The following is a 104,100-nucleotide window of genomic DNA, read 5'->3' as shown; positions in this document are numbered from 1 at the left end:
TATTTCGCAAAACACTACATGGTTTAAGTTTATTTTTGACAGTGAAATGAGGCTACTCAGGCAAGAGAAAAAAGTTACCGAAATGTATAGCCCCGTTGGAAAATATAAATGGACTGTTTGAAAATATGAATCACATTTTTATTTGGCGTACCCCTGACGGCATTGCCCCAGTCTGGGAATAGCCGTCCTGGAGGATGATCCGCGATGATCCGCTTGGTGCTGGAATATGGGAGCATGGCATTTGGATCGGCGGCAGCTACAACACTGTGGATGTTGGATGTGGTACTGGCATGGGTGCTAAGGTTGTGTTGTGGGGCATTTCGAACTACCCCTATCCCTGTGTTGTTGGTTGTAATTGGGGAGGTTCGTTGAGGCTGAGACGAGCTATGTACGGGGAATGACTCAACTCCCCTCGCAAGGTGTCTGTAGGGAGAGGCATGGGAATGGGGAGGTGAGGGAAATGGAGTGAGAAGTGGTAGGCCAAGCTATGTGACCCAAGTGCAGGAATGGTGGGAGGAGTTAAGAATGGGAGGTCTGGAAGTGGGGGTTCCTGTCTGCTGGCCATAAGTTCCTCAGTGGCTCTTTTATGAAGGTTCAGTCTTCTCTGCTGAAATGCTAGCACTAGTTTCGGCGTTGGGATGGGTGGAAGAAATGGGTCCTAAAGGGTTTTGTGTTCAGACTCTGCTGCTAGACTGGTCAAAGGGAATTCAAAGGCATGACCAGACCTGATAAGGTGGGTCAGAAATGGTGTAAGGTAGTTTTCTGTGGATCCCAACTCATGTAGTGGTAGGGGAAATGAGGCAGCTCTGAAGAGGGAGGAGGTAGATGTGGTGGTCCCATTAGGGGGGATGGAATTTCGGAGCATCACAGTAGAGGGGTTGACCCAGGAGTGGTAACATAAGTGAGAGAGAGAGAGAGGAGCGGGGAAGGCAGTTTTTCTCTATCCAGAATTCGGTGAGGAAGGTCAGTAGGAATCAGGGGCCTCTTTTATAAATATTGCGTATGCACAAAATATGCCCCAAAACATGCATGTGCCAGTTTTCACATAAAAGGGAAATTATAAAAAATGTATTTGACCTGAGAATGTGCTTATCCTTATTGCATTGCAAGAGGCAAAACTAGGCCGTCATTGTAAATAAGAATTTGTTCTTAACAGACTTCCCTAGTTAAATAAAATAAAATAAAAAGTAGCCTATTTAGTAGACTTGTGCAGGAATATTCATATAGCTTAGTATAATAGCAATCATTTGCTGTTAGTGAGAAGAGTGCATTCTAAAATAATTAGAAATAGGCATCTATTTCCTATTATTTCTTTAATTTCCACGATCCTTGCAGAGTAAATGCCTCACTTTTTCTAACTGTGATGGTTTCATATTTGCAAAATAGCCTATAGGCCTACTGTAATGGTTGTCGTCTGGAGATAGAGAGGAGGACCAAGGTGCAGCGTGGTAAGTGTTCATGTCTTTTTAATAAACAAACTGAACACTGGAACAAAACAATACAGTACCGTGTGGCCCAAACACTCACACAGAAACAAACACCCACAAACCAAAAGTGAAACCCAGGCTACCTAAGTATGATTCTCAATCAGGGACAACAATTGACAGCTGCCTCTGATTGAGAACCATACTAGGCCGAACTCAAAAACCAACATAGAAAAACAAAGAGACTGCCCACCCCAACTCACGCCCTGACCATACTAAAACAAAGACAAAAACAAAGGAACTAAGTTCAGAACGTGACACCTACAACATCGTTGTCTCTGTTTGAGAACCATACTTAGGTGGCCTGTTCCCACCTGTGTTTGTGGGTAGTTGTTTTCTGTTTTTGTGTCTGCACCAGACAGAACCGTTTCGGTTTCATTTCGTTCTCTTGTTGTTTTTGTCATTCAGTGTTCTGTTCTATTAAATAATCATGAGCACTTACCACGCTGCGCTTTGGTCCTCACCTTCTTCCTCTGAATGCCGTTACACCACCGGTCCTAGGATTCATCATTGCGCACACCTGGCACTCATCATTACGTGCACCTGGTAATCATTAGAATTCACACCTGGACTTAATTACCTTCATCATCTACTCCCTTTTATATGTCACTCTTCCATGTTCACTCACCAGTTGGTATTATTCTTGTATATCAGCGTTCTGCCTTATGTTAGTGTCGTGTTCTATTAAAATGTTTCACCTGCTTCAAACTCTCCGCCCCATCATTACAGAATACCTACTCAATTTGGAAACAGCAGGACAACCGGACATCCGACCAGACAATCGATGAACAAGGTTAACTTCTTTGTCAACACCATGATCAGCTGGCTCAACTGGGGATGGCCATGGAAGATGTTCTCTGCAGTCTACAACATCTCAACAGCGGAGGATATTCAAGAGCCAGTCTACCCAACGAATCATCACACCAGCCCATGCAGCAACCCGCTCAGGTCAGCGATACCTGTCTACCCTTCCCGGAGAAATATGATGGGACACCATCCAAATGCTGTGGCTTCCTCATTCAGGGCTCCCTCTATTTCGTACATCAGATGGGAGCCCCCACCACTGACAGGTCTAAGGTTGCCACGGTTATTTCTCTGCCGACTGGGCGGACATTGGAATAGACTACCACTGTCTGGGAGAGAGGAGAGGAGGAGCTTGAGTCTTATGAGGGGTTTATGGCTCTGTTTAAATGTATTTCCGATCATCCTGCGGGGGGCAGAGAGGGAGTTGAGCATCTGCATCAGCTCCAGCAGGGGAATCAGACAGCTGCTGAGTATACTCTTACCTTCCGGACAGTAGCAGCTTCCAGTGGACGGAATGAGCCGGCGCTCAGCACGTTATTTAGAAGAGGTCTGCGTGTGGAGGTCCTCTGCGTGAGGATGCCCTGGACACACTCATTGCGATGGCAATCCGTCTGGATATCCTCCTCCGGGAGAGTTGGCACCTTCATTGCTTCTCTCCCTCCTTCGGCAAGTGTTCGGGATCAGAGCCTGAACCCATGAAGGTAGGGGTCACACACCTTCCCGCGGCGGAACGATGCAGACGGATACAGCTGGGGCTCTGTCTGTACTATGGCCAGGGAGGGCACAAGCACCAGCAGTGTCCGTTACTTCAGAATCCGGGATCCACTAGAGGGATGGTGCGTGATGTTACATCCCCTGGACAAGGAGTGAGTATTCCAGCTACTCCTCTTCCTGTTAGACTATTTGTCGTACCCATCACTCTGACTGACTGTCCCTCATGCCCTGTGTCTACAGCTTTAGTGGATTCCGGGGCTGCTGGGAACTTTAAGGATCAGACCCTTGCCTCCTCTCTCAATATTAATACACACCCACTCTCCTCTCCATTTCTGGTTCAAGGTCTTGGCTGTCGGCCTCTAGGATCCATCATACACATCACCCAACCACTCACCCTTACTGTGGAGCCTAATCACCAGGAAAACATCCCCATCCCCTCCACCAGTTCACAAAATCATCCTCGGGTCTACCTTGGCTTCAGCGCCATAACCCTACCATCTCATGATCGAGGATGAGAATCACTGACTGGTCACCTGAATTCGGGAGGACATGATTCCCTGTCCCCTGTGGTTCCACGTCGGTTGCCCTCCAGCCCAATATCTTGGAGGAATATCAGGATCTAAGGGAGGTATTCTCCAAGACCTGTCTTACCTGTCTCCCTCCTCATCGCCCCTGGGTCTGTGCCATTTACCTGTTTTCCGGTGCTACACCTCCGCGCAGACGCATCTACTCTCTGTCGGTGGCTGAGACCCAGGCCAACCAACAGAGGGTAGATGGACTACATTCAAATGCCCTCCAACAGGGTTTCACCTGCGGGTCCACATCCCCTGCGTTGGCTGGTTTCTTCTTCGTGGCCAAGAAGGAGGGAGGATTAATCCCTTGTATCGATTACCGAGGACTCAATGACATCACCATAAAGTATTGGTACCCTCTCCTGCTGGTGCCGTCAGCCATCGAGCAGCTCCGCCGGGCCCGGTTCTTCACCAAACTTGCCCTGCAGAGTGCCTACAATTTCATTCACATGGGAGGGGGATCAAATCAAACTGTATTTGCCACATGTGCCGAATACAACAAGTGTAGACTTTACAGTGAAATGCTTACTTACAACCCCTTAACCAACAGTGCAGTTCAAGAAGAAGAAAGAAAATATTTACAAAGTAGACTAAAATAAAAAGTCATAATAAAAAGTAACACAATAAGAATAACAACAACGAGGCTATATGCAGGGGGCACCAGTACTGAGTCAATGTGCAGGGGTATAGGCTAGTTGAGGTAATCTGTACATGTAGGTGGGGGAAAAGTGACTATGCATAGGTAACAAACAAACAGCGAGTAGCAGCAGTGTACAAGGGGGGGGGGGGGGGTCAATGTAACCTGTCCGGTGGCAATTTTTATGAATTGTTCAGAATTCTCATGGTTTGGGGGTAGAAGCTGTTGAGGAGCATTTTGGTCCTAGATTTGGCGCTCCGGCACCGCTTTCCGTGCGGTAGCAGAGAAATCAATCTATAACTTGGGTGACTGGAATCTCTGACCATTTTATGGTCTTTCCTCTGACACCGCATATTATACACATTTGAAGTCGGAAGTTTACATACACTTAGGTTAGAGTCATTAAAACTTGTTTTTCAACCACTCCACAAATTTCTTGTTAACAAACTATAGTTTCAGCAAGTCGGTTAGGACATCTACTTTGTGCATGACACAAGTAATTTTTCCAACAATTGTTTACAGACAGATTATATCACTTATCATTCACTGTATCACAATTCCAGTGGGTCAGAAGTTTACATACAGTTAGTTGACTGTGCCTTTAAACAGCTTGGAAAATTCCAGAAAATTATGGCTTTAGAAGCTTCTGATACGCTAATTGACATAATTTGAGTCAATTGGAGGTGTATCTGTGGATGTATTTCAAGGCCTACCTTCAAACTCAGTGCCTCTTTGCTCGACATCATGGGAAAATCTAAAGATATCAGCCAAGACCTCAGAAAAAAATTGTGGACCTCCACAAGTCTGGTTCATCCTTGGGAGCAATTTCCAAACGCCTGAAGGTACCACGTTCATCTGTACAAACAATAGTACGCATGTATAAACACCATGGGACCACGCAGCCGTCATAGCACTTAGGAAGGAGACGCATTCTGTCTCCTAGAGCTGAACATACTTTGGTGCGAAAAGTGCAAATCAATCCCAGAACAACAGCAAAGTACTTTGTGAAGATGCTGGAGGAAACAGGTACAAAAGCATCTACATCCACAGTAAAACGAGTCCTATATCAACATAACCTGAAAGGCCGACCAACATGGAAGAAGCCACTGCTCCAAAACCACCATAAAAAAGCCAGACTACGGTTTGCAACTGCACATGGGGACAAATATAGTGGGGAAACACACCGATGGGAAATGTGAGGTCAGGAAATGTGAGGATTGTGGGGAGGTAGAGACTGTGAAGCATGTCATGTTATATTGCAGTTGGTATGCTAAGCATAGGAAGACATTTTCTGTGAGCTGGCTGAGTCGGGTGTAACCACATTTAAGCTTGTAACAATTGTGTACTCAAAACGACATGCAGAGAAAAATGGCAAGGAAGCTGTTGTCGTTTCCCTATTCCACCGGCCTACACCTACGGGTGACGTTTTTAAAAAAATATTTAAATGTGTAATTCGCACTCCGACCTGAGAAAGGCAGCAATACAGCACAAGAAGACGAAGCAGAAGGGGACGATGATTATACTGATACCACCGATACCCCGGCTGTAACAACATTCAGCCGATTCATAGCTAGTTGTGGCTACAACGGGGTGTACTGTTACATACAGTTTAGGGCCCGGAGTTTTAGGGGGCTTGTGCTTTATAACATTTTCAATGATGGTGAAACTCTAAATAAACATTTTAGACACCACTAGAAGAAGACAGTGAAGTGGCATTTCAAGGATACCTCTAAGAAATATTTTCGTTCCGTTCTGCCATTGCTTTGGAAACTAGCTTACGTTAGCATGCTAGCTTGTAGCTAGCATTTGTGAGGTTGTGGAGGCGTAAACGAGAGAAGGGGGATTGCAAACGCTCTTTTGTTTTTTAGTTCACAGTTATCTTTCGGTTATATTGTATTTATTTTTCTAGTTTACATTCAGTGACATTTATGTGCGATTTCAATGTTGGTAATGAAACGTCATTTTGCTAACCCAGCTAGCTATCTTTGTTAACGATAGCTAACGTTTGCGTTGAACACTAACATTAGCTAGCTAGCTAACACAAAGGGGAATTCTAGTAGCTAACGTGAGCTAGTTAACGGTGGAGTTGACTGTATTGCTAGCAATGCCTTTGTATTTTCCTCTGTTCTGGAACAATGCATAACACAAAGGTTAATATCATACTAGGATATGGGGTGGCACGTATATCTACACATGTAATGTGACGATGGATTAATATTGGCTAGGAATAGATAGATAGCTTACATTAGAGTAATCGTTAGCTAGCAGTTAGCTAAAAATTCAATGTCGCTATTTTGTTGTTATGCTAACTAACTAGCCAGCCAGTTACAACGCACTGTTGCGTTCAACGGTTTGATTGCAGTATTTTGTCAAGACGGCTATATTATTGTTTCTTCATTGTCATCTAGCTAGCAAGATAACTTTATAAGATCTGTATTGGCTGTATAATTGATTGTCAATCACTGTCGGTTGTCTGGCCAGACAGGAATTGGCAAACGTTAGTTAAAATAACTTTAAATCCGTAGTAATCTCATTTGTTGCTTTTGTTTTTGTCACTACCTAAATATTTTTGGGACACCAAAGAAGAGAGCTTGCCTAGTTACATTTTTGGGAACATTGTAACAAGTAATAAAGTAGTAACAAATATAATTAGGCCTAGTTCATTAGCTATAATGGCCTACTACACTTTGAGCTCAAATGGGATTTCATCTTCATCGTGGATCTCTCTACACATGGTCCTCCTCATATTCACTGGTAAGTATTTAATAGCTAAATATTTGTTACCACTCTCATACAATCTATACCACAGCAACTCAAACACACTCAAGCACACAGCAGGATATGGTCATTTCCATCTAAAAGGACCCATGAGCACTGACGTAGCTCAGTTGGTAGAGATAAGCCAGGGTTGTGGGTTCGATTCCCACGGTGAACCAGAATGAAAATGTATGCTCTAAGTCGCGTGTGCTAAATGACTAAAATGTAACATGAAGTTTTTAGGAGCATATAACGTTTGGTGTCAAATAGAATCTAAGAGTCTATAATTTTCGGAGATTCTCACAATGCTATATTTATTGTGATTCGATACTGGGATTTTCTTGCGATTTGATGTTCCAATCATATTGCTCACTACAGTGCATTCGGAAAGTATTCAGACCCCTTGACTTTTTCCAAAATTTTTAACTTTACAGCCTTATTCTAAAATGGATTAACTATTTTTTCCTATCACCAATCTTCACAGAATACCACATAATGACAAAGCAAAAACAGGTTTTTAGACATTTTTGCAAATGTATTAAAATTAATAACAGAAATGTCATATTTGCATAAGTATTCAGACCCTTTGCTATGAGACTCAAAATTGAGCTCAGGTGCATCATGTTTCCATTGATCATCCTTGAGATGTTTCTACAACTTGATTTGATTCCCCCTGTGGTAAATTCAATTCATTGGACATGATTTGGAAAGGCACACACCTCTCTATATACAGTCCCACAGTTGACAGTGCATGTCAGAGGAAAAACCAACCCATGGGTTCGAAGGAATTGTCCGTAGAGCTCAGAGACAGAATTGTATCAATGCACAAATCTGGGGAAGGGTACCAAAACATGTCTGCAGCATTGACGGTCCCCAAGAACACAGTGGCCTCCATCATTCTTGAATGGAAGAAGTTAGGAACCACCAAGACTCTGGCTGCCTGGCCAAACTGAGCAATCGGTGGAGAAGGGCCTTAGTAAGGGAGGTGACCAAGAACCAGATAGTCACTCTGACAGCGTTCCTCTGTGGAGATGGGAGAAGCTTCCAGAAGGACAACCATCTCTGCAGCACTCCACCAATCAGGCCTTTGTTGTAGAGTGGCCAGACAGAAGCCACTCCTCAGTAAAAGGCACATGACAGCCTGCTTGGAGTTTGCTAAAAGGGCACCTAAAGGATTCAGACAGTGTTAAACAAGATTCTCTGTTCTGATGAAACCAAGATTGAACTCTTTGACATGAATGCTAATCGTCATGTCTGGAGGAAACCTGGCACCATCCCTACGGTGAAGCATGGTGGAGGCAGCATCATGCTGTGGGGATGTTTTTCAGCGGCTGGAACTGGGAGACTAGTCAGGATCGAGACAAGGATGAACAGAGCAAAATTCAGAGAGATCCTTGATGAAAACCTGCTCCAGAGCGCTCAGGACCTCAGACTGGGGCAAAGGTTCACCTTCCAACAGTACAACAACCCTAAGAACACAGCCAAGACAACGCAGATGTGGCTTTGGGACAAGTCTCTGAATGTCCTTGAGTGGCTCAACCAGAGCCTGGACTTGAATCCGATCGAACATCTCTGGAGAGACCTGAAAGTAGCTGTGCACCGATTCTCCCCATCCAACCTGACAGAGCTTGAGAGAATCTGCAGAGAAGAATGGGAGAAACTCCCCAAATACAGGTGTGCCAAGATTGTAGCGTCATATCCAATAAGACTCAAGGCTGTAATCACTGCAAAAGGTGTTTCAACAAGGTACTGAGTAAAGGGTCTGAATCCTTATGTAAATGTGATATTTCTGGGTTTTTTTTTTATAGATTTGCAAAAATGTCTAAACCTGTTTTTGCTTTGTCGTTATGGGGTATTGTGTGTAGATTGATGGAAAAAATAACATTTAATCAATTTTAGAATAAGGCTGTAACGTAACAAAATGTGGAAAGTCAAGGGGTCTGAATAATTTCCCGAATGCACTGTATATGTCTGCTGCAGAGACACAAGAAAATGAGTTTTGATCAGTCATGGAAATAAGTGCTGAAAACATGTTGGCACACTATTTAAAAAACTGTAGAATAAGTTATAGGATGAAAAATACCTGAATTTCGGCGCAGGTACAGCCGACTAGTGCTAGCTAACGCTACCTGGCATTTTCTTTTTTTTCCAAATCTATATTTGAGTCTTGGTATCGATAAAATCTTGTCCAAATTATATCGCCGTTTGTAACTGCCGATTACCTCCCCACCATCACTTTCCAAATCCCCACATATCTTTATGACATTTTGTTATTTCTCTCCGGCATGAGGGAGAATTATGAAAGTTCACAGAAGTAATAAGTATAGGTAGACCTACCGGTTAGTTTGTGTTTTTACTGATAACAATGTTGTCTATGAATCGGTAACAGTGACTGAAAAATCTGCAACAAAATTATTGCAATTGAATTGGCCACAATGGGGAAATCATAGTAATCCCAAACCACAGTTGCAGTAGAGTATTGTACAGTAGAGTACAAATGAGTAGGATACAGTATAATGTAATGTACTGAACTCTACTTTTCTGTACTCTACTGTACTGAACTGTACTCTACTGTAACAGGGGTTGCATTAACACAGAATTCTGCGTATTTCAAATTAAAGATACAGATAAAACACTAAATAAATATATTTCTGTGTTGTGTAAGCACAAATCTAAAATGCTTCTTATTGTAATATCTGCTCGACTTTAAAAAAAATGTTGTGCTTCAGTTGCACTTTTCCGCTTGGATGAGAAATCTGTGCTCTCGTTGTCAGACTAAGCAAATTCACGTATTCACGAACGGGCATTCTATCAGCAGACAGCACTCCGATGTGCTAATTTTCTGTGTGTACTTTTATCCGGTAAAATGCAAGATTAACTTCAAGCAAAGCATTAGGATATGTAGATGGTTACAATCATTCTATGATAAACATTATAAATGTGATGCACATGCTTCGTTTTGCAAAAAATACCTTGCTTTTTCATTGTAAGCTAATTTATTTGTGTGGCTGCTAGCCAAATAGCATTACACTTCTAACGGATGAAAATGGAGCTATTTTCTGCCAAATGTTTGGCATTAATTTATTTTGTGTGATGAAAATCCTTAGTTGCATGTCCATGATCACGGTTGACTTTTAATATAAAACACTGATTTTTTTTGATGGTCTGCTGTGCTAATGAGGTCGGCCCCCAAACAAGATCAAATTTGGTTGGTTCAGAACGGACTTAATATCTACCAATCTTAGACATGACTATGTTCAACAAGTTTGGACATCACAGTATAACATAGTAGAATACAGCAGCCTATGTTCATCACAGTATAGCACAGTAGAATACAGCAGACTATGGACATCATAGTAGAATACAGCAGCCTATGTTCATCACAGTATAGCACAGTAGAATACAGCAGACTATGGACATCACAGTATAGCACAGCAGACTATGGACATCACAGTAGAATACAGCAGACTATGGACATCACAGTATAGCACAGTAGAATACAGCACACTATGGACATCACAGTATAGCACAGTAGAATACAGCAGTATTCTACTGTGCTATACTGTGATGTCCAAACTTGTTTAACATAGTCACGTCTAAGATTGGTAGATATTAAGTCCGTTCTGAACCAACCAAATTTGATTCTGTTTGGGGTCTGACCTCATTAGAATAATAGCCTGTGTGTAGAATAATACCCAAACATGCAATGGAGGATATTACATTTTTCTACCTTTGTACATCACCATGAAGAGAATGACATTCATGGGTCTTTCTATAAATAATAGGGCCAATGTGTCACATTGGATCAACATTTTAAATGGGGGAAAAAAAGATTTTCATGCAGTTCCACATGTGTACTTAGAACAATAAAAGTGAATATGCAAATTGTCCCATAACTCCACCTATATAACAACATAGGGCTAGGATTTTAATGTTATACAATGGTATAATTCATATAATTGTACATACAAAAAGTAGCCATTACCAGAATAATGAATTTTTTTAGGCCTTACGAATGCATTGATAGACTGGTTGACGCAGGGACACATAATAAAGTCATGAATAGCGGTAGCATTAATCTCACCATTGCTGTTTTTATGATGAGAAAGTTACCAAAAAACAGGTTCCTTTTTTAATGGAAGGATTTGTATTGAAATTCAAGTTGAAGGCAATAGATAATTTTGTCCTCATAATAACTGCATTTGGTTTTACCGCAACACCCTTCAATTGAAGCGTGGGAAACAAACGAAAGTGGTTACGTGTCATTCTGAAAATTCCTTCCTGGATCAGATGATGTGTGAAAATGTCACGGTGTAACTATTTTGCATAATTAAGAAAGAACCACCTTAATGAAAATATAGATTTAAGTTTTAAGTATCAAGGTAAGGTGACTCGGTTAGAAACATTCAATTTTGCAATTTCATACATCATTTGGAATTTGTGTGCCCATGAAAACTTTTTCACCTGTAACAACACGAGACACAAAATGTTACGTAGTTACACTGCATTTATGGGATCTCTATACAAAAAAACGGTCCACCAGCTGTATCCAGGATTCTTACAGGGTTCAACTTCAATGTCAAATTTAACTGCTTAAAATGTATGACAATAATTTACACTGTCATAAATGCAAGGACAGAAAAGTAATGTTTTATGTCACACGATTTTGGACAATCCGTCAAGACAACCATGAAAAAGGGTTAAACAGGTTTTAAATCAACTCTTGAATTTGGTCGAATATAGCTATGATCCCCCTTATATCTTCATGTAATGACGTGAAGAAAAAAAACGGCACATTGACTTGTCAACAGCTGCAACAAGTTGTCCAGTGTAGGAAATCCTCACTGGTACCCTAGTTAATAGAAAGGCCCTCATAATTATGCATATCTGTATAGTACAGATCAAGGACCCATGATGTCATTATTTTACCATAAATATGTTACCGGGTGTTGATCCACTTCACTTTACTGAAGTTCAATAGCCAAAAATGTCCTGAACAAAATATAAACGCAAAATGAAACAATTTAAAAGATTTTACTGAGTTACCGTTCATATAAGGAAATCAGTCAATTTAAATAAATAAATTAGGCCCTAATCTATGTATTTCACCTAACTGGGAATACAGATATGCATCTTTTGATGCAGATATAAAAAAAGTAAGGTCATGATTAAAAAAAACAGTATCTGGTGTGACCACCATTTGTCTAATGCAGCGCGACACATCTCCTTCGCATAAAGTTGATCAGGCTGTTGATTGTGGCCTGTGGAATGTTGTCCCACTCCTCTTCAATGGCTCTGTGAAGTTGCTGGATATTGTCAGGAACTGGAACACAACTGTCGTACACGTCAATCCAGAGCATCCCAAACATTCTCAGTGGGTGACGTCTGCAGAGTATGCCGGCCATAATAGAACTGGGAAATGTTCAGCTTCCAGAAATAGTGTACATTATCATACTGAAACAAGAGTTGATGGCAATGGATAAATGGCACGACAATGAGCCTAAGGATCTCGTGTTCATTGTCCGTAGCTTATGCCTGCCCATACCATAACCAAACAGCCACCATGGGGCTCTCTGTTCACAACGTTGGCATCAGCAAACCGCTCACCCACACAACGCCATACACGTGGTCTGCAATTGTGAGGCCGGTTGGACGTACTACCACATTCTCTAAAACAACATTGGATGCGGCGTACGGCAAATAAATTAACATTACATTCTCTGGGAACAGCTCTGGTGGACTTTCCTGTAGTCAGCTTGCCAATTGCACGCTCCCTCAACTTGAGACGTCTGTGGCATTTTGTTGTGTGACAAAACTGCACATTTTAGTGGCCTTTTATTGTCCCCAGCACAACGTGCACCTGTGTAAGGATCATGCGGTTTAATCAACTTCTTGATATGCCACACCTGTCAGGTGATGGTGCTCACAAACAGGGATGTAAACAAATTTGTGCACAACATTTGAAAGAAATAAGCATTTTGTGCATATAGAACATTTCTGGGATCTTTTATTTCAGCTCATGAAACATGGGACCAACACTTAACATGTTGCGTTTTATATTTGTGTTCAGTATACCGTCAATAAGCTACAATAAAATAACAGGCCAAGTCGTTTATTTTTTATTTACATCCCTGTTAGTGTGCATTTAATCCGTCCATCTGACAGATGTGTCATATCAAGAAGCTGATTAAACAGCATGATTTCCCTGAACAACAAAAGAAAGGGAATATGATCCATCACATCTTCCAAAAACGTTTTCAACATGCATCTGTAAAATGATAGTCTAGTAACTAAAGCTTTGGTTGTCTGTAACACCTCCCTCTGCAACTGGATCCTGGACTTCCTGACGGGCCACCCCCAGGTGGTAAGGGTAGGCAACAACACATCTGCCACATTGATCCTCAACACTGGGGCCCCTCAGGGGTGTGTACTTAGTCCCGTCCCATGTAGTCCCTGTTCACCCACGACTGCATGGCCAAATACGACTCCAACATCATCATTAAGTTTGCTGACAAGACAACAATGGTAGGCCTGATCACCGACAACGATGAGACAGCATATAGGGAGGAGGTCAGAGAACTGGCAGTGTGGTGCCAGGACAACAACCTCTCCCTCAATGTGAGCAAGATAAAGGAGCTGATTGTGGACTACAGGAAAAGGCGGGCTGAACAGGCCCCAATTAACATCAACGGGGCTGTAGTGGAGCCGGTCGAGAGTTTCAAGTTCCTTGGTGTCCACATCACCAACTAAATATCATGGTCCAAGCACAACAAGACAGTCGTGAAGAGGGCACGACAACACCTTTTCCCCTTCAGGAGACTGAAAAGATTTGGCATGGGTCCCCAGATCCTCAATTCTTTACAGCTGCATCATCGAGAGCATCCTGACCGGTTGCATCACCACCTGGTATGGCAATTGCTCGGCATCTGACCATAAGGCTCTACAGAGGGTAGTGCGTATGGCCTAGTACATGACTGGTGCTAAGCGTCCTGCCATCCAGGACCTATATAATAGGCGGTGTCAGAGGAAAGCCCATCAAATTGTCAGACTCCAGTCACCCAAGTCGTAGACTGGTTTCTCTGCTACCACAAGGCAGGCAGCACTGGAGCACCAAGTCTAGGACCAAAAGACTCCTTAACCTTTCTGATCTCCCCATCCCGGATCCGGGATCGTGAATACAGACTCAAGCTCATTACCATAACGCAACGTTAACTATTCATGAAAATCGCAAATGAAATGAAATAAATATGCTAGCTCTCAAGCTTAGCCTTTTGTTAACAACACTGTCATCTCAGATTTTCAAAATATGCTTCTCAACCATTGCAAAACAAGCATTTGTGTAACAGTATTGATGGCTAACGTAGCATTTAGCATTAGCATTCAGCTGGCAACATTTACACAAAAAAACAGAAAAGCATTCAAATAAAATAATTTACCTTTGAAGAACTTCAGATGTTTTCAATGAGGAGACTCTCAGATAGCAAATGTTCAGTTTTTCCTGAAAGATTATTTGTTTAGGACAAATCGCTCCGTTTTCTGCGTCACGTTTAGCTATGAAAAAACCCCTGTATCCAGGATTGTGTAAATCTATCAGCAAGCTCATTAGCATAACACAACGTTAACTATTTATGAAAATCGCAAATGAAATGAAATAAATATGCCATCTCTCAAGCTTAGCCTTTTGTAAACAACACTGTCATCTCAGATTTTCAAAATATGCTTCTCAACCATAGGAAAACAATCATTTGTGTAAAAGTAGCTAGCTAGCGTTAGCATTTCGCGTTAGCATTTAGCGTTAGCATTAGCGTTAGCATCCAGCACGCAACATTAACAAAAACATAAAAGCCTTCAAATAAAATCATTTACCTTTGAAGAACTTCTGATGTTTTCAATGAGGATACTCTCAGTTAGATAGCAGATGCTCAGTTTTTCCAAAAAGATTCCTTGTGTATTAGAAATAGCTCCGTTTTATACATCACATTTGGCTACCAAAAAAAATCTGAAAATTCAGTCCTCAAAACGCGAACTTTTTTCCAAATTAACTCCATAATATCGACTGAAAACATGGCAAACGTTGTTTAGAATCAATCATCAAGGTGTTTTTCACATATCTCTTCATTGATACATCGTTCTTGGACACATGCTTTCTCCCCTGAATCAAATGGTAAAGTAGAAGCAGCTGGCAATTGCGCACCGAATTCGACGCAGGACACCAGGCGGACACTTGGAAAATGTAGTCTCTTATGGTCAATCTTCCAATGATATGCCTACAAATACGTCACAATGCTGCTAAGACCTTGGGCGAACGACAGAAAGTGTAGGCTCATTCGTTGCGCAATCACAGCCATATAAGGAGAGAATGGAAAACAGAGCTTCAGAAATTCTGCTAATTCCTGGGTGATGCATCATCTTGGTTTCGCCTGTAGAATGAGTTCTGGGGCACTTACAGACAAAATCTTTGCAGATTCTGAAACTTCAGAGTGTTTTCTTTCCAAAACTGTCAAGAATGCATAGTCGAGCATCTTTTCGTGACAAAATATCGCGCTTAAAACGGGAACGTTTTTTATCCAAAAATGAAATAGCGCCCCTAGAGCTCTAACAGGTTAACAACTTCTACCCCCAAGCCTTAGGACTGCTGAACAATTAATCAAAACTTGCTGTTTATCTATGCATTCGCTTCACCCCTACCTACATGAACAAATGACCTTAACTAACCTGTACCCCCGCACACTGACTCGGTACCGGTACCGGTACCCCCTGCATATAGCCTTGTTATTGTTATGTTATTGTGTCACTTTTTATTATTTTTTACTTTAGTTTATTTGGTAAATATTTTTTTACCTCTTCTTGTACTGTTGGGGCTTGTAAGTAAGCATTTAATGGTAAGGTCTACACTTGTATTCGGCGCATGTGACAAAGTTTTGGATTTGATTTGAAGGCACTTGATTCTATGTATCATGCAACTCTTAGGTTTATTACCAACCAAAAGCATCTGACACATCACTGTGATCTCTGTAGTTCTGTTGGCTGGTCTTCGTAGACTCTACACTTAAACATTGGTTTACTATGGTCTATAACCTTTTTGGGAAAACAGATGCTTTATCCCTCTTAATAGATAAGGCCAGAAAAACAATAGCAGTTACGGTCTTACTTAGTTTTAATCTTTCCTAAAATCAGAACGGATCATGTCAAAAATTGTTTTAGTTACTCCTTCTCCTTGGGCTTGCAGTTCTCTCCAGACCAGCTTGAAACTCCAGGATCTTGGTTCTTTGGAGGAGGTTAAATGTCTGGTTCACTCACGTGACTGAGGAATGTGATTGTCATTAGGATGTTTATCTATGATGCTTCTATGTTTCTGTCATTTTAATGTACTGTATATGTTTATTTATACATTTTATAGTGTGTCTGTCTTTAAGTTATGTCTGATCTTAGTCTTAAACATTGTTCCACCCTGTTGCTGTCTTGGTTGGACCAGGTCTATCTTGAAAAATAGATTTTTATCTTAATGAGACTAACCTATGTAACAAAAAAACCCACTGCGTCGTTTGGAAGGGTACCTAAGCAAGCATTTCACGGTAAAGTCTGCGCACGTTGTATTTGGGCGCATGTGACATAATATTTGATTTGATTGTCATTGGATGGGTTACCTTTAAATATTAATCAGCAGCACCAGGGCTCTGTGGGGGTTGACACCTTTCTAATTCTGTTATTTCAGCCCATGTGAAAGGCAGCTATTACGTTTAAATCCACATTTGTTAACTGGGTCGTTCCATGTCATTTCAGCAAGCCGTAACACCTGTCATCTCAGATTGTTCTGGAATCATTTCTGTATTTAGAAACATAAGATAAACATTCCAGAAACATTTTTTTGTTGAAATATCATTTGATCTTATGCTGATTGATAGCACCAAAATTGGCATTTTAATTTATAGGATTCATATAATATTCAATAATTATAGTACCTAACATCCAATTTGGACCGAACTTTTGTTTCTAACAATGAGTTAGACATGAGGAATCCAAAGGAGTGTTGAAAAGCCATCCACGGACTCCCCCACATCCCACCCCAGCAACAAGTGTATATGGTATCAGTTCTCTATGGCTGAAAAGTAGTATGAAGATATGGCTCGGAATATTGCTTCTTCATCCTATGAAATGTAATGTTTCTTCCCCCCTCAGAGAAATTAGTAATTGAAGTTGTTGGTTTTCTGCCCCATTTAAAGAATCTCCACCATTGTTAAAGGGATAGTTCACCCAAATTACATAGCATGTGCTGCTGTCATACCAGGTCAATGGACTCTTTACAGGTTAAGAAAACCAATATGTAATTTGGGTGAATTATCACTTTTGACAAAAAGGGGGTGGGTTCTTTAAAGAATCACCTAATAGGAGGAACAGCACCATTATAGTGGTCAGAACCTGGTAATATCAGGATGTAGGATGGGACATAAACCCAACATCTTAATTTACTAATTTCTCTGAACTGGGGGAAAACAACATCACCAAATTTACTGAGAACACATTACATAGGATGAAGAACCGATACGCAGAGCCGCAGCTCCATACTACTTGTGAAACATAAAGAACTGATACTATATACTCGTTGTTGGGGTGGGGATTGGTGTGGAGGGTCCGTGGGTGGCTTTTGACCATTCAAATCAGATGTTAGGTACTATTATATCTGAATCCTATAAAATGGCCAAATTGGGTGCAATCAATTAGCTTAATTTCTCTGAGCCAAAATTATATTTCAACAAAATTATGTTGCAGGAATGCTAATCGTAACGGTTTCTAACAACAGAAGCGATTTCATAACAATCTGACATGGGGGGTGTCAACCCTCTTGTGCTTTTTGAGGTGGAACTACCCAACTAACAAATGAATGCAATATGCCTACTGAGGTGTTTTTCTCCCCCCCACTACCATCCATAATGGGCATGTAGGCGTAGCGGGTAGCCTTAGTTCAAAGAGTTGATTGAGGCATGAGCGATGAAGTTTTCAGAATAATATGTCATAGGTTAGTACTTCTAATTAATTTGTGTAGTCAAATGATTCCTAGGCTACCCCAGGGAAGGAGCAGTGGTTCTGTAGTCAAACTAGTCGTTTTGCAACATTGTTTCCTTTGTTAGGACATGTTGGAGGGTTTGTCTGAAGATTATTGATGCTCTGTTCTATTGCTCACTCACAGCACCACACACCCGACATTGCCTAAATGCCCTCAGCTCACAGCTTGGCTAATAACATGGCATAAGCCTAGGGCCAGGCAGCCAAGTACTTCAAGTCTTCCATTAGCCAAGTCTTCCATGAGCCTATATATTTCTATAGGCATGTAGAATTCATTCTTTCAGTCATATATTTTTTTCTTCATTTTCTATGATACTCATAACCTGCAAGATTGTTAAGCCTAGTTAGTTTTTCACTTTCCACTATTTTCCACTCAGTTGTTGACCCATGTTTGCGTGTGACACTTTGGGCAAGTGTAATCGTCCTCTCTAACTGCCAGTTGTTCCCATACACATTAGCCTACACACTGTCTCAAAGCTTATCAAATTCTCCTGCTGCAAGACTACAGATGTCATTTCAGTTGCCTGTTAATCGACGTGTTGTTTGTAGCTTATGTCTAAAGTCAGTCTTGGGTTTCATTGATTCAATAGGTCAATATTTGCATTTGCCCTAGAACCAGTGGACTTGCCTCAGAAGGGCCAAAGTTATGAATAAGCCCCGTTTACACAAAAGATGAGTCCAAAGCTCATGATCACACAATCATTCATTAGAAAATAACATTTTTTTTGTTTGTTTCATCTTTTCTAGGAATTGCAGTTTGCTCCCAGCACAACGAGAACGTTTATGTATCGGGGATTTCTAATGGTAAGTTCATTTAGCCTAGATCACATGATTATCTCTGAGCTTGTAGGCTGTAGGCAGTAACTTACAACTCAGCCTTTGTTTTTGTCTGCGAATAACCAAACACTACAATTGTTGCCCACAGCAGACTTTCAGAATAGCCTTTTTGCATGAACAGAACAGAACAACCAGAGTTGGACTGCAGATTGAAGGAAAAGCTGCCAAAAAGTCAAGTGCTCAGCATATTTGGGAATTCCTTCAAGACTTGGAAAAGCATTCCTTGTGAAGCTGGTTGAGAGAATGCAAAGCTCTCAAGGCAAAGGGTGGCTACTTTGAAGAATCTAAAATATATTTTGATTTGTTTAACACATTTGTTGGTTACTTTATGATTCCATATGTGTTATTTCATAGTTTTGATGTCTTAACTATTATTATATAAAGTAAAAAATAGTAAAAAATAAAGAAAAAGCCTTGAGTAGGTGTGTCCAAACTTTTGACTTGTACTGTATAGGCCCTCAGAAGCAAACAGCTTTTTCACTCATGAGACTCCCAGTTACACAACAAATGTTCCTTTTGTTCCATAAAGATTATTTTTATATCCAAAATACCTCCGTTTGTTTGTCGTCTTATGTTCAGAAATCCACAGGAAAGAGCGGTCACGACAACGCAGACGAAAATTCCAAATAGTTTCCATAATGTCCACAGAAACATGTCAAACGATTTTTATAATCAATCCTCAGGTTGTTTTTAAAATATATAATCGATAATATATCAACCGCAAATGTCTTTCACAGTAGGAGAGGGAAAAGCAATACCTATCCAAACTCTGTTGTGCGAGCAAAACTCATGTGACCACTTGACGCGATGTTATCGTTCTGGCTCATTTTTCAAAATAAAAGCCTGAAACAATGTCTGAAGACTGTTGACACCTTGAGGAAGCGATAGGAAAAGGAATCTGGTTCATATCTCTTTAAATCCAGCAAAGGGAGGCTATGGAACATGGAGTTTTCAAAATGGAAGCCACTTCCTGTTTTGATTTTCCTCAGGGTTTCGCCTGCAATATCAGTTCTGTTATACTCACAGACAATATTTTGACAGTTTTGGAAACTTTAGAGTGTTTTCTATCCAATTCTAATAATAATATGCATATATTAGCAACTGAGACTGAGGAGCTGGCCGTTTACAATGGGCACCTTTTCATCCAAGCTACTCAATACTGCCCCTGCAGCTATAAAAAGTTAAACTACTAGCACACAGCTCAGACACCCACCCATACCCCACAAGACATGCCACCAGAGGTCTCTTCACGGCCACCTAGTCCAGAACAGACTATGGGAGGCGCACAGTACTACATAGAGCTTTGACTACATGGAACTCTATTCCACATCAGGTAACTGATGAAAGCAGTAGAATCAAATTTAAAAAGCAGGTAAAAATGCAACTTGGAACAGCGGGGACTGTGAAGTAACACACACACATGATAACGCACTATACACACACACGTACACATGGATTGTGTGTTGTAGATACGTGGTTGTGGAGTATGCACCTGAGGGCACGCACTTAGTGTGTTGTGAATTCTGTAATGTTTTTAAATGTGTATAACTGCATTAATTATGCCGGACCCCAGGAAGAGTAGCTTCTGCCTTTACATCAGCTAATGGGGATCCATAGTAAATACAAATCACTCGGAGTTCCAATGTGGCAATTGTTTGCTTGCCGAGGATTATAGGATTGAAGTGGTTTCCTTGATCAAAGAAATTCCAAACCTACGTAAGAAACTGGGGGAAACGCAGATTGGAATGTTTACCTTTTCTACGCCGGTGGCTGGACGGTGTTCGCACTTTTTGGATGCATCTCTGCCTTGCTGTTTGTTGTTGTCCGACTGGCCCGTGTTGCCCAGAGTTCGCTCTCCAGGGGAGCCATCTTCTTCCTCTCCTCCCCCATCTGATAGTAGAGTCGGAGGAGCACAGCAGGAGGAGCATGCAAATCCAATGATGGTCGCATGTTACGAGCCATGGAAGCAGAAGACAGCGGCCTGCCGCAAAGCATGCTACACTCCCTACGACAGGCCTGGAGCAGATCCAAACAACTGATAGTTTAGTCGCCCTAGAGCCTGATCTTCCTGCACCTTCGTCGCTGGGGGTACCTGTGTCTCGGCCGCCGTGCCTACTCCTACCCCTATGATTTCGATGTCGGTGTCAGCAACCTTCCATCCCTGCTCTGGATCGAGCTGGCCTGCACCAGGCACCGGGAGCAACTGACTTAAGATATCCTGCCTCTCGCCCATCCTTAAAGGGTTCTCCGAATCCTGTGAAGCGTTGGAGTGGGAGAATTTCCTCGTCCTTCTCGCCAGCCATGATTTTGGCAGCTCCATAAGAAATATGACTGTTCCTGGTGCAAAAAAATGTCCTATCCCGGAGCTCGAGGAAACGACATTACTAAGCTGCTCCCGAATGTACTACGTCAGGACATGGACATCGATTCTACTGTAGTCCATGTGGGTTTTAATGACATTATGAAGTCAACTCTGACCAGTTAAAACTGGATGTCAAAGAGCTGATGTATTCTCTGCTAGACACTAATAAAATACCCATCATATCTGGCCCTGTGCCCTCTTTGAATCGTGTCATTGAATGCTTTAGCCGGATTCTTTCTCTTCACAACTGGCTACGTGATTATTGCAGCTCACTCATTATTGCAGCTTTTTGGTAAACAAAACACGTTTTATAAGGAAGATGGATAATAGATCATACCTTTTGATACAGTGGTAGCAATACATACATTTGACATTTTAGTCATTTAGCAGATGCTCTTATCCAGAGCCACTTACAGTAGTGAGTTCATGCATTTTCTGGTACTGGTCCCCCGTGGGAATCAAGCGCCAAGCTCTACCAACTGAGCCACATGGTTATAACATCAACAGAAAAGACAGAAATCCCAATGTATGTATTTCTACTACTGTTGCTGTTTATATTCAGAACTACATTCCTGTAAAGCTCAGAGGATCTCATGTTAAATTATGTTGGAAGTAATATGGCTACAAGTTCATCTGCCTCACCTGAAGCCCTTTCTTGTGGGAAGCTGCTATAGACCAAGTGCTAGCAGTCAGTATCTGGATAACGTGTGAAGTGCTTGATAAATGTATGTAATATCAACAGAGAGGTATATTTTCTGTGTGATTGTAACATTGACTGGCTTTCATCAAGCTGCCCACTCAAGAAGAAGCTTCAAACTGTAACCAGTGCCTGAAACCTGGTTCAGGTTATCAGTCAACCTACTGAACAGGGGTAGTTACAAACAGCACAGGAATGAAATCATCAACATGCATACAGTTGAAGTCGTACGTTTACATACGTTTACATACACTTAGGTTATCAGTCAACCTACCAGGGTATTAACAAACAGCACAGGAATGAAATCATCAACATGTATTGATCACATCTTTACTAATGCTGCAGAAATGTGCTTGACAGCAGTATCCAAATCCATCGGATGTGGTGATCACAATGTAGTAATAATATCTAGGAAAACCAAAGTCACACGAGGTCATACAAGAAGTTTTGTAGTGATTCCTATGTTGGTATAAACAATATTTGTATGCCTGTGGTGTGTAATGAGGAGCTACCACACGCTGCACTTGACACATTTATGAAATTGCTTAATCCAGTTACTAATAAGCATGCACCCATTTAAGAAAATGACGGTAAAGACTGTTAAATCCCAGTGGATTGATGAAGAATATAAAAATTGTATGGTTGAGAGAGCTGAGGCAAATAAGTCTGGCTGCACAACTGATTGGCAAAAGTACTGCAAATTGAGAAATCGTGACTAAACTAAATAAGAAGAAGAAATTATACTATGAAAAAAAGCTCCTGGCTTTTTACAATTGGCTCAGAACAGGGCAGCACAGCTTGGCCTTGAATTTACACAGAGAGCTAAAAATTAATAATATGCATGTCAATCTCTCGTGGCTCAAAGTGGAGGAGAGATTGACATCACTACTTGTTTTTTGTAAGAAGTGTTGACATGCTGAATGTACAGAGCTGTCTGTTTAAACTACTAGCACACAACTCAGACACCCAAATCCACATCGGGTAACAGATGCAAGCATTTGAATCAGATTTCTTTTTAATTTTTTTTTAATGAAAATACACCCTATGGAACAGCATGGACTGTGAAGAGAACATCTGTACTTTTAGTCCCATTCAAATCTGCCATGTCAGTCATTTTTACTTGGCAGGAAGGTTATTATCCCAGCCCTAAAAACCTACTGTTTTTCAGCAAACTTCCAGCTCTTCAGATAATAATTATCCTGTGCAAATTGTCACGCCTCTGTTTTTAGGGATATTACAGAGTTGAACAGGTGCTGCACCCAGTTTGGGTAAGAACATCTGGACAATTTGATGCTTAAAACAAAGTACTATGCATATAGCCTTCAGATTAGAGGTCGACCAATTAATCGGAATGGCCGATTTAATTAGGGCCGATTTCAAGTTTTCATAACAATCAGAAATCTGTATTTTTGGAGACCATTTTGGCTGATTTTTTAATATATTTTTTTACACCTTTATTTATCCTTTATTTAACTAGGCATGTCAGTTAAGAACACGTTCTTATTTTCAATGACAGCCTAGGAATAGTGGGTTAACTGCCTTGTTCAGGGGAAGAATGGCAGATTTTTACCTTGTCAGCTCGGGGATTCAATCTTGCAACCTTAGTTAACTATTCCAACGCTCTCTAACCACCTGATTACATTGCACGTAAGCATTCATTCAAACAGCATATTCGTGCGTTTTGCCAGCAGCTCGTCGCTGTGCTTCAAGCATTGAGCTGTTTAAGACTTCAAGCCTATCAACTCCCGAGATTAGGCCGGTGTAACCGATGTGAAATGGCTAGCTAGTTAGCAGGGTGCTCGCTAATAGCGTTTCAAACGTCACTCGCTCTGAGACTTGGAGTGATTGTTCCCCTTGCCCTGCAAGGGCCACGGTTTTTGGAGCGATGGGTAGCGCTGCTTCGAGGGTGGCTGTTGTCGATGTGTTCCTGGTTCGATCTGTTACACTGGCAATACTAAAGTGCCTATAAGAACATCCAATAGTTAAAGGTATATGAAATACAAATCGTATAGAGAGAAATTGTCCTATAATTCCTATTTTAACTTCAACCTAAAACTTCTTACCTGGGAATATTGAACACTCCTGTTAAAAGGAACCACCAGCTTTCATATGTTCTCATGTTCTGAGCAAGGAACTTAAACTTTAGCTTTTTTACATGGCACATATTGCACTTTTACTTTCTTCTCCAACACTTTGTTTTTAAATTATTTAAACGTTTCATTTTATTTGAGGCTAAATTGATTTTATTGATGTATTATATTAAGTTAAAATAAGTGTTCATTCAGTTTTGTTGTTATTGTCATTATTACAAATACATTTTCTTTCTTAAATCTGCCAATTAATCGGTATTGGCTTTTTTTGGTCCTTCATATTCATTGTTTTGTTATATATCAACTTTCCTAGTGCCATACTTCTCTTTTTAAAAGATGAAGTGAACGATATTGTGCCAATGAATTACTAAATTTCCGTACACGTCAGGTAATTAAATGTCTGGATAGGTTAGTTCATGGTTCTTAATAATATGCATCATTATTTTGACTTTCTCTCAACTGTAGGCTAATATTAGGCTATCCTTAGATATTTGAAATATCTTCACGCCAGGAGAGCCAATTTTGAATGAGGGAAAAAAAAGAATTGTAGCGGCAGTTTGGTAAAACCAATTCCGTCCAAATCGTCCACTAAAAAAATGGACATGCTGGGCTAATAACTACTGACATTCTCTAGTAGGATTAGTCCCATGCGAATAGGGCTTAAATCATGGAAAGGAAAGAGCAGGTGTTCCTAATGTTTTGTACATTCTGTGTAGAAAATCTATGGCAAGACTTGAAAATGGCTGTCTAGCAATTATCAACAACCAACTTGGCAGAGCTTGAAGAATAAAAAAATAAAATAATGGGCAAATATTGTACAATCCAGGTGTGCAAAAATCTTAGCTGTTTCTAACATTACCTATCTACTAATATAGATTGTTGACCACAAATTAAAATTAAATACATTTTATTCCCACTTTTAACACAACAATATTTGGAAGAAGTCAAGGGGTGTGAATACATTCTGAAGGTCCTCAGATCTTATTATATTTTGCCCTAGTCTTTTCCAACCATGCCACAAAGTGTGATAGAAAATCAGTAGCTTACAGCAACCTAGCATGATGGACAATGTTTATTGGCAGGTGGAATCATGCCCAATTAGGTTGCAAGGTAAAAATGTTAGGCGGGATCAGGTCAGCCCAGTATTGTCCAATGAGGTTGCATAGTGGATCCAAGCACATCTGTTTAATTTACTCTCTTTGTGCACTGTGCAGGGTTCGAGAACAATGACATGATACACATACAGTTGAAGTCGGAAGTTTACATACACCTTAGCCAAATACATTTAAACTCAGTTTTTCACAATTCCTGACATTTAATCCATGTAAAAATTCCCTGTCTTAGGTCAGTTAGGATCAGCACTTAATTTTAAGAATGTGAAATGTCAGAATAATAGAGACAATGATTTATTTCAGCTTTTATTTCTTTCATCACATTCCCAGTGGGTCATACGTTTACATACACTCAATTAGTATTTGGTAGCATTGCCTTTAAATTGTTTAACTTGGGTCAAATGTTTTGGGTAGCCTTCCAAAAGCTTCCCACAATAGGTTGGGTGAATTTTTGGCCCATTCCTCATGACAAAATTGGTGTAACTAAGTCATGTTTGTAGGCCTCCTTGCTTGCGCACACTTTTTCAGTTCTGCCCACAAATTTTCTATGGGATTGAGGTCAGGGCTTGTGATGGCTGCTCCAATACCTTGACTTTGTTGTCCTTAGGCCATTTTGCCACAACTTTGGAAGTATGCTTGGGGTCATTGTCCATTTGGAAGACCCATTTGTGACCAAGCTTTAACTTCCTGTCTGATGTCTTGAGATGTTGCTTCAATATATCCACATAATTTTCCTATGGATATAGATACTTTTGTACCTGTTTCCTCCAGCATCTTCACAAGGTCCTTTGCTGTTGTTCTGGGATTGATTTGCACTTTTCGCACCAAAGTACATGAATCTCTAGGAGACAGAACGCGTCTCTTTCCTGGGCAGTATGACGGCTGCATGGTCACATGGTGTTTATACTTGCGTACTATTGTTTGTACAGATTAACGTGGTACCTTCAGGTGTTTGGAAATTGCTCCCATGGATGAACCAGACTTGTGGAGGTCTAAAAATAACATTCTGAAGTCTTGGCTGATTTCTTTTGATTTTCCCATGATGTCAAGCAAAGAGGCACTGAGTTTGAAGGTAGGCCTTGAAATACATCCACAGATACACCTCCAATTGACTCAAATGATGTCTCACTGGTCACTGGTCACCCCCAAAGCCAATTCCTCCTTTGGTCGTCTTTCCTTCCAGTTCTCTGCTGCCAATGACTGGAACGAACTGCAAAAATCTCTGAAGCTGGAGACTCATATCTCCCTCACTAGCTTTAAGCACCAGCTGTCTTGGCAGCTCACAGATCACTGCACCTGTACATAGCCCATCTGTAAACAGCCCATCTACCTACCTCATCCCCATGCTGTATTTATTTGTCTTGCTCCTTTGCACCCCAGTATCTCTACTTACACATTCATCTTCTGCACATCTACCATTCCAGTGTTTAATTGCTATATTGTAATTACTTCGCCAACATGGCCTATTTATTGCCTTAACTTACCTCATTTGCACTCACTGTGTATAGAGTTTTTGTTTTCTTTTGTTCTACTGTATTATTGACTGTATGTTTTGTTATTTCCATGTGTAACTCTGTGTTGTTGTATGTGTCGAATTGCTATGCTTTATGTTGGCCAGGTCGCAGTTGCAAATGAGAACTTGTTCTCAACTAGCCTACCTGGTTAAATAAAGGTGAAATAAAATAAATAAATGAGCCTATCAGAAGCTTCTAAAGCCATGACATAATTTTCTGGAATTTTCCAATCTGTTTAAAGGCACAGTCAACTTAGTGTATGTAAACTTCTGACCCACTGGAATTGGGATACAGTGAATTATAAGTGAAATAATCTGTCTGTAAACAATTGTTGGAAAGATTACTTGTGTCATGCACAAAGTAGATATCCTAACCGACTAGCCAACTCTTTAGTTTGTTAACAAGAAATATGTGGAGTGGTTGAAAAATAGTTTTATTGACTCCAACCTAAGTGTATGTAAACCTCCGACTTCAACTGTATGTAAGGTGGAACACAATCTTTGGTGAACCGTTTTGGCTTGAGAACACTACTTTGAAAACTACCGGCCTGAAATTATCACTTTAAATGCTCATTTGTGTGTCTGCGTGGGTGTGTATGTGTGTGCGCACGCCTGTCTGTGTGTGTGTGTGTGTGTGTCCAGCCTGTGGAGATGTGGCAGAGCAGATCAGGGCATCCAGTGGAGTGATCACCAGCCCTGGCTGGCCCTTCCAGTACCCCTCCAGGATCAACTGCAGCTGGAACATCAGGGCTAACCCTGGGGAAATCATCACCATCAGGTAGAGCTCTACACCATCTCCTCTCCACAATCTATACCGCTTCTCTCCCTCTGCACTTTGAAACATCTCTCCCTCTCCTCCCTCAGTAGCTTCCTGCCTCAGTCTGTACCCTCCTCAGCCTAGCTGGATGCATACATTGCCCACACGATAAGAGGGCCTAATTAATGCAGGGGCTGATTCCTCCTGGCCCAAGCTCGTAGGGGGCACTTGAGGTGGGGAAAATGCAGAGATGTTTTTTTCTGCAACCGCCAACTACAGAAACCTGCACTCAATCAGAAGATGGGGAAGAGAGGAGGTAGGGGGCCCATATGGGGGTTGGGTAACTGGGGGCACCAAGCAAGGTGCAGAACACTTTAGTCGACCCTCTCAACCCGTCCCTAACATCCGTTCTATTAGCCAACGTGCAATCACTGGATAATAAACTGGATGAGCTCATTTCAAGACTGTCCTACCAACAAGACATTAAAAACTGTAGTATGTTATGTTATGTTTCACCGAGTCGTGGCTAATCGACGACACAGATAATATACAGTTGGCTGGGTTTTCCGTGCATGGGGAGGGGGGTGTGTGTCTTTGTCAATAACAGCTGGTGCGCAATTTCTAATATTAAGGTAATTTTGAGGTATTGCTCGCCTGAGGTAGAGTACCTCATGATAAGCTGTAGACCACAATATCTACCAAGAGAGTTATCATCTATATTTTTCGTAGCCATCTATCTATCACAAAAAAACGATGCTAGCAATAAGACCACACTCAACGAGCTGTATAAGGCCATAAGCAAACAAGAAAATGCTCATCCAGAAGCGCCGTACCTAGAGGCTAGGGACATTTATGCAGGCAAACTTAAATTAAATCAGTTTTACCAAATTTCTACCAGCATGTAACATGTGCAACCAGAGGGGAAAACCTCAAGACAACCTTTACTTCACACACACAAAGATGTGTACAAAGCTGTCCCTTGCCCTCCATTTGGAAAATCTGACCATAATTCTATCCTCCTGTTTCCTGCTTACAAGCAAAAACTAAAGCAGGAAGTACCAGTGACTCGCTCAATATGGAAGTGGTTGGATGCTACGCTACATGACTGTTTTGCTAGCACAGACTGGAATATGTTCTGTGATTATTCCAATGGCATTGAGGAGTTTACCACCTCAGTCACCAGATTCATCAATACAGTCATGGCCAAAAATATTGGCACCCTTGCTCTTTTTTCAAGTAACTCACAATTTTCCCTAAAAATAAGTTGAAATTGAACAAAGTATTTGGTCTCCACAATTCTTTATTTCACTGTTAATATTACAGAACCTTTGTTTTTTCAGAACTTAAAATATATCCATTTAAATTGACAAAAGTATTGACACTCTAGACTCAATATTTGGTACCACAGCCTTTGGTCAGAATAACTGCGATCAAACACTTCCTATAACCATTGATGAGCTTCCTGCACCTCTGTACAGTCAGTTTGGCACACTCCTCTTGGGCAAACTGCTCCAGTTCTCCCAGATTAGAAGGGTGCCTTCTCCTATCTGCTGTTTTCAGATCTCTCCACAAGATTTAGATCTGGGCTTATTGATGACCACTTCAGAACAGTCCAGCATTTTGTCTTGAACCATTCCTTTGTGCTTGTTGAAGTGTGTTTGGGGTCATTGTCCAGCTGGAAGACCCATCACCTTCGACGGAGACCCAGCTTTCTGACACTGGGTCCGACATTGCGCTCCAAAATACCTTGGTATTCACCTGACTTCATGATGCCATGCACACGTTCAAGGCACCCAGTGCCGGAGGCAGCAAAGCAACCCCTAAACATCACTCAACCTCCATGTTTGACTGTAGGGAAGGTGTTCTTTTCTTTGAAAGCTTCATTTTGTTTTCTGTAAACATAGAGATGGTGTGCTTTACCAAAAACCTCTAATTTGGTCTCATCTTTCTACGGAACATTCTCCCAGTAGGATTTTGGCATGTTCAGATGTGTTTTGGCAAATTACAATCGGACTTTCTTATGTCTTTCTCTCAGCAGTGGGGTCCTCCTGGGTCTCCTACCATATAACCTCCTTCATTGAGTTGGCGACGGATGGTGCGAGTTGAAACTCGTAACTTGTGTCTGAAGGTCAGCTTGAATCTGTGTGGCAGTTGATGGAGGTGCTTTCTCCACCATTCGATACAATCCTTCGCTGCAGTCTTCCATCAAGTTTTCTCTTGTGGCCACGTCCAGTGAGGTTGGCTACAGTGGCAAGGGCCTTAAACTTCTTGATAACATTACGTACAGGAGAAACCAGAACATCAAGGTCTCTGGAGATGAACTTGAGATTGTTGCCAAGCATGGACAATCTTGTGTCTGACCTACTCAGATAATTCTCTGGTTTTCTTTATTTTGTCCATGCTCAGTGTGGTACACACAGTGACACAAAACAGGACAATGAGTCTTTTTCTCTATTCAAACATGAGGAATACAATATTTTTTTACTGCAGGCACCTTCCATTCACCACAGGTGAGTTCAATTCCAAAGTAAATGAGAATCACCTGCTTGAAATCTAATTATTTCTAACTACTTCTAGAAGGTGCCAATAATATTTTCAGGGCCATTTTAGGATTTCTTTGTGGAATTATCTAAGATTTAGTAAATTATTCAGATTTTTTGGTTTTGTTCAACTGCACACCAAAGGCATGCATATGTGGATACCAAAATATGTTTTAATTTCAAACGTTTTCTGGAAGAAATGGTGCAATATTTGAAAAAAGTGCAAGGGTGCCAATATTTTTTTCCGCGACTGGTCGTGCATCGATGACGTCATCCCCACAGTGACCGTACGTATTTACAGCGGGGCAAAAAAGTATTTAGTCAGCCACCATTTGTGCAAGTTCTCCCACTTAAAAAGATGAGAGAGGCATGTCATTTTCATCATAGGTACACTACACTATGACAGACAAAATGAGAAAAAAAAATCCAGGGACCTTGATTTGCAGCAAAGCACCCCCACAACATGATACTGCCATGATACTGCCACAAGGTCCTTTGCTGTTGTTCTAGGATTGATTTGCACTTTTCGCAAAGTCGTTCATCTCTAGGAGACCACGTGTCTCCTTCCTGAGTGGTATGATGGCTGCGCGGTTCCATGGTGTTTATACTTGCGTACTATTGTTTTTACAGATGAACGTGGTTCCTTCAGGCATTTGGAAATTGCTCCCAAGGATAAATCCGACTTGTGGAGGTCTACCATTTTTTCTTCTGAGGTCTTGGCTGATTTCATTTGATTTTCCCATGATGTCAAGTAAAGAGTTTGAAGTTAGGCCTTGAAATATATCCACAGGTGCACCTCCAATTGACTCAAATGATGTCAATTAGCCAATTGACCCCGATGATGTCAATCAGAAGCTTCTAAAGCCATGACATAATTTTCTGGAATTTTCCAAGCTGTTTAAAGGCACAGTCGACTTAGTGTATGTAAACTTCTGACCCACTGGAATTGTGATACAGGGAATGATAAGTGAAATAATCTGTCTGTAAACAATTGTTGGAAAAATGTTTTGTGTCATGCACAAAGTAGATGTCCTAACCGACTAGCCAAAACTATTGTTTGTTAACAAGATTTTTGTGGAGTGGTTGAAAAGCGAGTTTTATTGACTCCAACTTAAGTGTATGTGAACTTCCGACTTCAACTGTACGTACTGTGGGGACAACGTCATCGATGCACTTATTGATGAAGCCAGTGACGGTTGTGGTGTACTCCTCAATGCTATCTGAAGAGTCCTGGAACATATTCCAGTCTCTCCTAGCAAAACAGTCCTGTAGTAAAACAGTCCTGTAGGTTAGTATCTGCATCATCTGACCACTTCCGTATTGAGTGAGTCACTGGTACATCCTGCTTCAGGACGATAGCGTTATGGTCAGATTTGCCAAATGGAGGGCGAGGGACAGCTTTGTACACATCTTTGTGTGTGTGAAGTAAAGGTTGTATAGAGTTTTTTTCCCTCTGGTTGCACATGTTGCACATGCTGGTAGAAATGAGGTAAAATGTATTTAAGTTTCCCTGCATTAAAGTCCCTGGCCACTAGGAACGCCACCTCTGGATGATCACCGATCAGAGTGCTGACAGTAACTTGCCTTTTCTTTATGGCAGTGCTGTGTCCATGGTTACCTGCACAGAAATAGACCCTGTTTAGTGGTTAAGAACAAACAGAAAATGCAATCTATCAATGACCATTAATGGGCAACAGGGCTTGCATGCAAACAACACTTGATAAATCCACTATTAGCGAATGTGTTAGTAATAGGTTAGTAGTGTTTATACTTAAGTCATGGTTCTACACATTAGTAATATAAGTGGTTTTACTCTATTTTTTTATTTTTATGAAAGCAGTTCAGTTATTGGTTATGTCTCATCCATTGTATTCTAACCCTGGAGGAAAGTCAACTAGTCATATCAGGGAAATACATTGATCATCTTTATTGTTGGGAAACTTCTTTCAACTGTTTGCTTTTTTACAGCATGTACCCTATGAAAGTCGCTCATATCGGTGACATCCAATTTACAGACTTCGACAAGATGTGTGGTTTTCTTACCTACTTCAGTTGAATGCACTTATTGTAATTCGCTCTGGATAAGAGTGTCTCTAAAGCTAGAGTCCTTAATTAGTGGACCTGCCACGTCCTTTTGGGATATTTCAACAAGTTACGGCAAACAACGAACACTCGATCATCAATGCACGCGCAATAGAACAGCCGAATATGTACTGCACATTTTATTTTACCACGCTGCTTGACACCCCACTCCATTGTTTCATCAACAAAACAATAACAAAGACGCTGGGGCGAACAGTGGTGCTATTTCCCAAAATGCGGATTCGATCTTTAACTTACTAAATTGTGAAATGTACAGTACATGAATGGTTTTTACTGTCGGGAAACCTCTTTTAACCCTTTGCCATTTCTCCCCGCAGTTTCCAGGACTTTGAGATCCAGAGCTCCCACCGTTGCGGCCTGGACTGGATCTCCATTAGCACCTACAAGAACCTGGACGGCTACCGGGCATGTGGCTCATCCATCCCAGCCCCTTACATTTCCTCCCAGGACCACGTGTGGATTAAGTTCCACTCAGACGACATCATGACTGGCAAGGGCTTCAGGCTGTCTTATATAACAGGTAGCACCACTCGCAGAGTCATGCTATTTATATCTGTATCAAGGGCTACTGTACGGTCAGATCAGAGATGACATGTGGACAGATGTCTACTGGTGGTGAGGATGTTCCTACCCCCAAGAGAAAAGAGAGAAAGCAGCTTTTAGTTTTTTTGTCCTCTTTCTATGCTTTTCTCTCTTGTCTCCAAGCATTGGATTTTCAAATGTGTAAAAAGACAGAGGATCAGAGGCTCACGAACTGTGCACGTCTATAAATGAACGTATGAAGAAATTGATTCTGCTGATATAATGTTGATGGTGCACAGCTTGATCAATAAACACTATCATTGTACGTAATTTAACTAAATGATACCACAATCGCTTGATTGTCACTAATGGTAAAACATTTTTAAATGGTCCCACACTGCATTAAATGGTGGTATTTCCCCTAGGGCTGTTGCGGTGACCAGATTTCTGCTACAGCAGCGGTCGCGAGTCATGAAGGCAGTCAAATTCCATGTGACCATTTAGTCACGGTAATTAGGCTTCTCCAAGCTCTGATGCGGCTGCTGGTCATATAGTAGCCTACCAAACTTGCTACCTACCTGGTAGTCAGCACTATATTGTTCCTCTAATCACTCTGACATCAATGCAAATGTTTCAGAAAATTGAACCAAACACTTCATGAGAGCCCATGAGCTCATGTTGTGTAACATTTCTATAGGCTATGCAATTGCGTGAGAAAGCAGAGTGATGGCCTCTACTAAAGAGGAGGATCCCATCAGCTTTCTAAAGGCTAGGCCTACTATATTTATTTCTCAACTTTCCTAATATTAAGCACATTGTTTATCTTTACAACAGGAGTATAGCCTACCTGGCTGGCATGAAAATAAACCACGGGGAAAAGCGTTCTCCATTCACTATTTAAGTCCATAGATGGATGACATGTATTTTTTTCCGCTGTCCCTGTTTCGATACAGGTGCATGATAATGGTCCATTCTAAATCCAAAACAAATTTCACACATATATTATTTAGTATATGTAAAGACATGATTAAATCAAGAATAGTCTGATGGGTGACAATATTAGCCTATCACTTGTGAATGATATAATATCACTTGTGAATGATGCCCAGCATAAGAAACTGCATTTTTTTTGCAACTTTTTCAAATCATAATTGCACACCTCTTGTATCCTAGCCCAAAGCCCTATATGTTTTAATAAGGTTAGTATCACACCTCATGTAGTCTAGCCCAAAGCCCTATATGTTTTAATAAGGTTAGTATCACACCTCATGTAGTCTAGCCCAAAGCCCTATATGTTTTAATAAGGTTAGTATCACACCTCATGTAGTCTAACCCAAAGCCCTATACGTTTTAATAAGGTTAGTATCACACCTCATGTAGCCTAGCCCATAGTCCTATATATTTTGATAAGGTTTGGATGGCCAAATAAGGTTAAAGTGGCCAAATAACTTCTTAAAATTAAGCCGCTCTACAAGGGGTGTAGAGCCTAACTGGCAGACCCAAGCAAGCAGTGTGTGAGTTTCAAGTTTTTTTTAACGGCCTAGGAACAGTGGGTTAACTGCCTGTTCAGGGGCAGAACGACAGATTTGTACCTTGTCAGCTCAGGGATTTGAACATGAAACATTTTGGTTACTAGTCCAACGCTCTAACCACTAGGCTACCCTGCCATTCTAACCACTGGGCTACCCTTCGCATCCCACAACTGTACCAGACTGTTTGGAATATTTATTGCCGACGTGAAATTATAAGCATTATCAAGTGCTTGTCAAATTGTGAATGAGAGACTGATGTAATGTGTATGCAGCCTGCTCAAGAAACAAAGCAGAGCTCATGCCTTTCAAGCTACTTTTTTCAAATCATCATTAGAGTCACATCATGCAGCCTTACAATGTATTAAAAGTCAAAACATATATTCCAACATTTGTAGAATTGAAGTTACACTAATAACTCTAAATTAAGCATATAGGAATAGGTATTTCTTTGTTAACCCCTCAACACAGAATAGCCGCGCACGCGTGCACTCCCTCAAATTGTTTGGAGAAAATGTCCTTTCTATTTTATTCAGCTTTGTTCAATTGTATTCTTCATACACTATAAAATAATGCCACGGAATCCTAAGCAAATCTTGTCTGCTAAATGAACTAGTGTAGCCCACAGCCATTTGGCATAGCCAGATCAGGACCTAAATAAGGACATTTTCTTCATATCATGCTTCTTTAGACCCATTTTAAAATGAATAATGGATTTATTGTGAAGATGTAGGCCATATTACATGTATTTCTGAGACTTTTTTAAAATGTACATGTTCCAAAGGTCTGTGTCAGTGGCAGGGATGTGTGGAAGCCAGGAGATGCAAAACGTGTTCATGTTAATTAACGGTCAATTACCTTGAGGCCGACAGATATTTGCTTGACAATCACCGGCTGACGGAACTTTCCTGACCGCCACAGTCCTAGTATTTCCTAATATTCCTAATTTCAGGAAAATCGGAGATGATCAGCTGCGACTTGGACCAGTTCCACTGCTCCAACGGAAAGTGCATCCCGGAGTCGTGGAAGTGCAACACCATGGACGAGTGTGGTGACAACTCGGATGAGGAGCTATGCGTCCAGCCCAACCCCTCGGCAGCATTCTCCTTCCAGCCCTGTGCCTTCAACCAGGTATCTCATTTACATACAGTACCAGTCAAAAGTTTGGACACCTACTCATTCAAGGGTTTTTCTTTATATTTATTATTTGCTACATTGTAGAATACTAGTGAAGACATCAACTGTGAAATAACACATATGGAATCATTTAGTAACCAAAAAAGTGTTAAAACAAATCAAAATATATTTTAGATTTTAGTTTCTACAAAGTAGCCACCTTTTGCCTTGATGAAAGCTTTGCACACTCTTGGCATTCTCTCAACCAGCTTCACGAGGAATACTTTTCCAACAGTCTTGAAGGAGTTCCCACATATGCTGAACACTTGTTGGCTGCTTTTCCTTCACTCTGCGGTCCAACTCATCCCAAACCATCTCAATTAAAATCAAATCAAATTTATTTATATAGCCCTTCGTACATCAGCTGATATCTCAAAGTGCTGTACAGAAACCTAGCCTAAAACCCCAAACAGCAAGCAATGCAGGTGTAGAAGCACAGTGGCTAGGAAAAACTCCCTAGAAAGGCCAAAACCTAGGAAGAAACCTAGAGAGGAACCAGGCTATGTGGGGTGGCCAGTCCTCTTCTGGCTGTGCCGGGTGGAGATTATAACAGAACATGGCCAAGATGTTCAAATGTTCATAAATGACCAGCATGGTCCAATAATAATAAGGCAGAACAGTTGAAACTGGAGCAGCAGCACGGCCAGGTGGACTGGGGACAGCAAGGAGTCATCATGTCAGGTAGTCCTGAGGCATGGTCCTAGGGCTCAGGTCCTCCGAGAGAGAGAAAGAAAGAGAGAATTAGAGAGAGCACACTTAAATTCACACAGGACACCGAATAGGACAGGAGAAGTACTCCAGATATAACAAACTGACCCTAGCCCCCCGACACATGAACTACTGCAGCATAAATACTGGAGGCTGAGACAGGAGGGGTCAGGAGACACTGTGGCCCCATCCGAGGACACCCCCGGACAGGGCCAAACAGGAAGGATATAACCCCACCCACTTTGCCAAAGCACAGCCCCCGCACCACTAGAGGGATATCTTCAACCACCAACTTACCATCCTGAGACAAGGTTGAGTATAGCCCACAAAGATCTCCGCCACGGCACAACCCAAGGGGGGGCGCCAACCAATTGGGTTGAGGTCGGGGGATTGTGGAGGCCAGGTCATCTGATGCAGCACTCCATCGCTCTCCTTGGTCAAATAGCCGTTACACAGCCTGGAGGTGTGTTTTTGGTCATTGTCCTGTTGAAATTATAGTCCCAAACCAGATGGGATGGCATATCGCTGCAGAATGCTGTGGTTGCCATGCTTTTCAAGTGTGCCTTGAATTCTAAATAAATCACAGACAGTGTCACCAGCAAGCACCATCACACCTCCTCCTCCAAGCTTCACGGTGGGAACCACACATGCGGAGATCATTCGTTCACCTACTTTGTGTCTCAGAAAGACACTACGGTTGGAACCAAAACTCTGAAATTTGAACTCATCAGTCCAAAGGACAGATTTCCACCGGTCTAATGTCCGTTGCTCATGTTTTTTGGCTCAAGCAAGTCTCTTCTTCTTATTGGTGTTCTGTAGTAGTGGTTTCTTTGTAGCAATTTGACCATGATTCACGCAGTGTCTGAACAGTTTATGTTGAGATGTCTGTCACTTGAACTCTGAAACATATATTTGAGCTGCAATTTCTGAGGCTGGTAACTCGAATGAATTTATCCTCTGCAGCAGAGGTAAATCTGGGTCTTCCTTTCCTGTGGCGTACCTCATGAGAGCCAGTTTAATCATAACACTTGATGGTTTTTGCGACTGCACTTGAAGAAACTCTGGATTGACTGACCTTCATGTCTTAAAGTAATGATAGGCTGTCATTTCTCTTTGCTTATTTGAGTTGTTCTTGCCATAAAATGGACTTGGTCTTTTACCAAACTTTTAACAAGCCACACCTGTTAATTGAAATGCAATCCAGGTGACTACCTCTTGAAGGGAATGCCAAGAGTGTGCAAAGCTGTCATCAAGGGTAAGGGTGGCTACTTTGAAGAATCTATAATCTAAAATATATTTTGATTTAGCACTTTTTTTGGTTACTACATGATTCCATATGTGTTATTTTATAGTTTTGATGTCTTCACTATTATTCTACAATGTAGAAAATAGTCAAAATAAAGAAAAACACTGGAATGAGTAGGAGTGTCCAAACATTTGACTGGTACTGTAAGTATTCACACCCCTAAGTCAATACATGTTAGAATAATCTTCGGCAGCGATTACAGCTGCGACTTTTTCTGGGTAAGTCTCTAAGAGCTTTGTACACCTGGATTGTATAAATCTTCAAGCTGGTTATTGGTCATTGCTAGACAGCCATTTTACAGTCTTTAATTATTTATTTAATTTTTGTGTCAAGTCGCACTGCTTCTTAACAAAATGCTTGCTTAACCCGGAAGCTACAATGTAGAAAATAGTCAAAATAAAGAAAAACACTGGAATGAGTAGGAGTGTCCAAACATTTGACTGGTACTGTAAGTATTCACACCCCTAAGTCAATACATGTTAGAATAATCTTCGGCAGCGATTACAGCTGCGACTTTTTCTGGGTAAGTCTCTAAGAGCTTTGTACACCTGGATTGTATAAATCTTCAAGCTGGTTATTGGTCATTGCTAGACAGCCATTTTACAGTCTTTAATTATTTATTTAATTTTTGTGTCAAGTCGCACTGCTTCTTAACAAAATGCTTGCTTAACCCGGAAGCCAGCCGCACCAATGTGTCGGAGGAAACTGGTGACCTTGTCAGCATGCATTGCGCCCAGCCCGCCACAGGAGTTGATAGAGCGCAATGAGGACAACCCAGCCGGCCAAACCCTCCCCTAATCTGGATGATGCTGGGCCAATTGTGCGCAGCCTCATGGGTCTCCCGGTCGCAGCCGGCTGCAACACAGCCCTGGGATCGAACCAGGATCTGTAGTGACGCAGCTAGCACTTCGATACAGTGCCTTAGACCGCTGAGCCATGCGGGAGGCCCTCAATGTTTTACCCTTGACATAGATTTTCAAGCCAATTTTAAATGTAATTTTGGTAAGCAACTCCTGTATATTTGGCCTGCTGAAAGGTGCATTTGTCTCCCAGTGTCTTTTGGAAAGCAGACTGAACCAGGTTTTCCTATAGGATTTTGTCTGTGCTTAACTCTATTCCATTTATTTTTTATCCCCCCCAAAACTCCCTAGTCCTTGCCGATGACAAGCATACCCATAACATGATGCAGCCACCACCACCCTTAAAAATATGAAGAGTTGTACTCAGTGATGTGTTGTACTGGATTTGCCCCAAACATAACACTTTGTATTCCGGACAAAAAGTGTATTTCTTTCACTAGATGCATGTCATGGAATATTTCCTTCCTTCCTTTCACTCAGCCATTTAGGTTAGTATTGTGGAGTAATTCAATTTAACATTTCGCAGACACTTCTCAAGATTGACTTACAGGAGTGAGTGCATACATTTTTCATACTATTTTGTACTGGTCCCTTGTGGGAATCGAACCCATAACACTGGCATTGCAAGCTCCATGCTCTACGAACTGAGCCACATGGGACTTCTCCTATCACTGCCATTGAGCTCTGTAACCATGGCCTCATGGTGAAATCCCTGAGTTTCTGAAGAGGTAGGAAACCTCAGTTAGGAAGGACGCCTGTATCTTTGTAGTGACTGGGTATATTTAAAGGGTAATTAATAACTTTACCATGCTCAAAATGATATTCAATGTCAGTATTTTTACTCATCTACCAATAGGTGATCTCCATGCAACTTATGTAATTTGTTAGGCACGTTTGTACTCCTGAACTTATTTAGGCTTGCTATAACAGAAGAGTTTAATACTAATTGACTCAAGCATTTTCAGCTTTTCATTTTAAATTAGTTCATAGAAAATGTTCTACTTGACACAAAATCTAAATTTAGGCGATTTTAAATTAAGGCTGTAACACAACAAAATGTGGAAAAAGTCAAGGGGTGTGAATACTTTCTGTATGTATTATCCAATTTAATTGAATATAAAGTGAGTATGGGGTGTCTAGTGTACAGCCAATCTTGCGCAAGCTGTCCATTATTTTGCCCACTTGATAAAAGCAAGGACCACAATTGAAAATACGTTTATAGACTTTGTTTTCAATCCTCTACAATTTTTTGTTGTACTCCCATGGCCAAGACAACTATATGTATTTTACATTTGTCAAATAAAATAATATTAATATTATTAATTAATACAATTATCATTCAGTTTCCCTGCCTTTCCCGCTACACCCGCGTCTACACCTGCCTGCACGAGTCGCTCAAATGCGATGGCAGCATCGACTGCCAGGACCTTGGTGACGAGATCGACTGTGACGTGCCTACCTGCGGCGAGTGGCTGCGGAACTTCTACGGCACCTTCAGCTCACCCAACTACCCTGACTTCTACCCACCAGGCAGCAACTGCACCTGGCTTATCGACACAGGCGACCACCGCAAGGTTGGATGTAGCTAGGACTGTTGATTATTATTTTTTTTTATCCTCAATGATTTTTTTGCATGTGTGTATTATTGTACGGTATTCACATGGCTGAGACAACTATGGGTTTGTCTGAAATGACACGCTATCCTTATATGGTAAACAATTTTTGACAAAGGCTCACCAGACGCAGACTATGTATTTAAAATCATTAATTAATTATTTAATGGACTGATTCCAGGTGATCCTGCGTTTCATGGACTTCAAGCTAGACGGGACGGGCTATGGGGACTACGTCAAGGTGTACGACGGCTTGGAAGAGAACCCTCGCCGTCTACTCCGCGTCCTCACAGCCTTTGACTCCCGTGCCCCCATGGCCGTGGTCTCGTCCTCGGGCCAGCTGCGCGTTCACTTCTACGCTGACAAGATCAATGCGGCAAGGGGCTTCAATGTCACCTACCAGGTAGGCGCATGAGTTCAACCCAAGTTTCTCCAAATCGATTAGTTGCTATTGGTTTGGTTGCTAGGGCCGATTGATTCAATTAATAGTTTTCCGTCGTTGCATACTAGCTTCTTATTTATTGCGCGGGAGAAAGGCTTTAAAAAAAAAAAAAATCTAAACAAACAATCTTGTTTATTTAAAGTGACATTTAGCCTTATCTCTGCCACTGTATATAGCATATTAACAACGTTACGTTTTTCATAAACATAAAAAATATCCTCGCCACAAGCTAGAACAAGCTCATTTTCATTTCATTTCATTTCATTCATCGACTTCCTGTCTATTCCTCTGCTCATAGTGTACCACAAGATCCAGCATTCATACCGAATGCACGACGGGACCAGAGCAGGAAGCACTGGCCAACACAGAGCTGTAGTATTTGTAGTATGTGTCATCGTGTGTATATATCGGAATGAATCCGCTGAAAGACATCCAATGGCTCTATCGAAGAAGTACAACAATATCTACACGCACACAAATATATAGTGCGATTGGTATATCAGAGGCTTTGCGAAATGCCACAAAGCAGGACTTACTTTCATTTTCTGATCTCGTCCGTATTGTTGTCAATGGGTGTATTGTGTATCGTTCGGCGCACGTGTATCGTTAAACGCACGAAACCCAGACCCACTTTCTTCGAGGCCAAATATGTGTAAAACGCATCTCACTGACCTAGAAGTGCTTCTGATATTTCCCTTTAAACTCTCCCTTGAAAAGTCTCGATTTCATTATTTTGGAATCATTACGGATGCCCTCGAATCAACTAATTAATGAAATCTACCTCATCTCCTGCCAGGTGGACGGTTTCTGTCTGCCCTGGGAGATCCCGTGTGGGGGCAACTGGGGCTGCTACACGGAGCAGCAGCGCTGCGACGGTTACTGGCACTGCCCCAATGGCCGCGACGAGGTCAACTGCAGCACCTGCCAGGAGGATGAGTTCCCCTGCTCCAGGAACGGCGCTTGCTACCCGCGCTCGGACCGCTGCAACTACCAGAACCGCTGCCCCAACGGCTCGGACGAGAAGAACTGCTTCTTCTGCCAGCCTGGCAACTTCCACTGCAAGAACAACCGCTGTGTGTTTGAGAGCTGGGTGTGCGACGCGCAGGACGACTGCGGTGACGGGAGCGACGAGGAGAGTTGTCCGGTCATCGTGCCCACACGGGTCATCACGGCGGCGGTTATAGGAAGTCTCATCTGTGGCCTGCTGCTGGTCATCGCTCTGGGCTGCACCTGCAAACTGTACTCCCTCCGGATGTTTGAGCGCAGGTAATAAACTTAGACCCCATGCTATTACTCCTGTTATTGCACAGTTGTTAAACAGTTATACAGTGCCCACATAAGTCATAAGACTTTGTTTCTGTCTGCGTGGTTTGCTATGACAGCTTTAGTATGTTTTACACCTACTACGATAGATGATTGGTAATCCAGACTAGTTTTTAGGCTTTTGTAAATGCTTTCTTTGGATTCATATAGCTAGTTAGTTCTCTGATTTCTGTCTTTGATCTCCATCAAAGGACACTGAATGAACTTTTTTTTGTACGTCTAACTGATCTGGTTGTGTTTGTTGCTTCCATTCCTTGGAATCCTTCTTAACTGTTTCCCCAGGTCATTTGAGACCCAGCTGTCCAGAGTTGAGGCTGAGCTCCTGAGGAGGGAGGCTCCTCCGTCGTATGGCCAGCTGATCGCCCAGGGCCTTATACCCCCGGTGGAGGACTTCCCTGTCTGCTCCGGCAACCAGGTAAGTCTACATCTAGATCACACTGCCCTCTCTTGTTCTCCTCAGAAGAGGTGATCCTCTTGTCCGTACATGACTTAAGCTTACGTCTGTGTTAAGAGTGCACATTTCAAGTCCGGGCGTGAATGCCTATCATTGTCATAGGATTGGAGACACCAAGAATCAACTGTGTAATGTCTAACAACCTGACTTCAGTAACCAAAGTTGAAGCGGTTTAACTGTGATTCATTAAGTGGAAGTTGACTGGGATTGTTTAGTTAAGCAGTAACTGCTGTATGGAGAACATTATGGCTGTTTACAGTATATGGCCGTTTATATATAGTATTATATATAGTTATATATAGTTTATTTGAGCATGTACACATTCACAGCTGAAAGTGGAGTGGAGGGAGGAAGCATCGTTTGTCTCTGAGTGGAGGGAAGATCGCTTTAGCAGCCAGGAGGGTCACAGTTAGTCAGCCAAACACGGACAGGTCCGGAGCCACGAATCAAGCTGTCCTGCCTGCTTCTCTGTATAGCCACTCCTCCAACAAGTTTGTTCAGCACCAACGTTTCTCTCCTCATAAAGCCTTTGTCATGGAAATCCCAACAAACAGTCCCGTTTGCCGCCAGCTTACAACTATGTGGGATAAACTGTCGTTTTTCCTGGTTTCTGTTGGGAGACACATTTCCCAATGACCTTCAGATTCACATCTCAGGAGTTTGATGTTTATTGTCATCTATAATAGATTGGATTTCTTACTGTAAAGGACTGTGTAAACTGTTGATTTAAAAAGGGCTTTATTATTTGATTGATGATACTGACAGTCTTGCTGTTCTCCCTGTGTGTTGTCCAGGCGTCTGTGTTGGAGAACCTGAGGTTGGCTGTTCGCTCCCAGTTGGGTTTCACCTCCATCCACCTGCCCACCTCCGGTCGCCACAGCAACATCTGGCAACGCCTCTTCAACTTCACACGCTCACGGCGCTCCGGCTCACTGGCCCTGGTGTCTGCTGACGGCGAGGACAACAGCACCACCAGCAGTAACGGTGGCTGCTCGGCCCACGAACCCGACAGGGCTGGACCCAACCGTGGGTTGCTGCCCCTCGACTCGGATGACACAGATACAGAGAGCGAGCGCCGGGATGTCCCTGGGGCCGTGGGGGGGCTTGTAGCCCCCCTCCCCGTAAAGACCCCTCCGGCAACTGCAGTGGAGGCCATCGTCTCGGTGTCGACAAACTCTACCACTCCCGCCCCTCTGCCCAGCCGTAGGGACAGCCACCGGGCTAGGGCCAGCCCGGCAGTGGTGGAGGCACACACCATGGAGACCCCAGGGGGAGAGGCAGCAGAGCCTCAGTGTACTGCGACCGGGAGGAGCCAGCTGAGCAGTGCCCTGAGCCGGGTCACCCGCAGCCTGCACTGGGTACGTTTCTCCCTGGGCCGCTCCGGAGGCTCCTCAGGTGGGGGAACCCAGAACCACAGCCCTCTGAGGCACCTAGAGCATGGAGCAGGGACCAGGGAGGACGAAGACGACGTGGAGCTGCTTATCCCTGTATCGGATGCTGCCTCGGACACTGACTCCACCAGCGAGACCTCCAGGCTCCTCAGCTTGGAGGTAGGTCTAGATCAGGCTGCCCCCCGCCTATCATCCCCAGCCTCTCTCAGGTCAGGCCGGGTGTCCCTGGGCCGGAACGGGCCCTGTGAACACTGTAGCATGGTTCACACCGCACAGATCCCAGACGCCTGTCTGGAGGCCACAGGCAAGACGGAGACCAATAGTGATGACGAGTTACTTCTGCTCTGCTAATAGCTCTAACCTAAATGACGTTACAGTTTGACTCAACTGACTGTCAAAATGGACCATCCCTGTAAAACTTTGCCATTTATTTTCTCTGGAAGAGGGCGGGGGTAAATGTAATTTTTATGCCCCGTTTTTGAAACGTCTGTAGTTCGTACTGTATTGCAGTCTTCTTGGTGTATTCATCAGATGGTACAATCTCTGCCCAACCTCCCCCTCTTCCCCTCCAAGTTCCAGTTCCAGACCTTTCCCTCGGGAGTTCCAACTCAGCCTGGGAACTGGGGAGTAGAACTACTGAACCTTGACTTTGTCTAGCCGAGCAGAAGTTGAATTGCCTCCATAGCAACAAGACACGTGCACCTGTGAGTGTGAGTTAGGCTTAGCTCAAGGCAAGCAGAGTGGGACTGAGGTGTATAGCAACGTAGCCACAGCACCTCTTCTTCTCACACTAATTTGGGATGAAGCAGAATAAACCAGCTGTCTTTTTATGTTCAAGAATAATGGTACGAGAGAGACCAAGTATAGAGTACGGACAATTAACAAACTCGAGCCTGTGAAAAGCTAGACGAGATTTAAAAATAGCTGTCAGCTTTATTTGATGTCAGTTGTTTCTTCGGTATAGGGAATGTGAGGGTGAGGGCTCTGAGTATCTGTGGCTTACCGTGTGATGGTATGTTTGTTTCATTTCAGTTCAATGGGAGGCTGTGTAAATCATTTTCTATTGAAAGGTACTGATGTGTTCTCATGCGTGATCTTAGCAAGAGCAGTTTATTTATGAAAAGTAAATTGCAGAGAACCTCTTTCTGAAGACGAAACGTTGTATAACATCCACAGATGTTTGTTGTATTTATTGTTTTGTTACTGTTTTGGTAACCTCTGTGTTTTGGTACTGAGAATACTTGTGCCACTGTGTATTTATTTCATTTTCAGTAGTTATTACTTGAGAAGATGCATGTCAAATTGTCTTGTGCTATTGTTTTGTTAAAGTGATACATTGAAAAACAAGTATATAAGCATAACTGTTTTCTGCATGTAGAAAATCAGAATAAAGCATTCATCCTGCTAACTTGTTTGTTTCTTTGTTGGGATATGAGGTGAAATTTGTAATGCTCAAAGTCAATAGTAAATTCAGGACTAATGTTCGTACCTGTATTGCTGTCAATATTTGTTTTCTTTACTGAATCACCTGATGGTCGACAATATCACTTGACAACTAGCCTGCAGCTAGACACAAATGCATCAGGTAGCCTAGTGGTTAGAGCGTTGGGCCAGTAACCGAAAAGTTGCTAGATCGAATCCCCGATCTGACAAGGTACAAATCTCATTCTGCCCCTGAACAAGGCAGTTAACCCACTGTTCCTAGGCTGTCATTGTAAGAATTTGTTCTTAATTGGCTGGCCTAGTTAAATACAGGTTTAATAAAAAATGCGCATCCAAGTATACTGACGTCTGTAGTCTATTCTGTGTATGTTCAAGTGTTTAACATTGCCTTGGCTGAGAGGGTAGGCTACCGGCAGTGGTGTAGGCCAAGTGGAGGGTAAAAGTTGAAGTTATTTCTTGGACAATCAGATGAAGATATCCTGACTGGTTGAGTTCATGCCACATTAAAATGTACAGTTTATTATTAGGCCCTTAAGAAAAATCATGCACAATACTGAGACCTTCCCAAATGTCATAGCGTAATTCACATTCTGGTACAACCCTTATATTGTACGACAACAGGCTTGGGCAGTTGCCATGGTAATACCTGGCATTGGAGTATTCTGTAAATTAGCGTTTTGATGGTCATGATGCATGCAAACTGTGAGAAGATATCTACTCTCTAGTGGCAGGACTTTCCATTCCATGTCCACTTTCAGAAGCAACATAAACAACAAAGTACATCACTGAAGGAACACGTTTATTTGGGCCTGTTCAATGTGAATTGTTCAATAGCAGAACTAGTTTGATGCGTCTTTTATTGGAAACATGCTGTTGTGGTGATGTTAGGCCAATCTATCTTAAAGCCAATTTATGCTTGATCCGAAAATGTGGTCGGAGGCGCCGTATTGGATGGTGTTACGCAATTGCAGAGCCTATGTTGGCATGCAGAAGCTCCGTACGGGAGGTCCAGTAGAAGCACAAACTCACTTCCTTGACAGCTTCCTTCACAACAGCTCTGCTCAGCGAAGTGCAAGAAGTACAGTTGAAGTCAGAAGTTTACATACATCTTAGCCAAATATATTTAAACTCAGTTTTTCACAATTCCTGACATTTAATCCTAGTAAAAACTCAGTTTTAGGTCAGTTAGGATCACCACTTTATTTTAAGATTGTGAAATGTCAGAATAATAGTAGAGAGAATTATTTATTTCAGCTTTTATTTCTTTCATCACATTCCCAGTGGGTCAGAAGTTTACATACACTCAATTAGTATTTGGTAACATTACCTTTAAATTGTTTAACTTGGATCAAACATTTTGGGTAGCTTTCCACAAGCTTCCCACAACAAATTGGGTGAATTTTGGCCCATTCCTCCTGACAGAGCTGGTTTAACCAAGTCAGATTTGTAGGCCTCCTTGCTCGCACACACTTTTTCAGTTCTGAACCCCTCGACAACATCCACTGAAAAGGAAGAGTGTGAAATTCCAAAATATTTCTAGAAAATATTTAACTTTCATACATTCACAAGTGCAATACACCAAATTAAATCTTAACTTGTTAATCTACCCATCGTGTCCGATTTCAAAATGGCTTTACAGCGAAAGCACACCATATGTTAGGTCAGAGCCGAGTCACAAAAAACATAGAGCCATTTTCCAGGCAAAGGGAAGGAGTCACAAAATGCAGAAATAGAGATAAAATTAATCACTAACCTTTGATGATCTTCATCAGATGGCACTCATAGGACTTCATCTTACACAATACATGTATGTTTTGTTAAATAAAATTCATATTTATATCCAAAAATCTCATATTACATTGGTGCGTTATGTTCAGTAATGTTGTGCCTTGAAAACATCCAGCGAATTTGAAGAGAGCCACATCAATTTACAGAAACTTTGATAAACTATTCAAGTGTTATGCACAGAATTAAAGATATAATTCTCTTTAATGCAACTGCTGTGTCAGATTTCAAAAAAGCTTTACGGAAAAAGCACACCATGCAATAATCTGAGTACAGCGTTCAGACACAAAACAAGCCATACAGATACCTGCCATGTTGTGAAGTCAGTAAAAGTCAGAAATAGCATTATAAATATTCACTTACCTTTGATGATCTTCATCAGAATGCACTCCCAGGAATCCCAGTTCCACAATAAATGTTTGTTTTGTTCGATAAAGTCCATAATTTATGTCCAAATGCCTCCTTTTGTTAGCGCGTTTAGTTCACCAATCGAAATTCACAAGGCGTGGGCAAGTCCAGGCGAAAGTTCAAAAAAGTTATATTACAGTTCGTAGAAACATGTCAAACGATGTATAGAATCAATTTTTAGAATGTTTTTATCATAAATCTTCAATAGTATTCCAACCGGACAATTCCTTTGTCTTTAGAAATTAAAAGGAACGCAGCTCGCTCTCACGGCCCGCGCGCATGATTTAGCTCACGGCCTTCTGCCAGACCCCTTAGTCAAACAGCTCTTATTCGCTCCCCCTTCACAGTTGAAGCCTGAAACAAGGTTCTAAAGACTGAGGACATCTAGTGGAAGCCTTAGGAAGTGCAATATAACCCCATTTACACTATCTTGGAAAGGCAATGAGTTGAAAAACTACAAACCTCAGATTTCCCACTTCCTGGTTGGATGTGTCTCAGGTTTTTGCCTACCATGTGAGTTCTGTTATACTCACAGACATCATTCAAACAGTTTTAGAAACTTCAGTGTTTTCTATCCAAATCTACTAATAATATGCATGTCCTAGCATCTGGGCCTGAGTAGCAGGCAGTTTACTCTGGGCACGCTTTTCATCCGGACGTGAAAATACTGCCCCCTACCCCAAAGAAGATAATACATCTTCATTGCTTTAAAAGATAACTACCTTTTCTCTGTTACTAAACATGTCAAATTTCACATTTGTGTACTCAACCTGCATAACATGCAATTGTCAATAACCACACATTTCTTTCCCATTTTTCTTCCCCTTTATTTTTTTGATTCACTCTCATCACTTGAGGCAATAAACATATTTTGAGTGTGTATTTATTTGTTTTTACTAAATGCAGTCTCTGTCCAACAATAATCTATTGTGGCTATATTTGTTTTCAGATAGAAAAACATTCAGTCCAGGTTTCTGTAGTGATGTCTCAGAGTCGTACACGATCTCCAGGTGTCTTGCACTTTAGTCATGTCGCTGTTTTTGTTTGTCTTTGTTTTTCCTTTGCGTGTTTGACTTTTGAGCACCTCAGGGTGTTAGCAAGTCCTGATGGGTAGGTTGGTTCTGATGTGACGTTCCATCAACATTTGTGCAAGTGAACATCTGTTCTGCTGCGGTAGATTATCAGACATTTTAGGAAATTCTCCTTTCCATTTGCCTTTTTCATCAGACCTTTGACAATTTTGACTGACCTCTCTGCTAAGCCATTGGACCTTGGATAGTTAGGGCAGAAGGTGTTGTGTAGGAATCCCCAGTCGTTAGTGAACGATCGGAATTCGGAACTTTAGAACATTGTCTGAGTACAGTTCAGACGTAACCCCATGTCTTGCGAAGACTGATTTCAGGTAAGTGATTACAGCTCTGCTGGAGGTAGTTGACAGTGTTGCTACTTCAGGGTAGTTTGAGAAGTAGTCGGTAACAACAATGTGACTTTTGCCATTGCAGTCAAAAAGGCAAACTCCAACTTTGTAGTGGGGTCGGTTGGGTACTGGATGAGGCATTAGCAGCGCTGCTTTGGCCTGTAGGTCAAACAAAGTTCACATGAAGCAGTGGTCTGGCCAATTCCTGGTTCATTCTTGGCCAGTACATTACTTCTCGTGCTCTTCGTTTGCATTTTTCCTCACCCAAGTGGCCCTTGTATTTTCTGTAGCATTTCTTTGCATAGTGTCATGAGAATGATAATCTTCTTGCCTTTGAACACTGTCATCCACAACAGTGAGCTCTGCACATCCAGTAATCCTGTATTCTCCTTGAACTGTTTTTCTTTGCGGGCCATCCTTTCACTATTGCTTCTTTCAACTCTGTCATTGTTTGGTCAGCTGCAGTCTCTCTTTTGATCTGCTCCATTCTCTCAGAAGACAGGAACTGATGCTATGATCATTTCGACTTAGGCCTGAATCTCAGTGTTTTTCTGTATGTCGGCTCTCTCTTTCTTATCAACTGCTCTAGAAAGAGTGTTGTGGCGAACATGAACTTTCCCAGGGTGTAGATCATCTTCACATCACACTTTTGCAGTCTGATCAACATTCTCTGGATTCTCATTGGACAATCATTCAGTGGCTTAGACATGATCAACACCAATGGTTTGTAGTTGGTTTCTACTTTGAAGGCTTGTCGGTAGACGTATTGGTGAAACCTTCCACACGTGTATGTGCTCGCCAGTAGTACTTTCTCGATTTGTGCATACCTTGTTTCTCTGACTGTCAAGGCTCTGGACGCATAAGCGACGAGTTGTCATGTGTCGTTATGCTGTTGCAGAAGAACTTCTCCCAGGCCAAACTGATGCGTCTGCAGAAATCCTTGTGCTTTTCTCTGGATCATATAACCTGAGCACTGGCTCTTCTGTGATTGTCTTCAGGTTTTGGAAGCAGTTTTCCTGCTCATGTTCCCATTCCCAATCGTTTTTCTGTTCCAGAAGACGTGAGTGGAGTGGATGATGCTGACAGTTGAGATAGGAACTTTGCAAGGTAGGTGCCCATGAAGCGTTTCACGTTATCCTTATTCTTCGGGCGTTCCATATTGTTGATGGCTGATTTCCTCATGTCTCCCATGAAGAAAGTGTTTTCATACCAAACTCGCATTTATCCTTGTTTAGTTTCAGTTTGACTTTCTGTGTCAGGTCCAGCACACGCGAGAGTGAGACGTCGTGTTCTTTTTTTGTGGCCCCCCCTGACGACAATGTTGACAATCATGGTTTCTACTCCTGGAATGTGCTTGAAGATCATGTGGATTGTCTTGATGTTGCCGAGAGAATCCCATAAGCTAGACAAAGAAATCTATATCTGCCCTCAGGTGTGTTGAACTCGTATAGCCTTGAGCTTGGACCATCTAGCTTAATTTGCCAGAATGCTGATGAGGCATCAAGCTTTCTGAACTACTTTGCTCCAGCAAACTGCTACATTATCTCTTCTCTGGTTGGCAACTTGAAATGCTCTCGCTTGATAGTATTGTTGAGATCTCTCGGGTCTAGACATATCCTGAGCTCGCCGTTCTTTTTCACCACAATAACCAGTGAGCTTACCCAATCTGTCAGTTCATCCATTTTTGTGATGAAGTCCATCTTTTCCATGAGTCCGAGTTCCTCCTTGAGCTTTTTCCTCAGTGCGAACAGTACTTTTCTGCATGCACAACTCGAGTAATTTTGTCATCAGTACATATTTTGCGTTCTTCAGGTAAACATCTGAGACCCTCAAACATGTCCACATACTCAGCCAGTAGTGATTCTTGGTCATTTTCAGTCTGTCACTACATACCCTCTTCACAAAATTTGCACACAATGCAAATAGTCCGGGTAACCATTTGGTTAACTGTTCAGGAGTCTTATGGCTTGGGTGTAAAAACTGTTGAGAAGCCTTTTTATCCTAGACTTCATAATGCTTTAGTAAATGTACATTATTCCAGGGGCATTGGTAGACACAGTCGGGGAGGAGCATTGGGCCAGTAACCGAAAGGTTGCTGAATTGAATCCCGAGCTGACAAAGTAAAAAAATATGTCTTTCTGCCACTGAGCAAGGAAGTTAACCCACTTTTCCCCGGGCGCCGATGATGTCGATTAAGGCAGCCCCCCGCACCTCTCTGATTCAGATGCAGAAGACACATTTCAGTTGAATACATTCAGTTGTACAACTGACTTAGGTATCCCCTTTTCCCTAATTTATGTCCCTCTGAATGCCTCTGCTGATCCTACAACTATTGTATTTAGCAATCATGTGCCTATGAATATGAACCAGATTTATGTGTTAGCACTGAGGCAGTGTGCCCTAGTAGGAAGTCCACTGTGTGCAGCTCACCCTGCACTAACACAAATAACATGAGCATATATACTTCTGCTAAGCTTCTTAGTAAAGCAGTGAAAACAAGCAAGCATCCTAGAAAAGTGCTTTAAATAGCTCATATTAACGTATGTAGCTTTAAGAAACAAGGTTCATGAAATGAATAACTTGCAAGTAATAGAAGACATTCATATTCTGACCATCTCTGAAACTCGTGTAGACAATACCTTTTGATGATACAAGGTTATAACATTTACAGGAAAGACAGAAATTCCAGTGGTGGAGGTGTTGCTGTTTTTATTCAGAACCACATTCCTGTAAAGATTAGAAAGGATCTCATGTTAAATGCTGTTGAAGTAACATGGCTGCAAGTTCATCTGCCTCCCCTAAAGCCCATTCATGTGGGAAGCTGCTATAGACCACCAAGTGCTACCAGTCAGTATCTGGATAACATGTGTGAAATGCTTGATAATGTATGTGATAGAGGTATATTTTCTGTGTGATTTAAATATTGACTGGCTTTCATCAAGCTGCCCACTCAAGAAAAAGCTTCAAACTGTAACCAGTGCCTGTAACCTGGTTCTGGTTACCAGTCAACCTGCCAGGGTAGAGTACAAACAGCATAGGAATGAAATCGTCAACATGTATTGATCACATCTTTACTAATGCTGCAGAAATTAGCTGTATCCAGATCCATCGGATTTAGTGATCACAATATAGTAGCCATATCTAGGAAAACAAAGTTCCGATAGCTTGGCCAAATATAGAGTATAAGAGGTCATACAATATATTTTGTAGTGATTCCTATGTTGTTGATGTAAATATGTGTTGGTCTGTGGTGTGTAATGAGCAGCAAACAGACATTCCACTTGACACCTTTATGAAACTGCTTATCCCAGTTACTAATAAGAATTCAGCCATTAAGAAAATGACTAAAAACAGTTAAATCCCTGTGCATGAGGAATTGAAAAGTTGTATGGTTGAGAGGGATGAGGCAAAAGTATGGCAAATAAGTCTGGCAGCCCAACTGATTGGCAAACATATTGCAAATTTAAGAAAATCATGTGACTAAGCTAAATAAAAATAAACTATTACTATGAAGAAAAAAAAAATGATCGTAAAAAGCTTTGGAGTACCTTCAATTAAATAGTGGAAAAAAAACAACTCTGCTCCATCATTCCTTGAATCAGATGGCTCATTTATCACAAAACCCACTGACATTGTCAACTACTTTAATGACTTTTTTATTGACAAGATAAACTAAATTTAGGGATGACATTCCAGCAACAAACGCTAACACTACACAGCCAAGTATATCGGACCAAAAAAAGCTTTGTAAAATGGGACAAATCATTCACTAAACCCTAAACCTCAACTACATCTCGTAATGAATAATGTGGGAATCTAGTCTATTTCCATAATAAAGCGATGCCCTGCCTTCTAAACAACATTATAAACAAGGCAGGTCCTACAGGCCCTAGTTGTCACACCTTGACTACTGTTCAGTCGTGTGGTCAGGTGCCACAAAAAGGACTTAGAAAAATTGAACAGGGCAGCGCGGCTGGCCCTTGGATGTACACAGAGAGCTAATTTTAATAATACACATGTCAATCTGAAAGTGGAGGAGAAATTGCATACCCCACAAGACATGCCACCAGAGGTCTCTTCACAGTCCAAGTCCAGAAAAGACTATGGGAGGTGCATAGTACTACACAGATCCATGACTACATGGAACTCTATTCCACATCAAGTAACTGACACAAGCAGTAAAATGAGAGACTTAAAAAAACAGATAAAAAACACCTTACGGAACAGCGGGGACTGTGAAGCAACAAACATTGGCACATGTATACACACACACGATGTGGTAGTGGTGGAGTAGGGGCCTGAGGGAAAACAATGCGTTGTGAAATCTGAAAAAGTATTGTAATGTTTTAAAAATTGTATAAACTGCCTTAATTTTGCTGGACCCTAGGAAAAGTAGCTGCTGCTTTGGCAAATATGTTTTCTTGCCACTGTACATACATTTCAACAAACAATCATCACATCAAACTTGCTCAGATTCATGCCTGAGCGGTAGATCTCGGCTTGCATTTTCACTCGGAAAGTGATCTTGACCCAGAAAATGTTGGTGACCAATGCCATAATCTATGCCTTTTACAGAGAATCCATCAGCTCTTTGACATCCAGTTTCAGCTGACTTCATTATGTCATTAAAACCCACATAGACTACAGTAGAATCAATGTCCATGTCCTGACGTAGTACATTCGGGAACAGCTTAGTAATGTCATTTACTTGAGCTCCGGGATAGGACATTGTTTTTGCACCAGGAACAGTCACGTTTCTTACCATGGAGCTGCCCAAAATCCCAGCTGGCAAGAAGGACGAGGAAATCCGCCTACTCCCACGCTTCACAGGATGGTGCAGGCCTCCGACAGATGGAGAAGCCCCGCTCGATCCAGAGCAGGGATGGAAGGTTGCCGGAGTCGAAATCATAGGGGTAGGAGTAGGCACAGCGGCCGAGAGACACAGGTACCCCCAGCGACGAAGGTGCAGAGAGGTCAGGCTCTAGGGCGGCTAAACAATCAGTTGTTTGGATCTGCTCCAAACTCTGGGCAACACCGGCCAGTCAGATAACGAGAAACGACAAGACAGATATGCATCCAACATGCGCGAATGCCGTCCAGCCACCGGCGTAGAAAATGTAAACATTCCACTCCGCGTTTTCCCCAGTTTTTTTTAAATAGGCTGGCGTGATCAAGGAAACCACCTCAAGCCTAAAATTCTCGGCAAGCAAACAATTGCCGAATTGGAACTTTGGGTGATCCAGTTTGTCCTCCGAAACAAAGCGTAGTAGATACAGCTCCTACAGTCCTGGAACCGTTAATTTACTTCTCCAGACATTGGAAAACTCATCTGGGACTAACTTCGTTAGCGTGATGGCTAACGCTAGCAGCTTAGTGGCTCTTTCAAGCAGACTTTAACCTGTCAGTTAAGCAGGATTCCAGGACAAGAAATAGAAAAAGGGACATGGTTTGTTAAAGAAGAATGGTAGAAAGTGTAAGCAGAGTGAGCTGAAGACAGGAGGAGAAATGGAAGTGAATGAGGGCGAAATATTGGAGGTGGTAGGTATGGTGAAGTTCTCAGAGCCCGAGGCTTGCAGCAAGGGTCAGGATAAAGCATCCCGGAGTCGCCTCTTCACTGTTGACGTTGAGACTATTGTTTTGCGGGTACAATTTAATGAAGCTGCCAGTTGTGGACTTGTGAGGCGTCTGTTTCTCAAACTGGACATTCTAATGTACTTGTCCACTTGCTCAAGTTGTGCACTGGCGCCTCCAACTCTTTCTATTCTGGTTAGAGCCAGTTTGCGCTGTTCTGTGAAGGGAGAAGTACACAGCGCTGTATGAGATCTTCAGTTTCTTGGCCATTTCTCGCATGGAACAGCCTTCCTTTCTCAGAACAGGAATAGACTGACACGTTTCAGAAGAAAGTTATTTGTTTCTGGACATTTTGAGCCTGTAATCGAACCCACAAATGCTGATGCTCCAGATACTCAACTAGTCTAAAGATGGCCAGTTTTATTGCTTCTTTAATCAGGACTACAGTTTTCAGCTGTGCTAACATAATTGCAAAAGGGTTTTCTAATGATCAATTAGCCTTTTTAAAAATGATAAACTTGGATTAGCTAACACAACGTGCCATTGGAACACAGGAGTGATGGTTGCTGATAAAGGGCCTCTGTATGCCTATGTAGATATTCAATAAAGAATCTGCCGTTTCCAGCTACAATATTCATTTACAACATTAACAATGTCTACAATGTATTTCTGATGAATTTTATGTTATTTTAATGGGAAAATATGATTTTCTTTTAAAAAACAAAGACATTTCTTAGTGACCCCAAACATTTGAACGGTAGTTTGCATAATTAGAAATAAGAGATTATCCTGATTTAAAATGGTGTCGTACTTGAAAAAAAACTAAATATACACATTGCGAGATATTTGGCGAAATATACCCGCATGCCTCTCCATAGGAAAACAATGGGGGGAGCTCAGCATTCCAAGGGCAAAAAGTATTTCAGGGCTAGCGATCGATGACAATGAGAGACACTGCCCAGCCTTACATATTTAGAAAAAATCGATGATCCTGAATAAAATATGGCTACCAGATTTATTATAAAAAAAGCACATTTTTAGTGTCTGTGTTTCTATGTTAAGGGTGTGTTACTTTCACAGATAATGTCACCTATCTAAATAATTAGTTTATTTAAAATAATTAACTTAAATGTATGGCATTTGTCAGTTTCATTTGTTATGGTTTAAATGGTTATAAGTGATAAAATGAACTAGAAAATGGTATATTTTGCAATTCTGAGTAATTACTACTTTATTAAGGATATACAATTTATTCAATACTACTGCAGTTGCTAAATAATTCCAATAGATGACAGCATAAGACCACAGTGGTGTATCTCCCTGGATACACCACCTTTTTGTTGCTTTTTTTCTGTCCCTTTCCACATGGCTAACGCAAGAGGAAGGACTAAAAATGCAGATTACTGTGAAGTAATATAATATTAATGTTTATTATTACCTGTTTTTATGCTCATGTTTTGAAATTATACTTCATTACTATAACGATTATCTATAAGCCTAAACATTAATTCAGTCACCTCTGGCTGACAAAAACGTACATTCATTGTCAAATTCATCAACCATCATCGACCTGCTCTGCCTTCTCACAAATGTAGCCAACTCAACAAGCCCCGCCAAAAGCCTGTGCCCCCAGCGGCAGCGCTCACTCTGACTTTTTGCGCAAGCAAGGGGCAAGCCAGTGTTCCTTTGTTAGGAAAGAGCCGAGGGTGATAGCCTGTTTTGGTTGTTTCTTAGAAAGAGCTCAGGGTTATCATACGTTGGTGGTTTTTCAGATGGTACATGCCAGATCTCTATGTTTGTTGTTGCTGAGAGACCTGATGGTTATGTTCTGTTAATTTGTTGCTCAGTCAGAGCTTATCTGATGTCCTGTGTTTCTGAGTTTTTTTTTTTGTGTGAAATTGTAATATTCTGTTTCATTTGTTCCCAGGGGGGAAGGCACCTAGGTATTGCTTAGGCAAGAGGTCTGGGGGCATACATAACCCGTAGTATTTACTGCCTATACACACTAGGTAAGACCTGGGTGGACCACCCCCTGTATTTTGGTTAGTGCACCGGGTGGTGGGTAGGCAGGTAAGGTAGGAGAGGGGGCTTTGACATTTACGTTCTTTGCTTTGGTTCCGTTCAGCCCCCTTTCCCCAAATTTACCGTGTGAAGGAATAAATTCCCTGAAAATTGTAAATTCTCTGCCTCTATCATCCTTACTTGCACCTACAATCCCATACCTCTTTCACACAACGGGGAGTTGAGTTGACACAGGGTGATGTGTTCCCTCTTCCTAGAGATGTATTTCTACTCATGTCTTGTCCTTATATTAGCTGTATAAGTAATAGTGTGCTATACAACAGCAAGAGTCCGTTTTTTTCCATAAACATCATTCCTACTGTCACTCATCTTTTTCCTGATCCTTGGTGCATTCCACAGTCTCCAATAACTTCACCACACCTACCACCTAACTTCACCCTCATTCACTTTAATTTCTCCTGACTTCAGCTCCCTCTGCTTACATTTTCTTCCATTCTTTAACAAACTTCCATTCTTTAACAAACGATTTCCCTTTTTTCTGCCATTTTTATCTGACTCAACATCAACCTCTTCTTCCCTCTCTCTCTCTTAGACCGCCACTCTCTTTTCTCCTCCATTCCCCCGTTCTCCAAGTATTCATCGCCTTATGATAATACTATAATAATACTACTGATAGCACTACTCCTTCCGACCATCTTGTTCTTGCTTTCTCTAGGGACTCCATTTCCGCCGAGGCGTCCCGTATCGTCCTTGCCTAGGAACAAGCACAGCCTAGCTACGAGAGGTAATTCTCTGTTTTTTCAAATCACCGTCCGGATCTCATTTTGAACTTAGTTTGAATATGATGACGATGTATTTCATGGACGTCACTAATCCATCTGACTGACATCTGATTGACCAATAAACGCGACTTTGAAAATCCCATCTTGACACTTGGTCCCACCTACTAGGCTCACTTGCCTCCCATTGGAAACGACAGGATGTGCTATATTTTAGTAGAACATATTTGATATCGACGTCATTAGCTGCTGCATGGTCTTTTGTGGTAGCTAACAACAAACAAGTTATATTTTTCAGCTAGCTAGCACGTTCCCTATTAATCTAGCTGCGCTAGATCAACATGAGTTTAGCATTTAGCAAAGAGCCCCGTAAAACGGCGGGGAACCGCATGTCTAAGTTGTTAGATGCTGAAGAAGAAGATGAATTCTACAAGACCACATACGGCGGATTCAACGACGTAAGTAGCTAATTTAGCTAGCTGTCTTGGCAGATAGCTAGCTATTGAGTCGCAGTAGTGATTGGGAAACGAAGTTTCAAGTAATAATGTAGATAGCGAACATTACACAGTACCCAGATCACAGGATTTGGAAGAGGTGACCAGCTCTCTAAATTCAGGGGGTTTCTACTTTAGCTGCAGTGTTTTAATATCAAGGGACAGAATAGAGTAGGGACATCAAACGTTCAGCCTGCGCCTGGATAAGACCCCCAGGTTAAATTATGCTTAAAATATCTATATTTTTTACATCTCTAAGTGGGTAAATTGAGTGCGGAATATGTGATTATTTAAAATAAATAAAAAATCGGGGTTGTCTTCATTTACTGTCATAACATTTTCATTTCTGATTTTAAACTATTTAAGGACAGCTTCCTAAGATTGAGGTTAGTGGTGGGAGCTGCAGAGGGGCATTTGGGTGTGCGAGACTTCACATCAGAAGAGGTACAGGGTGTTAAGGGATGTCCCATCCTTTCAGGTTGTTGGCATGAGGTAGGACTAAATAGATTTAAATAGTGGAGTAGGGTGGTATTTTTATTTTTAGGGTAGTGTTAGATGGAATGGAATTTGTTTATTTATACATTTCTTTTTCAAGCAAAGAATAACGGAGTTGTACTCCAGTCTAGTAGGTGGCGGTAATGCAACATATTGGATGCCAACCGCCATTAAATCTCACCGAAGAAGGTTCTGTAGTGCCGTCAAACCTGAAGAAGAAAAAGCATGTCGCACCATATCTACGTCATTAGCTGCCTGCATAGTATTTTGTGGTAGCTAAGGTTAACTAGAACTTGATTGTTGTTAGCTTTCAACAAGCTAGCACGTTCCCTATTAATCAAGCTGAGATAGATCAACATGAGTTTAGCATTTAGCAAAGAGCCCCGTAAAACCGCGGGGAGCCGCATGTCTAAGTTGTTAGATGCTGAAGAGGAAGATGAATTCTACAAGACCACATACGGCGGATTCAACGACGTAAGTAGCTAATTTAGCGTCGCAGTAGTGATTGGGAAACGAAGTGTACCGTAATAATGTAGTTAGCGAACAGTACCCAGATCTCTTCCAAGTCCTGTGGTGGTCAGCTCTCTAAATTCAGGGGGTTTCTACTTTAGCTGCAATGTTTTAATATCAAGAAACCGATAATAGAGTAGGTACATCAAACGTTCAGCCTGCTGCTGCTGCACTGACCCCCTGGTTAAATTGTGCATAGGATAATGTTTTACATCTAAGTGATTCAATTTAGTGAGGAATATGTGATTATTGAAATCATCGGAGTTCTTTTTCATTTACTATAATTTTAAATTAAGATGATTCAATTATTTTTCAATTTCTGATTGTACAAAATTTAAGGACACCTTCCATTTTGCTGTCGGAACAGCCTCAATTCGTTGGAGTATAAATTACAAGGTGTTGAAAGTGTTCCACAGGGATGCTGGCCCATATTTATTCCAGTGCTTTCCTCAGTAGTGTGAAGTTGGCTGGTGGACCGTTCTTGATCCACATGGGAAACTGTTGTGCAGTTGCAGCTCTTGACACAAACCGGTGCACCTAGCACCTACTACATACTCTGTTCAAACAAAGGCACTTAAAATAACGGTAAACAATGTATTTCTATCAGATAAGTTGACTGACAACACTTTCTCAGTTATAGCAACGACCTGGGAAATAGAGGAGAGGAATGAGACAATTGGAAGCTGGGAATGATAAGATGGCCATAATGGTATGAGGGCTGGATTGGGAATTTAGCTTCCAATTGGAGTGGGTTGTGTGTGAGAGATTTGGCATCTGACTAGGATGTCTATGTTGAAGACTCAAACTGAAGTTGAAACAACAATGTAAATAGCCAAGAAGCATGAGGACAGTCTCACTTTGTAGACTTTCGAGTAAATTAGACCAACTTTTAGGCCTGTGCCAAGTGCCTCAAAATGAATTTCAGCACTTTACTCATTGCACACAGCTCCCATGCCAGGCAGTGTTGCTGCGCTAAGTGGGATATGTATTTCTTTGTGCAATTAGCAGCTATGAAACAAAGCTACAAAAAAAACAGTTTCTGCAGCATTTCTCTAACCAAAACTCACACATGTGCTCATACTTGACTTATCACTATTTGCAAATGTAATGCTCGCACTGTAGAGCCTTGCAAGTTGACCACATGCCAACGTGGCTGGTGAAATAGACATTCTTACCCACCAGTACCTAAATTGACCTGCATTTGGTGGGTGGCTGGTGTTAATTTTATGCCCTGTTTAGTGAACACAGAAAGTCAGGACACCTGTCTAACAATTCCATCTGAAAGACGGCACCCTGCACAGGGAAATGTTGGGATTGGGATATATATTTTTTTAGACCAGAGGAAAGAGTGCTTCCTACTGGCCTGCCATCACCACTTACAGCAGCATCTGGTCTCCCATCTAGGGACTGACCAAGACCAACCCTGCTTAGCTTCAGAGGCAAGCCAGCAGTGGGATCCAGGGTGCTATGCTGCACTGAATGGCACATACACAATCCTTGTCTTAAGGCTTAAATTCGGTCTCCATCCCTTCATCTACACGATTTGAAGTGGATTTACCAAGTGATATCAATAATGGATCATAGCTTTCACTTGGATTTACCTGGTCATATCTAAAGTGTCATCTAAAATAACCCTAATTTATAAGACCGCTCTTATTTGATTAATGGTGGTCGGACCCATCTATGTGAAGCTAGCCACAATAGTGGACTTTGCGGTTAGCCTTTAGAATTAAAGTAGACTTTTGGAATGTTATATAAAATCAGCAAAATACCATTTGTTAATTTGACAAAAAATCTGTTGAAATCACACTGGATGGATTATACTTTTGAATTGCATTGGGTGCGTACCTATTTCACTGTACAGCCTTACCTATGGATTGTGGATCAATGACATGGGGTATCAGTCTACTCAGTGACACCCAGAGAACATTAGCGTCATAGCTCTTATTGCTGGACTCTGAAACAACTATGAATTGAGCCACATTTATTGTCAACCTATGTGTATTGAACATTATTCCAGCGTAAAAACAATGTTTTGGATGTTTTGGAGTCTAACTCTAAATATATTTGGTATTGAGCAGACAGATACCCCATTTCATTGATCCACAATCCTTAGGTAAAGCTGTACAGTGCAATATGAATGTCAATAGGCTGACTGGGGAGGTGATTTCACACAGTCACAGTCCCGCGATACGAGCTACAACACTAATATTTGCGTAAACTCTAAACAACTGTGTTCTGTGGGTGTCACCGAGTAGACTCATACCCCATTTCATTGCTTCACATTCCAACCTTGTTTAACATTATCTAGTCTAAATATGGCATGATTCTACCAATTGTAACCTTCTGCATCACTTTCAAAGAGGTACTTTGCCTTCAAAATAAAACTTCAAATTCCGCTATTGTGCCTAATCCTTATTGTGGCTAACTTCATAGCACATAACCCGGTCTGGTCGAGCGTCACTAGACAGATGAAGCTAGCTGGCTGCTTATAACGTTAGCTCTGAAGTTCAATTTCAATAAGCGAACAACAAGTGGCTACCTAGCTAATACTTACTCACAAGGATACTTACTCACAAGGATTGCTAAGAATAGTGAAAATGACTGCAGTTTCTACTGGTCATTGTTTTCATGCTGGTTGTATTGGTGCTAGCTAGGTACCAAGCTAAAGCTAACTAGCTACCCCTGAAGTTGCGGTCGAACAAATAATGCTTCGTTACCAGCGCGGTATTGTATACACGTCTTGAGTGGCCGGTGGTTGCTTGTTTGCAGACTTTTTTGTACAGCTTTGACACTGATAGTAGTGGTGGTGCTTGGCTTGCACGTGCAAACTCAGAACACACAACATTCTATAATGGAACTGTGTTTGTGTCAAATTAAAAGATAATGCGTCAAATAGTGTTATTTGACATGTGTTTTTTGACACACAAAGACCCAAATGGTGTTCCATAGTATGTCGTGAAGCTAATAGCAGTGACGCTAGTACTGTGTAACTCCGGTAGTTACACAGAAAAATAGCGTACTTGGTAACGTTAGTCGACCAGTCGCGAAAGCCAACATCACCCACGACAGAAACGGTTTATTGTCAAGGGAAATTAATTATATTATCTTGGCATTAATGGATTTCGCCTTTGAGTTGTATCGCAGAAAAAAAATTACTCTTTGAAATGACTGCTGGACTTGTTGACTGCTTGATCCACACTGGTTAGGAATGCTGTGTTGCACGTGTAGCGCTACATTTTACGTGGCGTCATTACCTCATGTACCTACGTTATATTGGTATGCATGTCCGCTTTGACATATGTTTTGCACATCGGCGTTAAACTAGACATCGGGCCGAAACCAATGTTGGCATTTTTACTAATATCTTCCGATTCCGATATGTTCACCGATATGTCGTGTATCCCTACTCGAAAGTATTAATTAAAATACTTGTTTCCAAAGTGGTCCTTGATGGTAAAAACAATAACACATGGAATGATTTAAAAGGCAAGACAAAATTACTAACAACCATAAATACATGAATTTAGATTAACATCCTAAAAAGTGGGACTATTCACTGCACTTCTCCCTAACTTTAAAAATCAACCATATTCATTTCACATTAAAACAATTTATTAATTGGTTTTACTGGGGGAGGTCAGGTAATGTAATTATGTGCACAAAACGCCACATCTATAAAGTTTGTCCTTTCCGAATCTACCATGTCAGTAATTTTTACATGTCAGGAGAGTAACAATTCCAGCCAGAATAACCTTCTGTTTTTTGCGAACTCCACGGTCCTCTGATAATGCTAGTCCCATGCGAATCAACATCCCTGTGTTTTTGAGGTAAATGTGAGTTTGACAGATGTCGCCCGCGGTTTGTTCAAGAAAACAATAACTGATTCGATAAATTTAATGTTATTGCGGGTATAGTGAAATGCTTGTGTTTCTATCTCTGACAGTGCAGTAATATCTAACAATTTCACAACATATACACACAAATCTAAGTAAAGGAATGAAATTAAGAATAAATATTACATGGATGAGCAATGTCAGAGCGGCATAGACTAAGATACAGTAGAATAGTACAGCATATGAGATTGGTAATGCAAGATATGTAAACATTATTAAAGTGACTAGTGTTCCATTATTAGGGCGGCAGGGTAGCCTAGTGGTTAGAGTGTTGGACTAGTGACCGAAAGGTTGCAAGTTCAAATCCCAGAGCTGACATGGTACAAATCTGTCGTTCTGCCCCTGAACAGGCAGTTAAATTCTCATTGAAAATAAGAATTTGTTCGTCACTGACTTGCCTAGTTAAATAAAGATAAAATAAAATATTAAAGTGGCCAGTGATTTAAAGTCTATGGGCAGCAGCCTCTATGTGCTAGTGATGGCTATTTAACAGTCTGATGGCCTTGAGATAGAAAAACAGATTCTATCGCCCGGTCCAGGCTTCGATGCATCTCTACTGACCTCGCCTTCTGCAGGGTGAACTCGGGTGGTTGTTGTCCTTGACAATCTTTTTGGCCTTCCTGTGACATTGGGTGCTGTAGGTGTCCTGGAGGGCAGGTAGTTTGCCCCCGGTGATGCGTTGGGCAGACCGTACCACCCTCTGGAGAGCCCTGCGGTTGCGGATGGTGCAGTTGCCGTACCAAGCGTTGATACAGTCCGAGTGGATGCTCTCAATTGTGCATCTGTAGAAGTTTGAGTTTTAGGTGCTACGCCACATTTCTTCCGGCTCCTGAGGTTGAAGAGGCACTGTTGCGCCTTCACCACACTGTCTGTGTGGGTGGACCATTTCAGTTTGTCTGATGTGTACGCTGAGGAACTTGAAGCTTTCCACCTTCTCCACTACTGTCCCGTCGATGTGGATGGGGAGTGCTTCCTCTGCTGTTTTTTTAAAGTCCATGATCATATCCTTTGATTTGTTGATGTTGAGTGAGAGGTTATTTTCCTGGCACCACACTCCCAGAGCCCTCAGCTCCTCCCTGTAGGCTGTCTCGTCATTGTTGGTAATCAAATCTACTACTGTTGTGTCGTCTGCAAACTTGATGATTGAGTTGGTGACGTGCTTGGCCACACAGTCATGGGTGAACAGGGAGTACAGGAGGGGGCTGAGCACGCACCCTTGTGGGGCCCCAGAGTTGAGGATCAGTGAAGTGGAGGTGTTGCTTCCTACCTTCACCACATGAGGGCGGCCCGCCAGGAAGTCCAGGACCTAGTTGCACAGGGCAAGGTTCAGACCCAGGGCCTTGAGCTTAATGATGAGCTTAGAGGGTACTATGGTGTTGAATACTGAGCTGTAGTCAATGAACAATATTATATAGGTATTCCTCTTGTCCAAATGGGATAGGGCGATTGCATCTTCTGTGGATCTATTGGGGTGGTAAGCAAATTGAAATGGGTCTAGGGTGACCGGTATGGTAGAGGTGATATGATCCTTGACTATAGTCTCTCAAAGCACTTCAGAGTGACAAAAGTAAGTGCTACAGGGCGATAGTCATTTAGTTCAGTTACCTTTGTACAGGAACAATTGTGGCCATCTTGAAGCATGTGGGGACAGCAGACTGGCATATGAATATGTCTGTAAACACCAGCCAGCTGGTCTGCGCATGCTCTGAGGATGCTGCTAGGGATGCCATCTAGCCCGGCAGCCTTGCGAGGGTTAACATGTTTACATGTCTTACGTCGGCCACAGAGAATAAGAGCCCGCAGTCCCACTGTTCTCCTGAAAGCAGGCGAAAGTGTTTTGCTTGTCCGGAAAGCAAGATATCTGTTTCCACGACGTGGCTGGTTTTCCTTTTGTATTCCGGGATTGTCTGTAGTCCCTGCCACACGTCTTGTGAAGAACAGCATAGCATAATCTGAGTTGTCCTTATGTTAGGTCCTGATCTGGCGATGCCATATGGCTGTGGGCTACACTCATTTAGCAGACAAGATTTGCTTAGAATTGCGTGGCATTATTTTATAGTATGAAGAATACAATTTAACAAAGCTGATTTAAAATAGAAAGGATATTTCTCCAAATAACTTTTGTGTTGAGTGCTTAACAAACATGTACTCTTATGCTTAATTTTAGTTATTTATGTAACTTTAGTTGTGATACGAACATTGGGCTATATGTTTTGATTTTTAATACATTCTACGGCTGCATGAAGTGACTAATGATGATTTGAAAAAAGTTGCATAAAGTGTACACACTTCATCAGTTTCTCATTCACAATTTGACAAGCACTTGATAATGCCTTGAATTTCACGGCGGCATAATGTGTGGCCGTAATGCCCCCTAAAAAATCCATGCCTTTTGCAGACAGTGGCAGTTGTGCCCTTTGGCAGAAAATAATCATTTTAATTCCCTTCTCCCTGCATGCTGCGTGCTCAGAAGCACCTCTGTCACATGGCTCTCTGTCATGTGATTGGGTCTTTCTCACTGGCTACAAGTGAAGACAACTGCGGGGACGTAATTCCGAGGCGCATATTGAAGATATTGGAAGAACTGTCCACATTTATTTTTAGTCAGCCAACAAGATGAGTAGACCTAACGAACAGTAAAAGCACACGCCTATGTCAATCTACTATCCACCATAGTACAAAAGTTGTCTGGGACATTTGTGGGATGCGATAGATTGCAAATTAATACAACCACTAGCATCAAAAAAACGTTTTTACACAATGAGGCTATGGATCAAGCAGTCAACAAGTCGAGACAACTCAAAAGGCAAAATCCATTAAAACCAAGATATTGGAATTCATTACCCTTAACAATCAACTGCTCTTTGTCATGGGTTATGTTGGCTTTCGCCGACTGGTTGAAGACCAGTACACACTACCAAGTGTGTTATTTTTCAGATGTTGCCCTACCGGAGTTACACAGTAATAGCTTCACGACATGAATACTATGGAACGCAAACACCGGCCACGTACGATGTGTTTACAATACCGTGTTGGTGATAAAGCATCATTTGTTCAACCGCAACTTCTGCGTTAGCTAGCTTTAGCTTGGTACCTAGCCAGCACCAATACAACCAGCCTGAAAACAATGACCAGTAGAAACTGCAGTCATTTTCATTATTCTTAGCAATGATTTAGTAATCCTTGTGAGTAAGTATTAGCTAGGTTTCCCCTTGTTGTTTGCCTATTGTAATTGAAATAAAAATAAAAATAAATAGCTAGCCAGCTACTTAACCCTGTTGCCCAAAGCTAACATTATAAGCAGTCAGCTAGCTGTCATGTTGTCAAGCTAGCCACAATAAGGGTTAGGCACAATAGGGGAATTTGCGGTGTGCCTTCAAAATAAAAGTATGTCATTTGTATTTATTATGGATCCCCATTAGCTGCTTCCAAAGCAACAGCTACTCTTCTTGGGGTCCAGCGAAATTTAAGGCAGTTTATACAATTTTAAAAACATCACAATACATTCACAGATTTCCCAACACACTGTGTTCCCTCAGCCCGCTACTCGACCACTACCACATAACGTGTGTGTATGCATGTGTCTGTGCCCATGTTTGCGTTGCTTCACAGTCCCCGTTGTGTTTTAAAAAAATGTTCTGTTTTTTTAATCCAATTTTACTGCTTGTGTAAGTTACTTGATTTGGAATAGAGCTCCATGTATTCATGGCTCTATGTAGTACTGTGTGCCTCCCATAGTCTGTTCTGGACTTGGGGACGGTGAAGAGACCTCTTGTGGCATGTCTTGTGGGGTATGCATGGGTGTCCCAGCTGTGTGCCAGTAGTTTAGCCAGACCGCTCAGTGCATTCAACATGTCAATACCTCTCATAAATACAAGTAGTGATGAAGTCTATCTCTCCTCCACTTTCAGCCAGGAGAGATTCACATGCATATTATTAATTTTAGGGCTAGCCCTTAGATGGACACAGAGCTAAGTCCCTCTTTGTGTCACCTGACCACATGACTGAACAGTAGTCAAGGTGTGACAACTAGAACCTGTAGTACCTGCCTTGTTGATCGGGTTAGAAGGCAGAGCATCGCTTTTATTATAGACTTCTCCCCATCTTAACTACTACTGCATCAATATGTTTTGACCAGGACAGTTTACAATCTAGGGTTACTCCAAGCAATTTAGTCATCTCAATTTCCACATTATTTATTACAAGTTTTAGTTGAGTTTTAGGGTTTAGTGAGTGTTTTGTTCCAAATACAATGCTTAGAGCTTAAAAAATATTTAGTGCTAACCCATTCATCAACTCTTTGTTGATTTGTTGCAGTCATTTCAGTCTCTGTAGTAGCTGACGTGTTGAGTCATCCGCATACATAGACACTCTGGCTGTACTCAAAGTCAGTGGTATGTCATTAGTAAAAATGGAATAAAGCAAGGGACCTAAACAGCTACTCTGGGGGATTCCTGATTCTAACTGGATTAAATGTGAGAGGCATCCATTAAAGAACACTGTGTAATAAATTAAATCCAAAAATACCGATTTCCGATTGGTATATGAACTTGAAATCGGCCCTAATTAATCGGCCATTCCGATTCATCGGTCGACCTCTAAACTGAATGCCTCGACGCCTTCTGTATATAGCAAGCCACGCCCATGTGACTCACTGTCTGTAGGAGCTATCTATTTTCATGAACAGGGTAGTGTACCTTTATAAACTGCCGTGTGTGTGATTATTTGTAATTATTTTTGTCGAACGAACAGCTGACTGAATGACCACAGTGCAGCAGCACACAGGCCAGGAACCTCTAACCCTGGCAATTTGTCTGGTAAACTCATGGTTACGCACTCAGTGGCTGACTGGTATTGTGATACAGTAATTTCCATGGTAATATAGAATGTTCATTCAAATGATAACTGATTTAGCTCATATATTTTTTGTAATGTGAATCAAGAAATCACAGCACATATTTTAGCACATTTTACTCCCTGTTTTGCTGTTATGGACACTCTCGCAAATGGCAAATTCTACACAGGGACACTCAAAGTCGATCTTAAATTAATAATTCTTTATTATCAGCGCCCTGGAGAGGTTCCAACCAACTCAATGCACCAAGTACACATGTCGATCAGGAGCTCTCCCAGGCCAGTCCAGTTCTCTTATATACTGCAGACAAGTTATATTTGCATGATTTAGCTTATTCGTCGTTCATAATTAATTTAGCATTAATGTTTGCTTCATGCATGTGACAGACCAATACCTCGCGAGGCTTCTTCTCTCTAAGCTGAGACGTTGAAACTGAGATCTTTCATTCTCAAATCAAGGGTCTGGGTGTATTGCCTAATTGCAGATACTGATAGTGAGGATTCGTTCAATCAGTCACTTGCATGAACACCGAAATTGGTTATTAGAAAAGCACAAACATTTTCCATCACACCATCATTGACGTGAGTGGGGAAGCCCGTTCTATTTCTATGACTGCAGATGCCGTCAGGAGAGGAGAACATTTCAAATAAATAAAAAATGCTATTCGAAAGGTTTTTACGGTGACGTGGTCACTTTGCTGGCCAATTACATCATCCAAAATGCCATGACCGTCACAGCCCTACCTATTAAGATACTTTGTTGGTTTGTCCTTTATTTAAAAAAAAAATTCTGGTTGTTTATCAACATTAGCCAACTAACTCCCCCCCCCCCCCCCCCCCCCATTGAGTCCTGCACGGCTTGTGTGCTTCATTATGCTTGTGTTCCTTGGAGTTTTAGCTTTTAAGAATAGCTAATAGCTCCAAACGTTCAAAAGTTAGACCCAAATTTGTAGGACCAACAGAAACTGCTCTTTGTCCCCACCGCGAATAGCAGATATCAAAGCTTACTCAAGTAAATGTGGTTCTATAACTAAGCTATGACCCCATTTTCAAATCAGGAAACTTTGTGTTTGTGAACCCTAATTTGGGAAATGCTGAAGTAGAGAAAATAAAGAGATTGGCAGATTTTTGTGTGTCCCCCACCATTTTAAAGTATATCGGGTTTGCCCAATTATTATTAAAAAATAATAATAATAATAATTGTAATGGATCAGTTTTACAATCAAATTGGCCTGTATCTTTGACTCTTCACTGTGTAGTCTTATGAGTAGGTACATTGCTGGCTCACATTTTCACACCACACTAAAAGTATTATTCGAACAGAAATCCCCATTCAAGTCCATGTTCTGTGGGGGACGGTGTTGTAGGGGCTACTAGCATTGAGTTAGTGATATATTTCTCTCTTGAGCTTATTTCTACTAGCTGGCATGCATAAAGATGGCGGCTTCATTGCAGTTACTTGTTTGCTAACTTTGCCGTATTGTAGCTTGTCCTTTGGTTCTCTGTTTTTGAATTAGCAAAGTATGCATGGTCCCAATTCTAACTCCTGGACACCAGCAATTTTTATAAAGTAGACTGTGTTGCTTTATGGGTTTATTTGTTCCTTGTAAATAAAACATGTATTTGGCCATGCCCATTTGCTATTGACCATTATTAATATGTATGTTTGATTTGGACTCTCCCTCAAGGAATCAGGAGATGATGAGTACAGAGGGGAGCACTCAGACACAGAGGACGAGGTCGACAGTGACTTTGACATAGATGAGGGTGACGAGCCTGATAGTGACCAGGAGGATGATGCTCCTCGCAGGAAGAGTCGAGTTGTCACCAAAGCTTATAAGGTAACTTAATGAACTTGCATCCTCACTACTTCTACCAACAACCACAATGTGCACCCCTGGGGGACCGCGAACATAGGCGATCAACCACTAGACTACAACTCAGTTAATACTGGGTCATTCCATATTGAATTAATCACCCTTTTTGATTTGAAGAAAAAGTACCATGCACATTTACCCATGAGAGAACTGTTTTTATCAGGGCCACGTATATGCCTAACAGATTTTGGCAAACACATTGAAAGAACATCATCTTGGCACAACTCGCGTATGACCATCCATTCAAGAGCAGAAGGTGCTCAAAGTTAACCCATATTGGACCCCCTACCATGCGACATTGATATCCTCATTAATATGCATAATTAGATTTTGGTATCGTTTTTAGAGCCGACCCCATTTAGTCGACTGGTTGATTGTTTGGTCGATAGGCTATTGGTCGACCAAGATTTATTTTAGGTGAGCAGTAGCAACACAAAAAAACGAAATATCATGGTGTACAACACACCTGTCTGATGCGCGCCTGACTGTGTGGACTGATCCGTTGTGGAGGCTGTGGGGATGGCACATATTCAGACATCTTCTCTTTTTACACATTTTGTTATGTTCGACTTATTCTAAAATTGTTTACATGTTTTTCTCATCAATCTACACACAATAATGACAAGGCGCAAACATTTTTTTTTTTAAACAAATGTATTAATAAAAAATGTTACAAAAAATAACATTTACAGAAGTATTCAGACCCTTTACTCAGTAATTTGTTGAAGCACCTTTTGGCAGTGATTACAACCTCGAGTCTTCTTGGGTATGATGCTATTTGCAGATCCTCTCAAGCTCTGTCAGGTTGTCGCTGCACAACTATTTTCAGGTCTCTCCAGAGATGTTTGATCGGGTTCAAGTCCAGGCTCTGACTGGGCCACTCAAGGACATTCAGAGACTTGTCCCGAAGCCACACCTTCGTTGTCTTGGCTGTTTTCTTAGGGTCGTTGTCCTGTTGGAAGGTAAAACCTTCGCCCCAGTCTGAGGTCCTGAGCGCTAGTTTAGAAAGAATTCTAACGTTGCCATTATAGGGTATAGTATTTAGATTGATGAGAAATGTTTTATGTAATCCATTTTAGAATAAGGCTGTAACGTATCAAAATGTGGAAAAAGTGAAAGGGTCTGAATATTTTCCGAATGCACTGTATATGGAAAAATACAGGTTTTACTATTTGGCTAAAAGAACAGACTCTTGGTCGACCAAGTTTTTTTTCTGTCCGGGACAGCCCTAATTGTTTTAGATAATGCCATTTATGAAAAGGGACATTTATCAAAGTATGAACTTCCAAGGTGTATGAATAAATCATGTGCGTTTTGCATGTGTTTTTCATACTGTATGCACATTTTTCACGCACATGTTGATTGTTTTATTCCAAGGAACCTCTGAAGGTGACCAAGCCTAAACCAAAGAGGCCTTCAGAGGAGCTGAAGAAGACGGAGAAAGCCAAAATGGAGAGGAGGGTGCCGCAGGAGTTTCAGGAGTTTGGAGAGAGTAAGGGGCCTCTATCTATACGGGCTCTATTTTCATCAAAGTATCTTATTGCCCAAACGCAAGTGGGTTTACAGTATTGGCTGTGGTATTTTCATACCATAACGTAAGGATTGGAAATTTAACATTAGCATGCTTAGGCTGAGGTGGGAGCGGTGGCAATATCTGAGATGTGTCCTTTCAAATGCCCATATGCCCAGGGAAAATTGCACATTTCATTGAATATCTCATGTTTAAACGGAATTCTCTGTAAACAAACATGGGCGTTGCAGATATGCATGGTGGAAAGAGTCAATTAAAATAACTACGTCTAGGCTATCTCGTTGGAAAGCCTTTTTCTGATGACCGCATGGTAGGAATGTAATTTTGAGACCAAATTCTGAATCATTTTGGGCAAACATTTTGAGACACAGTAGCGATGAGTAATATCGCAACAATCGCAATTTAGTTTTTACTGTCAGAAGTTGCTTATTAAGCTAAAGTAGTCGTCAACTCCTAGTGCTGATACACACACGCTCAGCCTTCCTCATAATAACTGGATTCAAATTTGGGTGTCACCACCTGCACCATAGCTGGATCTACACAACCGATGTCTCAGAGATATTTATATATGGTATCATTTTTTATATATTTGTGTGTGTATGTGTGTATATATAGTTGAAGTTGGAAGTTACATACACTTAGGTTGGAGTCATTAAAACTCATTTTTCAGCCACTCCACAAGTTTCTTGTTAACAAACTATAGTTTTGGCAAGTGGGTTAGGACATTACTTTTGTGCATGACACAAGTAATATTACCAATAATTCTTTACAGACTTAACTTATAATTCACTGTATCACAATTCCAGTGGGTCAGAAGTTTACATACACTAATTTGACTGTGCCGTTAAACAGCTTAAAACATTTCAGAAAATTATGTCATGCCTTTAGAAGCTTCAGATAGGCTATTGACACAATTTGAGTCAATTGGAGGTGTACCTGTGGATGTATTTCAAGGCCTACCTTCAAACTCAGTGCCTCTTTGCTTGACATCATGGGAAAATCAAAAGAAATCAGCCAAGACCTCAGCAAAAAAATTGTAGACCTTCACAAGTCTGGTTCATCCTTGGGAGCAATTTCCAAACGCCTGAAGGTACCACGTTCATCTGTACAAACAATAGTACCCAAGTATAAACACCATGGAACCACCCAGCTGTCCAACCACTTAGGAAGGAGACACGTTGTCTCCTAGAGATGAACGACTTTGCGAAAAGTGCAAATCAATCCTAGAACAACAGCAAAGGACCGTGTGACGATGCTGGAGGTAACAGGTACAAAAGTATCTATATCCACAGTAAAAACGAGTCCTATATCGACAACCTGAAAGGCCGCTCAGCAAGGAAGAAGCCACTGTTCCAAAACCGTCATAAAAAAAGCCAGACTATGGTTTGCAACTGCACATGGGGACAAAGATCATACTTTTTGGAGAAGTGTCCTCTGGTCTGAATAGAACTGTTTGGTCATAATGACCATCATTATGTTTGGAGGAAAAAGGGGGGTGCTTGCAAGCCGAAGAACACCATCCCAACCGTGAAGCACAATCCTATATAAAATTTGTGGGCAGAACTGAGAAAGTGTGTGCGAGCATGGAGGCCTTACAAACCTGACTTAGTTACACCAGCTGTCAGGAGAAATGGGCCACAATTCACCCAATGTGGGAAGCTTGTGGAAGGCTACCTGAAGCGTTTGAACCAAGTTAAACAATTTAAAGGCAATGCTACCAAATACTAATTGAGTGTATGTAAACTTCTGACCAACTGGAATGTGATGAAAGAAATACAAGCTGAAATAAATCATTCTCTCTACTATTATTCTGACATTTCACATTCTTAAAATAGTGGTGATCCTAATTTTACATAAAACAGAGAAATTTTACTCTGATTAAATGTCAGGAACTGTGAAACTGAGTTTAAATATATTTGGCTAAGTTGTACTTAAACTTCTTACTTCAACTGTGTGTGTGTGTGTGTGTGTGTGTGTGTGTGTGTATGTATGAGTCGAGTTATCACCAAAGCTTATAAGGTAACTTAACTTCTTGCTCCTACTTGAGACGCAGACGTCTCAAGTAGGCACCTGGAAATGCAAATGCGCTACGCTAAATGCTAAATGTACTCGTTAAAACTCAAACGTTCTTTAAAACACACATACAGGGTATTGAATTAAAGCTACACTCGTTGTGAATCTAGCCAACAAGTCAGATTTTTTAAAATGCTTTTCGGCGAAAGCATGAGAAGCTATTATCTGATAGCATGCAACACCCCAAAATGCCTGAAGGCGACGTAAACAAAAGAATTAGCGTAGCCGGCGCTACACAAAAACGCAGAAATAAAATATAAAACATTCATTATCTTTGATGATATTCTTTGTTGGCACTCCTATATGTCCCATAAACATCACAAATTGGTCTTTTTCCCGATTAAATTCGTCCATGAATGCCCAAAATATCCATTTGTATAGCCTGTCTGCATCACGAAAAAAGCTCTCTTCCAACACGCAACGTCATGTTTAAAAATTATATAAGTTGCCTATATTCTTTTACAAAACACTTCAACCTACTTTTATAACCCAACTTTAGGTATTTGTAAACGTTAATAAGCGATCAAATTGATCACTGGGCGATCTGTATTCAATAGCAGCTACAAAAGAAGTGTCCATTTTTCAATCTTCCAAAATCGATTGAGGTAGGCTGGATGGAATCATGGATCTATTTGTAATGTCTCAAAGGATTTTTGTCAATGAAAATGACGTTTTTGGCGACATCGTGTGGAAGCTGTAGGAATTGCATCCGTCTCCATATTAAATTTGGTTTCCTTTAAATAATCCATGAAAGGGGCGCATGGATACTTTTTTCAGATTTCAGTGACCAGTTTTTCTTGCGCTTTTCGATGAAACACACGCTCTGTTATAGTCACAGCCGTGATTTAACCAGTTTTAGAAACTTCAGAGTGTTTTCTATCCACACATACTAATCATATGCATATACTATATTCCTGGCATGAGTAGCAGGACGCTGAAATGTTGCGCGATTTTTAACAGAATGTTCAAAAAGGAGGGGGTAGGATAAAGAGGTTAATGAACTTGCATCCTCACTACTTCTACCCAACAACCACAATGTGCACCCCTGGGGGACCGCGAACATAGGCGATCAACCACTCGACTACAACTAAAAGTTGGGGGGGGGCCTCCCTCTCCTTTCTATTCTGGTTAGCGCCAGTTTGCCCTGTTCAGTGAAGGGAGTAGTACACAGCATTGTACGAGATCTTCAGTTTCTTGGCAATTTCTCACATTGAATAGCTTTCATTTCTCAGAACAAGAATAGACTGACAAGTTTCAGAAGAAAGTACTTTGTTTCGGGCCATTTTGAGCCTGTAATCAAAACCACAAATGCTAATGATTCTGATACTCAACCAGTCCATAGGCCAGTTTTATTGCTTCTTTAATCAGAACAACAGTTTTCAGCTGTGCAAACATAATTGCAAAAGAGTTTTCTATTGATCAATTCTAGGGCATAAACTTGGATTAGCTAACACAGCGTGCTAATTGGAACACAGGAGTGATGGTTGCTGATAATGGGCATCTATACGCCTATGTAGATATTCCATAATAAATCAGCTGTTTCCAGCTACAATAGTAATTTACAACATTAACAATGTCTACACTGTATTTCTGATCCATTTTATGTTATTTTAATGGACAAAAAAATATGTATATATCTCTGTGCATTTGGAAAGTATACCAACCCCTTGACTTTTCCACATTTTATTACATTAACACCTTATTATAAAATGTATTTAAATATTTTCCTCATCAATCGACACACAATACACCATAAAAACAGTTTTTTCCCCCTAATTTTTGCAAATGTATTAAAATAAAAATTCGGTCCCTTTGCTATGAGACTCGAAATTGAGCTCCGGTTCATTCTGTTTCCATTGATCATCCTTGAGATGTTTCTGTAACTTGGAGTCCACCTGTGGTAATTTCAATTGATTGGACATGATTTGGAAAGGCACACACCTGTCTATATAAGGTCCCACAGTTGGCAGTGCATGTCAGAGCAAAAACCAACCCATGAGGTTGAAGGAATTGACCGTAGAGCTCTGAGACAGAATTGTGTCGCGGCACAGATCTGGAGAAGGGTACCAAAACATTTCTTCAGAATTGAAGGTCCCAAAGAACAGTGGCCTCCATCATTCTTAAATGAAAGAAGTTTGGCACCGCCAACTCTCTTCCTAGAGCTGGCCGCCTGACCAAACTGAGCAATCATTGGAGAACGGCCTTGGTCAGGGAGGTGAACAAGAACCCGATGGTCACTGACAGTTCTCCAGAGTTCCTCTGTGGAAATGGGGGAACCTTGCAGAAGGACAATCATCTCTGCAGCACTCCACCAATCAGGCCTTTATGGTAGAGTGGCCAGACGGATGCCACTCCTCAGTAAAAGGCACATGACAGCCCGCTTGGAGTTTGCCAAAAGGCACACAAAGGATTCTGACCATGAGAAACAATATTCTCTGGTCTGATGAAACCACAATTCAACTTGTTGACCTGAATGCCAAGCGTCACGTCTGGAGGAAACCTGGCACCATCTCTATGGTGAAGCATGGTAGTGGTAGCATCATGCTGTGGTCATGTTTTTCAGCGGCAGGGACTGGGAGACTAATCAGGATCGTGGGGAAAGATGAACGGAGCGAAGTACTGAAAGATTCTTAATGAATGCCTGCTCCAGAGCGCTCAGGACCTGACTGGGGCAACGGTTCACCTTCCAACAGGACAACAACCCTAAGCACACAGTCAAGACAAGGCAGGAGTGGCTTCGGGACAAGCATCAATGTCCTTGAGTGGCCCAGCCAGAGCCCGGACTTGAACCTGACCAAATATCTCTGGAGAGACCTGAAAATAGCTTTGCAGCGATGCTCCCAATCCAACCTGACAGAGCTTGAGAGGGTCTGCAGAGAAGAATGGCAGGAACTCCCCAAATACAGATGTGCCAAACTTGTAGCGTCATACCCAAGAAGACTCGCGTCTGTAATCGCTGCCAAAGGTGCTTCCACAAAGTACTCAGTAAACGGTCTGAATACTTATGTAAATGTTATATTTCCATTTATTTTTAATTTTTACATACATTAGCAAAGATTTTTTTTTTTTTTAACAGTTTTTAATTGTATTACCATATGGCCCAAGGCCTAACAAACAGTCCAGTCCAACTTGTATTACAAAAGTATCCCTTTCTGAAAAATGTGCCAACATTACATTTGTGAAAATAGTTTATGTAAGAACACGTAGTATGAAAAGGTACAGGGCACACTGTTCAAATAACTTGCAACTGGGCAATGGGGATCACATAATTCCATCCAGGAGGGAACTACCAGTTAATTATACGCCTGAGCAACAGTCCAGGAAATCATTAACTTTGGCTTAATGCCCATTGAAACCCCATTTAACAACATTAAAAGGGAGATACCCACCCACAAGGTTACACATGCTGTCACAGAAGTGATTAATGGCAAAGATGGGAAGTGTCCTCTACCTTTTTTTTTTTTTTTACTCTGATTTAGCCAATAGTGTAAAATCTAATGCAGACACGTATTGGGGAATTGACTAGTTTAGTAATGTTATTGTATTTTGAGTGGACCATCCCTGTAAGCCTTGTCACTAACTGGCAACTTTCCCAGCTCGGAAGTCTGTGCGCCAGTCGACCAGCGAGCATACGCGGAAGACCAACCTGCGACTGCAAGAAAGACAGGATGCCCCCCGACGGCGGAGGGGAGCCCACCACGACCGACCCCTGACCCAGGAAGAGTTGCTGGCTGAGGCCAAAATAACTGCTGAGGTCAACCTCCGATCCCTAGGTAAGACGAAAGGGGGAATCTAAATGGTGAAGAGTTGCCCTGTTAATTCCCAACAACGACGACGTGGTTCAAGTTCAATTAAGTTTACTGATTCATAACATCACCGTCCACATAGGCACAGTGAAACGGTAACAAGAAACTTCAAAAATACGAGGGAATGCACACCATAATTGCAGGTGTTTAAACTACCTGAATCGTAATTACAGACATAGTGGCACTTGAATATACAAGTTAACAGCTCATGTTACCTGAATGGATTGCAATGAGTTCCTATTAGTCCCTATTACATGAGTTGATATTAATGAAGTTGGTGGGAAATAAACTGTCTAAACTCTATTTAGAATGGAGGTTTAAGGACAAAAGCAGGGAAAGAAAAATAGATGTCGCTCAGAATGAGACGGAGCGGAGATTTGTCCATGCACAAAGCCTTTTTATGGGTCTCTTGCCCATCCAGAATAATTGACAGAAAAAATACCTAGCGCTAAAAGATATGACACATGGCAGTGCATACTGAACAATGTGAGAAAATATGTCCAGAGCTTGGCCAGGGTCGTGTTAATTGACCATTTCTGTGTGTTCTTATTTTAAAGAGAACTACGAACGTCTTGAGGCTGACAAGAAAAAACAGGTCCATAAGAAGCGCCGATTTGAGGGCCCCACCATCCGCTACCACTCTGTCCTCATGCCCCTGGTGCCTCACTCCGTCTTAAAAGAAGAAAATGTGGATGTGGAAGGGTAAGGAGACACATTTTTAGGTGGAAGAGTTTTGTTTTGCTGAAAAAAATTGCTACATCTGCATTGAGTTTCAGAATTTTTTACAAGAATGTAGCAATGCTATTGGAAACGGTTTGTTAAAAGCCTTCTAGTATCTGGATAAATGCAGGGCCGGCAGCAAAATGAATCAGTTGGACAGGCATTTGATTTCCATAGACCGGCACGTTTTTTTCAAGGGTGTTGTCCAAAAGACAGGCAGTCATTGTCATGTGGTTAATCATAAAAATCAGAATAGAAAATTATACAAATCTGAACATTCTAATTCTAAGGCGAGAGCACCAGCCTCTGCCATATGGACACATTGATAGCCTACACTGTGATCCATTGGCGGCTAAAGAAATGAGCACATGGAACTCAGAGAAAGCCAATGCAGCAGTCTTCAACTAAATAAAATACATATGCCTAAAGCCGACAAATAAAAACACAACCTGATGAAAATGTTCCAATACCAACATGTTTCAAGCAGACCACCATAGTCCCTGTGCCCAAGAATGCTAAGGTAACCTTCCTAAATGACTACCGGCCCGTGCACGTCTGTGGCCATGAAGTGCTTTGAAAGGCTGGTCATGGCTCACATCAACACCATCATCCCAGAAGGAACACCTACGTGAGAAAGCTGTTCATTGACTACAGCTCAGGTTTCAACGCCATAGTGCCCTCAAAGCTCATTACTAATCTAATAACCCTGGGACTAAACACTTCCCTTTGCAAATGGATCCTGGACTTCCTGACAGGCCTCCCCCAGGTGGTAAAGGTAGGTAAGAACTCTCTGATCCTCAACACGGGGGCGTGTGCTCAGTCCACTCCTGTACGCTCTGTTCACCCATGACTGCATGGCCAAGCACGATTCCAACACCATCATTAAGTTTGTCGACGACACAACATTGTTAGGTCTGATCACCGACAACGATGAGACGGCCTATAGGGAGGAGGTCCGAGACCTGGCCGTGTGGTGCCAGGTAAAATAGATGGTGTCATGAGGAAGGAAAATTTTGTGGATATATTGAAGCAATAATGTTTATAATATAAAACACACAAAAATACGAGCCTTAGGTCATTAATGTGGTTAAATCCGGAAACTATCATTTCAAATACAAAACGTTTATTCTTTCAGTGAAATACGGAATCGTTCTGTATTTTATCGAACGGGTGGCAACCTTAAGTCTAGTGCTGTTAGATGTCAGAATTATGTCAAATTCTGGCTAATTAATTACGGTCTTTGTTAGGAAGAAATGGTCTTCACACAGTTCGCAACGAGCCAGGCGGCCCAAACTGCTGCATATACCCTGACTCTGCTTGCACTGAACGCAAGAGAAGCGACACAATTTCCCTAGTTAATATTGCCTGCTAACACTAATATCTTAACTAAATATGCAGGTTTAAAAAATATACTTGTGTATTGATTTTAAGAAAAGCATTGATGTTCATGGTTAGGTTCATTGGTGCAACGATTGTGCTTTTTTCGCGAATGCACTTTGTTAAATCAGCACCAGTTGGCGAAGTAGGCTGTGATTCGATGATAAATTAACAGGCACCGGATTGATTATATGCAACGCAGGAGCTAGGTATACTAGTAATAGCAACCATGTGTAGTTAACTAGTGATTATGTTAAGATAGTTTTTTTTTTGTTATATGATAAGTTTAATGCTAGCTAACAACTTACCTTTGGCTCCTTGCTGCACTCGGGTAACAGGTGGTCAGCCTGCCACACAGTCTCTTCATAGATTGTAATGTAATCGGCGTCCAAAAATGACCGATTTAAAACTTGAAATCGTCCCTAATTAATCAGCCATGCCGATTTAATCGGTCGACCTCCTTGTTTCCACTGGATATATGGGATCATCAGATCTTGATACATTTCTATTTTACATCGAGGCCGGGGGAGAGTTGGAACATTTTTCAAGTACTGCGACTAACCATTATTATTCTCAAAGGATGTAAAAACAAAAAACCAGACTGGCTCAGTTTATTAGTGGTGGACTTTGAGTTAAGTCAGAGATCAGACATCCCAAATGGGCACTTTTCTACGTATGCACACAGCAGGCCAGGTAGGCCTACTTCTATGCGTACACAGGCACATGCACTCCCTCTGTATGTTTCTAGAGAGAAGGATTAACGGTACATTTACTAGGCCTACTTGTGACATAAATATACAAACAGCAAACAATTCACACAATGAATGAGCAGGAATTGGCGGCAGACAGCTGAGCGCTTTCTGGAGAGCTGAGTACACGTATTCTGGAGAAAGACGTGCCATATCTTCGCCACACATCCCTCCCCTTCTTGTTGCAACATTTTAAATTATACTCCAGACACATCTTCACACACATTTTAGATGCTTTTCACTGACAGCTGCAACTCAATCAGCTAGGACTATTGCCACACGCTGCCCAAATTGAGGGCTTCCCAAATAGGCATAGACCTACGCACTTGTGATTTTTAAACAATCCACTGCTATTTTTTTTTTTCAAAACAATGATCCTCTTTGGCTAAATCATGCTCCCTGGTGAAGTATTTTGAAGTATTTTATTTAGATGGGTAATTTATATAGTTTTGGCAAAACATCAATTTACTTTAGTGGAAGCCAGCATCTGAACTGTGCAATCGATTTCTTTCCAATTCGTAAGAAGAAAAAAAACACACATCTGAATATAATGACGAGATGCTCTCATGTGTCCGTCCTAACAAGGAGAGTCATTGTCCCAAAGGCGGGAAGGTAGGCTTCAAGTTTAGGTCTGCATAATATGTCAATATAACCACTTTGGGCTTATTCTATACAGATTTTGGCGAGAGTGAGCCCTCTCGCTTCGCCTCTTCCTCTCTGCTGAAACTATCACCTGAGAGAGCGTCCGAGCGAGCCAATCAGCGCCCCTCTGTCTTACTATATGTAGCCCATGTAAATGATCCTGTCTGGCCAGAAATAGTATGACATGCCATACTCTTATTGTCCAGACAGCATCCGATACATGGTTTACACATACTGAGACAGAGGGGTGCATGCGGTACCTGTAAAACAAATCAACTCAATTATTTGGTTGACATTACTCCTCTCCTTTTCATTTGGCAAAAACATTATTTTTGTACCCCTTTTTCTCCCCAATTTGGTGGTATCCAATTGTTTTTAGTAAGCTACTAAATTGTCTCATCGCTACAACTCCCGTACGGGCTCGGGAGAGACGGAGGTTGAAAGTCATGCGTCCTCCGATACACAACCCAACCAAGCCGCACTACTTCTTAACACAGCGCACATCCAACCCGGAAGCCAGCCGCACCAATGTGTCGGAGGAAACACCGTTCACCTGGCAACCTTGGTTAGCGCGCACACTGCGCCCGGCCCGCCACAGGAGTCGCTGGTGCGCGATGAGAGAAGGATATCCCTACCGGCCAAACCCTCCCTAACCCGGACGACGCTAGGCCAATTGTGCGTCGCCCCACGGACCTCCCGATCGTGGCCGGTTACGACAGAGCCTGGGCGCGAACCCAGGGTCTCTGGTGGCACAGCTGGCACTGCAGTACAGCGCCCTTAACCACTGTGCCACCCGGGAGGCCTTGGCAAAAACATTTAACCAGGCATTTGATAGGGCTGTTGCGGTGACCGTATTGCCACCACACATGAGTCATGACTGCAGTGAAATTCTACGTGACCGCTGAGTCACGGTAATCTCTTATACACTCTAGACATGTTAGTAGTACCCAACTCACTATTGATCATCAGGTCGCTTATGGCCTGGCACTCAGGGCTCTATTGTCCTTCTAACCACTCTGACATCAGTGCAAATGCAATCAAAAATCACCTCAAACACTTATCAAAATAGTATGTGCTTTTGAAACTCACCTCACTGTGATTAATCAATTTGAAGAAAGAAGTTCAACATCAGGTTGTGGAAAACATGGTCGTTGTGGATGTTTCAAAGCCTAACCCAACGGCATGGACAGTGCTTTCTATATACAGTGCCTTGCGAAAGTATTCGGCCCCCTTGAACTTTGCGACCTTTTGCCACATTTCAGGCTTCAAACATAAAGATATAAAACTGTATTTTTTTGTGAAGAATCAACAACAAGTGGGACACAATCATGAAGTGGAATGACATTTATTGGATATTTCAAACTTTTTTAACAAATCAAAAACTGAAAAATTGGGCGTGCAAAATTATTCAGCCCCCTTAAGTTAATACTTTGTAGCTCCACCTTTTGCTGCGATTACAGCTGTAAGTCGCTTTGGGTATGTCTCTATCAGTTTTGCACATCGAGAGACTGACATTTTTTCCCATTCCTCCTTGCAAAACAGCTCGAGCTCAGTGAGGTTGGATGGAGAGCATTTGTGAACAGCAGTTTTCAGTTCTTTCCACAGATTCTCGATTGGATTCAGGTCTGGACTTTGACTTGGCCATTCTAACACCTGGATATGTTTATTTTTGAACCATTCCATTGTAGATTTTGCTTTATGTTTTGGATCATTGTCTTGTTGGAAGACAAATCTCCGTCCCAGTCTCAGGTCTTTTGCAGACTCCATCAGGTTTTCTTCCAGAATGGTCCTGTATTTGGCTCCATCCATCCACCCATCAATTTTAACCATCTTCCCTGTCCCTGCTGAAGAAAAGCAGGCCCAAACCATGATGCTGCCACCACCATGTTTGACAGTGGGGATGGTGTGTTCAGCTGTGTTGCTTTTACGCCAAACATAAAGTTTTGCATTGTTGCCAAAAAGTTCAATTTTGGTTTCATCTGACCAGAGCACCTTCTTCCACATGTTTGGTGTGTCTCCCAGGTGGCTTGTGGCAAACTTTAAACAACACTTTTTATGGATATCTTGGCTTTCTTCTTGCCACTCTTCCATAAAGGCCAGATTTGTGCAATATACGACTGATTGTTGTCCTATGGACAGAGTCTCCCACCTCAGCTGTAGATCTCTGCAGTTCATCCAGAGTGATCATGGGCCTCTTGGCTGCATCTCTGATCAGTCTTCTCCTTGTATGAGCTGAAAGTTTAGAGGGACGGCCAGGTCTTGGTAGATTTGCAGTGGTCTGATACTCCCATTTCAATATTATCGCTTGCACAGTGCTCCTTGGGATGTTTAAAGCTTGGGAAATCTTTTTGTATCCAAATCCGGCTTTAAACTTCTTCACAACAGTTTCTCGGACCTGCCTGGTGTGTTCCTTGTTCTTCATGATGCTCTCTGCGCTTTTGACGGACCTCTGAGTCTATCACAGTGCAGGTGCATTTATACGGAGACTTGATTACACACAGATGGATTGTATTTATCGTCATTAGTCATTTAGGTCAACATTGGATCATTCAGAGATCCTCACTGAACTTCTGGAGAGAGTTTGCTGCACTGAAAGTAAAGGGGCTGAATAATTTTGCACGCCCAATTTTTCAGTTTTTGATTTGTTAAAAAAGTTTGAAATATCCAATAAATATCGTTCCACTTCATGATTGTGTCCCACTTGTTGTTGATTCTTCACAAAAAAAATACAGTTTTATATCTTTATGTTTGAAGCCTGAAATGTGGCAAAAGGTCGCAAAGTTCAAGGGGGCCTAATACTTTCGCAAGGCACTGTGTGTGTATATATATATATATATATATATATATATATATATATATATATTTTATTTATATATATATATATATATATATATATATATTTTATTTATATATATAATTTTGAATAGCCTAGTAATTGGGCTTTTTGAATATTTTCATAATAGGCTGACACATTACCTTTTAGCTAAAAGTAATATCACCACTGTGCGTTTCCATCTCCTCTCCTTTTCATTCCTTTCTCCAGTGCGCAGAGAGAGGGGCTATTTGGGCTGAGATCCCACTGAGATCCCGCTAACGGGATCGATATGACAACAGCCAGTGAAAGTGCATGGAGCCAAATTCAAAACAACAGAAATCCCATAATTAAAATTCCTCAAACATACAAGTATTTTACACCATTTTAAAGATACACTTCTTCTTAATCCCACCACAGTGTCCGATTTCAAAAAGGCTTTACAGCGAAAGCAAACCAAACGATTGTTAGGTCAGAGCCACATTTTTTTCCAGACAAAGAGAGGAGTCACAAAAAGCAGAAATATAGATCAAATTAATCACTAACCTTTGTTATAGGACTTCACTCATAGGACTTCATGTTACACAATACATGTGTGTTTTGTTCGATAACGTTCATATTTATATAAAAAAATCTCAGTTTACATTGGCGCATTACGTTCAGTAGTTCCAAAACATCCGGTGATTTTGCAGAATGCCACATCAGTTTACAGAAATACTCATAATAAACATTGATAAAAGATACAATTATTATGCACGGAATTATAGATACACTTGCGAAAGCAATCCAAGCTTTTGTAAGTTTATCTATCGCACAATAAAACATTAAGTACACTTAGCATCAGGTAGCTTGGTCACGAAAGTCAGAAAAGCAATCAAATTAATCGTTTACCTTTGATCTTCGGATGTTTTCACTCACGAGACTCCCAGTTACACAACAAATGTTCCTTTTGTTCCATAAAGATTATTTTTATATCCAAAATACCTCCGTTTGTTTGTCGCGTTATGTTCAGAAATCTACAGGAAAGAGCGGTCACGACAACGCAGATGAAAATTCCAAATAGTTTCCATAATGTCCACAGAAACATGTGAAACGTTTTTATAATCAATCCTCAGGTTGTTTTTAAAATATATAATCGATAATATATGAACCGCAAATGTCTTTCACAGGAGAGGGGAAAACAATGGCTGTCCAAATTCTGTTGCGCGAGCAAAACTCATGTGACCACTTGACGCGATGTTATCGTTCTGGCTCATTTTTCAAAATAAAAGCCTGAAACTATGTCTGAAGACTGTTGGCACCTTGAGGAAGCGGTAGGAAAAGGAGTCTGGTTCATATCCCTTTAAATGGAGCAAAGGGAGGCTATGGAACATGGAGTTTTCAAAATAGAAGCCACTTCCTGTTTTGATTTTCCTCAGGGTTTCGCCTGCAATATCAGTTCTGTTATACTCACAGACAATATTTTGTCAGTTTTGGAAACTTTAGTGTTTTCTATCCCATACTAATAATAATATGCATATATTAGCAACTGAGACTGAGGAGCTGGCCGTTTACAATGGGCACCTTTTCATCCAAGCTACTCAATACTGCCCCTGCAGCCATAAAAAGTTAATGCAACCGCTGTGTCAGATTTCAAAAAAACTTTGCGGAAAAAGCACCTTTTGCTATAATCTGAGTACGGCGCTCTGAGACCAAGACAACCCAAACAGATATCCGCCATGTTGTGTAGTCAACAGAAGTCAGAAATAGCATTATTAATATTCACTTACCTTTGATGATCTTGATCAGAATGCACTCCCAGGAATCCCAGTTCCACAATAAATGTTTGTTTTGTTCGATAATGTCCATTTATGTCCAAATACCTCCTTTTTGTCCGCGCGTTCAGCCCAGTAATCCAAATTTATGACGCGTGATCACTAGGAGCAGACAATGTCAAAAAGTTCCGTTACAGTCCGTAGAAACATGTGAAACGGTGTATAGAATCAATCTTTAGGATGTTTTTAACATAAATCTACAATAATGTTCCAACCGGAGAATTCCTTTTGTCTTCAGAAATACAATGGAACTCAAGCTAACTCTCATGTGAACGTGCGTCACCAGCTCGTGGCTCTCTGGCAGACCTCTGACTCATTCCCCTCTCATTCACCCCCACTTCACAGTAGAAGCATCAAACAAGGTTCTGAAGACTGTTGACATCTAGTGGAGACCTTAGGAAGTGCTATTTGACCCCATAGACACTGTGTATTCGATAGGCCAAGAGTTGAAAAACTTTTTTTTCTCAGGTTTTTGCCTGCCATATGAGTTCTATTATACTCACAGACATCATTCAAACATTTTATAAACTTCAGATTGTTTTCTATCCAAATCTACTAATATGCATATTAGCAACTGGGCCTGAGTTGCAGACAGTTTACTCTGGGCACCTTATTCATCCAAGCTACTCAATACTGCCCCCAGCCCAAAGAAGTTAATAGAATTTCCTTGTGAAAACATCTTACTATCGATGTTCCCGAACAGCTTTCACTTGGTTTCCCAAATCAAGCACTTGGTAGCGTTAGGAACAGGGTTGGAGAGCCCATGGCATACAGAGTTTGGGCGGAATATCACCTGTTGCACCGAGAAATAACCAGAGTAGCCTACCCAACATGAGTGAAACGAACCAGCAGGAAAGTGGCCTCCATTCGCTATTCGAGTGCATACAGATTACATGCATGTTTTTCTCTTTCCCCTCTTCCTGCCCATTTGATAATGGGCCATTCTAAATCGAAACTAATTGTATTTATTAGTAAAGACTAGATGAAATTGAGTCTGGTCTGATGGGTGAAAATATGATCACTTGATGAAAGAACAGCTTGCAGCCTGAGGGAAGGAACAGAACGCAAGCTTTTTTTTTTGCAACTTTCTCAAATGATCAACAGCCTATAGTCGCATCATGCAGCCCATATTTTTTGATTTCTAAGGCGTCTATGATTTGTATCATTCACAACTAAAGTTGCCAAATAACTATAAATCTAGCATATAGGACCTGTTTCAAATTATCACCTTTACGCTCAACATAGCCACTTCAAATGGGCCTTCTCACGCCAGAATGGGAAAAATATCCTCCATTTTATTCAGCAAAATGTAATTATATTCTTCTTATTGTAAAATAATATAATATTAAATAATTGCACAATACATATTATCTTGTCAGCTTGAAGAACAAGCTTACAGCCTATGGCATGGCAGATAACATACTGTAGGCCAACTATTCTGTTCTTCTGAAATACATATCATGTTTCTTTAGACCTTCCTGAAATTAATACTGAATTTATTTGTGATGGTGTATTTATTTATTAGATATTGACTTGTATACGGCTTGTATGCATAGATGTGTTTAATGTTCATTAACGGTCACAATTACCGTGAGACCAGCAGTCTTTTACATGACAATAACCGTCTGACCAAATTTTATGACTGCCACAGCCCTAACTGCATACCTTATTTCCATTTGATTTTGGAACACCATATTTAGTATGAAAAGCAACGTTGCTATCTTAAATCAAATAAACACTGGGGTGGCAGGAGGGGTAGCCTAGTGCATTGGACTTGTAACCGAAAGGTTGCAAGATCGAATCCCAGAGCAGACAAGGTAAAAATCTGTCGTTCTGCCCCTGAACAAGGCAGTTAACCCACTGTTCCTAGGCCGTCATTGAAAATAAGAATTGGTTCTTAACTGACTTGCCTAGTTAACTTCTCTAGGGTAGGGGGCAGCATTTGGAATTTTGGATGAAAAGAGTGCCCAAATTAAACCGCCTTCTCCTCAGGCCCAGAAGATAGGATATGCATATAACTGGTAGATTTGGATAGAAAACACTCTAAAGTTTCCAAAGCTGTTAACATAGTGTCTGTGAGTATAACAGAACTGGTTTGGCAGGCGAAAACCTGAGAAATCCATTCAGGAAGTAGGATTTTTTTTGGTTTGTTGTAGTTTTCTATTCAATGCCATTACAGTATCCGTTGACTTAGGACTCAAATTGCAGTTCCTATGCCTTCCACTAGATGTCAACAATCTTTAGAAATTGTTTCAGGCTTGTATTCTGAAAAAGGGATTAAGAGCAGTCTGAATAAGTGGACCCTGCTGTGTCACAGAGCTTTTTCATGCGCGCGACCGAGAGAGTGCCTTTCTGGTTTACCTTTTATATTGACGACGTTATTGTCCAGTTGAAATATTATCGATTATTTAGGCTAAAAACAACCTGAGGATTGTTTATGAACATCGTTTGAAATGTTTCTATGAACTTTACGGATACTATTTGGATTTTTTTGTCTGCCTGTTGTGACTGCGTTTGAGCCTGTGGATTACTGAAGAAAATGCGCAAACAAAACGGTTTTTGGATGTAAAGAGACTTTATCGAATAATAGGAACATTTATTGAATAAATGTCTTCTGAGTGCAACCATATGAGATCATCAAAGGTAAGTGATTCATTTTTATCTCTATTTCTGACTTGTGTAACTCTTCTACTTGGCTGGTTACTGTTTGTAATGATTTGTCTGCTGGGCTATGTTCTCAAATAAGTGTAAGGTATGCTTTCGCCGTAAAGCATTTTTGAAATCTGACACCGTGGTTGGATTCACAAGTAGGTTATCTTTAAACCTATGTAAAATAGTTGCATCTTTCTGAATTATTATTAGTATTTCTGTGTTTGAATTTGGTGCTCTGCAATCTCACTGGATGTTGGCCCTAGAGGTTAAATAAAAAATATTTTAAAAACACCCAGACAGGATGCAGCAGCAGTCTTACTGAAATCAAGTACTATTTGAATGTGAAATTAATATTGGATGCATTTTCTGTATAGTGTTTGTCTCCTTGTTATTTAAGCCCAAGTAGCCACTGTAGCCTAGGCTACTTTGCAATGGCCACAGTTTGGACCTGGAGTAGAGTACAGCATTGTTTACAATAAAGCTATTATTGCCCTTTGTCGGTAGTCTGTTTTATTACATATTTAACCTTTATTTAGCCAGGGAGTCTATGAACCACTAACTAAAGTGTTTGTATTTGTTTTTTAAAGGTTAGACCAGGACACACCACTGCTCGTTGCACCTGTGGCAGCAAGTCCAATGCCTTCCCAGCAACCCTTGGGAGGTCTTTGCTCCCGCACTTACATCACCTTTAGTGACGAGGAGGCCTTTGAGGCTGCCTTCCCCCAGGCTGTGCGGACCGGCTCCCAACCCCCCACCCAGGAAGTCTGTCCTGTCACCCACAAGGCTGCATTATACAGAGACCCAGTTACAGACATCCCCTATGCCAACACACGAGCCTTTCGCATTATTCGCGAAGCCTACCGCAAATATGTGGCAGCTCATGGATTCCCCAACTCTGCTGGGGGTTTCTCTGTGGTTGATGCCTCAGGTTCCAGGAGTGCACGCCAGAAAATGGTCAAGCAGAGCACAGTTGCAAGGTAGAGGCTTATATTCTCTCATAAGTCTATCCTCCTTTTATTTAGAGCCCCTCATCTGTTCAAAGATTTAAATCTACAGTCTGGGATTAATCTTTCAGCGAAATGGCAGCCCCAGTACTTGTTTTGGTGTACAGCTGAAGCATAGGGCTATGGAAATTCTTGTTTGTAAACATTGGAGTAATAGAATTTACATTTAGGATAGAACGGGGCTTTCCAACCCTGTTCCTGGAGAGCTACTGTCCTGTAGGTATGTGAATAAAATTTTCAATAAATTTCCTTTAACATCCTGGGCCCTTTTTTGCCTGGAACTAAGTAGGCACAAGTGTCAAATTTAAGTTGGTTTGCAATTTCGTCATGGAAAAACAGGCGCACTGGCATTTTACAGACCTAACACCAGGTTTGGCAATTTACCTGTGGGACCAGTGGCAATATTTAAGACTCACAAAAGTAGGTGTTAACGGTAACGCAGTTGATAATGGATGGATTGTGAGAAGCACAGCCGATCCAGTCATGACGCACAGTGCTCATGGAAGGAGAGATGTGCCTTTTGTGCCGGTAATTCTCATATTTAGAAACGTAAATGAACACTCGGTCCCCCCCCATTTCATTTAACTTGATTAAAAACTAAGCACAACCTACCCTCTCCTTAATAGCAGAATCTCATCAGTGTGTATTTTTATGCTGGTTCATTAGCCAAGTAGCCTATGAATAAAGGAGTTTTAAATGGTCTACTGAAACTGCTTTGAAATATGAGGTTTTTGCCCTCATGCTTTTTCATTATTCAAAATTCACATAGCTGCATTTTACTTGTTCAAGTAGGCTATCATACTCATTTTCAAAGAGCGTTGCTCATCTGATTACCAAAGACATGCTCCTACAAACTATTCAGTCCTCCATATCAACTGCTGATTTTCTTTTGAGGATCTACACTTTACAGTTGTCCTAGGGCTATAGCATTCACACTGATATAGGGGCTATGTTTAACAATGCATTTCCATATTGAAGCAATGCTATTAGAACTATGTGGACTGCAAACTAGTTCAACACATTTAGCAAATATGGGGCAGACTATTTAACGAACTAACATTCGAATTGGTCTTGATGACAACGCAATGCATAAGACTGTAAATACACAACTTGAAGCAAACACATAGAGCGCCTTCTGAATGTATTCCCAACCCTTTACTTTTCAACATTTTGTTGTTACCGCCTGGATTTGAAATGGATTAGAGATTTTGTCACTGATCGACACACCCTACACAGTAATGTCAGTAGAATTGTGTTTGTAGAACATTTGACTAAATGAAAATCTGAAATGTCTTTAGTCAATAAGTATTCAACCTCTTTGTTATGGGAAGCCTAAATAAGTTCAGGGGTAACAATGTGCTTAACAAGTCACATGAGTTGCATGGAGTAGTGAATTTCAAGCACAGATTCAACCACAAAGACCAGGGAGCTTTTTCAATGCCTCGGTAGATGTGTTTCAAAACAATTATATTAAAATCAGATGGTGAATATCCCTTTGAGCACGGTGATGTTATTAATTAGGCTTTGGATGGTGGATCAATACACCCAGTCACTACAAAGATACCGGTTTCCTTCCTAACTCAGTTGCCAGAGAGTTAAGAAGAGGGACCTCGGGAAAACTACAATTGGCACAGAACAGCATAGTCCGCATGGCTGGCCCTTAAATGTACACGGAGAGCTAGCATTAATTCTATGCATGTAAATCTCTCGTGGCTCAAAGTGGAGGAGAGATTGACATCACTACTTGTTTTTTGTAAGAAGTGTTGACATGCTGAATGTACAGAGCTGTCTGTTTAAACTACTAGCACACAGCTCAGACACCCATCCATAACCCACAAGACATGCCACCCGAGGTCTCTTAATAACAAGTCCAGAACAGACTATGGGAGGCGCACATGGAACTCTATTCCACATCAGGTAACTGATGCAAGCAGTAGAATCAGATTTAATAAAACATGAAATTACAGCTTATGGAACAGCGACGAGGCCCATGATAAGGGAAAGTGGGATACCTAGTCAGTTATACAACTGAATGCCTTCAACTGAAATGTCTTCTGCATTTAACCCAACCCCTCTGTATCGGAGAGGTGTGGGGGCTGCCATAATCGACATCCACGTCTTCAGCCCCCAGGGAACAGTGGGTTAACTCCCTTGCTCGGGGGCAGAACAACGGATTTGTACCTTGTCAGCTCGGGGATTCCATCCAGCCCTAACCACTAGGCTACCTGCTGCCCCACGCACTCTAAGACACACACTCTTTACACACATACACATGGATTTTGTATTGTAGATATGTGGTGGTGGTCTAAGGGAACACACTGAATGTGTTGGGTACGGTGTTATGAAATGGAATGCCATGTATTTTTAACTATATGTCTTATGTTGCTGGACCCCAGGAAGAGTGCTAATGGGGATCCATAATAAATACAAGCCTGAGACCGGGTTTGGTCATTTGTAAGTCTAAATTCAATGAATGATGATCATAGGAAGTTTCTGCATGAGTGCTTTGTAGATCAACCCAAGAAAATGCTGCTTGCATTGTGTTTTTGCTACAAAACACAATGGTGAGTTCTATAACCATCACCAGTAATAAACCTAAGGGCACAATGGACAACAGCATCTAGTGGTTTAAGTGTTGATGCTGCGGCATGCATTTAGAAAATATCCTCATAATCTCACGTAGACAAGTGACCTGGGGAATTTCCTTCCTTTTAACAAAAGTCAGACATGCTTTGTTTCTGTAAAAGAAACCAACCTTGAACTTCCAACTTCTTCACCAGCTTAGTGACGTTTTTTTTTTTTTTAAATGAGTCTCATCAAGCCAGATACAAAGATTTTTGTAGGATGGGACTCACTCAATTTGTGTGCTAGCCGAACTAGTCATTACTATTTAATTTAAATCTGTGTTACGGGACTTAGAAAACAGCATGCGTTCTGTTTGCATTTACCACTAACTTTAGATCCAATAGTGACCTCTGGAGTGCTTGAAAGTCAGACTTCGAATGTGAAAAGGCTTGTCCAATCAATGGAGCAATGGAATGCAACACTGTATCATCTGCATACAATTTACTCATTTTATTTTTACGTTATTACCTATGTCATTTATATAGATTGTAAACAGTAGTGGGCTGAGTATCGAACCTTGGGGCACCTTGTTATGTAACTCGAGGAACTCCGATTCGACCCCAACTACCTTGATGGTCTGAGTTCTGTCATTTGAGCTAATTATGAAACCATCAGTACCCAACCCTATGAAGAACCGAATGACATGGTTTACAGCAGTGTTACTCACTATTTTTTGTAAGGAGGCCACTTTGGGTTGAAATATCATTCAGAGGGCCGCACAGCATTTTCATTTGTAGTACTTTTTCATCCAATATGATTAATCGAGTGCAATAGAGCACATCGCAAATATATACCTCACAAATATATACATGCGCACATTAAATAGGCTACATCATATGTATAAGACCCATATTAAGGGTTGCCTCAGTAGTTGGGTGGGTGAAAATGTCCCTTCTGCTCCTTGACTGAATTCATTCTAAATGTCTTGTTACTATCCTTGTGAGGCAGTCCAGGTGTGCATTGGTCAGTCTGTTTCTCTGTTTTTGTTTCACAATGTTCATTGTTGAAAATGTTGCTGACAAAAAAATGTCACATTTTGCACACACTGCTTCAGAAGTGGATACTCTGTGTCTGACACAAGGCTTCAGAAATGGGTAACACCTGATCTTAGTTCACCTTGCAATGTGTCATTTGCCTGCAGCTCCACGCGCACGACTTGCTGCATCACGTTCTGTAAGTCACAGTCTTTGAGTTTAGTCACAAGTGCGTCATGATGAATGATACAATGAAACGTAACTAATTCTGGAATATCCTCTTTCTCATCAGGCCTATGAGTCCCTTCTCCTTCCCTCGCGTGTTTGAGGCACTGTCAATGCACACAGATGTCAGATTAGACCAGTCAATATTATTATCAGCAACAAATGTAACTAGGGCTTTCAGAATATCCTATCCTTGTGTTTGTCCCTGAAGGGGCATAAAACACACAAGTTCCTCTCTGAACGACTCATTTTGAGGGAAGCAGACCCAAACACATAATTGGGCAATGTCACTTACATCAGCGCCTTCGTCAAGCGAAATACTAAAACACGGCGCCACGGATATGTCAGTAATCAGTTGCTTACCGATGTCCTCGCCAATGTCTTATATGCGTCTTGTTATGGTCGAGTCAGCGTTTTAGTCCCGTAACTTGCTTTAAAATAGCTTTCTTGTTTGTGAAATCATATATTTCGGCTGAGGCCGAAAAAACATTTTGACAATATCCGCGTCTGTGAAGGCGTTCTTTCTCATGAGTATCCAAGCAATGTCATATGTCGTGTCTCTGACTTATCATTAAATGTGAAGACTGTTCTTTTATCAAATCAATTCTCTGTAATTATTATTACGTGATTAAACTAATCATGTAAATTAACTAGGAAGTCAGTTTACAACGGACAATGTTGGTTTACAGAGTCATAATTTTCCGAATATAACTGCAAAGTTATTTTAATATCTGATCAATTAGTCTTCTATTAATTAATTATTATTATTATTACCGTCAGTCTCATCTGAACGTCGTAAAATTATTGGTTATCTGCACAAACCCAGCCTTTACTTATGAATCAACCATACACAAATTGGCTAAATTTTTTATTACTAACTAATTAAACAATGACAGAATATACAGTGCCTTGCGAAAGTATTCGGCCCCCTTGAACTTTGCGACCTTTTGCCACATTTCAGGCTTCAAACATAAAGATATAAAACTGTATGTTTTTGTGAAGAATCAACAACAAGTGGGACACAATCATGAAGTGGAACGACATTTATTGGATATTTCAAACTTTTTTAACAAATCAAAAACTGAAAAATTGGGCGTGCAAAATTATTCAGCCCCTTTACTTTTAGTGCAGCAAACTCTCTCCAGAAATTCAGTGAGGATCTCTGAAGGATCCAATGTTGACCTAAATGACTAATGATGATAAATACAATCCACCTGTGTGTAATCAAGTCTCCGTATAAATGCACCTGCACTGCGATAGTCTCAGAGGTCCGTTAAAAGCGCAGAGAGCATCGTGAAGAACAAGGAACACACCAGGCAGGTCCGAGATATTGTTGTGAAGAAGTTTAAAGCCGGATTTGGATACAAAAATATTTCCCAAGCTTTAAACATCCCAAGGAGCACTGTGCAAGCGATAATATTGAAATGGAAGGAGTATCAGACCACTGCAAATCTACCAAGACCTGGCCGTCCCTCTAAACTTTCAGCTCATACAAGGAGAAGACTGATCAGAGATGCATCCAAGAGGCCCATGATCACTCTGGATGAACTGCAGAGATCTACAGCTGAGGTGGGAGACTCTGTCCATAGGACAACAATCAGTCGTATATTGCACAAATCTGGCCTTTATGGAAGAGTGGCAAGAAGAAAGCCATTTCTTAAAGATATCCATAAAAAGTGTCATTTAAAGTTTGCCACAAGCCACCTGGGAGACACACCAAACATGTGGAAGAAGGTGCTCTGGTCAGATGAAACCAAAATTGAACTTTTTGGCAACAATGCAAAACGTTATGTTTGGCGTAAAAGCAACACAGCTGAACACACCATCCCCACTGTCAAACATGGTGGTGGCAGCATCATGGTTTGGGCCTTCTTTTCTTCAGCGGGGACAGGGAAGATGGTTAAAATTGATGGGAAGATGGATGGAGCCAAATACAGGACCATTCTGGAAGAAAACCTGATGGAGTCTGCAAAAGACCTGAGACTGGGACGGAGATTTGTCTTCCAACAAGACAATGATCCAAAACATAAAGCAAAATCTACAATGGAATGGTTCAAAAATAAACATATCCAGGTGTTAGAATGGCCAAGTCAAAGTCCAGACCTGAATCCAATCGAGAATCTGTGGAAAGAACTGAAAACTGCTGTTCACAAATGCTCTCCATCCAACCTCACTGAGCTCGAGCTGTTTTGCAAGGAGGAATGGGAAAAAATGTCAGTCTCTCGATGTGCAAAACTGATAGAGACATACCCCAATCGACTTACAGCTGTAATCGCAGCAAAAGGTGGCGCTGCAAAGTATTAACTTAAGGGGGCTGAATAATTTTGCACGCCCAATTTTTCAGTTTTCGATTTGTTAAAAAAGTTTGAAATATCCAATAAATGTCGTTCCACTTCATGATTGTTTCCCACTTGTTGTAGATTCTTCACAAAAAAATACAGTTTTCTATCTTTATGTTTGAAGCCTGAAATGTGGCAAAAGGTTGCAAAGTTCAAGGGGGCCGAATACTTTCGCAAGGCACTGAAATTACATTTCTTTCCCAAACGAGTGGCATGGTGGTATTAAGTGATGTGTGTATGGGAACTTTGTTTATGGCTCTATCACTTCCTAAGTGTCAAGGGAACTGAATCAAAAAGGAATGAAAGCATAAACAAAAGATATACAAAATATAGTTATCACTCCTAAATCCTCTAATTGGACTGTATTCTATATACGTCCATGGTCTTGGCTAAATAACTCTATCATGGCATTGTCTCTAATGTCATGTCTAGGGCGTTCCTAATTTGCGGTGTGTTGCTTTGGGCACTATCCTATAGTTTGACAGAAACCAAACTATTGGGAGTGCAGCTAGACAACTGCTTATCATGGTCGTCTCAAATAACTAATCTATGTAAAAAAAAAAGATATATTAAAACAGCATGCATGATCAGAAGGATAGCTAAATATTTACCAGGAAAAATTATTCAGTAAATAACACAAGCATTAATTGAGAGTCCGGTGAACTACTGTTCTGTGGTCTGAGGAAATGCATCATCAAGTGAAGTTAGGAGGCTGCAGAATGCACAGAACAAAGCAACAAGGGTTATTTTAAGGTGGAGATATGGTTCTTCTGTTGCAGTCATGCGCAGTGTTCTTGGTTGGTCATCAATCCACAAGATAATTGAAAAGAACATGCTTATTTTATTTCATAATATACATCATTTAAAACGGCCAAGTTCTATTCACAACGGTATTCAGTTGGTAAGAGACAGACATTCCGTAAATACTAGGAATAGATTGTCCACCATCCATGCGTTATCCAGACAGAAAAGAGAAATAGGCAAAATAACATTTCTATTTAGAGCAATGAAGAAATTGAATAAATTAACTGAGCAAACCAGAAACCTTTCAATGTGTAAATTTCAACATTATTTTAAAACGATTTAAATATAATACATAGAAATGTTGTGGGACTACAGTTGATGAAGAATCAATATTTTTTAGATTGAGTATTTATTGGGTCATTATGTTAGTATTATGGAGCCAATATTATGTATGTTTGTAATAGTGTGTTATATGTGAAAATGTGTTTGTATTATAAATTGTATCTTAATGTTTAAGGACTCTTGGAAGATTAGTCCAAATGGTGACTAAAAGAGATCCAAATCAATCCTAAGTTCATAACTACATGATAAGTCTACAGCTGCAAGGCACCAGCTGCAAGGCAGTCTACAGGGATGACCTATGGACCTTTGTGGAGAAACTGGTGAGTACTGTAGCTGTAGAGTTAAAGGCCTCAAAGTAAAGTGTTCAACTTTACTAAGGCTGGTATTTTCCTTTGCCGGACTTCGGAGCAGACGGTTCTACTTACCCCGGCCTGCTAACTTTAAACGCTGTGTCTCCTGCGCGCTAGCGCAGCAACGCCTACCCCGCGGCTTCCCTGTTCCATCTATTGCTGTACACGGGACCCTATGATCACTTGGCTACATACAGTGCCTTGCGAAAGTATTCGGCCCCCTTGAACTTTGCGACCTTTTGCCACATTTCAGGCTTCAAACATAAAGATATAAAACTATTTTTTTGTGAAGAATCAACAACAAGTGGGACACGTGAAGAATCATGAAGTGGAACGACATTTATTGGATATTTCAAACTTTTTTAACAAATCAAAAACTGAAAAATTGGGCGTGCAAAATTATTCAAGTGACTGGAACAAATTGCAAAAATCGCTGAAGCTGGAGACGTACATTTCCCTCACTAACTTTAAACAGCAGCTTTCTGAGCAGCTAACCGATCGCTGCATCTGTACATAGTCCATCTGTAAATAGCCCACCCAATCGACCTACCTCATCCCCATAATGTTTTTATTTACTGCTGCTCTTTTGCACACCAGTATCACAACTTACACACCATCATCTGCTCATCATCATCTGCTCATCTATCACTCCACTGTTAATCTGCTAAATTGTAATTACTTTGCCACTATGGCCTATTTATTGCCTTACCACCTCATGCCATTTGCACACACTGTATATAGACTTACTTTTTTTTCTATTTTGTTATTGACTGTATGCTTGTGATAGGCGAGAATTGTCTGTTACTTGAATGATTTAGAATATTCTGCCCTGAAACATATAATTGTATGGAATTGATTAGAATGTATAAAATCATAATCGATAAATGTGTAGTCCTAGTCAGAATTAGGGTAAAACTATATGCCATTATGGTATTTTAAACACAGACTGTCTGAGCTTGGTGCTGACCTGACTAGAGATTTGGGAGAGAACGGAGAGTACGTCTCAAGGACAAAGTCACTATCTCTGTCGGCTGGGAAGAGACACAGAGTGTGTGCGTAGCAGGACATTGTGTGTGTATGTGTGGGCATGAGAAGTCAGTATAAAATGAATTGTTTGTATTCTTGACTTCAGAACGTTCCCGTGAATAAACATTTAACTGTGGTAGACTGGGCCTTTTGTCTGTTTCATTCAACCAGGATCTTACAAATTCCGGTTTGCAGACTGAGAGTAATATAATTTAATTGGGTGATGTACCTGGAGAACATAATTTGCATAATTCTCCTATCAGCTTGTTTATTCCATGTGTACCTCTGTGCTGTTGTTTCTGTCGCACTGCTTTGCTTTGTTTTATCTTGGCCAGGTCGCAGTTGTAAATGAGAACTTGTTCTCAGCTAGCTTACCTAGTTAAATAAAGGTGAAATTAAATAATAAAAGTGATCCTAGCCTAAATTCTAGTTGGATGTTCTGTTGTACATGTGCGTTTATGCTTACACACTCGCACATGTCAAGGGAATAAAACCAAGTATCCTGGTAGACTACAACTTGTTCAGAATGAGTCTGACATAATCAGATAATTTCCAGGTCAATGCCTGGAGGTCAGTCAGAATTGGTATCGAGGGAGTCTAGAGTGGTCTTACTACAGGTCACTGTGTCTTCCACTATTGTAATGGCAACAGGTATGAAGAAGTCTATTTAATAGCTATGTTATCCATGGAGGAGCTAACCTCACAATGGAAGTACTCTATAATCACTGGACCAGTTGTACGCGGTGTGATCATGATTCATGACTTCTAATAACTTTCTTTCTGATTGGAGGGTTCTATTTATTAGTGGCATGTGTGTTAACCATTGGAAGAGTGCTCTGGAGACTTCCTTCTCCGTGTTGCACTCAGAGTGACTCCTAACTACTCTGTCGCTGTTGTCAAGGGTAATTTGATTTGTTAGGTCTCTAACCTTTTTACTGACTGTAGCTGGACTGATTGTTGCTGGCATTGGTACTGGTAATCAAGGGGACCAGTTATCCTACCGATTTATTCTGAAATATTATCTTACCGGAACACACGATTAGAGCATTTTAGAAGTTGTATTGTAGTTGAACCTACACATGGCAAGGCATGACTATTTTTGCCATTGGACTTGTTCTATGACTAGTGTGGTACACCTCAGTAGTATCTTAGATGTATTCTAAGATTATCCCTGTCTAGGGGCCTGTCTGCTCCTCACTGTTCTCATAGGGTAGTTTACAACTAGATTTGGATTTGTTTTCTGCTCTGGCGGTCTCATACAGTATTGCACGTTGTCTCGACCTCCCACCGGCATAATCATAGGTATGGGCTACTATTGCCCCCCTTTGTGGCTCGGGAACGCCCCACCAGCGGGGATTTTCTGCTTTATCAAATACTTGTGGGATGCAATAAAATGCAAATTAATTACTTAAAAATCATACAATGTGATTTTCTGGATTTTTGTTTTGGATTCCGTCTCTCACAGTTGACGTGTACCTATGATAAAACATGACAGACCTCTACATGCTTTGTAAGTAGGAAACACTGACGATTTTGCAGGTTATCAAATACTTGTTCTCCCCACTGTATATCTAATTCAAGTCTCGTCCTATCTTAGACTCCATAAATGTCGTGTCCCTGACTTATCATTAAATGTGAAGACTGTTATTTATCAAATCAATTCTCTAATTATTATTACGTGATTAAACTAATCATGTAAATTAAATTCACTAGGAAGTCGTGACACCATGGAAAATGTTGGTTCAGTCATATTTTTTCGAATATAACTCTTAGTCTTCTATTAAATAATAATAATTATTACCTTCAGTCAGTCTCATCTGATGGTTCTGCATGAACCCAGCCTTTATTACGAATCATCCATACATAAATTGGCTCAATTATTTAATTACTAACTAATTTAACAATGACAGAATATACAATACATAATAACATTATACAGTAAATACTGTCCCTAGTGGACTAAACAAAAACATTTTGGTTATAACACATTAGAGAGAGAGAAAAAAGTGGGTTTTGGAAAGCAGACGAATGGAACATGGTTCTCTATCGGACCTGGGAAGCTATTCTCACATAAATACATATGCTACTAACATTTGCTCATTCGGAAAAGCAATGCATTGTATTTACGTGAAGCTGGCTTCGATAGCTGAGCTGGTGATGTGAGGCTCTGGTTTGCCCTGTCGAGGTCACCATTGTCTGAGAGTTTCATCTCACTCTGGAGATGCTTCCTCATCGATCAGTGTTCTCGTACTAGATGTGTGCATATGTTCAGCTGCAGTCTGATATATGCTAGTTTAGTATGCACTTCTTCTTCAGGTGATCAAACCATTTCACGTGTGGAGCAAGCTCTCACATTTCCTGGTCTGTAGAGTTGAAGTTAGAATTAGCCCAAATCCTCACGGTGTTTGGAACTGAGTTGAATTTTCGTCACGGAGTCTTTTATTCAAGAGTGGAAAAGGGGTTGGTTCATAATTTCCAACCAATGTCTATTCACTTGGGTGTGGCTACTGACTTAGTCAAACTAAGGCCAATTCTCTAATTTAAAAGGTTAACGACACATTCCAAAATTTCGCAAATAGTTTAATCTTTAATCATTCATTTTATACAAGAATTAGATGCAAGCCTCATAACTGAGGAACCTGTATAAACAGAGTTAGGGTAATGAGCCTGTATTGTCTTTCATCAGGTCACACAAAACGGACTGGGTCGTAGCTGGCTTCTCCACCGACCGTTTACATATTTTCCAAAATTAGGAAGATTGTTCAATTCTCAAATTCTGGGATGTAGTAGAATTTGGCGGGAGAGTTCCTTTTGTTCTACTGTGACCCTCTCTCTCCCATACGTCATGGTCAGGGAGACGAGAGTCTCTGCAGGGAATTTACTACGTGGTTGTAAAGTCATAAAACTGCCCCCCCCCCCCCCCCCCCCTATTAGGGGCTAAACCTTCCTAGGGACCCTACCGGTAGTATATACAGTTGGCCTCCTGAATAAACTCTGGCTTTCCATATCTTTTAATTTGTCTTCAGCCTACAACTCTCATCTCCCTAAGAAGTCAGAATGAGTATTAACAGGTGTAGGAACTTTGCCTACCTTGTTTTTAGGTGCCAGCTGATTCCACTGATTCAGACTCGCCAGTTCAACTATAAATCGTGGTGAATCCTGCCGACAACGCCGACTGTTTTTCTATCGCAAGGCCATCCGACTGTTAAATAGCCATCAGTAGCACAGAGATCCTGCTGTCTACATACAGACTTGAAATCATTGCCACTTTAATAAATGGAACACTAGTCACTTTTAATAATGCCACTTTAATAATGTTTACATGTCTTGCATTACTAATCTCACATGTATATACTGTATTCTACTGTATCTTAGTCTAAGCCGCTCTGACTTTGCTCATCCATACATTTATATATTCTTAATTCCTTTACTTAGATTTCTGTATTAGGTAATTGTTAGATATTACCCTGTCTTTCAAAGATAATTCGTAATGTGAGACGCCTAAGACGGCGCTACAGGGAGACAGGATGGACATTTGATCGTCCTCGCAGTGGCAGACCGCATGTAGCAACACCTGCACAGGATCAGTACATCCGAACATCACACCTGCGGGACAGGTACAGGATGGCAACAACAACTGCCCGAGTTACACCAGGAACGCACAATCCCTTCATCTGTGCTCAGACTGTCCACAATAGACTGAGAGAGGCTGGACTGAGGGCTTGTAGGCCTGTTGTAAGGCAGGTCCTCACCAGACATCACCGGCCTCAACGTCGCCTATGGGCACAAACCCACCGTCGCTGGACCAGAGAGGACTGGCAAAAAGTGCTCTTCACTGACGAGTCGCAGTTTTGTCTCACCAGGGGTGATGGTCGGATTCGGGTTTATCATTGAAGGAATGAGCGTTACACCGAGGCCTGTACCCTGGAGCGGGATCGATTTGGAGGTGGAGGGTCCATTATGGTCTGGGGCGGTGTGTCACAGCAGGCAACCTCAATGCTGTGCATTACAGGGAAGACATCCTCCTCCCTTATGTGGTAACCTTCCTGCAGGCTCATCCTGACATGACCCTCCAGCATGACAATGCCACCAGCCACACTGCTCGTTCTGTGTGCGATTTTCCTGCAAGACAGGAATGTCAGTGTTCTGCCATGACCAGCGAAGAGCCCAGATCTCAATCACATTGAGCACGTCTGGGACCTGTTTACATTATTCCATTTCTGTTAATCACTTGTCGGTGGAACTTCTTCAGTTTATGTCTGTTGTTGAATCTTGTTATGTTCATACAAATATTTACACATGTTAAGTTTGCTGAAAATAAACGCAATTCCCCGTGAAAGGACGTTTATTTTTTTTGCTGAGTTTACTATAATGATTTTTTTCATTGGCAAGATTAGCGAACTTAGCGTTTGTTGATGGCATGTCATGCCTGACACTACACATCCAAGTATATCTGACCAAATTGTGAAAGGCAACCATTTTAATTTTGAATTTCGTAAAGTGACTGTGGAAGAGGTGAAAAACGTCTTGTCTATCAACAACGACAAGCCACTGGGGTCTGACCACTTGGACTTGCCACTCCTATTTGCCATATTTAAGCCTACTAGAAAGTGTGTGCCCTCAGGCTTGGAGGGAAGCAAAAGTAATTTCCGCTACCTAAGAATAGTAAAGCCCCCTTTTATTGTCTCAAAGAGCTGACCAATCACCCTGTTACCAACCCTTAGTAAACTATTGGAAAAAATAGTTTTGGCCAAATACAATGCTATTTTACAGTAAACGAATTAACGACAAACTTTCAGTATGCTTATTGGACAGGACATTCAACAAGCACATCACTGACACAAATGACTGATTGGCTGAGAGAAACTGATGATGATAAATATATTTGGGTGGCTGGTTTGTTAGACTTCAGTGCAGCTTTTGACATTATTGATCATAGTTTGCAGGTAGAAAAACTTGTGTTATGGTTTAACACCCCCTGCTTTATTGTGGATAAAGAGTTAAATATCTAACAGAACACAGAGGGTGTTCTTGAATGGAAGAATCAGGAATTCCCCAGGGCAGGTGTCTTGGCCCCTTACTTTTTAAAATCTTCACTAATGACATGCCATTATCTTTTAATTAAGCCTATTCCGTCATGTGGTCAGGTGCTCAAATGGACAGCACAGCTGACCTTTTTGGATGTACACTACTGGTCAAAGGTATTAGAACACCTACTCATTAAAGGGTTTTTCTTTATTTTTACAATTTTCTACATTGCAGAACAATAGTGAAGACACAAACTATGAAATAACACACCATTTCAATTTGATTGAGGTTGGGGGATTGTGGAGGCCAGGTCATCTGATGCAGCACTCCATCACTCTCCTTCTTGGTAAAATAGCCCTTACACAGCCTGGAGATGTGTTGGGTCATTGTCCTGTTGAAAAACAAGTGGGACTAAGCCCAAACTAGATGGTATGGCGTATCACTGCAGAATGCTGTGGTAGCCATGCTGGTTAACTTCTTGACGCTACCAATCCCTGTAGCGGGATAATTTACGTCTGCAACCGCTGAATAGCATAGCGCAACAGTCAAATAGTATTACTAGAAAATATTCATATTCATGAAATCACAAGTACAATATTTTGAAACACAGCTTAGACTTTTATTAATCACCCTGTCGTCTCAAATTTTGAAATTATGCTTTACAGCGAAAGCAATCCAAGCGTTTGTGTAAATTTATCGATAGCCTAGCATAGCATTATGTACACTTAGCATCAGGAAGCTTGGTCACGAAAATCAGAAAAGCAATCAAATTAACCGTTTACCTTTGATCTTCGGATGTTTTCACTCACGAGACTCCCAGTTGCACAACAAATGTTCCTTTTGTTCCAAAAAGATTGTTCTTATATCGTAGCGGTGACCCACATCCCGTCATTTCATGCAGACCACCTTTTCACAGGTGTCTGCTAGGTGGCCATGTTCAAACATGGCCCCTGTTCTCTATGAGGACGATGGTAGATGGGATGGCTTTCAAGCCCCTGGGGTCCTCCCTCTGCTGGACAGTGACCCTCCAGGCCCCTGTCCAGAACCCATAATACATATATAACAACCATATGAACATACCTTTGTCTTATTTTATTGAGGCTTCCGAACCCCAAAGTCAGTGAACCATGTCCAAATGGCATTTATACTGACCAATGATATATATATCACTATGTTAACCTCTCCAGGGTATGTGGGACGTCCCATCTGGCCAACATCCAGTGAGATTGCAGAGCGCCAAATACAGAAATGCTCATTATAAAAATTCAGAAAACAAAACATATTTGTTCATCCAACCACGGTGTCAGATTTATAAAATGCTTTTCGGCGAAAGCATACCTAGCCCAGAACATCGCCCAGTTGACAAATTATTACAAACAGTAACCAGCCAAGCAGAAGCGTTACAAAACTCAGAAATAGAGAAAATTAATCCCATTGATGATCTTCATATGGTGGCAATCAGAAGACATTAATTTACTCAATAAATGTTCCTTTTGTTCGATAAAAAGTATCTTTATATCCAAAAACCTCAGTTTTGTTCGCGTTTTCTTCAGTAATCCACAGGCTCAAACGCAGTCAAAACAGGCAGACAAAAAATCTAAATTGTATCAGTAAAGTTCATAGAAACAAACAATGTTTATATTCAATCCTCAGGTTGTTTTTGGCCTAAATTATCCATAATATTTCACCCGGACAATAACGTTGTCAATATAAAAGGTAAACAAGAAATGCACTCTCTCGGGATTGCGCATGAAAAAGCTCTGCGACACGGTAGGGTCCACTCATTCAGACTGGCCTCATTTATAAGAATACAAGCCTGAAACAATTTCTAAAGACTGTTGACATCTAGTGGAAGCATAGGAACTGCACATTGAGTCCTAAGTCAATGGATACTGTAATTAAAAATGTGCTCCTGGTAACCAGTTCAGGTAACCAGCTGCACGGGTGTCCATTTGCAATGTCTTTCAATGGGCATTTACCATCATGAATTTGACATGCTCTAATATACTGCAGAAATGCCCAATTGACTGGCCTGTTGAACTCGGGATGGCCGAGCAGTGATAGTGGTTCCTCTCCATCGCTCGTTGGTGTTGATTTCTGCATGTCAATTTGGTGATGGTTTATCACTGTTTAAACTTTTTGATACAGTTTGATATGGCATTTATAACCCACATAGGCTTCAGATTGAAGTTAGAGGAGCAGGCAATGTATTCACCCTGTTTTCACTGTTAAGGGTTAATGCCACACGGTCAAGGTTAGGCTTGCACAGATCGGGAGGACCTTAGGAACATTCCTGTGGTTGAATTGTGTTTCTAACCCTAACGCCTCTGCCGCTGTCACCCAAAAGCA

General features: G+C 41.3%; 2 protein-coding genes across 3 annotated transcripts; both read left to right on the top strand.

The window, feature by feature from the left end:
* The first annotated feature begins 5,559 nt into the window (after positions 1–5,559).
* On the top strand, positions 5,560–44,775 carry lrp12 (low density lipoprotein receptor-related protein 12). Its single transcript, XM_021571703.3, has 10 exons — positions 5,560–6,965; positions 18,780–18,836; positions 27,286–27,421; positions 32,361–32,563; positions 35,047–35,225; positions 39,488–39,718; positions 39,939–40,160; positions 40,996–41,465; positions 41,805–41,937; positions 42,771–44,775. The coding sequence occupies exons 1-10, from the start codon at positions 6,884–6,886 to the stop codon at positions 43,716–43,718; spliced, it is 2,661 nt and encodes an 886-aa protein (XP_021427378.1). The 5' UTR covers positions 5,560–6,883; the 3' UTR covers positions 43,719–44,775.
* Positions 44,776–56,907: 12,132 nt separating this feature from the next.
* Positions 56,908–88,355, top strand: vps72a (vacuolar protein sorting 72 homolog a). 2 transcript variants are annotated; one of them, XM_021571702.3, is made up of 6 exons: positions 56,908–57,250; positions 68,730–68,882; positions 70,296–70,410; positions 76,119–76,295; positions 76,886–77,030; positions 87,682–88,355. In XM_021571702.3, the coding sequence occupies exons 1-6, from the start codon at positions 57,134–57,136 to the stop codon at positions 88,073–88,075; spliced, it is 1,101 nt and encodes a 366-aa protein (XP_021427377.1). In that variant the 5' UTR covers positions 56,908–57,133; the 3' UTR covers positions 88,076–88,355. The 2 variants fall into 2 exon arrangements, with proteins under 2 accessions (XP_021427377.1, XP_021427375.1); XM_021571700.3 differs by having other exon boundaries at positions 57,011–58,255.
* The last annotated feature ends 15,745 nt before the right edge of the window (positions 88,356–104,100 follow it).

This window comes from Oncorhynchus mykiss, chromosome 18 (assembly GCF_057628025.1).
Source record: "Oncorhynchus mykiss isolate SJ-2025 chromosome 18, ASM5762802v1, whole genome shotgun sequence".
Lineage (NCBI taxonomy): Eukaryota > Metazoa > Chordata > Actinopteri > Salmoniformes > Salmonidae > Oncorhynchus > Oncorhynchus mykiss.
The sequence above is the reverse complement of the archived record's forward strand: the minus strand, read 5'-3'. Positions and strand labels throughout refer to the sequence as shown.

Excerpts from the sequence above, each read along its gene's own strand:
- lrp12 (XM_021571703.3), top strand. The coding sequence starts at position 6,884 with ATGGCCTACTACACTTTGAGCTCAAATGGGATTTCATCTTCATCGTGG. Across the intron at positions 6,966-18,779 it reads GGTCCTCCTCATATTCACTG|GAATTGCAGTTTGCTCCCAG; the intron begins GTAAGTATTTAA and ends CATCTTTTCTAG. Across the intron at positions 35,226-39,487 it reads AGCCCTGTGCCTTCAACCAG|TTTCCCTGCCTTTCCCGCTA; the intron begins GTATCTCATTTA and ends ATTATCATTCAG.
- vps72a (XM_021571702.3), top strand. The coding sequence starts at position 57,134 with ATGAGTTTAGCATTTAGCAAAGAGCCCCGTAAAACGGCGGGGAACCGC. Across the intron at positions 68,883-70,295 it reads TTGTCACCAAAGCTTATAAG|GAACCTCTGAAGGTGACCAA; the intron begins GTAACTTAATGA and ends TTTTATTCCAAG. Across the intron at positions 77,031-87,681 it reads GAAAATGTGGATGTGGAAGG|GTTAGACCAGGACACACCAC; the intron begins GTAAGGAGACAC and ends TGTTTTTTAAAG.